Source organism: Cornus florida, unplaced genomic scaffold (assembly GCF_030987335.1).
Source record: "Cornus florida cultivar Cherokee Brave unplaced genomic scaffold, ASM3098733v1 CherokeeBrave_3.0.0_Hap2_Chr01, whole genome shotgun sequence".
Classification (NCBI taxonomy): Eukaryota; Viridiplantae; Streptophyta; class Magnoliopsida; order Cornales; family Cornaceae; genus Cornus; species Cornus florida.
Window position 1 is genome coordinate 65460896 of NW_026775571.1, and position 142678 is coordinate 65603573.

The window sequence follows — 142678 nt, forward strand, 5'->3', positions numbered from 1 at the left end:
CACTCGTGACTCTAGAATTGAGGGGTATCACAACCATTATCAAGGCAACAGCTCCAAAGCTGCATCCACAAGGCGCCTCCACACACCCAACCCCGCACAAGATCAAATGAAGTCAGGGAAAACAAAAATCGACCAAAATTAGAGATCTAACCGAAGGGAAAACAACAGATCCACCCTATCGAGCTGGAAACAAACCAAACAAGAGCAGATCTAGCCACATAAAAACAAAAAACGACATGAAAAACCACCAACAGGGCGAACTTATTGAGATACACCGAGGTTATTAACCTGTGGGAGGTAAGTAAAGGCACTTCCCCACTCTCATGGGAGCAGGGAGCAAATCGGAATAGGGACGAACGGCTAAGAGAGAGAGAAAAGGTAGAGAGAACAGAGGAAAAGTAGAGGCGGTTATCCATAGGATTTACCATGCAAAAAATAGTATATGATCATGAATAACGTGTATGCATGCACCTAAACAGTGATAGATGAAATTCAAGTGTGATTCTTACTTTTTAAGCTTATACTTGAGAAGATTACATCTTTACCATTTAAAGTTGATCTTTGGATTAATATGCTTTTGTAGAAGATCTTTGGACTATCTTACCCCTTGTAGAAGATTTTGGACTATTTTGCCCTTTGTAGAAGATCTCTTGGCTAGTTTGTCCTTTGTATAATATCTTGGACCTTTTTGCCCTTTTGGTGTAGACATCTTCAAGCAATTTTGTCTTCACACTTAAATCATATAAAAAAAATCTATTTGTATTTCACTCACTACATGTAATCATTAAATTACATTGAGTGAGTTACTCCAAAATTTGTCAATCACCATATTAGCATTACAAAATTCCTAACAATATGTTCTCTCACTTTTATTCATTCCAAAAAGAAGAAGAAGAAGAAGAAGAAGAAGAAAACACAAAATTTTTATGGAAGAAATAGTTTTTTTAATCATTTTAACAAACAAATGAAGTGCATTGCAAAGTAGTCTAAATTTGGGAGTTAAACTATTGGCAATGTCTAAAGTGAATAAATTCACTTCCAAAAACCAAGAGTAATTGTATGACAAAATGTTCCAAAGTCCAAGCAAACTCGTTAACAACTCCTATGACAAGTTATATTTTCCAAACCATAGATATGCATATATTTTAAACACCAACTCATTAACAGTTGCAAAATTTCTGAAATTAATAAACAATCTTCATTATTTCTTAAAATATAACTTAGTAGTATTGAAATATTCCTAAAAATTATAATATTATATCTTAGGGAAGATCTCTCAAGCAAAAAAATTTGTAAAATATAATGACTATACCTTGAAAACAATGAATAAGAAGAAAACAATGAATTTTCTCGTCTTGCCTCTTAGAACGTTGAGGAAAGCTATTTAGAACCTCCATCCTCAATTCTTTCCTATCTTTGTCTCCTCTTTCAAGACCCGCCTCGATATGGTAGAATGTGCCGTCTTTGTTAGACAACAACTTAAGCATGTGTTTATTGAGTTTAATGTACAAGGTAAATTGTCCACTTATAAAATATTATAGGGTGAACTACATTAAACTCTCTTTTTCTATCTGTGTTTTTCACTAAACCCCCTTTTCTATTTTTTTAATCAAAAAACTCCCCTCAACTATTAGAGGGGGGTGATTTAATTCTTAAATATATATATATATATATATATATATATATATATATATATATATATATATATATGGCAAATAAATTTCAAGGAAAAAAACATAGATTTATATTGCCAAAAAAAAAAAAAAATTAGGCATTATTTTTGGTAGTGTCCCTTTAACAAATTTATATAAAATGAAAATCAATAAAAACCAAATAAATGAATGCACAATATAATTCTCAAATATATATATAGCAAATAAATTTCAAGAAAAAAAATCTAGATTTATATTGGGAAAAAAAAAAAAAAAAAAAACATTGCAATAACATGTACTCTTCTTCTTGTTTAACTTCTTTTATTTACCCATCATTATAATATTATATATAACTATATCATAATATAATGGTATATATAATATGTATCATTAAATATTATTTAAATATATTTTCATTTCTATCTAGCCTTCAGACCAATATAAATCTAGGTTATTTTTTAATTTAGGAAAAAAATCTAGGTTTTTTTTTTTTTTTTTTTTTTTTTGAAATTTATTTGCTATGTATATATATTTGAGAATTATATTGTGCATTCATTTATTTGGTTTTTATTGATTTTCATTTTATATAGATTTATTAAAGGGACACTACCAGAAATAATGTCTAATTTTTTTTTCCAATATAAATCTAGGTTTTTTTTTTTCTTCTTGAAATTCATTTACTATATATATATATTTGAGAATTAAATTACCCCCTTCTAATAGTTAGTTAACGGAAGTTAGTTAAATTACCCCCTCTAATAGTTGAGGGAGTTTTTTTTGACAAAAAAATAGAAAAAGGGGGATTTAGTGAAAAACACAAATAGAAAAGGGAGGTTTAATGTAGTTCACCCAATATTATATATAAGTAATTAAGTTTGGTAACCTGTTAGTAATTAAGTTTTAAGTTTAATAATTATTTTTCTTTTCTTAATTGTAAGGTCATTTTACACTAATTTTGTTTAAATTTGATCATCAAAATCTAATTTTCCCATTTTAAAAAGTTGAATTGAAAAATGATATAAATAACAGAGTTTTGTACCCCACTAATGTGAGAGTGGATGAAACAGTGAAAGGTGTGAGAGACTATTATTATTCATGGTTGACAAAGAGCCTTGTTGGAAATTTTTTATTTATTTTTCATTCCTTGTTAAACCTTATCTATTAGAATAACTTTTATATAACTTATATATTATAATCAAATTTTGCATATACCTTTTAATGTTATATATAGTTCTTATAAATGACCTACTTTCATGTGGAATAAAGATAACAATAATGATGATGATATAATTTTTTTATATTATTATTAATATATATTCTTATGTAACTTCAAATTATAATAAGTTTTTATAAATACATCAAAAATAAAAAAAGAAAATAAAAGCATCTGATCGTAATAAGGCCCTTCGAGTCAAAAGCTAGGTGGTATTATTTCTTTCAATAAAGATGAGATAAAGAAAAGAAAATATTACTGTTTCTTTCGGTAAAGATGAGACACGAAAAAAAATAATAATAAGACTAAGGCTTCGTTTGGATTGAAGGATTTAGAAGGACTTGGAGAGAAAAGAAAGGGAATGATAGTGATTAGGGTGTTTGGATAGAAAGAATAAGAGATAAAAGAAAGGATTGGCAGGGATCCCTCCAAATCCCTCATTTGGAATTCCTTCAAAATTGACGAGATTTGGAGGGATTTGAAGAGAAATAGAACAAATTACGGAAGGGACAAGCTTGAGAGTTGAGAGACAACGGGTAGGCTGAAGCTTTGCGAACGACGACCGTGCTGGAACAACAGGTGATGGAAATTGATAGATATGGGTTTTGATTTTTTTAACAATCTAAAATGATATGTCGATATGGGTTATGTTTTTTTTAACAAACTGATTCTTGTAGATTTTGTATTATGCCGTTGGAGAGGGGGGGGGGGGGGGGGGGGGGTTGCATATAGGTTTTGAAAAATAGAATATATATATATATATATATATATATATAGTTTGCAGTTGGAGGGAGAGAGAGAGAGGGTGAGAACGAGATGGAGGAGGTTTATTGGGGAGGCTAAAATGATTTTGCCCGACTAACCCTACCAAAAACAGGCTCATTATTATTCTTTTCATTCTTTTCTCACCTCTGTATTATTCAAATAATAATGTTATTATGCTTTCTTTTTTCTCATGTCTATCCAACCATACTTATAAATTAGGGAAAATTACATATAAATGGAGTCAAAGTTCCGTACTTACTTAGAGGATGAGTCAAAGTTCCATATTTCTCTAAAATGGATTGCTGAGTTGGCACATGGTTTTTTACTGTTTAGAAATTGTGGTGCCTAAAATATCCTTCCGCGAAGGTACTACTTTTTTGAACTGAAGGTACTACTTTTTTGAACTGAAGGTACTACTTTTTGGCGTCCAGGTACCATGTTTTTTAAACACCCGCGAAGGTACTACTTTTTCTCCGAAGGTACTACTTTTTTGAACTGAAGGTACTACCTTTTTGTTAGGGAAGGGCATTTTAGGTACCACAATTTTCTAAACAGTAAAAATTCATGTGCCACCTCAGTAATTCATTTTAGAGAAATATGAAACTTTGACTCAGTCTCTAAGTAAATATGAAACTTTGACTCCATTTATATGTAATTTTCCCTATAAATTATAAGTATTCTTTCTTTTATTTTATTCTCTCTCATAATTCTTTTCTTTCTTCTGTCTGCTTGTCTTCCATGCGTTCAAACGAAGCCTGACGAGTCATCATTCTCTTTCACAAATTTTCGTCCTCCCCTCTCCAAATACGAAAGGAAGAGTTGAAAAAAAATAAGATTACAGTACTCGGTTTGGTCAGACTTGAGGCCCATTTTCCAGGGCGGTCCCGGCGTGCCCTTCGAAGACAACCTGTAGTGGCTTGACTTTCAATTCTGTTCTTTGCGGGAGCCTCCAAGTTATCCCTCTCTCTTCTGTGCAGGAGTTCTTAATCGACGACCTTGCTGCTGCGTCGCAATGACTCATATCCTTTGGAATTCTCTATCTGTCATCAAACCCTTAGAAGTCGTTTTTCCACAAATTTGTTCTTTTCAACTCATTAATTAACTGTTTGATTTACAAAATTCACGCTTCCTAGTCAATTTTGTGTTTGATTAGCAAATTTAATGTCTTTGATTCATTAATTCGCTCCTCCAAATATTGATTACACACACACACACACACACATATATATGTAGTTAATGTATTTGATTGATATATTTATGTTTGTGGTACTCTGCGTTTTCTTTAATCCAATCTAACGCGGTAACCAGAGGGATCGTGATCGCGAACGAGCTCAGGCTCGTACTGGTGGCAAGGGTAAGCTGAAAGACGATGGATTGACCCCCGAACAACGTCGTGAAAGGTCCGATTTGTTTTTAATCTTGCTTTAATTTTCCAAAGTTCAATCTTTTTAATCTTATTTGTGTCTATATATATATATATGTATGTAGGGATGCGAAAGCGCTTCAGGAAAAGACGGCCAAGAAGGCGGCACAGGCATCTGGGGGCGATGCTGGAGGTAAAAGCAACAAGAAATAAGAAATCTATTGTTAATGGTGCTTCTAATTTGAATTTATATTTGAGGATTGTATCTGGGTTTCTAGGTTTCATGGTCTTTGTGACCTTGTGTTTCAATGCTCTTTGGTTCTGTGCTTTGCATTGTTTGATATAAAGAAATAATTTTTTTTTTTGTCTTTAAGAGTCTATGCTGACTATTGTTCTTACTTGGTGTTTGATTTGGAAAAAAAATGTTCTAGCACATATTTATTTATGATGCCTGTGGATTTTCTTTTTTCACAATTAGTAAATTACTCTTTTAATGGAGTTTTCATTCACCGAGAACTAGAGATGTGTATGTATACCTGGGTTTTAAGGCATAAATGAGTTATTGTTCTGAAATGTAACCATAAATATATGTATGCTTATGAGTGGACATATTCATAAAAGATTCTTCAATGACTCCTCCCTTTATTGTGATAAATAAGTGGGCTTTGAAATTTTTGGCTGTCAGAACTTTCTAGTTAAGATTTAAGGTAACTTGCATTTACGGATAGAATTATGGTTTATATAAGTTCATTGTGGTTAAATTTTCTAACCCTTGCAACTATGGCAATTGTTGTTGCTATGCAAGTTACGGTATGGGAATTATTGATGGAGAAAAATGGCAGCAGTCTTCAAAGGGTATAAAAGTAGGCAAGAAAAGGATGCTTCCAGTCAGGAACCTTGAGTGCATGGATGATGTGGGGCTCACTTTGAACAATGAATTAATAAGATATTCTTATTGAGTCATATTGTACATCTTCTTTAAGTTAATATGCTGCCGGTTTATTTTTTATAATCTAGGATTTAGGGGTTGAGGGTATTTTTGAATGTTTTAGGTTTTTTAGACTGGCTCTATTAATGGTCCGTGGGTTTTATTTGGATCATTTATTTATTTATTTTTTGTGTCATCTTATATAGTGTTGTTGGTTCACTGAGTTCTTCTAGTCTGACCTTTTGAGTCAGCCCTCATTATGTTGGATATCTGCAGCGTTCGACATATACATGTTCAATCCCTCAAATTGAATGGAAATTTCTTTAGACAAAATTTCAGAGCTTTTGAAGTATCCAAGCCCTAGGGGTGATGCCCAAGGGGTTTTAGGAGTGATTGTTAGATTCTTATTCTTCTCTTTATATTTTACACCTTGAAATTTGTGACCAAACCTTGATTACCACTGTTTTAATCCCTAAAAGTCCTACTTTAATAAGCTCAGCATTCCTTCCTCTGTAAGATTTAACCCAAGCAATGAAAACAAACTGCATTAGTATAGCATCCGGTCTCCTTCCTTCTCCTAAGTAGTCATATACTGAATAGCGTTTGTATCAAATATGGTTAATTTAGTTCCCCTGCTGACAGCCTCAAGCAGTACATTAAGTGGCACACTTATTGCTGCCCATTTTGGTGGCTACAGATGGTTAGATGATTTTTCTTGTAGTTGGTCTATGAAACTGCTGTGTGTTGCCATTATACAATGAAGTTGAGGATATGCTTACACTACTAATTTGGAATCCCAAGAAAATCATGGAAGAATCATATAGAAACATTAAATATGTAGAAAGAAATTACAATGGTGGTTAGTTTATATTTTTTGTATGATAAATCTCTATATGATGTAAGAAGCCTTGGGAATGTTGAGGATAGTGGATGTGTTTGATAGAGAAGTGTGTCTGAGACATGACAAAAATAAGAGAAGGTTTGAGATAGAGAGAAGAGGAAGTACTTGAAGGAATAAGTGTGAGAAATATGGATAGGGAAGAAGAAGAAAGAGATGTTATCCAGCCACCTCTGAGGATATACACTACTTACTTCAATGAGATAGTCTAATGGGGTTCATCAGTTCCATAGCACGAATAGGAAGGTTGTGCCCTATGTATAGTTGGAGCCATGTCTCCAACAAACGCAAAGAAACCTTGGTAAGGAGTTCATCTAGGCAAGAATTCAATCAAATGATTTGGCTTTCCGATCCCTTCTTCTTGACTGGGTTACATTGGAGTGTAGTGCTTAAAAAGCATCTAATAGAGAATACATACCCTGCTACAAGCAACCTACTAAAAGACATTTTGTTACATAGCCTAATTATTAGGGAGGTACCTCATGCCTAAGAAATTTTTTTTTCTTAGTTGGTACTCACACACACTTGCCTCCACTGAGGCTCAAATCCCTGACCTCCATTTGGGAAATAGGGACCTGGTACCGCCAAGCCACTGGCCTGTTGGTGACTAATCAAATTCTAGCAATATAGGAATCACATACCTGTGTCGACAGGACATGGGTATGGGTACAAGATATGTGTTTGACACACGAACCAAAATCAGGCATCTCAATCCTTCACATGACGAGTCTGAAGAAGGAAAACTCAAATTTAATGGAAAAGATGAGTTTCCTACCTATGAGATATATGGGAATCCTTTTCTTTTACCACTTCCCATTAGGGATAATTGTGTATATTCCTATAAAACAACAATATTAAACATTAATTATAGAAAAACATATAATGTATTAATGCATAGTACATGCTTACATATAGGTATTAAACTCTGGGACATATATAATTGTATTCTACGGTGTGGATTTGAGGAGGTCCGGCACTTGGACGCACACTCTCACCCAATACACCTACCTGAGTCCGGCTTGAGTCGAAACCATATTAGAGCGTTTGAGCCCAGCTTGAACATTACTCGTTGAACTTGGGCTTGAGCTTGGCTTGGCTCATTTAGTCAATTTTAAGACCGATCTCGAGCTTGAGTTCAAACTCGAGCCTGAGATCAAGGTTGTTAGGAAGAGAAATTTGTCGTAAATCGCAATTATCCGTAATAAAGGAGTCATGTTCACATGCCTCATCGAGGTTGTTTGTGGACACTTCTTCATGAACATGTCATAAGCCTAACAACCTGAGCCATAGTTTGTTCAGATTCAATTCATTTATCAAACAAGCTTAGCAATGAGATTGAGTCGAGCTTTACCGGATCCGAGCCTGAGATGTTCATGAACAGCTCAAAAGTTCTTTTTTTTTTTTGGTTATTTTTTCAATAATGCACCCATTCATAATAGATCTTGGATGAACTTTCTTTAATTATGGTGTAGATTTGTGAACAGATGACTCTCCTCCCTGGCGCAGGATAAGAAATAACTTATAGTAACTGGAAAGAAAGATGGGCATGAGAATGAGAAAAAAAGATGAGGCTAGACAAAGGAGGTGAGAAGACAGACGAATAGGGATGAGAATCAAATTGAAGGAGGTAGGATAGAGAGACTGAGGGATTAAGAATAGCAAGAACACGAGATAGAAGAGATACAAAGAGAGAGAGTTCGCAAATTCAACGATAATATTCAATACTCCAAAAACTAAGTTCTCAAATTACAAAGGAGCCTTTAAATAGGCAAATTATTAAGAAAACCTAAAACTTAAAAATACCAAAATAACCCTAAAATTCAAACATTATCAAAATAACAATAAGCATAAATAAAACCCTAAATCACTAAAATCACCAATTTTATTTCTCTTTCCCTCTTCTGCAAAAGTAATGTTGAAGCATGTGCAAGTCATGTATTCGAGTCATATCTCGTTCCCCATCGCCCCCTCATCCTTTTTCTTGGATGTTTCGGAAAAAAATTATTCGCTTTACTTCTTATGTAGAATTTCAGTATGTGGCTTTGCTGTTTGTAATCCAACATCCCCTGATCTGAGATCCACTCTGGTTTTATAACCATTTTTTTCTTTAGGCATGCTCTACATTAGAACTATTTTTCCTTTGTTCTTCATAAACGTAACTCTTGTAAGACAGTGCACTAAAACAATACAAGCTCCTTTAACATATTTATCTCTAAATGTGAATATTGAAGAATTGTAGATATCTTAATAATCTTTATTGACTTGAGTTATTAGCCGAATCTTGCTTAGGAAGGGCAATTACAAGTTGTTTTCTAATTGGATCATAGCAGGTTTTAATTAATTTATCCTGAATTTTTATATTGCTTTTACAATCGCAAATGCTTTTTCCTCATTGGACTGGTAGTTATTTTCAGCTGTCTTGAATGCCCCATTCTTATAGGCAGAGATATAATGTCTCTGGTTAACTGGTTTAGTTTGAAGATGCATCCTTAGCTTTCATCTGCTTTGCCAATCTTAGTTATAATATGATCTTCTAACTGAATGCTTTCATCTGCTTTTTCAATCTTTGTTATTATGTAATCTTCTTCAGTTACAATTTCGAAAGATTTTCACAATCTTTTTTGGTTCTCCATAAATCAGTTTATCTTGGTCATTCTACTAAAGAGTAAAGACTATATTTTTCCTTTATATTTTATTAATTTTAAGGAGTTTGATAGAAAGATGTCTTTTGTCTATCTTTTCCATATTCAATGATACACATAACCACTATCATTGATTTCTATCTAGAAATTTTTTCATCAAAACCAAGTGTGTAATTATATTTTTCTTTCATTAAACCTTAAACCAAGGAATTCATTGAACCTTTGGCTAAGTTTCATCAAAATTTTTTTTTCTCTCCCAGATTTCATGGTACCAAAACAACGAACTCTTTTAACAACTGTCGTCTAGTGGTTTTCTTAGACTCTTTATTTTAGAGAATTAAGTATTTTATCCACATATAGTGGGCAATATTATTGATGTTCCTTAGTATATGGTAGATTTGCCTTTTGATAGCAATCGGATATGGTAACTTTGTTTAGATTCCTATAATTGATCGTCGCTCTAACTTTTCCTCTTTTAATCTCAATATGGTTTTTTGTCATAATTGCTGGTGAATAAGGTGGATGGAATTTGTTATAAACTTCCCTTCAAGTAATATTTATTGTAACGTTTAAGTTTCTTCTAAATCTTATGGAGTATAAACCATATGCTTTACTTTAATGAGCTGTTTTGGATTTTTTTCCCTCAAATTCTACTCTAATTTTATTTCCCCAAAATTTATTTGGATTTTCTTATATATTATCTTTTATCAATTATGTTCTCTTCAGGACTATCATACTCTAATTGGTTATTTTTAAAACCTCCATTTTAAGTATTGTTTAGGGAGACACCTTTCGAAAATTACTATCACTCACACCCCAAGTTACTTTTCTGTCGCTAACACCGTTAAAAAGGTGTGAAGTGACATTTTTATCCCTAATTTTGTAATACCTTTTAATTCAAAATCTCAGAAAACTAAAACGACTAAAATGCCATTGTTAATTACTCTCCCACCAATATCACACACACTCTCTCTCTCTCTCTCTAGATGGTTCATGTCAGCAACTCACCTCCTCTGTTTCCAAACAAGCTCACTCACCATCACATCATGTAAACACAATCCACAGGAGAAAATAAAAGTCCCAGTGCAGCAGGTAATTGCAATGCAATTAGTCAATAATATTCTTTCTTCTAGTTTAAACTAGAGCATGAAGGTGATTGACTTTGCACTAAATTGACTTGTTCTTATCTATCAATGTAATATCAAAACAACAAACTTTTTAAATTGAAATATATATTAGTCCAAATAAGTCTTAAAACACTTACTAGAATTAGCGTTAAACTAATGGAAAATACATATTGTTAAAATCAATATGTTAATTAGTTTCAAACCATTTATATACATAAAATATAAGGAATGACTTGAATGGAAAAAAAATTATCTTCATTTAGGTAGGCAATAGCGATATTGTACCATAATTTAGCTTTTGAAAAGAAAGAAAGATATTAAGGGCAAAAGGCCATTAAAGTATACTGGATATTGAAAGGAAATCTTTTTGACTTTTGTACTAATAATATATGTTGACAGATCTGTTGAGTTCAGATTATTGTGTTGTGTGAACATCATGTTTCAAATTTCTATTGCTTGTGTTAAACAAAAAGATTCCCAAGTCCTTGAGAATATTGATCAGCAAAATGTTGACACATTTAAAATATCTACAATTAGAGAGGAATAAGATACATAGATAGAACCTTTCGAGAACAAAAAAATAAAAAGAAAAGGGAAGAAAGAAAGATATAGAGAGAGAAACCTAATAGAGACTGAAGGAACTCGACCTCGGAGAGGAGCAATGGATGGGTTCTGAAATAACACCACCTTCAGATCAGAAGTTTGCATTGGCATTTGAAATTTAAATAAAGGACAATAACAAATCTACTCACTTAAATGAGTTAAAAGAATTAATCTATTAAAGCAAACACAAAGAAAACCTCACCTACTCTTGAAGGGAGTTCAAATTTGTTTCGAGGGTCCTACCTATTACCTAAGCTTGCAGGTATGCAATGGCACTTTGGTGAGGAACTACAAATACAACAAGATGCCTCCACAATTTACAATCTTAGATTAAAAGTACACTGTTTTTGTTCAGAAATCCACAAATAACTTTTTTTTTTTTTTGGGGCCAAATAATCAAAGTTAAAGGGTATCTAAGTCATTTCAACCCTTTTTGCAAGTCAACACAAAGTCAAAAGGGTAGCATGTCATTTTACATGCAAAAAGTGCTCTGACATCACTGAAAAGTAACGTATGGGGTGTGTGAAAATTGAATCAAACGTTTGTAATACGAGTGGTAGTAATATTCGAAAGGTGTCTCTGTGGGAGATTTGTCCAAACCTCGAGGGGTGTCAATGAAACTAACCCTATTGTTTATTAGCAAGTCAATAATTTAATAATTTTCTTAGTTAATCAAGGTACATATTGTGATTGATTTTTTCTATAATCTGAGCATTCTAGGTTGTGCAGTTCTGATATAGGACTTGCCTAGGAACAGTAGTGCTTAGGATTGTTTTGTGCGAGTATTAGGGTATAGGTTTGATTACATTCACATGGTGTATCATTTCATAATACTAGTACCTCATGTAAGTGTCACGCCCCCAAATTTAAGTACATAAACATTTAATCCTATACTTAAATTTAGTGCATGACTTCATTTCATTTCAACTTCAAAATTCATCCACCATAAAAAATTACAAAAAATTATGCAAAATTGTAATTAAATAATATATACTTAATCGGGTCAGAATACAGTTAGAAACTTGAGTTTAGGTGGGATTTAAATTGGTTATTTGCTTATTTAGTTCAAAAAGTGGAACTTTTAGGCACAAAATCCGAGAGTATGAATTAGTCTTAATTAGTTAGTCTTTGATATTTTGTGGACAACTAAGTTAGGTGGATTTGATGATTTCTATATGTGGTACTCTTCCTATTTTGTATTTGTTAGTTATGCATGCAGTTAAGGTGGGTTTTAGGACATGTGATGTGGTGTTCAAGGGTTTGTGATGTTATTGATGTTGATAATGGTGGTAATTGATGGAGACATTGGGAGCTTGCTCAACTATGTGCGAGACCAAGATGAGATTTGGACAAACTGGGTGCGAGACCAAGTTAGTCTTTGATATTTGGTACTCTTCCTATTTTGTACTTGTTAGTTATACATTGCAGTTAAGTTGGGTTTTAGGACATGTGATGTGGTGTTTGAAGGGTTTGTGATGTTATTGATGTTGATAATGGGGGTAATTTTACCTCTACCTTTTACTTATCAAAAAAAAAATAATGGGGGTAATTGATGGAGACATTGGGAGCTTGGTCAACTGTGTGCAAGACCAAGATGAGATCTGGACAAACTGGGTGTGAGACCGGAATATTGTTCCTACTGTCGAATTGTTTGCGAGACTGCGATACTGATCATGTCATTGAACTGTATGCGAGAACTTGGTCATTATTACATAGACAAATTATCTGCGAGTCCAATGAGCTCATATGAGTGGTGTGAGGTAAGTGGATCATGAGAAAATTGTGCAAGATCCCGATCATTGAAGGTTGTGTACTTTATTGGTTATAGCATGTGGATTTGATAGACTCATTTTGGATGAGTTGTATTCAGATTTATATATGGCTTAGAGTTTGCTATAGGTTTTAGGTATTGTGGTACAGGTTGAGTCGTAACCTAACGTTGTGCAAGTTGAATTAAAATATATGTTTCACCACACGTGATTATAACATTGAAATTGGTTAAGGTAATATCAAATTATGTGTATGATTTAATCGTGTATTTACATTACATGTCTTGTTGAATAATATTGAGTAATAATAATAATTAATGACGTTAATTGCTAGACATATGGTGGTTATTGTCGATTAATTAGAATTTTGTTTAGTGGGTTTTTCGAAGCTCACCCCTCTTTCCCACCATTTCAGGTATAGATCGAGATGGGTGTGGGGAAGACACATGATAGTTTAGAGGCTTTTAGTTTTGCTGTTTTTATTTTCTTACATTTTATTTCTAGCGTGAGTGATTATGTAGTGAGGATAGCCACGTAATAGAGATGTGATTATGCAGTTAGGATAACCATGTAATAGAGATGGGATTTTATTAGTCAATGTCGGTTTACTGTGGATTTCATTATATTGAATGATATTTCAGTTGGTGGTATAATTTTTTTAGTATTACCATGGACGGAATTGGACATGAAATTTAAGTCACGCGCTGAATTTAAGTATAAGTCTAGATGTTCCTGTATTTAAATTTGGGGGTGTGACAATTTGGTATCAGAGTCCCCTGACGGAACATGGGGAGTGTGCACAAGCCCATGATGATCAGGCCAGCATGGACTCTTGGGTCCCAAAAAGGGGTGATTGTGACACCCTACGTTGCCAGAAAATCCTGGCACTTATAAGGGTGGATGCCTTTTACATGTGTAGACGCGTTTTGAAAACTGTTAGCATGGAGAGGGTGCAAAGCGGATAATATTTGCACAGTGTGGGTTGAGTCTTTATAGTAAGTCTCTTTCACAGTTATATAATTCTTGTATTGAGAAAATGGTGTATTTTGTCGTTGCCAATTATGACATTGCCGTCTTGATTTGGCATAAAAAACAATTAGTTGACAATTTTTTTTTTCTTTTCCATTTAGCATGCCATTTATCTTCTTTTTTTTTATCTATTTCCACCACCCTTGTGACTTGCTTATGTCATTCTATAGCTTTAAAATGTACGACTTTGATAAGCAAATTTCTCCTGATGCTCTACACATACTAATGGTTCCTTCAGTTTACCCTTGTTAGTGACAACTATGGGCTGCTGTTCAACTTGAATAGCTATGCGATACATTTGGTCTTCAATCTGCAACCTTGTTGACACTGATCATGTAATATCTATTATTGACGATGGTTTACTTGACAGGGTAGATAAAATGTAGGTTTAGCTTGTATTGACTTTTCGATGGTGAGTTCAAACAATTTGGTGACGTTTTCCACATTGACACCTTTTACTGGATTTTCTACTAATGGAGAGTTCTTGCTTAGCATTTTTTCAACCCAATCAATTCCTATTTAAAGGATTCCTCTAGGTTAACTAAATTTACCCCTTCTTATTGTTTATAATATCATTTTTGTATGGGTAAGTCCTTACTGTTCGGGCAGCAGTTCTGTCAACTGGTCTCTATTGCCAACCCAAGATTGGACTGACTACTTGTTGGCTACCAAAGGTCCTCATGCTGTCCGGTATGGACAAACTGGGGATTGCCTTCTTCCAGTGCATTTTCTTAGGGAGTTTACTTGGTTATCCTATTTCTTCCCTACGGAAGTGTGGGTTGAGTTGTTTGGTATAACAATTGGTGACTGTACTACTGGTTGAGGTAGTAGATTAAGAGGTTGAGCTACTGGTGTAATTGTGGTGGCTGGTTACGCGAAGCATCGGATACCCAATTGTCTTTGATTCATCCATCTGTTTTGGTTAAGAGCCTATTGAGGTCATTTCTCATGGCATGAGATTGATCTAGGTTAATCCGGAAGTTATCTAATGCTTAAATATTTGCTCTAGAATGAGTCTGTAGGCAGCTGCAATGGCTGGAACTTCTTGAGACAGGTTCAGGTATCTCGAAGCACGCCCTCATTTTCTCAAGTAGAATAATGTAGTTGTCCTGTTGTTCATTATTATTCCTTGTTTCAATACTCCCTTTGTAGGATCTTGCTCTTAATGGCCATAACAGGAGATGAGGATGCCTCGGCCCTTGCTAGCTACTATCAGCTACTTCCTAAGATGTTGTGATCCTAATTGTCTCAAGGGGTTGTTTCGCTGGTGTACCAAAAATTGTTGTGGCCGAGGGTGTTCTGTGCTGATATGCTAGGGTTCGCAAGTACTTGAATGTGGTTCCTTGTTTCAGAACACCCTTCGTAGGATGGATCTTGCTCTTAATGGTCATAACAGGAGATGAGGTTGCCACTTGCCACGGCCCTTGCCAGCTACAATCAACTACCTCCTATGGTATTGTGATCCTAACGGTCTCTAGGGTTTCCACTGGGTGTACCAAAATTTGTTGTGGCCGAGGGTGTTGTATGCTGCTATGCTGGGTTATCAAGGACCCGAATGTGGTACATTGATCAAGCTTATCCCTATAAAAACCGAAGATGGTCTCGAAGTGATCAGATGACTGCTTAGAAGTAGGGGTGGTTATCCTTCTTTCAAGTTCCAACTGTCTTAGAGCAAGGAATTTTTACTGGGATTTAAAGGAACTAAGGAACCCTGAAAACAATTACTCCGAAACAGAGATCCGGAATGAGCATGTAATATGTTTGTAGAATTTAAAAAATTTGGGTTTGGCAAAAACTTAGCAAGGGAGAACAGAAATTTCTGTGGGTGTAATTGGATATTTCCCAAAAATAATATTGTTGATTGGCAAAAAAAAAAAATGTTGGTTTTCTTATCTACTACACCTGCAACTATAACAGGTCAGATGTGCTTACCTTCTGACCTTAAAGTTTAAGCTGTTGGGTAGTGCTACATATATATCAATAATTTTTTCAATCTAGATCTGACGTGGGAGAAGAGCTAAATTGATCACTCTTACCACTTGTATTGAATGATTATATTTATGTTCCCTTCGGTAGGAAGGAAAAAAATTGAATGGAAGGGAGAAAAGAAAGGATGACCGAGACATCTATAGGGAAGAGATTAAGCATTTCCTTCTTTTTGTTCGGTTGGATGGAAGAGAATGGAAAAAATTGACAATTTAATTTGATCGGTAGGATAAAAGGAAAGATAAAATTTTAAGTTATTTTTAGCATTAAACCCATCCCCTTTATTTATGGGATTTATTAAATATTTATGAAGGATGATGTAGTAATTTAAAACTTCTGTAATAGGCTCATTTGTTTCTCTTCTGCCTATATTTGGATAGATGAAAATTTGTGAAGAAGGCCTATTATCAATTCTTTCATTATATCATCTTTGCAGAAAGAAGGAAATTTGTTCATTTCTTCATATTTTTCTTCCACATTTCTTCTTTTCTGCCGAATATAGAATGAGAGAGAGAGAGAAAGAGAGAGGGAGTAGAATTTGATTGATTTATTTTCTTATTATTGTTATTATTAAGGAATAGAAATAACATGCAATATACTTGTACATGATACATGTATGCGTGTACTTACAGAGACTCGAGAAAGAGAGAGAGAGAGAGGTTTGAGTTATGAAGGCAAGAATCAACCGATGTACATGTTGTGGTCCAATGTTTGAAGTTAGATAATTAATTGATGCTGCATCCAACCATATAGAGAATTAGCCAAACTTGCTTTTTGACAATGAAGTGCATGTATAGAAGAAGAAATCATAAAATTTGATGAGAATGCATTCCCAAATTGGCACTCCATATTTAAATCAATTAAAACATTTATTTGTTAGAGACCTCTGTCAATTCTATATTAGTAACCCATTCCCACAAGCTCCTTTATATATATATATTTAAATCTTCTACTTGAAATGTCTTATGTGGTCATCATCAGCATGCCAAAACTAATAAATATTATGAAAACCAAGTCAATTACATAAATAAGAGTGCTTAAACACATTGTATGATGGAGTAGTTGTGGTTGCCTATATTGTATTATATGTATGTTGTATACTAAGCATGAACTTTTCTTCGTTTGGGGAGAACTAAACAAACTTATCCTACCCTTTCGCTTACCCAAGGGGAATGAATATGAGCTCAAACAGCTAGCTAAATATATATATATATATATATATGGGGCAAGTGCAGAAAACACTTCTAATGCATACTTCTTGTAATATATTTACCCCATTTAAAAAAGTGTGTAAAAAATACCCCTATTCTTTTCACATTGTGCGGAAAAACTTCTCAATAAAATTTTTTGACTTAAATTAGTATTGTAATATCCGTTTTTTTCTTTTCCTCTTCCGAAAATGTCCAAGGGAGTATATATGCTACCAATCTTATAATAAGGGGTGTTATGTGCACATGAAATGCAATATAATATATATATATATATATATATATATATATTATAGAATTATTGAATTCTTTATAATTGTTACATTTGGAATTATTGGATTATGATTCTTTACCAAATTATTGCACATGAAATGTAATAATTAATTATTTATTCATTTCGGGTATGAAATTGTCGAAAATTTTCTATGATATATATTTTTAAATTCAATCTCATTTGAAATTATTTTTTTAGTCTGACATAAAGAATCCTAGCGTAAATACAAAAATTGTGCCAAAATAAATAATTATATATATATATATATATATATATATATATATATATATATTGAGGGTATAAATAAAAAAGAATTGATTTATTATTGCATTTCATGTGCAATAATTTTGGTAAAGAATCAGAATTCAATAATTTTATAGGTAACAATTATAAAGAATTCAATAATTTCATATATAATATATATATATATATATATATATATATATATATATATATGTATGTATATGTATATATATTGCATTTCATGTGCACATAATATCCCTCTACTATGAGATTAGTAATATTTTATCCCCTTCCAGGTTGGTTGCACAAAGTACTTTTTAGTCATTTTACAAAATGATTTTTTTATTATAAAATGTCAAAGTAAGGGCATTTTAGTGTAACTCTATTTTAAATATGTGGATAGGACCTATTTGCACAAATTTGATATATTAGGGGTATTTTTCTGCAGTTGACCCATATATATACCACACACAAATATAATTTTTGTTAATTATATGCTTATTTTCATCTATATTAAGGACAGATTAGTGGCCATCAACTTATAATTCACGCACATCTTGACGCGTGGAAAGGCCTAATTTGTCAGCCGACTTGCTCTTTCATTATTTAGCTTTTTAAAACTTAATTAGTGTCCGGTGGACTTGCCCAGCTTTAATTAATTAATTATTATTAAAACCCTGAATTTGTCTACTAACTCTACTTGATAGTTAAATTAATCAAAAGATAATGATTATGCTTACGACATTGATAATCATGTTTTGTTTAAATAATTATAAAGTGCATTCGTTTATAGTTCATACAATTATGTCACATTGGTGGAGGTCATGATGGGGCTCATGAGGAGATGGACAAGTACTACTTAGTTTTCAAATCAATTTTCTTGTATTGTTTGTTGCTTGTTTATGTCTATATATATATATATATATATATATATTGTCATTGTGTATATGTATGCATACATAAAGAAGTATATATGATACAATATAGGTAGAGAATTAACCAAATAGTACTCTTTTTGTAACTCATGGATGATTTACAAAATGGATACATGCCAATACATACATATTGGTCATTTAACGTTATTCATGATCTTGGTGATTGGTGATTGTGACCTCGCTGTGTTGATATCGTGTTGTATTTGTGTCCCGTGTCTGTATTTGCTTCCGTATAAGCTAAGGGATGAGTACGAAATAGATGTTGAATTTAAAGATGGATTCTCTTCCTATAGGGAAGAGCAAGTGGTGTATGTAAACAAAAGTAAGAATCATTTGAAGAAGGATGATTCCACTTTGATGCAGTAGCTTTCATCTTTTACACTATTTTCTATGTGTTGATTATCTTACTTTATGTGGGACATGTTAGAATATTATGCATCTGTGGGCTGTTTTAACTTGATCAATAAATACAGAGATAAAAAGAGGGATTGACAAAAAGTGGGATAGCTATCCAACTGAGAAAGATTAAGAAAACCCTATAAATAAATAAAACCATAAAATCATTCTTGTTCTTTCAAATAATCATATAACATTCGTTACTAACAAAACTGATCAAACGAACTTGTTATTTAGGTTGTGAAATGTTGAAATTGACTCGTAAATACAGAAATAAAAAGAGGGATTGACAAGAAGGGGTAGCTAATTCTACTGAAAAAGATTAAGAAAACCTAAAAGTAAATAAATAAATAAAAGGGTAAAATCATAAAACCACTCGTGTTCTTCCAAATAATCATGTAACATTCGCTACTAACAAAAATGATGAGACGAATTTGTTATTTAGGTTGTGAAATGTTGAAATTGAATTTGTTGTTTTAATTTTATTTTAAAAGTTGAAAAGGGTATATATATAGGGGCACTTTGGCAATATAGAGAATAAACAGGTTAGTGCCGGCAAACTAACGCTAGAATAATGAAAAATATTAATGTAATTATTTAAAGAAGGGGAAATTACTTATTTTAATCAAAAGCTAGAAGTAGTTGTACCAGATGTAAATCTTGCTGCTTTGTATTTTCATATATAGTCATCTTAAGCTGCTGAATTATTATTATTGTTTGGCCAAGGTCATGATGTAACTTTATTCAAATGGCTTTGTGTGGAGTTGTGAAAGTTAAAGAGGCTAACATCCTAGAAAGTGTTTAAGTGAGGACAAATCTCTCTCTCTCTCTCTCTCACACACACACACGCACACGGGTACAAACTATACATTCAATTTAATATATAAACTTAAACATATACTTTTTGTACATTAGGCCTTAATTAAAAAAACTGAGAGTCTACTAGATCTGTTATCTGGTGCAATGTATACCAGTCGTGGGTGGATATTGGAACAACCTTCACCAGTTCAGAATTCATTGTGTCATAAAAAAAATGTTAAATCTACGTAAAGTATTGCTCTTTCCTTATCAGATGATATGAAATTGTGCACTTACAATTTGTCCAGTGTGATAACCTACTGACACCACATGCACACGCTCACACACACCCAAGGTAGCCACAATCACCCACTCCCCCTTTGGGGCCCAAAGTCTTCGTTGACCACACTTCCGGTTGGGTCAAGATTGTCCTTATTGGCCACACTTCCGGTTAGGTCAGGCTCTGATACCATTTGTAATGACCCTCATCCTATCCAGATACAATATTATCCTTATTGGCTCCCCCGGATCAGATATTTCTGAGGGGGTCACTCATCCTGGTACTACTCCGGGTTAAGCAGGCTTAATTACGGAGTTCTGATGGGTTCACGACTTTAAAACGCGTTGTGTTATAGAAGGGTGCTGAATTTATATATAGCACTTGTCCCCTCCACACCCCGGCGATGTGAGATTGTGCACCTGTAACTTACCCAGTGTGATAGCCTACTGGTGCTACCTGCACACGCTCACACACACCCGTCATCGCCCAGTGTAGTAGTCTACTGGTGCCACTTATACAGGCTCACACACACCCGCCCACAAGGTCGTCCCATATATGATTCTAAAACACTTAAACTGGTCCGTAGTGCTAACCTCTATATATAAATTGAATAATTACGACTCAAGTTATATATAAAAAGGGTATATTACACTTGCCTCAAATTATACTTATCTCCCTATAGAATGTCTAAATAATAAGGACCTTCCCCTATAGTCTAAAAAATAACAGGACTACCAGTATTGTTTGCTGATATCATGCTTAAATTAACTTAATATCAAATTTTGCCCTTGGAAGACTTGAAACAAAATGAGTTTTATATTAAATAATAGTAAAAGCATATTAGGTATGACAGTATAATTATCATTTTAGGTCTTCAATAAATCAACAAAACTAATCAGAGTGGTTAATGTTATTTTTAAGATTATAAGAGAGATCGCAATTATAATTTAAAGAGAGGTGGTCAGTGTAACTAAAGGTATTGTGAATGTGCAATGATGTATGCTATAAGGAGCATTTTTATTCCGATGTGTTTGATAAGAAAAGAAAAAGTAGAATAAGGCAAAAGTAATTTTGAGAATTATATGGCCTAATGTTTTATGTAAGTCCAAAATAGTGTTAGCCAGCACCATGTGCTGATCTATAAAATAAGAATGCCCAAACAATTGTTGAATCATTGGGCTAACTTGGCCATATGTAGAAAACTGGCAAAAGTTAATTAAAGAGCCCCTATGGAATCTCTCTCTTTCTCTAACGCTCTGAGGAGGAGAGAGGTGAGAGAGAGAGAGGTGAAACAAACACTACCCAATAGAATAATGGGATACTAATCATTTGGGGGTTGAAATGGTCCACTGGTTCCTGTTACTTTATGCTTGGATTGATGAGTTGTTAAAGTGTCTAAAAAGACAGAACGCCTGAAGAAGAGCCAAATAAGGTGCTGTTTCATTGCTTTAATACTATGTGTAGAAAAGACAGCCATGGTTTAAGGCATGTCTAAAGCTAATAACGATGATGATAATGTTGATAATTATGCTTTGCTAGTTACAATGCAGGGTTGCAAGTTGTTGGATTGCTTTTCTGTTCGAGTCTTTCACTCTCTCTTTATTTGTATTGATTTATTCAGTATTTAACTAATCCTATATCATCAGTATTTTAAAAATAAAGTATTATCAATGAGTCAGCGGCCCAATGGTACTAGATCTTTACTTTTCAAAAAGTAATTAGGAGTTCGAGCATGAATGTGCTATTATCAACTAAGAAAAATATATATATTAAAGTATTTTTCTCTAGGCACATAGAAATGGCTAGACAATTAACAAATATTTACTCATTATGTTAAATCATTGAAACTATTCGTACTAGCACAACTGGTGACGTTAATGATTCCAAGAGAGAGAGAGGAAATACATATCTTGTGATATTAACAAGTCTAAACATTATATTAAATTCAATTAAGCAAGTAAAAGTGCAAAGGAACATGTGGGTTTGGAGAAAATCACATGATCATTGATTAAAAAAAATAAAATATGGGTACCACCAAAATTAATAATGCCATCAAAATAAAGCCAAGTCTTGAGCTTCTTCGAGTCATTGTCATTGAAGAATTTCCATCCCATCTAACCCTAGAAGGCAATGGAACAAGGAAACATGAGCTGTCAGGTTTTGATTGGTTATCAACATACAACCTCGAGAATGGAAAGCACGAATGCGTGGAAGAGTTGAAGATGATATATATATATATATATATATATCTATTCTCTCTCTTGAACAAGCAGATCTGACTCAGATGATAACTTCCCCTTTGTCTTTGTGAGCACAAAGTAGGTCTTCTATTTTTTTTCTTTTCTTTTCATCCTGCTTTTTAAAGTGACTTAAAAGATACCTCTCATCACATAACAATATTATGTACTCATAGTGCCTTTCATTTCTATCATATCTATCTTCTATTTCCTTTCCTCTCAAATTTTTATACTAGCATGGAGAACCAAATGCCTAAGATGGAAAACTTCATGCAAAAGGAACTGCCATCTTATTTTCAAGAAATGGCAACAGGATCTAGATTTTTTGCTGATCCTGTGATTTGGGTTAGCTTGAAATCGTCGCCATTATCACCCGGTAGATTGTTTTCGAGCTCCAACTCCATTTCTTCTGTAGATGAAGCTTCTGCAACAACCGTGAGTAGTAGTAATAACGCTACAGAATTCACCAATCCAGATTCGTCTATTTCCGGATTTGCTTCTCGTGTAGATAACAGCTCCATTCCTGTGAATTTCTTGAAATCCTTTCCGGAGATGAACCATGCTCATCAAGTGCCTGTAGCACCATCTTCACCACCACACTCATTGTCAAGTTCCACCTCAAAATCCCCAAATCTAAGTTTGTTTTTGCATGATCAACCCATGTCATCAACCTCGCCCAGCCCTTTGTTTCCCATGTCCCAACTTGGCCAGAGCCAGCTTCATCATACAGGGATTGAGTGGCTAAGACTAAATCAAGACACAACAAACTGTCACTCAAAAGGTTCCGGTGACTACTGGCTCAGCACGACGAAAACACAGCCGATGAAGCACACTGCAGGGAGAAGATCAATGCAGAGTACTCACCTCAAGTCTTCTTTGTCATCTCCCAGGAAGCTGTTTAGGGGAGTGAGGCAAAGGCACTGGGGGAAATGGGTGGCTGAGATTAGGTTACCGAGAAACCGGACAAGGGTATGGTTGGGGACGTTCGACACAGCTGAAGAAGCTGCTTTTGCATATGACACAGCAGCCTACATACTAAGGGGAGATTATGCGCATTTGAACTTCCCGGATCTGAAGCATCAACTCAAGGTCAGTTCCACAAATGGTACCACGGCTGCGCTTCTTGAGGCGAAGCTGCAAGCAATATCAAAAGGACTTTCTAGCAAGAAGACAGTAATTGATCCGCCACCAATGTCACCAAAGAAGCACTTGATCACAGAGGACTCAAAAGTAGTGCTCAAAGGTTTGATGAGCCAAAATTCAACAAGAAAAGCGAGGCAAGTTGGAGCAGAGAAGACGGTGATTGAGAGTAAGAGGACTCAAGAAGTGGTATCAGATGTTGATGCTGTTCAGCTAAGTAGAATGCCATCCTTGGACATGGACATGATCTGGGATGCAATTCTAGTCTCTGATTCATGAATTTCTGCATCTCATTTGCATCATTAATTTAAAATACATATTCTGAAATTATTTAGTTCAAAATGATCATCATGTGGGTGTCATTAGTCTGCTTTTTGATTCAATAGGTCTTCTTCTTTCTTCTCAATTGTAGCCTTAGTTTAGATTAATTCAATAGTTTTCAAGATGGTTTGATTTAATAATGTAGTGTAATTATGCAGTTCTAATTATTAATTTTCTTTTTCTTTTTCCTGATTTTCAGTTAGGTTGGTTTGTTATTTTATACATCTATTTCTATCATTTGAAAAAGGGTTGATTAGTATTCTAATTTGTCATAGGAAATTGGGTGATCCAACATTTAATTTTTTTTTAATTTTTTTTTTTTATTTGTGGTAGCTGCCAAATATAGAAAGTCCTTAATGGACCCTTGTATTTAGTCAAAAGGCATTCGGCCATATGACCTCAATGTGGGCCCAAATTTAGAGGGTATGAACAATTTTTATTTTATTTTTGGATAGTGCTTAACTACTCACTGATGAGTAGCTTCACCCTACTCACCCCTTGCGTGTTTCAATGACAATTTACAACATCAGCTTTAATAAAAAAAATAACCCACGTTTATTTAATGGTTGATCCGAGAAAATACAGGATGACCTGGGTTATTTTTTTTATTAAAGCTGATGTGGTAAATTATTATTGGAACACACAAGGTGTGAGTAGGGTGAAGCTACTCACCGGTGAGTAGCTAAGCATTATCCTTTATTTTTTTAGTATAAAAGGGAAGCTTGTGTATATGAGAAGGAGTACAGAGAGTTCCCAAGAGGGAAAACCGCAAAGAGGAAACAAGAAGCAAGGCAACAAGCCTGCACCAACGTAACAACCAAACAATAAAACTACCAAACTGTAAAACATACTGCAACTAGCCACTAACAAGTCATTCAAGCTAAATCAACTAGGAATGAGCTAGACCACCAGCTTTGGAGCAGCCCTTGGAAAAGAGATTTTGGAGGTCAATGTGTTGTGATATGATTAAGACTAGCTCCACTTCCGAGAGTAATTGAGGCTAGTTTTGCTCTAACACGACTTAATTTGACAGATGATGTGTTGAGAAGAAGATGACATGTTTCTAAATGCTCTAGCATTCATTTCCAACCAAATAACGTATATTGCAGCAGACACAAGCAACCTGTGAAATGTGAATGAGGATGGAGGCCAGTGTTCTGAGCACCAAACTAACAGTTCAGACCATGTGTTGGCTTGAAATGAAAACCTTGCAACATTCTAAATGAACCTCCAAATAGCATAATTAAATGAACACTTGAAGAATATATGATATATGGTTTCAAAATCAAAGTTACAAAGGTAACAAGCATTTGTGTAATGCTTGTAGAGCATTGACTTAGAGTAGAGAGTGTATAATCTGTTTCTAGCAGCCAAAAAAGCTATGGATCCATGCTTAGGAATATGATACTTGAACCAGATCAAAATATGCCATGCAAAAATAATTGAAGGATGAGTGAAGTAACTATTGGTATGAGCCATCGAGAAAACCAGATTAGGGCTAGGCAACCATTCAATTGAATCTTGAGAATCAGATATTCTGCAATTGGGAGGTGAAGTCTTGAGATTGGAAGAACCATGAGTGCTGAATTGAAGGAGAAATCTCCCACTAAAAGATGGAAATTAAGCTATCAATTGGGGCATAAGTGTCCAGTTGAAGAATTTTCACCTTAGTGAGACCTAGCTAAGTAACAATGGGTCCATTAGGTAGCCAATAATCCAACCACATCATTGTGTCTATGCCAGTAGTACCCACTCTGTGTCTAATTAGACCTTTAGCCATATCCCTAAGCTTAAGTAATCTCCTCCAAAAGTCAAAACTTAAAGATGAAGTTCTGATAGTCCAAATACTTCTAGCCTTTATGAGGTACCTATAAGTCTATGCTACCCAAAGACTGTCCTTCTTAATGTATAACTTCCAAATATGCTTGAGATTTGCTATAATATTTGATAGTTCAAGGTTAGGGAATCCCAAGCCACCATGAATTTTTGGCTTGCAAGCAGCTGTCGAAGCCACCTTGGCCCCCTTCTTCTTTAAATAAACTCCAGAGCAGTAAAAACATCTCAAAATCTAGTTGATCTGGTTAAAAACCTTCTTAGGTAACAAAAAAGCTTGGGACCAATAAACTTGTATTTAACAAATGATAGACTTGATTAGCACTGCTCTCCCAACATATAAGAGGAACCTTGAAGTCCATTTACCAATTCTTGAGGTAATCCTCTCAACTAAAGATTGGCAATCCCTTGCTTTGATTGCAGAAGAGGACAATGGAACTCCAAGTTAAATGATAGGTAGAGAACCTGCCTCAAACTGTAGGAGACTAAGGATGGCTGCCTTGGTAGTATTATCAACCCAGAGAGGAAAGCCAAACATTTGGATTATTCAATGTCAATCCAAAGGAGGACAAAATTTGGTTGAGATCAGAAAACAACACTTGAATAGAAGGTAAATTTCCAAAGAAGAACAACATGATGTCATCTGCAAAAGTAAGATGAGTAATGGACAATTTACTACACCTCCAATGAAATTTAAACCCAAGGTTTAGGCTAATGTGATTAGTAATGGATAGTGAGAGAACTTCCATTACCATAACAAATAGCATTGGTGATATTAGATCACCTTGTCCGACCCCTTTCTTGCCTTTACAAAATCCAAATATTCCCTATTAAAAGAAATGGAGTAGGATGTTGTTGTAATACACTGTGATATCCAGTTAACAAATTGGACTAGGAAGCCAAACACCAACAAGACATTAATAATGAACTGCCAGTGGATTGTATCAAAAGCCTTCTTGATGTCAATTTTGAGAGTATAATTTTGAGGATGGTTGGACGTACGATAACCATTAAGAAGTGTAAGGACTTGTTCTTTTTGTTTTTTCATTTTTTCCAATTTTCTTTTTTCGACATTTTCGGGTCTCGGGTCAAATGAGACTGGGTTGGGTCAAGTGTTTGGAATTTTTTTTTTTTTTCAACACTTTTCATTTGTTTGTTTTTGGATATATGGGATATATATTTAATTTGGAACATATTGGACATCATATTTCATTTTGGGGATTTTGCAGTATTATCTTTTGGAATATTTTCATTTTGAGGCATTTGTGCGATTATCTTTTGAGATATTTTCATTTTGGGATTTTGTACAATTATAGAGACTTATGACATGTGTAGGGCTTAAATGAGTAACAAATGTAGGGTGGAGATGTGTGCATGTGTGTGAGAGGTAATGATAGAGTGTGTGTTTTGTGATATTTTAGCAAAGTATCATACTTATCCCATTTTGTCTCTACATTTCATCTTCCTCCTCACACCACGACCTCCATTGTTGCCTTAGCTTTAACCTTTATTTCACTTGCATTCCATTGATTTTTTTGCCTAGCTGTAGAATGTGGTACCCTCGAATTTTTATGTATAGGTTGGCCAAGCCCACACCCGAAAACCCAGGGATATCAAACAATTAATATTTAAAACAAGCACGAAACATAAGATGAAATAAAAATAAATAAATATTCGCTGAATGGGAAAACTAAAATAATAATTAATAAATTCTCAATCATCTTATACCAATACTCCAATAAATCCCATAAGGAATAAACTTCCATAATACAACTTGGGAATCCATATCATGGACCCCTAATCAAAACAGATAACTGAAATGTAAAGATACCAAAGTCTACAAAGTAAACTATACAAAGATAGTATCCTACATCTCTGACTTCGGAAAAGTGAAGATGAATGTTCCCTGATCAGCACGAACAACCGCTAAGACTGGAACTGATAAGCACCTAAAAAATATAACAAAAGTGAGTCAAAACCCACAAACAAGTCCTTTCTACAATAACCTAATCAGAGAACCGATAAGCGATACATCTCTAGCCAACTCATACAATAGTTACATAGTCAATACATATATACGCATTATCAGACTTTCCACTATGTATAAGGCAACCTCAACCTGATAGAAGGTATCACCTGAAAAATCGCATATAAAGTGGTCAAGAGTCACCTATACTACTAGGGCCCACTAGTCACTTATACAAGCTACTTGTCTCCGACAATATACGTCTCAGTCCTAACCATTGATCCTGAGACCTTAAGCTCGTATCATGGCTCACATAATAATATATATAAAATGCATCATCAATAAAACAATATTTAATAATGGCACAATGTAGTGTGTCTTGATTTATTAGCCAGCCCACCTACTCATCAAATATCAAAGGCATATCTAACAATGACACAAAATATCAAGGAGCCTAACTTATTAGCTATCTCAATGATTTCATCATTTATATTCATCAATCTCATCATAGCCATATCTAACAATGACATAACATATATAAACAGTCATAGATCAATCTAAGATAATAAATACCGTAAAAACGTGATTAAAATCATAGTACCATTTATTGTAATTGTTATAACAATTAAAACAATAACATGAATTCTATAAACCACTTAAATTGATTAAATTCATTAACATCACATGTCCTATAATAATCCGATATAATTAGTATCATAAATCACAAATACAATCTCGTTATGGTTAATCCCATAAATAACACAATCAATAACATAAATCACAAACTGCTACCCATTACAAATAATAATATGATTCAATAACATGATTCATAATTAGATACGAGACCCCTACACAACTAAGAATATGAATTTTAAATGAAAGAGGTTTGGCTTATGGCAACTGTATGTTAAAGCAAAGTAAAAGGAAGTATGAATTTGAATTAGGTAATTTACTCGGACCTCCCCTATGGTTTGCCATAATTACAGGAACCTCCTCTTTGGTTTGGGAGTTTACACGGACCTCCGCTAAAAATGAAACTGATGATGCAAGATTCTGTCATGACCCATAACGACGTCGTAACCTGCAGAGAACATAATAAGTTATCGGAAAGGTACAGGTGAGGTACCGGCTTAAGAGTCTCCGACGGTCAAGTTAGTATAGAACCAAGAAGATGAATGGACTCTGTTAGGGATATTTGGCGTACCTTTTGAATTGGCTTACTACCCTTTTTATAGGGTAGGTTGTAGTATTTAACAAGGGAATTAATTTCTCCTTACTTGTTCAATACGGATCGGAGAACTACTCTTTATCCATGTCGCTTTATTAATTGTAGCTTATCCAACTCCTTGACTCCCATGTCTACTAGAGTCCGTGTTAGATTGTAGAGTCCGTATCATCAGTTGGCCCCCATTCTCATGTTTGGATTTCAAACTAAGAAAATGTAAGTTGTTCAATGCACTGAAAGGTTAGTAAAATAATCGTAGAGAAATATAAGTAATATCTAAATATTAGTTTATACATTTATTTTTTCCTCTCTCTTTTTTTTTTTATTTTTTTATATTTATTTTTGTCTTATGTAGTAACTATTAATATAAATGCATATATGTTACATAGGAGTACATGTAGGAAAGTAGCTAATAGCTAAGCTATTGGGACCGTGTAGGACAAATACCAGACAAACAGCGTAAAGTAGTTGGTTGTAATTGAACAACCAAATAAGTAGTTGCAGGACAACATGTTGTAACAATAACCTGCTGATAGTGTAACAAGCGCGTGTTATGCACGCGCGTTGTAACAATACAAAAAAACATACACGCATTATGTTGTTTGTTCCTTGTGTTAATCCACGTATAACAGGAGAAACAATCAAGAAACGTTGTTATAATACCGCACAACAGGAAACACAACCTTCCAGCGTTGTAGTGTTGATAGTGATACAAGCGTGTCATGCACGTGCGTTGTACTATTAGTCTTATGCATGCGCGTTATAATAATAAGCTTGTACAACAGGAAACATAACCCAAAAAAGTATAACAACCACGTGTTACAACACGCCTTTTTTCTTTTTGTTTTTCAAGCTTGTAAAATTCAGAGCGTAGGTACTTGTGGATAGCTTGTAAATTATAGGTCTGTAACCCCTCCTTGTAACTTGTAGGAACAATCTTGTCGTTGGCTTGCACTAATAATAAATAGCCATTTGAATTTTATTGTTCCTTGTTTGTAGATAACTGCACTGCTAGTTATAACAACCACAACCTTACTCACGCATTACATTAATTACACGCCTTGTAAAACAAGAGTCTATTGTGTTGTCTTGTTGGTCTATCTGATTGCATAACACAAAGTCAGCAAGAGATGATAATATTCTTTTCTAACGTTCATATTTCTAACGTTCATTTTTCCATCCGTTGCAACATTCAAATTTCTCTATAAATAAGGCAGTTGATTATCTTCAAAGAATCAATAAGTCACCTTTTTTTTTTTCACATATATTGTCCTGACCTTTCCTTTCTTCTCTTTTCATTTGTTGATCTTCTGGTAATATGGACACCTTTGTTCAACAAGATGGTGTGCAACCCCCTGTTCAACAAAATGTTATTGAGTGTGATATCAATGGCGATGCTCTTTCGGTTAGACCAGAGATGGCAGTTTCTACCATGACTAGTGAAAGCATTGCCCGCTTAAAACTCAGACACTCTTTTCCAGAAAACATCATCCTCTGCCGTGTAGAGCCTCATGAGAGGTCTTACGATGCCCCTCAAGGCACGAAGACTTATTTTTTCGAGACTACATTTAAATGTGGCCTGCACTTCCCCTTGTTCAAATTTGCCAAAGAAATACTCCAATTTTTCTCTATCGCTCCTTGCCAACTTACCCCCAATGCTTGGAGGACAGTGACCGGGTGCACAATTCTTTGGTTCTTGTATGAGAATCCACCTTTGACACTAAAAGAGTTTTTATCTTGTTATCGCCCTAAGACGTAATGACGCGAAGATTGGATTAACTTTACACATGATGAAAAAAAAGGGGCTCTGCTCCTTGATTTTCCGTAGTATGATAGAGATTAGTGGTTGAAATTTTTCTTTGCGTCAGGCGACGGGTGGGAATTTTACCCAGACGCCAGTGAAAAAGAAAAACAGTCGAGGGTGCAGCACAAATGTGGCAAAATCGATTTCACTAGTAAGTCAACTCTGTTTACTTTTATAACAACTTCCTATTCTTATTAGCCCTTTATTGGCTTATTTATATTTTATTAGCAGTGTTGAAAGATAAGGACACCCTTAGCGATCTTAAGAATGCCCGTGTGAAGAAGGTCATCAACTACGATAGCAGAAATTGGAGCCAAGTGGTAAATTCTGAGACCTTTGCGCTTCTTGCATCCATAGATCGTGGCGTTCCACCACCATGTTTAATGGGGAGAGATAATTTCTTTTCTTTTTTATGATTGGCATATATGTTCTACATAACTTATTCTCTCAATACTTCTTGGTCTTGTAGGCATGCCAGCGTCACTTGGCCAAGGTGTTAGCCATTTGTCATCACCTACTAGTAGGAGAAAAAGGAATAACACAAGACAAAGGGTCATCGTCGAAGCTTCTTCTTTGTAGATGGAACCTCAACCAACTATTCTTGCCTTTCCTTCTAGGGTTCCTACGCAAGTATTGTTTTAGCTGATGACAAGGGGAAATCCTTTTTGTAACCCCTTTCAGTCTCTTCTCGCCCAAGGAGGTCCGTCCGGGAGCCAAACAAATTTTGTAAATGCACAACCATTATGGAGCCAGACAACTTTTGTAGATGCACAACCGTCCGGGGGCCAGACAACTTTTGTAGATGCACAACCGTCCGGGAGCCAGATAACTTTCGTAAATGCACAACCGACCTTTCTAATGGTACAATTTAATCCGGTAGCATCACAGTCTGGCCCCATGATGAGCGCTGAAAAGTGCGTATTTAAACCCCTTAAGCTTAGGCATTCTAGAACCTTTATTTATCTTACTCTACCGTTTTAGATTGATTTCGTATTATTTCCATTTTCAGGCACTTATCCCAAAAATAAGCTAACTCAGCCAAATAAGAGCTTAATTGAAGCAATTCTGGGATTAAACAAAGAAAGGAGCAAAGTGGAGAAAGAAAGAAGCAAATGAAGCCAAAGGTGGGAAGCAGCAAAGTTCGATCGATCCAACTCCAAAGTTCGATCAATCGAACACTGATCGATCTCAGTACTTCAAGATAGATCCAAACCTTGACCCAAAGCAGAAAGTCCAAATTTCGATCGATCCAACACCACCCTTCGATCGATCGAACACTTTTGTCCTTATTTAAATGATTGATCTTATCCACAGCTATACCACCCACTAACTACTTTTGTCCGTTTCCTAAAAATATCTCCCAAAATATCTCGAATTTGTCTTTTCCCAAAAAGTTCAACTAGTTGGATCGATCCAGCCTCAGTTCGATAGATCTCAGCCAAGTTCGATCGATCCAAGTCCAAGGTTCGATCGATCGAACTTCCTCTAGTGCGAAAAAGTTAAAAAGCCAGCTTGTTCAATCCGTCCTCTATCCAATCATTAGAGAATATTCGTTGCATGACCCCAGCTCATTTTGTGTGTCATTTGACCTACCTATAAAAGGAATATGATGCACTTTTTGAGAGAGAGACAAATCTAGGGATTATTCTCAAAAGAGGCAAGGTTGAGGGAGGAAGAAGAGGAGGGGGAGGTTAGAGACACCATTAGAGACTCTTCATCATCCAATGAGCAAATCTCAACCATGGAGTTAGCCCTTGAGGGTTGGAGCAACATCACCATGAGTGGCTAGACATCCTCTTGGGGCTAGAATTAGCCCCAAACATGCTTTCTATATCTTAATCTTGTGTATTATTGAGGGATTAGTGTTATAATACATGTTTTGGCACTTATATATGTATAGATCTTGTTTATTCAATGATTTATGTGGTTTAATACTTCCAATTGATCATTTTATTCTATCCATATGTCTATGTATGCTAGAATAGATGTTCATGTGTTTGTCTCTATTTCTTGTGTTATTGATGCATGTCAATGTGTATTAATGCTATAGATCTAGATATTGTCAAAACATTGAGCTTAAAAGAATGCTCTTGTGATTTTCTAGATGGTTCATGCTCATTTCTTGATGGATTGTGCCTCTCCCTTAGCTTAATTAGTTTAATTTCATGTCATTAGCTTAATTGTAGTGTAGTGGTAACATAGTTGTTAGATGGGAGGACAATCCATGTTTGTTGTTTGATATTCCATACTTTTGAATGCAAGTAGCATATGTTTATAACCTTGTGGTGTATTTGGCTTGTGAGCTTAATGAAATGATTAATGACTTGCTAGATATGTTGCGCTTTTCACATGCTATTTTGACAATATATACTTAATTACTAGATATATTGTGTTTTTCACATGTTGATTAGACAATGTATGCTTAATTGGTCACCCTTGCTAATTGAATCAACCAAACACACACACACATCAATATTGCAACACACATTACCTTCATTAGTCACTTGTTAAGGGTATAGAAAAACATTGCTTGGTGGTGACCTCTAAACCCCAAGATCTCTCTCTCTTACTTACTCTTTATTGTATTCAATTATTTAGTTTAATTTGCTCTCTAGTTTAATCAACTAACCAACCATTTGTTTGACCATTCGACCTACTAACCCTAATTGCAATTCCACAACCAAGTATGACTCCAATCCCTTGAGACGATCCTTACTCACTCTAACTATATTTTTAGTGAACCTTAATGCACATTCTCAAACTTGATGGTGTAGGACGGCGAGAACACCAGTCAGTTTTTGGCGCCGTTGCCGGGGATTAGGCAACGTTGTATTTGTGGAATCAATTAGGAATTAGTACTCTTTTGATCGGATATTTACTTTGTTTTTATTTTTCTTTAGATTACTTATTATGTTTGTTCATTTTTGATAAGGAATATTGAGCTAGTAGGCAAGCAAAGGAGCATCCAAGCAAAGGAGCTAAGCAAGTAAGGAAAAATGCTAAAAATTTAAAAAATTGCTATGCTAAGCTATAAATTTGGAGTTGAAGTGCTAAAGGACCTTTGTGAGCTTTTTCTTACTCAATCCCTTAGTTAAATCGTTGGCCCGCGTAGAGGCTAGTTTTTTTAAAATTCTTAGATAAATCGTGAGCCCGCATGGAGGCAATGTACTTTTCTTGCATATTGTTTGAGCATGGGAGTGTGGGAACATTGTATGTGGAGGAAGTTTGTTGATTGTTGATTTATTGCGAAGGAGGAGTACTTGCTTGTTTTGTTGTGATTTGTGTGTCGCTTGTAGTCGAGAATAGACCTTGTCATATCATACATTTTAGGCATTCACATGGAAAATCTAGAGGGTAATCTTGGCTACTTAGGCCCACGCTTCATGCAAAACCTACCTCTTAATCAACATAGCCCCGAAGTTCGAGCTCCAATTCCTCCTATGGTCATTCATGATCATTATAATCTTTATGTATACCATGCACCCACTTGCATTGTGTTGCCTAATTTTAAGGCTAATCAATATGAAATCACGCCCGAGACCATTCAAATGTGTCCACTCTTTTATGGCTTGGATGAAGAGGAACCATATAGGCATCTTAATAAATTTCTTAAATTATTTCTCTTCCCCTTCATGCTTAAAAATAAAGCAAAGCATTGGTTCAATACTTTAGGGGTAAATTCAATAACATCTTGGGCACAAATGCAAAATGAGTTTTTTAAAAAAATTTACCCCGTAAGTTTGACCAATGTAATGTGCGCTTCAATTAGAGAATTTTCTCAAAGGGAAGGAGAGTTGTTGCATGAGGCTTAGGAGAGATTGAATGACTTGCTAAGAAAGTGTCCACACTATAGTATTCCAAAATGGCAAGTTGTCCAATACTTTTATGAAAGCCTATCCGACATGCAAAAGGACAAAGTTGATACCTCATGTGAAGGTTCATATTTTGGAAAACATGAAGATAACATTTGGCACCTTTTTAAAAAAATGAGTGAAAATTCTTTGCACAAATATTACACTTCTCAGCTTGATCGTGGTTTTAATAAAAAGGAGAAAAGTGTAACAGTGTGTCAAATTGAAAGTTCAAGGGAAATTGTAGCCGAGGTTAAAACTCTTTCTCAAAAACTTGATAAATTCTTATTGAATCAAAACCGGCTATCAATTCATATCTTTTTCATCATACAACTCATCTTTGTGAGCCTTGCATGACATGTTCAAGTGTTTTGCATACTACTTTCGATTGTCCCCATGGACATGTTGTTAATGAACACTTTGAACAAGTTAATGCTACATTTGCTCACCCCTATTCAAATGCATATGTTCCATTGTGGAAAGAAAGCTCAAGCCCTTATCAGGCTAAAAATTTTCAAAGAAAATACATTCCACCTTATAAAAGAAATGGAGTTCCTCAAGGGTTTGTTTCTTCTTCTTCTTTCCATCATCAAAGAATGTATGACCTCTCACATCCTCAAATGTATGATTCCCAAGTTGGCTTCCACTATCCTCAAGTACTTTCTAGTAATTTTACATTTGAAGATAAGGTTTTGATGCCCTTGAGTAGCTTAGAAAAGGATACCAACTTATTGCATTCCCACTCTCAATCTATATCAAAGCTTGAATCCCAAATTGGGACCATAGCTAATAAATTGAATACAAGAGAAATTGGGAAATTACCTAGTCAACCCGAGAGGAATCCAAAGGCCCAATTTTGTGTGGAAGCAAACCCTACATCGGGATATCCTTCCCAAGCTTAAGCGCAAGCCATCACCACCTTGAGAAGTGGTAAACAAGTGGATAATAGGGTTGAACTACCAAAGGACGATAGTGAACCGGTGCAACCTAAAGTTGTTACCCATCCAATTCCCAATTCCACTCCTACTCCTTTGAATGAAAATGTTCCTAACCAGAATTCTCAATCTTCTCCATTATCCTCTCAAATTACAAAGTCTTGTGAGCCAAAAGCTCCATTCTCTTATGCTTTAAGAGTAACTTCGCCTTATGGGAGGCAAGAAGGGAAAACACATGACATGATGGAAGTTTTTAAGTAATTCAACATCAATCATCTTCTTTTGGATGCCATTAAGCAAATTCTGCCTTATACAAAATTTTTGAAAGATCTTTGCACACAAAAGAGGAAGAACAAGGGACCAAGCCCTAAAAAAATGTTCCTCACGGAGCAAGTGAGTTCCATTCTTTAACAAAACACTCCGCTTAAGTTCAAAGATCCCGGTGCTTTGACTTTTTCTTGTGTAATTGGAACTCATGAAATTCGTAGAGCTCTTCTTGACTTAGGTGCAAGTGTCAATTTGATTCCTTACTCCGTATATGTTCAATTAGGGTTGAATGAATTGAAGCCAACCTCGGTGGTGCTTCAAATGGCCGATAGATCCGTCAAAACACCTAGGGGCATGGTTGAGGACATTCTTATCAAGGTGGATAAATTCTACTTTCCGGTTAATTTCGTAGTTCTTGATACCGAACCGGTTGTTAATCCCTCAAATCACATCCCAATCATCTTGGGAAGACCATTCTTTGCCACCGCAAATGCAACAATTAATTATAGGTTGGGGATTATGGACCTTTCTTTTGGCAACATGATGATTAAACTTAATGTTTTCCATGCAAGTCGACATCCCATAGATGAAGATGAGTGTTGTCTTGTTGATGTGTTAGATGAGATTGTTGAGGAATAGATTCCAATGATGGTAATGAAACAACCAATTGAGGATAGTTTTTCATCTCTTTTATCTGATGATCCTCTTGCTTCTTGTCTTCTTGAAATGTATGGAAGTTGTGGATTTGATGATGAAAAATCAATGAAGGAAGTAAGCAATCTCATGGAATCTATTCCAAGCTTAGATTTTCCATCTTGGAAAACTCCAATAGAACCTCTTCCTCTACTCTCTAGCACTCCACCGATATCATCTTTAGTCTCTCCACCAATTCTTGAGCTTAAAACTCTACCTTCCAATCTCAAGTATGCATTCTTAGGACCAAAAGAGACTCTTCCGGTTATCATTTCTTCAAGTCTTGAAAAAGACCAAGAAGATGCTCTCTTAAGTGTGCTTAAAAAAAATAAGGAAGCCATAGGATGGAGTGTGGCGGATCTTAAGGGAATTGACCTTTCTATTTGTATGCATCGCATATTTATGGAAGATGATGCAAAACCCTTTAGGGATACCTAAAGGAAACTTAATCCAAACATGAAGGAGGTAGTTAAGAAGGAAATTGTCAAACTCTTAGATACCGGAATCATTTACCCAATCTCCGACAGCAAATGGGTGAGTCCAACTCAAGTAGTTCCCAAAAAAATCAGGGATTACGGTGGTGGAAAATGCAAAGGGTGAGGAAATCTCTAAGCGTACCGCCAATTCATTGCGTGTATGCATTGATTATCGCAAATTGAATGCCGCCGCTAGAAAGGATCACTTCCCCTTGCCATTCATTGATCAAATTCTAGAGAGATTGGCCAGGCAATAATATTATTACTTCCTTGATGGCTATTTGGGGTACAATCAAGTAGCCCTCGACCCATTAGACCAAAAGAAAACCACCTTTACATGTCCATTTGACACATTTGCTTATAGACGGATGCCTTTTGGTTTGTGCAATGCACCCGCCACATTTTAAAGGTGTATGATGTCAATTTTCTCGGATATGGTGGAAGAGTATCTAGAGGTTTTCATGGATGATTTTTCTGTTTTTGGGTCTTCATTTAATGCATGCCTTAAAATTTTAGATCTAGTGTGTTGTAAAACCAACCTTGTACTTAGTTGGGAAAAGAGCCATTTCATGGTTCAAGAGGGTATTGTTTTGGGTCACGTTATCTCAAGGAGAGGAATAGAGATAGATAAATCGAAGGTTGAGCTTAATTCTGAATTGCTTCCACCTTCAACGGGGAGAGAGGTTCGCTCCTTTATAGGTCATGCTGGTTTTTACCGCCGTTTTATCAAAGACTTTAGCAAAATTGCTTGACCCTTGTGCAACCTTCTTGCCAAGGAAACTCCTTTTGTCTTTGACCAAGCATGCCTAAATGCTTTTCATAAATTGTGTGAATTATTATCATCTGCTCCTATCATACAACCTCCCAATTGGTCATTGCCATTTGAAATCATGTGTGATGCTTTTGATTATGCCATGGGGGCAGTTTTGGGACAAAGAATGGGTAAGCTTCCTTGTGCCATCTACTACGCAAGTAAAACTTTCTCGGGAGCTCAATTGAATTACTCCACTACCGAGAAAGAATTACTTGCCGGAGTGTATGCTCTTGATAAATTTCGTTCCTATCTCTTAGGGTCCAAGGTTATTGTTTATTCTGATCATGCCGCCTTAAGACATCTATTGACAAAAAGGGAAACAAAACCTAGGCTAATTAGATGGATTTTACTTTTTCAGGAATTTAATTTTGAAATCAAGGACAAGAAAGGCACCGAAAATGTGGTTGTCAATCATCTTTCTAGGTTATCGATAGAGCATTTCCCTAGTCTACCAATCTGTGAGTCTTTTCTGGATGAACAACTCTTTCAAAATTCTAATGGAAAAATGTCTTGGTTTGCCGACATTGTGAATTATTTGGTAGTAGGCAAGCTACCAACTTCTTGGTCGAAGAACGAAAAGAATCGTTTCTTTGCTTACATACGGAATTACTTTTGGGAAAACCCTGTCTTATACCGATATTGTCCGGATCAAATTGTGAGAAGATGCATTCCGGAGAGTGAAATTCCAAGCGTCCTAGTGTTCTGTCACACTCTTGCATGTGGTGGGCATTTTAGTGCAAAGAAGACTGCCTTGAAGGTTCTTCAAAGTGAGCTCTTTTGGCCCACTATTCATAGAGATGCCTACAATTTTTGCAAATCATGTTAGAGATGTCAAAAGATGGGGACAATGTCTAGAAGAGATATGATGCCCTTCACCAATATACTTGTTGTTGAGATTTTTGATATATGGGGCATTGATTTTATGGGTCTATTTCCTACATCCTATGGTTTTCAATACATTCTTTTTGCCGTTGATTATGTTTCCAAGTGGATGGAAGCATGTGCTACCAAAACAAATGACCACTCCGTGTTCATTCAATTCATTAAATCCAATATCTTTGCTCGTTTTGGTATGCCAAGGGCTATAATAAGTGATGGAGGAAAACATTTTTGCAATCAATTCTTGAGGCACTTATTTCTTAAGTACTCCGTCACTCATAAGGTAGCCACTCCCTACCATCCTCAAACAAGTGGGCAAGTTGAAGTGTCTAATCGGGAAATTAAGCATATTCTTGAGAAAATAATTAACACCACCCGGAAGGATTGGTCAAGGAAGCTAAATGATGCTTTGTGCGCTTATCGGACAGCATATAAGACTCCCATTGGCATGTTTCCTTATAAACTTGTATATGGAAAGCCTTGCCATCTTCCGGTTGAGCTAGAACATAAAGCCTTATGGGCAGTTAAAAAGCTCAATTTTGACCTTGATAAAGCCGGAGAGAATAGGCTACTTCAATTGAGTGAGTTAGAAGAATTGAGACACAATACTTATGATAATGCCAAACTCTACAAAGAAAGAACCAAAGCCTTTCATGATAAGCATATTGTGAAAAAGTCTTTGAAACTCGGTAAAAAAGCCTGGCTTTTCAACTCTAGACTAAAACTCTTTCCTGGGAAATTGAGAACCAAATGGGAGGGTCCTTATGAAATCATCTCTGTTGCACCACATGGGGCGGTTGAAATCAAAAATTTAAAGAAGGGAAACATTTTTAAGGTTAATGGATAGAGGTCAAGTCTTTCAAAGACATTTGGAAGTATGAGCACATAGAAGATTGCATTGATAAGGGACCAAAAGTTTCGTTTGAACTTAATCCAACAAGTTCTTCAAAGAACCATTTGTTGGGTGGAGTTCAAAACATCTATCACCCTAACAAGGAGGGGATGCATTACAAGATCTTTAATCCGGGCTAAAAAGAGCCCAACGTCTTTCTACAGACGTTAAAGACTAGCAACGACATTTCGTAGGGTGTCAAAACCCTATTCCTCCCTCATTTCTATCTTAAATTTCAATTCTTGCGAAATCTAGATACTTGTTTTTGGTTCATATGCATTGGTAGGAACTGTGATTAGGATTGCATGAAATTTTGTGTTGTGATTGAGCATTTTGTTATAAGTTCGATCGATCTCAAATGAGAGTTTGATCGATCGAACTTCTACCGGCATCCAACACTTTGAAAAATTTTCTACCTGCATCTACCTACATCTAAATCACCTTTCTGTCCCATCGTTCGAACTTATTCTTAGATCGATCAAGAGACCTTCGATCGATCCAACTTCAAAGTTCGATCGATCACATGATTTAACACTTAGAAAAATTTTGAGCCTGCATCAACCTGCATATTTCACCTCTTTGTCTCATCGATCGAAACATTTCAAGATCGATCGGAAGTTCTTCGATCGATCCAACTCCGATGTTCGATCGATCTTCAACTTCCAACACTTAGCCAAATTTTTGAATCAAAAACCTGCATATTTTTGGCATCTGTCTGATCGATCGAACATTTTGTTCAGATCGATCTCAGTTCTCCGTTTTATTGTTTAACTGTGTTTTGACTTTTTCAATTTTTAAAATCCAAAAATATTTTTATTTTATTTTATTTTATTTTATTTCTCAAAAATATTTCAAAAATATAAAAAGATTTTGTTTTGTTTTATTTATTGTTTATTCAATGAAAAAAAAAAAAAATCCAAAAAACTTTGTGAAGAGAACATTCAAAGTTCGATCGATCTGCGATTCTAATTCGATCGATCGAACTAAAGATCGACAATTTTTAAATAGAACCGAGGATACGATCTCATCCTCCCTCATTTCCAAACCCTAGTTCTTACGCCGCCGTAACATCACCCATTTCCTCGATCTCTGGCAATATCTTCGGAGTGAACCAGGTGTCGATCTCTCCCTCTTCTCGGATCTACTTCCTCTTCACATTTCATCTGTCATCTCTTTGATTCAAGGTAAGATCCGAGACCCTATCATTGATTTCACACCTCGATTTGTTAAGAGTATGCTTTAAGTATTTGATCCGTTCCAATATTCATGATGATTGTTGGCCATAGATGAAGTTTTAAGCTTTTCATGTATATATGTCTATATTCGTCTTTATACCGTGTCCATTGTAATGAGTTATTTTGATTTTTGGGAGTGTGAGCCATTCTAGATGATTGGGATTGATGTTTGTTATGTTGATGGGCCCACGAACATGTTCATATGGGTCCCGTGCTCCCACAGTCACAGATCTGTGACTTCTCGTTTTTCACAGAACACAGTTTGGTCGATCAAACTTGTGTCTCAGATTGATCGAAGTTGTGAGATTGATCTCACTTACTTTCGATCGATCCAACCTTTGTGATCGATCTCACATACACACTTCATTCATCTTATATTCACATCATGCTATCATATTTATGCCCAATGCCTGTGATATTCCACATTGGATGCATTTCCTACTTACATTGCTTAGCATGCTTCATATCCTATCACTTGCATAGATTTATGTCATATATGTTTTGTCTATCTTATTTGACATACATGTTTCTATTGTGTTTTCAATTATTTATTCTAGCGCTGACTCCCATTGCAAGATTTCCTTTTTGCAGACCATGACTAAAAATGACAGTTCTTCTACTTCAAAGTTTGGAGGATATGCTGGTTGCCCTTAGAGCTGACATTGCTACCCTTCGTCTGAATATGCTGGCTGCCATTAGAGCTGACATTGCTTGCCTCCGTACGGAGATCTTGACTGCCATTGATGACTTAGCCAAGGAGATCCGCGAAGTTCCCTCTGCCCGAGACTCTCAGTCTCTTTATCTTTTTATGCTCTCTATCTATGTTATGTGTCTGTTACACTTGTGATACTATTATTTTTGCAGTCGGGTCTGTCGGATTTGACATTGGATGTATTGCACTTTATTGTTGTTTTTATCTATGATGGATGTCGTATGCTTTTATTGATACATCTGTCATCTTAACTCCATCAGGTGCATCACAGTGACTTCAGTGAGAGAGTGCTACCCGATTTTCAGGACCACCCTTATACCTCTCTTAGCTCTTTATCTGTTTATCCCATTTACACTTGCATGTCCACTATGCACTAATTATCCCATTTTGTTATCTGATGAGTTTATCCAAGTGCCAATTTTCAGGACCACAGTTCATCCCAAGTTTGGAGGGGCCATGCCACCCACTTCGGATACTTTAGTCCTGATCATTCTATGCCTTAGTTGCACCGGTATACTCTTTTCTTTGTTCTCTTGCACATTGAGGACATTGTGCTATTTAAGTTTGGAGGGAATGGTGCTTTGCAGTGTTAGCTTTAAATTTCAAGATTTTGAGCATGACTTGTGTATTTGAGGGATATTTCTATGATTGGTCCATATCTAGCTATGATTTTGATCTTTTGAGAACTATATTGCTTAAAATTTAAAAATTGCTTGACTTGAGAGTCCAATACTCCTTGTATGCCTTATGGAAGCCATTTAGGAGTAATTTTTTTGAAAAATTGATATCTTGCTTGCACTTGTGGTCCATATCATCTTGATTTTGTGATTGTTTTGAGATTCATTCTAGGATTCTACACTAGCACAGGCGCACACTAGCATTCATTTGTGAGGTACATGCTTTGTTGATTATTGAATTGGTTATATCCTAATTGAGCTAGTAGTGCATTGAAAACTTTCATTCTTGATAAAGGTAGATAATAACCCCTTTTCACTGAGTAGCCGGGATTTTAGCCTCATCAAGTACTGAACTTCTCGCGCCGAAAGGTGGAGGGCCCAAACTCTAGATTAATAATTTTGTTCAAAAAAAAAAAAAAGAAAAAAAAGAAAAGAAAAAAAGAAAGAAGTTACAAAAGTAATAAAAAAGTGAGGACTTCTTCCAAAAGGTGAGAAGTGGGAAATGATTAAATGGATTTTGTCTTGATTTGTAGCCTAGTTGATTTGAGTTTGTAAGTTTGTGGGCTATTTGAATGCCTAATGCCCTAAAGTCGTCTGGTTTGGGAGTCATTGACCTAATGCTCGACCTCATGAATGACTAGAAAGTTTAATAGATCAACACATTGCACCATGCTTCCATCTTTGATCCTATAAAAAATAAAAAAATAAAATCAAGCTAAAAGAATAAGCGCACCTAGAACAATAAAGCTTTAATAAAAGGTTCACTTTTTATCTTGATGATCGGTACTAGATTTGTGTGCTAGTTTGAGGGTAAGAATGTGATTAATTTTTTAGTTGGCTAAGATAGCAACATATTTGATGCCGGTCCACTCAAAAAGGATTCTAGAGTTATTTTAATTTACATGATCATTTTCTTGATGTGTGGAGGACCATACTTGCTTGCTTGATGGTGAGATTTTTGGAGATTGCTTGAAAATGTTTGAAAAATTGCATACTTGAGGTAGTTTTATCCCAATGCTTGTTTGCAATATTGGTACCTCTTTTGAAAGAAAGAGCTTAATGTTTGTGGGTATCATTTCTGGAAACTCTCACGAGATTTCACTCGTCCACTAGGGGTAACCTAGGGGTTTAGAAGGCTTGTTGCATGTGCTAAGTGCAATCGTGTTCCCTACGAAAGTGGCGTTATCTAATTATTGTTTTCTAGATTCATACTTGTATAGTTGTTCATTTCATTCCTTTACTTTCTAGTTCATTGCTAGGGACTAGCAATATTCAAGTTTGGGGGTGTGATGAGTGCTGAAAAGTACGTATTTAAACCCCTTAAGCTTAGGCATTCTAGTACCTTTATCTATCTTACTCTACCGTTTTAGATTGATTTCGTATTATTTCCATTTTCAGGCATTTATCCCAAAAATAATCTAACTCAGCCAAATAATAGCTTAATTGAAGCAATTATGGGATTAAACGAAGAAAGGAGCAAAGTGGAGAAAGAAAGAAGTAAATGAAGCCAAAGGTGGGAAGCAGCAAAGTTCGATCGATCCAACTCTAAAGTTCGATCGATCGAACACTGATCGATCTCAATACTTCAAGATAGATCCAAACCTTGACCCAAAGCAGAAAGTCCAAAGTTCGATTGATCCAATACCACCCTTCGATCGATCGAACACTTTTGTCCTTATTTAAATGATTGATCTTATCCACAGCTGTACCACCCACTAATCACTTTTGTCCTTTTCCTAAAAATATCTCCCAAAATATCTCAGATTTGTCTTTTCCCAAAAAGCTCAACCAGTTGGATTGATCCAGCCTCAATTTGATAGATCTTACCCAAGTTCGATCGATCTAAGTCCAAGGTTCAATCGATCGAACTTCCTCTAGTGCGAAAAAGTTAAAAAGCCAACTTGTTCAATCCGTCCTCTATTTAATCATTAGAGAATATTCGTTGCACGACCCCAGCTCATTTTGTGTGTCACTTGACCTACCTATAAAAGGAATATGATGCACTTTTTGAGAGAAAGACAATTCTAGGGATTATTCTCAAAAGAGGCAAGCTTGAGGGAGGAAGAATAGGAGGAGGAGGCTAGAGACACCATTGGAGACTCTTCATCATCCAAGGAGCAAATCTCAACCATGGAGTTAGCCCTTGAGGGTTGGAACAACATTACCATGAGTGGCTAGACATCCTCTTGGGGCTAGAGTTAGCCCCAACCAAGCTTTCTATATCTTAATCTTGTGTATTATTGAGGGATTAGTGTTGTAATACATGTTTTGTCACTTATATATATATAGATCTTGTTTATTCAATGATTTATGTGGTTTAATGCTTTCAATTGATCATTTCATTCTATCCATATGTCTATGTATGCTATAATAGATGTTCATGTGTTTGTCTCTATTTCTTGTGTTATTGATGCATGTCAATGTGTATTAATGCTATAGATCTAGAGATTGTCAAAATATTGTGCTTAAAAGAATGCTCTTGTGATTTTCTAGATGGTCCATGCTCATTTCTTAATGGATTGTGCCTCTCGCTTAGCTTAATTAGTTTAATTTCATGTCATTAGCTTAATTGTAGTGTAGTGGTAGCATAATTGTTAGATGGGAGGATAATCCATGTTTGTTGTTTGATGTTCCATACTTTTGAATGCAAGTAGCATATGTCTCTAACCTTGTGGTGTATATGGCTTATGAGCTTAATGAAATGATTAATGACTTGCTAGATATGTTGTGCTTTTCACATGCTATTTAGACAATATATACTTAATTGCTAAATATATTGTGCTTTTCACATGTTGATTAGACAATGTATGCTTAATTGGTCACCCTTGCTAATTGAATCAACCAAACACATACACACATCAATATTGCAACACACATTACCCTCATTAGTCACATGTTAAGGGTATAGAAAAGCATTGCTTGGTGGTGACCTCTAAACCCCAAGATCTCCCTCTCTTACTTACTCTTTATTGCATTCAATTATTTAGTTTAATTTATTCTCTAGTTTAATCAACCAACCAACTATTTGTTTGATAACTCGACCTACTAACCCTAATTGCGATTCCATAACCAAGTACGACTCCGATCCCTTTGGATGATCCCTACTCACCCTAACTATATTTTTAGTGAAGGTAGTAGTGACTTTTATAAATGTAAAAATTGGCCCTCGCCTTAATGCACATTCTTAAACTTGATGGTGTAGGACAACGAGAATACCAGTCACCCTACGACCCCAATGTTAATCCTTAGAGATCCTGGTTTCACCACTGACAGGATTGACCAATTTGTATTACCTTAAGACTTGTATGCTCTGGATGTTTTCCAAATTCCAATTATCTTACAACATGGAATGCATGAATTGGGTCGAGAGAGTACTTTATATATGTCTTGTATAACTTTATCTTTTATATTCACAATCTCACACTCTCTTGCTTACTATTGTAGTGTGCTTTCATGTTTATGAATGTCGCGCACCAAGCTGTTATCGCTAAAGCAATACTGGAAAGAGCAAAGGCTCACCATACCTCCGAAATTCATTCGTTCAACTCAGCTTATGCACAGAGCTTGGCTGAAACGTCAAGAGAGAGAGAGCTCCGGGTTCGAGCAGAGGTGAAGAAAAGCCTAACTCAAAAGTTGAAAGAAGCATTAGCAGGTCTTGGCTTGTGTGTGGCAAAACTTAACGCTGAAATGTCCACCAAACTTGCAGTTGAGGGAGGACGTGCTGTTGCAAGGTTCAAAGACTCTGCGGAATATGCATTTTATAGAGCACAGAGCTTTAACAGCGGCTTTGAACGTTTCTAATCCCTTGCTTGTGAAGAATATTCAGACAAGGATTTCGATATCTTTAAGGCTTTCCCGATTACTTCCTCACAGGACACCATAGGTGTAGAGGAGGAGGATGAGGACGAAGAGTAGGTTCATATTTTAGGCCCCACCCTTTATATAATTTCAATTTTTTTGTTGCTGTAATGTCGAATATTGCCTTTTCAAATATCATATCAAATTCGTTTAAGCGTTTATCCTATCTTTTAAAAATATCTACTTTGTATGTTGAAATGTGGGAAACTTTATTAAGATTCCATATCATATGTGATATTGGCTTTAGGTTTTATTTAACCCGGCCCTTGTAGTGCGGGGCATTTATCAATATCCCTTATGGTATGGGGACGATTACTGATCGGTTGGTCAATTAAACATCAACCTTCGCAATAGCACGAATCATTATAAAATAGGGCTATTGGTAGGGTAAGTCGAACCACTGGGACTGCGCTAATCTATGGCAACCTAAGTGTCTAGAGTCATTTTAGAATGACAAGGGGTGTTCATAGAGGGTTTGTTTTGTTTGTCACTAAACTACAAATTCAGAATGCATAAAACAATAAATTGAAGGAGATTAAAAGAAAAGATTTAGAGAAGGAAGTCTAGGGAAGTGAATCCACTCCAAACCTTTACACAAGTTAATTATATGATTGATTTGGGGAATTAATGTAGAAATGACATTGATGAATAGCAATTCATAACTACTATAACATCTTCAAGAAATTCAATTAATTAAAATGTAAGAACAACCTATCAAAGCTCCACATGCTTAAATTACCTAAACTATGGTGCAATCCTCAACATGCTCACTAAGCTAGAGATTGTCAAACAAGTAATCAATTGATGAGAGCACATAATAACAAGTCACAAGGTTAATCCATCAAAAGAAATTCTTAAGCAATGAATTAACAAGCTACTCAAAATCATGTCATTAAAACCATTCCATAGTCTTAGCTCCATTGTCACTATGAAACTACAAGCCATACAACCATGAGATTAAATCATCTAAGACAAGAGTATTTAATGCAACATGATCTTTAGAACATTAAAACATCCATTACATTATGTAACATGCTCTAGATTATGGAACTAGTCAAATACACATTTCATTCCCCAAAATAAATCAAAAACTAGACATGCTTACAAGAAGGAGTTTCATTACCTCCCTAGATGGAGGTTTAGTTATCCATGGATACAAAAATGGAAGAAGAAGAAGAAGACTCCATTGTTGCCTTCAAGAACTCCAAGAACTCTCCTTCTCTTGCTCCTCTTTCTCTCTCCTCTACTCTTGTCAAAAGTTAGGATATGATGCATGTGGCCCGTAGTTGCCTCTTATCTTTCAACCAAGCTCTCTCTCTCCTCCAAAGACATTCCTAACCACTCCATAAAGAAGGAGGGTGGAAATGTGGAAACCAATGCACAAGTGGGCTGAAGAGGGGTTCATTTCCGAGCTGCAATCTGGCCAAATTTCGAGCACTCGAAGGGTGGTATCGAGCACTCGAAATTAGTGTAATGAGCAACATGCAATTCTTGCCCATCTCTGACCCACTGTGGAAGAATGACCATAACTTTGTGCTCCAAACTCCAAATGGTTATCTGTTTCAAGATTTGGAGAGCTGATTCAGAGCTTTAAAAACTTCATGTTTTGATGAAGACCCAATTCTCAAGCCTGGTTGGTCGAAAATGCGGAGAAAGGCAGCACTTCAGTGCTGCCAGGCAGTTCTGAGCACCTCTGGTAAGAAGATCATAACTCTCTGCTCCGAACTCCGAATGATGAACCGCTTGAAGATTTGGAAAGCTGATTCAGAGCTCTAAATCTTTCATGTTATGATGGAAGTCCAGTTCTTGAGTTTGCTAGGTTGAAAATGGCAACAAAAGTCAGGTTCTACTGCTGCCAGAATTTCAGAATTGGCACCCTTTTTGTTCAAAATTCCACAAGGCATCATTTTTGCTTCCTTTTTGCAATTTAACCTGAAAATATACAAAAACATGCAAATGGAGATAATCTACATAAAATAATCAATTAATGGACTTTGTTAATGTAATTTAGGGCGCTTGAATATACAGTATTCGGCGCTTATCAATTACGGGATTCATTCACGAGTCCTTATAATACAAGACAATTTTTATAGTCCCTTATAGTACCAAGACGTTGATTACGGGATTCATTCAGCCCGGGTCCTTATAATACAAGACACTTTTTATCATCCCTTGTAGTATCGGGATGTTGATTACGAGATTCATTCAGCCCGGGTCCTTGTAATACATGACACTTTTTATCATCCCTTGTAGCACTGGGACGTTGATTATGAGATTCATTTAGCCCAGGTCCTTGTAATACTGGACACTTTTTATCATCCCTTGTAGTACGGGGACGTTGATTACGAGATTCATTCAGCCCGGGTCCTTGTTATACATGACACTTTTTATCATTCCTTATAATACGAGGACGTTAAAAATAAAAATAAAAATGAAGATCTTTGATCAAGAGTTGATGTAACTAAAATGAATTTTATTAAAAACTATCATTTGCCTTGAGGGTTATTGAAAATAAAAGTCTTAAGTCGAGAATCGATACGAAACTAACACTAAACATCACAAGAATTAAAAACTAACATTAATATTGAATCATATCTTTACTGATAGTACTTCCTCAGGTGCTCTACATTCTCAGGGGATCAAGTTTCCTTCATCCCAATGTCTTTAGCCAATAATTGCCTTGTCTTCTTGTATGAACAACCCTATGAGGGCCTTCCCAATTAGGGGTAAGTTTGTTTTCGTTAGGTTCTTTAGTTGCCTAAGTCACCCTACGTAGGACGAGGTCTCAGGGTTAAAACCTTTTTTCCTTTACACAAGAGTTATAATATCGAGACATCATTTGTTGATAGGTTGCAACTTTGATTTGAGCTTATTCCCTTCTCTCTTCGATTAAGTCCAAGTTGACAGCCAATTTTCTCTCATTCTGGAGTGGGTTGTAGTGTTTGGTTCTGAAACTTGCTACACTAGTTTTCACTAGAATTACAGCTTCACTCCCGAAGGCTAGGAGAAACGAAGTTTCACCTGTTGGGGTTTTTGTTGTAGTTCTGTAAGCCGACAACACCCCGGGCAGCTCCTCCGGCCACCCCCTTCTGCTTTCTCAAGTCATTTTTTTATTAAACTGAGTATTGTTCTGTTGGCCACTTCCGCTTGTCCATTGGCTTGCGGTTGCCCTGGTGATGAGTAATGGTTTTTTATTCCTAACTGGAAACAAAAATCTTTGAAGACAACACAGTCGAACTATTTCCCGTTGTATGACACAATGACATGGGGAACTTCAAACCCGCATATTACAAACTTCTAAGTAAAGTCTTTAACGTTATTTGCCATGATGGTGGCCAATGGTTGAGCTTCTACCTACTTGGTGAAATAGTTGATTGCCACAATAGCGTATTTGGTTTGTCTTTTCCCTGTAGCCAGTGGACCAATCAAGTCCATTCCCCATTGAGCAAAGGGCCATGGACTTGACATCAACGCTAGCTCCTCTAATGGTTGTCTAGGGACATTGCCAAATCATTGACATTTATCACATTTCCTTACAAATTCCAGTGCATCTTTCTGCATGGTGGGCTAATAATAGCCTTAACGAACTGCCTTGTAAGCTAAGGATCTACCCTCTGCATGATTTTCGCAAGCGCCCTCGTGTATCTCTTTCATGACATAACGAGCTTCCTTTGCTGAGACACAATGTAGAAAGGGCAAAGAAAAACCCCTCTTGTAGAAAACTCCATTGACAAGCGTATACTTGGGCACTCAGATCCTTACCTTCTAAGCTTCCACAGGGTTTTATGGTAGCTCCCCATCCTTGAGGTACCTAACTATTGAATCTGCCCACTCTAACCCTGGTGCCAACTGGTTTACTTCTTTGTGCTCTTTGGATACACTAGGCTCTTCCAAGTACTTAAGTGGTATATCCTTAGTACTCTCAAGCTTTACTGTGGTAGCTAGCTGAGCCAATGCATCTGCATTATTGTTCTCAATTCTGGGTATTTGTTTGATTGTAAACTTTTTGAAATGAATAATTAGGCCCCTTACCTTCTACAAGTACAATTTCATCTTGTCATCTTTGGTTTCATACTCTTCATAAACTTACCCTACAATCAATTGAGAATCAGTAAACACCTTAAATTATTGCACTCTGAGAGCTTCTATTAGCTTTAATCCTGCTATCAAAGCCTCGTACTCTACTTGATTATTGGTAGCTCTGAAACCAAATCGGAGTGCATATTTCAGATTCTTTCCCTCTGGTGATATAATCACTAATCCTGTCCCACAGGCTCGGGCGTTTGATAACCCGTCAACATAAAATAACCAAGTATCCTCTGAGTGGATCTGATTTTTAGGATCAGTTTCAGCTGGGGCTATGACCCCATCCTCTTTCAAATAGGAAGAAAACTCAACCACAAAATCAGCAAGTGCTTGGCCTTTTATTACTACCCTCGGCTTGTATTGGATGTCGAACTCACTGAGCTCTATTGACCACTTCGTGAGGCATCCTGATGTCTCTGGCTTATAGAGGACCTGCCTTAGTGGTTGGTCTATCAGCACCATTATAGTATGTGCCTGGAAGTATGGTCTGAGTTTCCTTACTGCCACAACTATTGTGAACGCTAGTTTCTCTATCGCCGGGTACCGTTCTTCTACTCCCTGAAGTATTTGGCTAGTATAATATACCAGCTTTTGATTACCGTTCGCTTCCCTAACCAATGCTGAGCTTACCACTGTAGGGGAAACTACTAGGTAAAGGTACAATTCCTCTCCAAAAATTGCTCAGGACAACAATGGTGGTGAACTGAGATAGTCTTTGAGCCCAATGAATGCCTGCTCACACTTCGGGGTCCACTCAAAGGCTTTCTTTAGTATTTTAAAGAAAAGAAGGCACTTGTCAGTGGCTCGAGAGATTAACCTGTTCAAAGCTGCCACCTTTCTTGCTAGCCTCTGAACCTCTTTGGTTAATTTAGGTGATTTCATATCCAGTATTGCCCGAATCTTCTCAGGGTTTGCTTCGATTCCCCTTTAGCTTACTATATATCCCAGAAATTTTCCCGAGGATACTCCAAAGGCGTACTTGCTTAGATTTAAGCGCATATTATGGGCCTTAAGCACATCAAAAGACTCTTGTAAATCAGCTATGTGGTCTTCAACCTTCAGGCTCTTTACCAACATGTCATCTACATACACTTCCACGTTTTTCCCTATTTGTTGCTTGAACATTGTGTTAACTAGTCTCTGATAGGTGGTGCCAGCATTCTTTAACCCGAATGGCATCACTTTGTAGCAGTATAGACTTTTATTAGTGATAAAAGAAGTTTTTTCACTATCGGGACCATACATGGGGATTTGGTTGTATCCGAAGTAAGCATCCATGAAGCTCAGTAACTCATGTCCTATTGTTCCTTCAACCAACATATCGATCCTCGGCAAAAGAAAACTATCCTTTGGGCAAGCCTTATTTAGATCTGTGAAATCAACATAAAGCCTCCACTTGCCATTTTCTATCTTGACCAGGACCACATTTGATAGCCAATATGGGTATTGTACCTCCCGAATAATGTCGGCCTTCATGATCTTCTCGACCTCCTCTGATATAGCGCGGTTCCTCTCTGGAGCAAACACCCACCTTTTCTGTCTGACTGGTTTGAAAGATGGATCCACATTGAGTCGATTCTGCACAATGGAGGGGTCGATGCCAAGCATATCGTCATGTGTCCATGCAAACACATCTTTGTTGTGTTTGAGAAGTTGAATGAGTGAATCTCAGATGAGTGGGATGAGTAGTGACCCTATGCGTACCTTTTTTCGGGCTCTTTGTTTGTCCAAATCAATCTCTACGAGGTCCTCCACTGGTTTTGCCCTTTGAATAGGTTCCTTCTCAGTTACCCCTTCTGGTTTCTCAATGGCCAACGCTTCCTGTAACTTTTTTGTTCTTAAAGCGGCGGCGTAACACTCCCTTGCTGTTGCTTGGTCACCTTTTAACTCACCAATGCCTTGTTCTATAGGGAACTGCATCAACAGGTGGTACGTAGAAGTGACGGCTCTCATTGCATTCAAGGTCGTTCTCCCCAAGATTATATTATACATAGACGGACAGTCCACTACCAGAAAGTCTACCATCATGGTTACTTGTTTCAGATTGGTTCTGGCTATCAATGGTAATGTGACTACACCTAAAGGGAAAACCTTTTCTCCAGAAAAACTAATAAGGGGGGACTTCGTTGGTCTTAACCTTTCCCAGCCAATACACATCCTGTCAAATGCCTCAATAAATAACAAGTCGACAGAACTACCATTGTCTATTAGTACGCGATGGATTGTGTAGTTGGCCACAACTATTGTCACTACTAAAGGATCGTCATGTGGTTGCTGGATTCCCTTAGCATCCTATTTCGAAAAGGTAATGTCCTAGCCTTCCACTCTAGGAGACTTCACTGGGGGTTCATGAATCTCAACTTCATTGACTCCTGCCGAGCTCCGGATTCTCCTGACATGGGCTTTTTGTGCTGAGCTTGATTCTCCCACACACGTAAATCCTCCTGAAATCACCTTTATTTCTCCCAATGGGCGGCCAAGAGGATTGTTCTTTATGTTTTCAAAGGTTGGTTTAGTTGCACCTTTTTCACAGTCAGTGGCATATTTGTGCAACTACCCTCATCGAATTAGGCTTTCTATTTGGTTCTTCAAGTCGAAGCAATCATCGGTATTATGCCCATGGTCTCTATGGAACCGACAATACTTGTCCCTAGATTTCCTTGTTGGATCTGATTTTAACTTGGGGGCCATTTCAAGGAGTAATCATCTTAGATCTGCAGGAGGATCTGGCTAATTGGGGTGTTCAAGGGAATGAAGTTAGTGTAGCTATCTTGCCCCCTGGGTACTCTAGGGGGCTTATCATTGGTAAGCTTTCTGAACTTGGTGTCTCTCTCGTCTTTGGAGCTAGCGGCTGGCCTTTTCTTGTCTCCTTTCTTATCGTCAACTCCTTTGTTTTATCTTGAATTCATGGCATCTTCAGCATTCATATGCTTTTGGGCCTTTATTAATAACTCTGCTATGCTGTTTGGTGGGTCTTTTGACAAGGAAAATAGGAACTTGGAAAATTGTAACCCTCCCATAAAGGCTATAAAGGCAACCTTATTATCCACCTCGTCGACCTGCAACATCTCCGTATTAAAATGACTAATATAATCACGCAATGACTCCCATTTGTCTTGCTTAACATTCAACAGATAAGTAGCTGGCTTTCGATGTCTCTTCCTTGCAATAAAATGCCTTATGAACTGCTTACTGAGTTCGTCAAAGTCGTTGATAGATCCTGGATTCAATTTATTAAACCAAACCTGGGCTGACCCTTTGAGTGTTGTAGGGAAAGCCCTACACGTGATCTCATCTGGAATGGCTTACAAGTTCATAAGGGACTTGAAAGTTTCTAAGTGGTCGAGGGGGTCGCGAGTTCCGTCGAAACTGTCAAGATGAGACATCTTGAATTTTGTTGGTAATGGGAGGGCCATGATCTGAGGACTAAAAGGTAGATTCATCTTTTGAACAAGGTCATCAACTATGCCAGGATCCTTTTCTTTTAGGGCTTGGGCCATTCCTTCCACTTTCGATTTGAGATCCTGGATTTGCTGATCGACGTAAGTTGCTTCAGTGCGTTCTCCGGTATCAGACATATCCTTAGAATAAGGCATGAAAGTGCGCAGGTCTCTCTGTCGGCCTCCCGCTTGACTATGTTCTACTCTGTCGCTGTCATCCTTACTTTCAGGGATAGCTAGGTGTTGCATGATTGCCACATTTTTCCGACTAACTGATTCATACCTTGAGTAAGGTTCTGAACTTGTTGCTCTAACGCGACAATCTTCCCATCTTTTACTTGACGAGATGTATGCTCGGACTGATCTTCTCTAGCGCGAGACTGACTAGCGCGAGGTCGGTCAATCCTGCGATGAGGTTGATCGTCGTCATGATGTGATTAATGACCATCGTTGTGACATGACTGGTTCTCATCGTCATGTGGTTGACAGCTATTGTCATCACTATGTTGTGATTGATTTGTGCCATGATGCTGTTGATGGTGGCTGCCATCACCATGCTGTGACTAATTCCCGTCATGTTGTTAATGATGGCTTCCACTATCTAGGCGTGAAGGGTGTTGGCTTCCTTTTCCGAGTTAGACTGCGGATCATAATTGAACCATTGTTTTTTTAAGAAACTAATCTTGTTTCCCACAGACAACGCCAACTGATGATGCAAGATTCTATCACGACCCAGAACGACGTCGTAACCTACATAGAAGAGAAAAAGTTATCGGAAAGGTACCGGTGAGGTACCGGCCTAAGAGTCTCCGACGGTCAAGTTAGTACAGGACCAAGAAGATGAATGGACTCTGTTAGGGATATTTGGCATACCTTTTGAATTGGTTGACTACCCTTTTTATTGGGTAAGTTATAATATTTAACAAGGGAATTAATTTCTCCTTACTTGTTCAATACGGATCAGAGAACTACTCTTTATCCATATCGCTTTATTAATTGTAGCTTATCCAACTCCCTGACTCCCATGTCTACTAGAGTCCGTGTTAGATTGTAGGGTCCTTATCATCAGAAACTAACCTACACGAACCTCCCTTCTATTAGAGCCAACGTCAATCAATGATGGAGTGTGCTGACGTCATATACTAAATTAAGTGAAATACCCATAATACCCTTATCCTTACCATTATATATTATATATATAACCGTACGTTCGTCGCTGGAGCAGAGTTGGTAACCTCTCTCTTACAAGCTCGGGAAGCCCCCGACCAGGGGAAAAACGTGTCAAAGTGACGACAGTTATAGTTAAAGGGTAGAGAAAGCCAATTCAACAACCAAAAGATTAACAATCGTTAGATGATCATCTTGTAGAAAAATCTATGGGAATGGTTGAACAGCGGCCAGGAATCATAATAATTACCGTGCTAGGAAAAGATCTTGATACAGTGGCCGAAGCTTCTACAATTGAAAGGGCAGGAATCGAAGATCTCATTAATCTCTCTCTGCCCTCCAAATTGGCCTAATAAAATCGTTAACCTTAACTCCACTCTATCTCGCTATGCTCTGCAAATCACCCAAAATTGGCCTAATCAAATTGTTAACCTTAATTGCACTCTATATCTCTATACTTTGCAAATCGCCCCAAATTTGCCTAATAAAATTGTTAACCCTAACTCCACTCTCTCTCTCTCTATGTTCTGCAAATCGCCATCTCTGTCTATGCTTTGCAACCCTTCAACAATCACAGACCAAACACATCTATAATCATTCACAAAGCTTATGTAAATGCTGGTGATAAAGACTCAAATCGGTGTTGTCGTCTCTGATCAGTAATTTCTGGTTCGTATTACGACGAGCAGGGACGTTGACTTGTCACCGGCTTCTTTGCTTGCTGCTGCTGCTAAGGTGTGTGTATGGACAGTAGTCGGACTACAGAGAGAATTGCCGGAGCGAGCGCGGGTCATTGAGAAGATGCCTCTCACCCCATTGATGCCACTCACCCCACCAAGAAATCCCTAATCTGCATATACGTCCTCCACCTCATCGAGCTCATCGGTTGCGCCTCTGTCATACTCATCGTCCTTCAAGCAGCACATCAGATGTAATATATATTATAATTTAGGTATATAATATATATTATAGATGGGTACTTTAATAATTTATTATAACAATATAAGGGCATTTAAGTAAATAGACAAGTCTGTTAGTGCATTTAACGGTCCGTCACAAGGAAGGAAGGGAGATCCGTGTAGATTAGTTTCATTTTTAGGGGAAGTCCATATAAATTCCCAAACTACAAGAGAAGTCCCTATAATTATGAAAAACCATAGGGGAGGTCCGTGTAAATTATCCATTTGAATTTATAAATAAATAATGATAAATAATTCGAAAATCAAATGTATTTTATTATTTTATATAAGTAAGGGATAACATTATCATAATGTCATTAAATATGATATCATTTATGACGTCATCTCTCACTACCCTAAATTTAGACTAATGTATCTGCCTCTAAGGTATCTGTATCATTAGATTCATTACTCTTTATAAATTTACTCCTTCTATGGTCAACTTTAACAGCCAAGCCCAACATGCTACACTAGCTTTAGCCCAAGTTTTTAGTTATTCGAGTTTTGGGGCTTAAAGTTTTCAGAAGTATTAAGTAATTGAGCGCTAATATATATCTTAGTGCTTACTTTTTCAAAATCTCCAAGAAGTAGTGTATGACAGCAGTATATATTATTTAATATATATACACAGTTCCAATTTAGAAGTAAATCTTTAGAACTACCAATTTGATAATTGGATTAAGAGTACATGAAGAAAAAAATGATTTACTTATTTATTTACAATTTATTATTATTTATTTTCATATTCTGTGATAGTATTGTGGTATATGCAGATAAAGTAAAGTTATTTTCTTATAAATTTAACAGAAAGATGACTTCAATATTTTTTTAGGCCTAATTTATGATTTAGTTGGACTTAGAGTATATATTTTTTTTTGATATTCGAGTCTAAGCATGAAGTTTCTTGCTAATATTGTTATTTTTTAAAAAAAAGATTTTGATTTTGTTAGAATGGGCCATTTTTTAGATAATGACTTACGCCTTTTAAACCGTAAAATGTTTTTATAAAAATGGAGAAAAACATTTTTTAGAAAAAATGCTTTATTCTATTTTTTATGCTGCCAAACTCCGAAAAACACCAAAAACAAAAAATATTTTACTCCAAAAAAGGGACCAAGCTTTGTTTTGAAGCAAAAATTTCTATAGAATTTGGAATTGGAATTGGAATTGGAATTGGAATTAAAATAGATTTCTTGCATGTTTGGAATAAATTGGAATTTGTAAAAAAGACTTTGAAAGGAAATAAATCTTGTACCATTTTATAATAAGAGACTTTAGAGATGTGAAAGAAGTTTTTAGAAGGAGATGCCAAAGCATTTATAGAATGGCAATTTTAGTAAATTAAGTAGTTGGTTATAAAATTCTTTTAATTTTCTCGAGTATTCTTTAAGTTACAGCAGGGTTAATTTGTTTTGCGTGAACTAATAAGAAAAGAGAAGAAACTGAATTTTTTTAGCAGTAGTGTAGGGAAGTAATATTCCTACGCGAAAAATTTAGTTTCCTGTAAAAATTGTATCATTATATATTAATTTTCTCTTATATCCTTATAAGTTGTTTCTCTTTATTACTTATAAAAGAAGAATTTCTTAAACAAATTAATTCTTCTAATTTAGTTACAACTCTCTTACTTTTTAAATTACAAATTAAAATTCTTCGCAACACTTACAAAACAAAGTAAACTAATTTAATAGCAGAATCCTAATATATAATGCAAACTTTCAAAAAAAAAAAAAATCCTATATAAAGAAACAAACACCAAATATGTATCTCGACATATATATTTATTTATAAATTCAATTGTATATATTATTTTATTACTATTATTATTATTATTATTTTATTATTAAATTCATAAGGATAATTTAATTGTATATATTATTTTGCTACTATAATTATTATTTAATTGTACATAATATTATTATTATTATTATTTAATTGTATGTAAAGTAATTTTCCTTTCACTCTCTTGTAAGTTTCTTAAAAAATATTGTTGTTAACCAAATACACAATAAAAAACTAATTTTCTTTTCTTTCACTTTTCATTATCAATTTCTAGTTAACCAAACAGATCCATAATTCTTTCAAATTTCATTTCCATCATGATTTCAAACAACCGAAATTCCTTTTGAAATTCAATTACAATGAAAATCCTAGATCATGCATGTTAGGACGTTTCCTTCATCAAATATACCCTTTTATTGTTCACATAAATTATTTAAAAATTGAATTAATTCAAGAATTTTGAAATATTTAAAAATTGAATTAAACAAGAATTTTGAAATATTTAAAAATTGAATTAATTCAAAAATTCTAACCTAGGAATTTAGGTCCCGTGCCTCATGAAGCATCATATGTCTCAAGTTTGAGCAGATAAATAATTTTTGTGGAGCACATACATGACGGGTTAAGTTGGGGTTAAGTTGAGGACTGAACTTATCATGTCTTACCCCGTGCACATGACTTGTGAGATATTACTTATGCTCGAGGTAGATTAATCTCACCCGTGCGAGATGTCTCATTTGTGAAAAAATAAATAAATAAAAATCCCACTCAACCATTAAAATAAGACATAGGAAAAGAAACGGGAAGATTTTTAACTTGGGTGACCATATAATTCGCTAGGGTTTACAATCCCCACCAACACACACCATCGTTTACGGTCATCCAAAATTTTTTACCGCCAATTACTTCCAATCAAAGAACCCAAGTTACCCAATTCATAAAAGGGATTTGTTAAACCAAAATATGTTAATGCAGTTATTTTTTTTACAGTGCTAACCGGCATGGCCTTGCGCTCATTGTTACTAGGCAGCGGCAGAGTGAAAAATTGTGCAAATCCAACAATTGGTGTGTGGGGTTCTGTCAAACAGAGTCTTTGGAGGAACCCATCTTCTTCTTGTTCTTGTTCTTGTTTGCAACGTAATGGGTCTTCTATTTCTGGCCCAGTCGGTGAAGTAATCAGAACTCAGGATGATACAGTCAGGCTTGGAGGCACAAGCATCTATGAGGGTGCTCAGGAGGATGAGTGGATTATTTCTCTTGCTAAGTCTGCAATCAACCAGCACAATCAGAACCAGGTACCCATACTTCCCTTTATTTTTCACACACACTATACATACATATGCGCTATGTGTAATTGTGTATACATGAATCAGGATAATCTCCACTGTGTGTCTTTGGCCTGGGCGTGTAAATCGCCAATGCAACAACTTTAAATGGTTAATGTAATGCAACAACTTTAAATCGGGAATGGTGACGGACCAAGAGAATTGTATCACAGGAGGGCATCATTAGAAATTGAGTTGGGGCATTTTTAAGATTTTCACAAAAAAAAAAAAAAAAAAAAAAAGGGATATTTTTAAGATTTTATTATTTTGTAAATAAAAAAAAAAATCCAGTTGGGGATTACGGGTCTGTGCCTGAATGCAATAACTTTATAACGGCAATTCAACAATTACGTAAATGTGTTAAATTCTCGATTTAATGATATTGTATGCAACCCAATGTAATATGTTGCATGACTTTTGCAACACAATGTAATTCGATGTGAATGTGTTGCATAAGTGTTTACGCAAGTGTAAGTGTTTACGCGAGTGTTGCATCTCATTATGAGCTTGTTGCATATTGATGTAGTATTGTAGTGTATAAATATACCAGTGCACATGATTACACTGGATGGAATAAGGGACAAGAGAGGAACCGGGTACTTCTTACTTAGTGAGTCTCACTTAATATGATGTTTTGTGTCAAAGTTTGCAATATTCTTTATTGTTTGGGATAAATTACCCTGACATCCCTAGGTATGGCCTAATTACTCTTGTGAATTTTTTTGGTCAACCTAAGTTTTGTTTTTACTGACTCTTTAGCCGATAGCTCAGTTAAATAAGTTAAGCAAAATATCAGAAATTCCCTCATGTATGGTAAAATGATGAAAGTGACCTTATTAACCATGCAATGTACTATAGAGTCTTAAATCTTAATTGATGATAAATAAAAGTAAATTGAAGAAGAGAAAAGTTGATCATTTTGGATGGTGCTGATGGTGCACCATTTGATAACTTTTGGGGGTGATCTTGTGCACCATTCGATAAATTTTAAGTCCTAATCATAGCTAACGAAATTGAACACTGTATACTTAAATTTAACTTCTGTTTTTCATAGTAGGATAATTTTATTACTTTGTATTTTAAAAAGTGATCTATTCTTACCTTCTAGATTTTTCTAGATTAAGAGGTCTGCTGAGCCTAAAACCAATATTGTCTTTAAGGTTGGAGTGTGTCTTGAGACCTCCTGAATCCCAAATATTATAGAAGGGAGATGAAACATACTATGTTATTTGGGTTGGATTAATGATGTTCCTGTTATTTTATTTATTTATTTGTTTGTTTGTTTAAGTGCATGGAGTCGTTCTACTAATTAGACATTTGATTTAATATATACTATTTATTTTTGCAATGCATGTTATTATATTATTATTATTATTATTATTAATGTGCAATCTAAAAACAGGACAATAGTGTTGGCCTCCTTGATTACGTAATAGAATGCAAAGCACAATTCAATTCTGAAACTTTGCTATTGCTAACAGATGAGCAACAGAAGTTCAGTTTAGGAGCTTGGTTCCTCTACCCCCGATGTCTTTCTATGGGGTCTTGGTTCTCCTTGTTAGTTCGTATTTATCTGTAGTGAATGATATATTGTCAATTGAACAGAAAATTATTATGGTGTTAGCATTAAAAAATAATCATATATAAATTTACATTCATATTCATATTTACTCTAAAAGTGGGAGGTGTGGGGTTATTTGTTTTCATTAAGGAGAACCACAACCCATGATTATTATTTAAAGTGACCTATCATTGAAAGTGATGGACGTCTTTCAATACAAAGGAGTCAAATATGTTTTCATTAATAAGTGAATCAGATAATGTGCTGCCTAGTCAACTTAAGAACTACCTCCATGGCTGTTCGTTAGAAGTTTCTATCAATATAAAAAGATCTTCTATTTCTTTTTATGTTAGCATGCAACAATAAATTAGTGAAACCTGCTATTTGGTACCGAGACTTCAATTCAGGTAGATTAAATGAACTTCTTTTATTTGATTTGCATCTGTATGTGCATAATTACACAAAAAATAAAATAAAATAAAATACAATTATAAAGTTCTAATTATTACAGTGGAATAGCACTCATTGGAGTTCAAATACTGGAAAACTGAATGATCTGGTTTTTGTGGACTAACAAAGTAAGGAAATGGAATGTTTGGCATGCGATTTAACTTTAGTTATGGTAGTAGAGGAAATGGAATGGCGGAACATGACTTTCGTAGCTGAACCCAAAGAGTTCTGATAAGGCTTAATCAAGTTGAATCAAGTACTGCCTAAGGTTTACAATTCATCCTGTAATAACCAAACTCATCAAATAAAAAATAAAAAAAAACAAATTCATGTACCTTCTTTAGTGAATATAATCAATTATATGATGGTTATAGAATATTTTATTTGAAGATGGCATTGGATGACAAGCTTTGTAGATATAATTATCATATATGAAGTTGACACTTGGATGAAGGGAATATATTAACCAAATTGTATGTTGGTACAATTTATTTCAAAGCCAAGGAAAGCGAGATACACAGAAATATTAGCAAAATTATTGTACATTGCAATTTACATCATAAAATAAGGTATGTTGTTGGGTTTTTATTTTTATTTTTATTTTTTATTTTTAATTTAATTTATTTTTAGGGGAGCCTTAGTTTCTAATTTTACTTTATGAAAATTTATACAAATGGGATGATTTTCATAGATGTGATTTGATATGATTTTGTAGAACATTTGTCAAAAAAAAAAAAAAAAAGATTCTGTAGAACATACTTGAATATCTATACGCTGTCAAAACTTTTTGGTCAAGTGGTTGGATAAAACATCAAGTGAAGGTGATTATTCATTCACTTGAATCTTAATCCAATAAATGAGATAAATATGAGCTCGATTATGTTTTTGACATACAAGTGGGTGGCGAATCTTGTTAGATGTTGCTCAGTATGGAGTAATCAAAACTTCTTGAAGGTGAGTGGGATAACTTCTTAACTTAAATCAATAGATACTTGTGGTTAGATTTGGAGTGTCATCTTATATTTCAAATGATGGAAATAAGCATCAAAAACGGAATTCTCTCTCTCATTTTTAGATGACATGGTAGCAATTTTGCCACCTTGTTTCAACAACTTTGGCAGTAAGTGTCCATCTGTTGTAGTTTAGACCCAAACTAATAATAATAATAATAATAATGATATAGATCAAAGCAGGGAATTTTGAAGGTAATTTACTTTCATTACATCGACTACTTTACATATATAGTATAGGTGTCTATTTAATGTGTTCTGTGCCAATTTGTTTAGTTTTTCTTTTCTGAGCATTATAATACAACATGAAAAATGTGTGCTTAATTTCCATATAGATTGATGGGCCAGAGAACCATTCCTTTAACTTCGGAATCACAACACCAAGCATTATCTTATCAATTTTAAAGTGATGTCATGTGATTTTCCTGTTTGGTTTTTGTTTCTGTGTAGAATGGGGAGCTTCAATTTGTGAGGGTGGTGGGGGCAAGCCACACAGGAGCGTCTAGCTTATTGTACCATATTACCCTGGTAGCAACTAATGCCCGTAAGCAAAAGATTTACCACACAGTGGTTTGGTTGCAGCTGTGGAGGAACTTGATGGAGTTGCTTGTATGGAAGCCAGTTAATGACGCCTTATCAGCTGTTGGTGTAAAGCGTGGTACCTATTTTGTCATGCAACCTTTTTTGTGATTATTTTTAATCAAAACCTTTCAAATTTCAAGAGTACTAAATTGGTAAAATCATCATGTTGGCGCCTTATCAGCTGTTGGTCTAAGCGTGGTAACTATTTTGTCATGGAACCTTTTTGTGTGATTATTTTTAATCAAAACCTTTCAAATTTCAAGAGTACTAAATTGGTAAAATCATCATATTTTACTTACATTAGGAATATAGTTAGAAATTAATAGAATAACAGCAGGGTAATTTCGTAAAAGCACAATGGACATCCGGCTAAAGTTGCATTTTAAACTGAAGTATTATTGTTATTATTATTTTTTTGTGATATGCCCTGATGGCATTTGAAACCACTTAGGATTAGAAATATAGTGTTCTCTAGGTTGAGGGGATTGATTCTTGGCAATAATACATCTAATCTAATAACAGATTGCTTTGTCATCTTGTAATTTTTATATTCCTTCTTATGAAAAACTTGACTTCATCCACCTTGACAAAAAATAAAAAACAAAAATAAAAATAAAATAAAAAATGTATTCCTTGTTTGTGAACTACGGCATTCGGATACAAGCTTCTATTCTAGAGAGATAATGCTCTTGATGACCCTGAAACTGTAGCACAGCCAAAGTATGGCTTATCCTCAAATTCTAACAAGGGCTTGCTTGCTAAGTTTTTAGCGATCCAACCAGGGAGTACTTGCAGTCTCACCCCCGAATATGAGGGCCAGTTTCTTGGCATAAGGTTTGGAGGTATGTTGAATAAGGGTCAGTTTCGTTTCGCCCATTCTTATGGAATTAATGAAATTTGAATCCTGTTATCTTAATTAAGTCTCTAGAGACATTGCGGATGAAATGTCGAGAGCTTGCAGCTTGCTGCTTTCTTTTTCCAGACTAGGGCGAAATGCATTTTTAAAGTGAAAATCTGCTCGAATATTTTACCTATAGGACTTGATTGAGTAAGCCGTTAGCAAATTCATATACTCGAACATTAGAACTAAGAGCTACTGTGCACAGAGTCCACGTGTTTGGTCCTAGATTTTGGACATCAATGGTTACTCAAAAGTCTCAACGTCCTGTGGACAGTCATAGTGTACCAGCAGAAGGAAGGCAAACGCCTCCCAATGCCCCTTGATTTGATTGATTCAATCGGAGGGTCGTCTCTTGTAGAAAATTGCCCCATTTAGGGCATGCTTTATTTCATTTAGCTATATAGTCATTTTGTGCCACTCCACTGAGGACCGGCATGAGTGAGGTTCATACTTCTATCTAGGGTGACGGGGTGATCTTTCGCGAAGAAGCTTGTCCAAGGCACGGCAGCTGGCATCAGAACTTGTGCTTTTGGGCTCAAGCCTCGGTGCCTGTGGCTGTGATAGGACCTGTTTGTGACTTTGAACCATGGGAGTCCCATATATATATATATATATATATATATAAGAACCCGGGATTGTGGAGTGTGCTCCAGTCTTGTTGGATGAGGGGTCTGAAAAGTCTATTTTGAAGCAGTTAGTTTAGTTTGGATGTCGATACCCGCCCCTGCCTCTTCACTCGATGTCCCTTTTTATCCCAGCTGGTGAGAGAGAAAATGCTTACTGTGAAAAGGAGGAAATGCTGACTCTGATTCGCTAATAATATAGAATTAACAAGTCCTTTAAGCTGATTAGCCATGCCTCTAGCAATTAACGGGCTGACCTTCATATTCCTTTATCAGCCAAGAATCTAAAGCACTTGAGATTGACTTGGCATTGTGTGCGGGTCTTGGAATTGGGGAGGGAGCTAAGGAGCGGGCCGCTGGGAATAGCTAAACAGATAAACAACACTCCTAATCCTTTGATCGCTGGGAATCTGTATGAAGGAACCAATGCCATCAATTGGAAAGCGGGCTCAAATGCCTTCACTCCCATCTCCATCGCTGTCTGCCTTGGTCGGTGGAGGCAAAGACCAATTTGTAAGCGATCTAGTCGAGGAGAATTTCTTTTTCTCACCCAACTCGTCAATATAGTATTCGTCCAAATCGCATTGCAGACAAATAAGCTCTAGGTTCCTCGTAAAGTTCATTCGGAAGAGTCACCTGATCACAGATGTTCGCTACCTTTAATTAATATGCTTAAAACATGCAAGTTCGTTCTCTTCCTATTTCATCTCTCTCTTATTAGTAGCAGTCGTGGAACCGGGCATATGACGTGCCAGCTGCCCTAAAGTTGGGAGTCTGAGAAAGCGCCCCTTTGAGGCCGGTAATAGGGGAGCAGTTCCTGATCCAAGTTGTGATATTTATTTCATTTTTGCGAAATTTGTTTAAACTAGGTTGGTTGGCTGTAGGGTTTCCTTGGCATAAATATGTTGATGGATGTTGATGTCTCTTGTTTTATATGCAGGTGATCTGATGTTGCACGAAGCTGTTATGTTCTATATGAATCAACAGAAAAGTGATTTCCCCCGAATGTGAATATATGATAACCATTTTTGGTTATTTTTCCGTATATGATCTGATCTTTTTCACTGAATGGTAGATAACTCGTCTTTTTTCCCATACAAAACTATGCAATGTGTTTTCATATTACGTATGTTACATGACTCAAGAACACTGGCTTCTGGTAAGCAGAAACAAGCATGAATTGGTGCAAACAAATTTGAATCTCGCGGGGACATTCAAATTCTTCGGTTTGATGGTTTTAGTGGTTCCCAAGTAGTGAAAATCCTCAGTTGACAGTTTTCATATGAAGCCAATACAATGTCTGCACAGTCAATTTGCTATGTACAATGAAGTGAATGACCCAAGAGAAAAGAAGGAATTTTATTTTTATTATTATTATTTTTTCCTGGTAAACTAGGGAGACAGGGACGCAAATACGGGCACACCCGCTCGGGGAGTTGGGCACTCTATCAACTAGGTGATGTCGGAATGTGATTTTTATTAGTTGACAATGTGTTTGTATATAAGTCCCAGCTTTTGGCCTTCTTAACCTTTGCTTTTGTACTTTTGCATAGTTCAACCTTTTTATGTTTGGGACTTCAATCGCTAAATTCGTGAGAATATTAGAGGAAAGCATGATATGTTTCTTTGTATTCTTGCTCTTCTAAGAAATCATTCACCTTGAATAAAGTGAAATTGTGAAATCATGTCTCTCTCTCTCTCTCTTCTACCAGTGATGGGCTAATCTGATTGTCACATTGGCTTAATAGATGGAAGTGAACCCTTTGATTGATGGATTCAGACAATGATAACCTTTTTGTTAGGATGGACATGGCCCATAATAATTATTAATTTTTTTTTTTTTTTTTTTTTCAAACTAAGGGGGAGGAGAGACACAAACACGTATGTTTGGGAAGGTGGGCGGTTTATCCCATTAGGTCACTAGGTAATGCCCCACGTGACCTATTTATACACATGTTATGTTGTTTTGAAGTATTTTTGTATTTTGTATTTTGTTTTTGAAATTAAAGGAAATTTAGTTTAAAATTTAAACTAATTCTATTTTTGAGAGTACGAAATTGAAATTAAATTTGTTCTAATTTCAAATTCAAAATGCAGATTCAATGTTCAAAAGAGTAGATTCTAACTATATTTTCCGGCACTGTTGGCCCCAAGAACAGGGAAGCATTGGCTATTAAAGCATTTCAAAAGCTGGTGATATAATGAATGACCCAATTGGTTCATCCATTCCATTCAAATGTACTGTCAAATTGGCGTATTACCAAATCACGCCCCGTTTCAACATAAATGGTAAGAGGCATCAAATGTCCTGTTTCAAATGTCCTGTTTCAAATGTCCTGTTTCCACCATGGGTTTGAGTGAATTTGATACATGTGACAAAATGTTTTACAACTACTAATTTAAACTTGTAATTTTTTTTTTTTTTTTCAACTAAGGCAAAAAAGTAGAGTTAAGAATTAATGGAAAACAAAATCTATAGAGAAATCATTAAAAAAAAAATGAAAATAGTAACGAGGGCTTTTATTCCAGCAGCAATTCAAACAATAAAACATTTCAGATCTATTAGATAGATCAATATACTCATCACCAACTAGATGAGTGAAAAACGAAAAAAAGGGTTCCCAAGACACTTGTGCCATTCATAGACTAGAGATATTTTTATTTTATATTTTATTTTATTTACAATCCGAAGTGAAAGAGACCGAATGGAGGAGCCGAATGCATCATCAAGTGGGGGCGCAGCGGAGCATCATTCAGCTCCTCCATTCGAACTCTCTATCGGGATTATAATGAGTTTTCTTGGACTCGATCACCAAATCATCCGGTCTAGAACCATCTAATAATTTTGCCACTGAGATTGGCTCTCGGACAGAGAAATCGAAATTGTTAAAGCAATGAAGGGAGAAAGTAGATGGATACTCGTGCAATCACGCAGGGGCAAGAAACCCTTCGCTCACAAATGTGATCATGCACAAAACTAGCACATGAGGTTAGCCTCAATATTTGGCACATATAAAGAATCATAATTAGGAAGTACAAGAAGATGTAGATATATGCATTCCACCTTTCTGATAATATTGATTTCACATTATTAATGAAATATAAATGATAAACTCCTTTTTTGTTTTTTTTTTCCACCCATTACATTCTTGCCATCAATATTCATCAAAAACCTGTGCTAGCAACAGGTTATGAAAAAAAGAAAAATGAAGAAAAAGTACACTAACTACCTATAAGAAAATCGAAAACATACAATTTACATTGTTTACTAGCTTTATTGAACTGATTAATCCAAATAACAGAATGAAAAGCAAAACGAGAAGTGAATAGGAGGGGATCTATTATCAACAACTACTGACGTGGCAACTACAAGGTTATACAACATAAAAATATTAGAATCCCTAGACCTATTAAGAGGGAGACTAGTTACCACTGTACCTCCTACTCACTTGTATCATGAACATACCATCTCCGGCAAATGATTATCAGCCAGCAGCTCTTACAGGTTTCAGTGATGGAAAACATTGTGAGCTTTCCCTTCACTGGATCCCCTAGATGACTTCAGAAACCAGGCACCGAGTGAAACTTCTAGAAAATTGACACGGCTTACGCCAAGATAAGACTCGGCAAGAAACCTACGAAATGAGTACACAACAGTTAATCCTCCTTTTTGTATCTAAAGCAATCATTTTCAAGTAGCCGAAAGTATGATCACAATTGTTGTATCCACAAAGCAACACAGCTCATACCTTAAGAGCTTTTATTAACTCCTATAGATGCACTTCGATAGCGCCTTTTCTTTGAAAGAACCTAAGAAAGAAAGTTGTGGAAATCAGCAACAATTATTCAGTAAACATGTAAAATGCCACAATCACTATAAAGAAACTACAATAAAGGTAAGAGCTGGTGGATTTGAGATGACAGAAAAGACCTTCACGCACAGAGAAAGATACCACTTTACCTCTAGGATGTATTTATTTATTTATTATTCTTTTTTATTTTTACCATTTTCTTTGTTCAAATCAGTAACTAAGACAACAAAGATTTTCTGTTTCCCCAAAAGCATTTATGTTAGAAGATAACATTAAGGCTGCAAGCAAGTTGATGTTAGAAGATAACATTAAGGCTGCAAGCAAGTTGAGCTAAGACAAGTAGTGGGCTGTTCTCTGATTTCTCATCCTAGTGGGCATCAAATTGTGATGCTGAAGCTTGAATCACTAGGAAATTTGGATTAAGCTCGAGTGCAGTTAAGTCACATAATTCGTGCATGGGATGACTGCTCCCAAGCTCCACGCGCAAATCATCTGCTTGGGAGCTGATTCGCCCCAAATTCACAAATTCAATTTTCAGAGTTCACGAATTCATTTCCACAATCTGCAAATTTCGTGCATATTACGCATATTACCTTCCACCGTAGCGAGCTGTGTGGGCAAACATAATGATTTAATAATTAGAAAGCAGCAGCATGTTGCTGTGGGTAATGATTGAAATTCATTACCTGTTGTCAAACTTACCACTCGGTTACCTCTGCTTTGTGATGCATCACAATTAAAAAGTATAACATTTCATAAATTTAATTAATAAAAGAAATAGTAAATAAATATTTGATTATTTTTAAATATATTTAATTTTTTTTAAAAAATAAAAGTCAACAAAAAAATAGTATTCAATAAATTAAAATGATAATATAGTAAGTGGAAGAAGTAAATGTACAGACGCTCTAAGGGCACTCCAGCAATCAACATGTTTTAGATTTTGACGTTCTCACTCCCGCTTTACGTAAATTAGTCAACTGCATGTGTTCAACAACCCTGCACCAAATTCGGGCCACAATATCACAAAAGGCATCTTAGATTCATGACCAGTAGCTGATTCTCACATTCGAGTCACTACAGCATAAATATGATGTAAATCTTTGCTTCTTGCTTTAGCCTCTTCTTAGTCAAATATATTCACTTCGTACATAATAATCTTGTTGTCATCAATTTGGAGTTATTTTGATGGTCTTCCTTCAGTCATAGCTCCCAAAACATAACTTTTTATTTTCAACAAAAATTTTCAATTTTGGTTCTTCAACTTCTTCCCCTCATCAGTGTCATAAGCTTCCCGACAATCTGTTTCTCACTAAACCAAAATCCCTGAAAGACCTACAATCAAGATCATTTTTTTTAAAGTAAAGATTTCATTGAAGAGCGCTCACAGGGGGGCGCATCCCAAGAACAAAAGCAAGACCAAGAGGGTCTGCTGTACAATCAATGTATATCCACAAAAGACACTATATCCCCCACTGATCTACAATTCCAACCTTGTACCCAAAAAAAAAATAGTATAAAGAATAACTTAAACACCCATGTTGCCTGTTCCTCTTACGCCACAATTCCCACCATATATATAAACAAAAGTGTGCCACCCTTCAAGCATCTCGGACTTGCCTCCTCACTGCACTACTCTCCAAGCCTTGAGTATGCCCTGCGGGGACATTGGCATAACGCAATGGACACCAACAAGGACAAAAAGCATAGCCCAACTATCTCAAGCTACCAGGCAACGCAAGAGAAGATGACTGACTGAAACCAAGTACACTCCTCTCTGTCCTACTCCAAATCGTAAACAAATAAGTTTCATAATCATATTATCCATTTTTTCCCCTCATCATCAAGTTTAGTTTATTATTGTTTACTTTTATTTTTACACTTCAAATAAAAGAAATATGAAGTTCCAAGAATTTTTTTTTTTTTTTTTAAAAAGGGAATCTTCTCTTATTTCTCTTATAGAAAATTAGGATTTCTGTTCTAAGTAGAATGAGTGCAGAGAACACTGCTGCCAAATGGATGTGCACAGCTTTATGTAAACCTAATTATAGTGCTGCACAGGTATGAATATTTTTGGTGGCCTTAGGGAATTAGTACAGTTTTGGAGGTTTTGAGTTGGCTAGAAATTCATGGAAACGGCTGCTGGAATTTCAACATAGCAGCAATATAAGGGATGGTCAACACTTCTTAGAGAAAAGGCTCATAGAGTAGAGAAATGGTTAAGGTTGCCTGTGAATATATAGAAAATCAAATATTAGTTCTGCAGCTGCTCAAGGGGCTGCAGTAACTACATCGGGTTTTATGTTTCTACTTTTGTCGAGACTTTGACTGGGCTTATTGTAGTAGAATCTTCTAAGACTCAGATGGTGGTTTTCAAGGGCTAATTAAATGGCTTGGAAAAAGAAAAGGAGGAAATAAAGGAAGAGGAAAGGAAGGTAGAAGAACACTTCGGTGAGGGGGAACGGTAGAAGAACGGAAGACACTAGCATCACCCCTACATCGCCAAGGCATCACACCCAAGGCAAAACTTGCATCAAATAAGAACGAAAAGCTTCAAAGATTGAAAAGTTCCCAATTCCCTTCAATCTGTTTTAAATGACTTTATTACCACTTAAATTGCACAAAATTACGAAAAGAGCCTTTTCGTTAGGGAAATTCCTTTCTACCGGAAATTCAAAAAAAAAAAATTGTGCGACAAACAAATAAGTAATCAAACGTTGGAATAATCTGAATCAACTTGACTCAAAAAATTGGCTAATTTTATTTATAACATACCGTATCATTTTGAAAAGAATCTGTTAAGAGTGAATGCCTACGTGGGATAAAGGGTACCCCTTGATCTGAAGCCGTATCATGATTGGGCAACGCCGTCTCCATTGTGACGGGATTTTCGAAGAGCTTAAGCCATTAGTCAATATAAAAAGCTTTTCAGAGGTTTATAGCTATGATTTCAAATCCGCCACATGTTGAATTAGCTTGGGTCGGGTGTTAAGAATACCGCGATTGGCTCCGAAGTGTATTCAATAGCTGTCGGACTGTCTCGTTAACTATGCTATTACGAGCTCCTCCTAATTACTGATTGGCTACACTGGATTCGACACTGACTCAGGGAATTCCCTTCTTCGAATTCTATAAAGCAATTATCCAGTAAACAGCCCAAGTAGTTGGGAAAAAGGCTTTGTTGAGTTGAGTATATCTGATACTTCTTAGACACTCTAGTTACATACCTGATATTGTTAGATACTTCAGGACATATGTCTAACAAGCCTTGAAAATTGAAATGTAACTTTTCTAAACACAACATCATACTTATTAGAAACAAGCATAACAGGGGTTCCAAATGTAAGAGTACCAACCACGTACGCTTTAATACAACAGTGCACTCAAGGTTCTAATTTAGACCTAAACGGAGATGTTAGGTCTTATGAATCCCTAAATGTCAAGAATTTATTTTTCAATTTAATTTAAAAGGCCAATATATATATATATATATATATATATATATATATATTGATAAGTTTAATTTAAAAGGCCAATATTTATTTTAAATACCTTTTAACTTCTGTCTTTTTTTTTTTTTTTTTTTAGAATCTAATTTATTACTCAAATGTAGCAAATTAGCAGTATATCAAAAACAATAATAAAAGAATCAAGCAATCAAACGAACAAAAACCCCATAAGACTTTTAAGTCCAGACACGAACAAGCCACTGTATGAGAAATGTTTATAACCAAGTATCAGAATCAACACCCTAGAATCACCTAGTTACCACTGAAATAGATTTACACATGATGCTCTCCATTAAATATTGTTGCCTTTATTACTTATCAAAAAAATAATAATAATAAAAATAAAATAAAATAAAATAAAAAATAATATTGTTGCCTTCGCTGATCAACAAACTTCATTCTCCAATAAAGTTCTCTCCACAGCTCTTTGTCCATTCCTCTTTACTTCAGAAAACATTGATTGATTGATTGTTGAGAAATTTCAATTCAAATCCTTGTTTTAATTTTCTTAATCAAATGAAGAATGGCGATTTATATTGAACCTTAGATTGATTTAGGTTAGAGATTTTTGAAAAGTTAGTATTGGTGTTAGTCATCTCTGTTAGTATTGGTGTTAGTTATCTCACACCATTGAATATGGAAATTCATGCTAATCTAGTAATCTTTGTCTACAAGGGCATAAAGACAAATTGACAGGATGATACACTCACCAAATTAGTGTCAATGCATGTATATCTAGGGTTTCTAAAACTTATATGATTCAAACTTATTTTGATCCCTAAAATTGTTTTAATCTTGCACGAAAAGAGTTTTCTCACTCTCCCAAAAGCTACACAAAGGACAAAGCCAAAAAAGGACCTAAGATTGCATGAAAAGAGTTTCAGAGACTTCCAAAATTATCATTTCTGAGTTTTACTACATAAGACTTTGATCTATCGAGGAGATGACAAGGCACGTTAGAGTTGTAACTGCAATGTGGTTTGGCCCATTTTCTCATATCTGGGCCTATCTCCCACCACTACCAAACTCCCTCCCAAGCCCACAACCGCCACCATATGCAAGACCACTCCACCACCATCTGCAAAACCACTCCTCCACTCCGCCTGAGTGGAGGAATTGAAGAGGTGTCTAAGTTAAATAAGGTGGTGACATGAGGAGGTGATATTGCGCATTAGAGTTGTACCTCCAATGTGGTTGCCCCATTTTCTCATATCTGGGTCTCTCTCCCACCACCACCAAACCCCCTTCCTAGCCCACAACCGCCAACATCTGCAAGAACACTCCACCACCATCATCTACAATCCACCCTCCACCACAATCTGCAAAACCACTCCTCCACTCCACCTGAGTCCCCAAAATTTCCAAACTTCACATCCCACCTTCCATGTACAAAATTTAACAAACATCAATTATTCTCTTGACCCAATTACATTCTCATCTATAAATAAAAATTGGGAAGAAAGGAAAATGTAAGTTTATATATCAAATTTATATGTAATAAAATATAATGTGTATATATATACATAATAAATTAAATATTCTAAATAAAACTAATAATAAAATATAATGCGTATATATATATATATATCTCTAATAAATTTAAGGGTAAGCTACAATGACCTCCCCTGAGGTTTGGCCTAATTGCAAATAAACCGAAGGGTTGTCATTTTTTTGCCAAGACCCCTCCTATGTCAGATTTTGCTGTGAATTTACTTATCTACCCTCGTTATTATATTGTTAAAAATGATCAAATTATAGTGGTATGTCAAATGACTATTTTGCCCTATACTTACAACCCCACAATTGTTTCACGATTGCAGAAGCTTCTTGTCCACAAAATCTCCCTCTGCTCCACCACTGTCCCCTGCTGCTCCACGACCAGTGAATCCCTCCTCCTCCAAACAATTAAGTCACGCTAAAGTCAATTCACAAATTGAAAATTTCCATTCCCACCTCTCTCTCTCTCTCTCTCTTTTCTTTTCTTTCTTTTTAATTTTTTTTTTTTCTACAACGAAATTGTTGATGCCTAGGTCTTCAGCTACAGTCCCCAGCTGTCACCATTGAGAATCTCCGGCGAACCTTTGAAGACAAACCTGCACCGGTCTGTGGTATACTCAAAACATGCCAAAACGGTTCTTGGGGCTCTAGGTATTCAGACACCAGCTCCAAACCAAGCCTTGGCCCTTTAGGTGATACCACAAATAAAGTGATTTACGATCCTGATAAGATAGAGCATCTTCCCCTTCTGCAAAATCCATCTGCGATGCCCAAATCAACATATATATATAATCCTTTGGTTTCGTTGCTTCAGATCTGATTTCTAAGGTCTGAAATTCGTTATTATCTTTGTTTTTTATTTCTTTGTGTTGCTTTTGATGTGTGGTGATTTTGGTTTGTGATTGATGGTTAGATGGATTGGTATCAGAGGGTAGAGAAGCGGAGGCCAGAGATGCCCATTCACCTCATCTTCCCCTTCCTTGATGATTTAGAGCATCCAGTTAATCCTTGCATATCAGAAGAAGAGAATAAAGAGATTTGTGTTATTTCAACCTATGAGGAAATAAAGAAAAATCTGTTTAAAATGCCTCCAAAGCTTCTGGTCTTGATGGAATGTCAACGGTGTTCTATGATGCATATTCCTTGGTCGTAGGCAATGATCTCATCTATTGTTCAATGTTTTTTCAGGCCTGCTCTAGGAAATAAATCGCATTCACAGTTTCACACTGTACCAATCCCCTAAAGCTCACTCCGAGCAATTCTGCTCAATTAGTTTGTGTAATAGCTAACAGAATTGAGCATTTTGTAATGGGCATCATTCCTGAGAGAATGTAGTCAACACTAAAAATCATGTGCTATCTAAAGAAGAAATTGACAGGTGATTTTATAATTATAAGGATTAATATGTCCAAACAATTTGACTACATCTAATCATTTTTTTTTTTTTTTTTTTGATAAGTAAAAATTCATTAATGTTCCAAATTCACCAATGTGTATTCATTGTCTCATTTTCAGTCCTTGTTCGCAAAGAGAGTTGGTTTTTTGTGCCATGTAGATGATTATACCAAGGAGACCTTGTATGTCCTTTTCTATTCATTTTGTGCCCTGAAGTATTATCTAGGATGTCAGCAAGAGAAGAGAAACAATATTGACCATATGCTGTAACAGTAGCTAGATTTTGTTCAGCTATTAGCCACCTATTATTCACGAGGTCTAGCCAAAGCAAAATGAGGCAGAAGCTTTAAAAGAGTGTTTAGATCTATGTGTGTGTTATGGTGTTCGCAGCTTGTTAATGTGGAGAAATCTGGAATTTTGTTCATTTAGAATACAACCAGAGTAGACAAGAGGGACGTGAAGGAATGAGAGAAAAAGAGAGGGAGAGAGAGAAGAGTTTTTTTGTCCCTTAAAACAAAGTTTTTTTTGTAAGTTGATGACACTATAAGGGTAATGGGTCTTTTCCACTTAGTTGAAGGGCATTTTCGTCAGTTCAATCATTTTTTCCGACAAAAAGTACTGATTTTTGTACAGAGGGGAGGTCTTTGCAGCTTACCCTCAAACCTCAGGGGGGACACGCCGCAAAAAAATGCAATAGTTTCATCTACTTGCAATTAGGCCAAACCTCAGGGAAGGTCATTGTAGTTAACCCTAAATTTAAATATATATCATATGCTAAACAAAGATATAATTTAAACATATTTCACCTATAAATCAAAATGATGAACCGAGGTATGCGAGGGGACAAATTTAATAGGAACAGTTGAGTCAATTCATGAAAAAAATTAGTAGGGATAGTTGAGTCAATTCATTTCATAGAATGGCATTTTCACTATTCGAAACAGAATTGTTTAAACGGCCTTAATGGTCCTTCAACGAAGTGGGGGAGATTGTAATTTCATCAAAACCTCAGGGTAGGGTTGACTACATTTTTTTTCTCAAAAGTCCAATCAAAGGGTTCCTATGTCACACATTAGGGGAGGTCAGGGTAATGTACCCTTTTAAATTTATATATAGGGATGTATGTTTTATAATTCTCATTTGTATTAATACAATATATATGCATATACATTGTCATGCCATTGCCATTGCCATATCCATATCTTATTTTTAAGAATTTGTCATACCAAAATGTTTGTGTCGTGATGTATTTGTGTATGTGCTTCATGAGGAAACATCATTCTACCTAGTATGATTTATAGAACTAATCAAGAAAAAAGAATGAGATATGAGCATAACCATGTAATGGTAATTTATATATTTAATACAACGTAGAAAATGATGAAAGAGGACTTTAGTGCCACACCTTTGAGGATGGCAGGGGCAAAGAAGCCTGACGCACAGCCTTTCCCGGTTCTGTTAGCAGCCGAATCTCTCGAAGCTGGCGTGCTATATCCTCCAAAAGTTGCAACTGAATTTTTTCCCTTTCCCGATGCTCCACAGAGAAGTTGAGCTTTTCTCTTCCCTCTTGCACAATCCTTAACCTTTCTCTCAGCCAACCAACTTCACTGTCAATTTTCAACCTTTCACTATCAAGTGAAGACATGGAAGGCCTCCGCAGATCGAGGAATGAAGCTTTGCTCCGTGATCTACCCATTGGCGGCAGCCCAGTAGTCATGTCAGAACTGGTTCTGCTAATGACTGTCTCAGTGTCCAACCTGCTAGTACTTTGACAATCACTCTTAATACCAATTTTCTTCATATCAGCAACTCTAGATGGGAGATCACTTTTTCTATGAACATCTGAAGTATCACTCACTGACAGCAATTCATTTTGGTTTTCACTGGCTCCCTTACACAGGTTGGATTCATCCTTGATAACATGAACATCATGAACACGAGGCTCCGTATCTTTTGCATGCTGCTCCATTGTTTTGCCATCCTGCGGAATATATATCTCAGTTTCATTACAAGTTTCAATAGTCTTGGTTGCCATTCCTTGGGATAGATTTACATTATCCTTTCGTACTTCATCATCTACTAGGGGAATGGTTTTCTCAAGCAAATAACCTTCTTGGGAACTACTTGACCTGTAAGACTCTGAAAATGTCTCCGACCTGCACCCCTCACCTTGCTGTGCATATTGATCATTATCCATTGAGACCATCCCCTTCTCCTGAAACTCCTGGTTGAGAATATTTCTGCTTCTTGAAGTGATTGAAAACTGTTCTTCTACATCCTCTTGCTTCAAAAGGTCAGCACCATCATCCAAAACTGGAACTGGTAATGCATTTCCAACAGCAAGGACAGAGTTTGGCTCATTGACAGATAGGACCCCTACGTCTGAACTACTTTTTACTATTTCCTTCTTGTCAATGGATTCGCTAAGGTGGTGCAACATCAGGACCGGATCCTCACCCATATCAAGTGCAGAAGCAAAATCTTGTCTCTGGGATTCCATATCTTGCACATTACCTTGTAAATCCTCATTTCTAAGAAAAATCATCTGCCTGTAACATTCAACTTCCTTTTCCAAGAAATGCATTTCCCTCTCTCTTCTCACAAGGATTTCTTTGAGAATATTCATTTCCTCAGCATCATAAGCAGATTTTTCTTCTAGAATCCTTTGGTATTGCCGAGCTTCCATTTCTATAGATGCCTTCTCCTCTTGTAGACGCAGTATCATAGCCATGGCCTCATCAGCAGCAGAAGCAGCAGCACTTCTCTCCTTGTCAAGCTCAACATAAAGAGCAGCACACGCAGCACAAGCAGCATGTCCATCTCCAAGTGCTTGTTCTAGGATTCTAATTGCATTTTTTTCACTATTATCAAACCCCAGCTCCCCTGTTGCATCACTTTTTATATCCTCAACAGTTGTATCATTCTGCTCTTTGGATTTAATTTCATCCAGGGGTTCATTGAAATCAAACCCACGGGTATCTTCATTACCTAAAATATTATACCAGCATTACAACATCAGCACTGGGATGCATCACAAGAGAAAAAATTATGAGCATATGTATATGATACCATGAAAAATCTATCCAACTCAGAAGTCACGCCAATTCATCTTCGAAATATTGTTAACACCAAAATTCAAAATTTGGAACTAATGCCAAAAAGGGTGATTCGAAAAAGAGGCCCTAAACATATTCCTTAACCCTGGCAGGATGTATGAGACGTAATATACTCTTTGAAGAAAGGGAATTTTTTTTTTTTCCCTCCATTATTTGTTTCTCTTCTTCCTTCCAGTATATTCATTAGTCATTATTTTGTTTCACATAACAATTTAGTCCACCTGAATGAGTTTCGTACAATATTTTGGGACATAATATTGCCAACAAGATCTTCACTGAGGGCATTAGATATGCATAGAAGGTAATTTGTATTGTATGATTTCATGTGCATGGAGAATTAACAACTGAAGTGAAGTGCACATTATACAAGATAAAGCTTCTTGATTCAGTTATGTCCTCTGATTCAATAATTAAATCATCTGTAGATATATTCACAACAAACACACGATGTATGTTACTATAGTGAACCACTAACGCCTCTCAACATGTTCTCTTTCAATTTTAAACCACCAATCCTTAATTAATTTAGGAGTTAATGATGATCAACAATAAGGGTACAATGCTTGAGCTGTAAAAAAGAAAATGAACTGGAAACAGAATTTTAGATAACAATTGATACTCACAGTGAGAGCGACCACCATCACCACCAGAATCGACAGGTACTGATCTGCCTTCAATGGCCTCATTCAATTCACTATTGACACTAGAAGGCGAACCAGGAACACCTTGCACATCCGCCCGTAAAGAGTTAAATGACGAAGCAGATGAAATTCTCCCATAATCGCTAACACCTTTCCGACGGCGCCTCAGACCTCCCCTTGGCCTCTGACTCATGATCCCCTTACCCTTAAGATCAAACCCTCTGTCCTTGAAATTGGGTAAATTCATTACACTAGATCCTAGAGCCAATTCACTCCTTGGGATCAAGTCCCTCCGAACCAAATTCTGGGGCTTTCTGGCATCCGAAATCGAGCTACACGATTCCTCACCCTCCATTTCAACGCACTCATAAACATTATTGCTTTTTCCCCTAACCAACTTCAAATTCATTTGGCAATTATGGTCTTTCCTCCGAATTGAATCGAAAGGGAACTTGGTCTTCACAGACAATTGAAGGGAAGAGATTTTCTCATTTGGGCAATCATATAACAGTGTGTGCAAGCAGTAATTACTATTAGGGTTGCCAAATAGTCCATTGCAAGGACAGGGCAAGCCAAGTCCAAAGATTCCCAGAAATTTCGAGGCAAAGTAAGCAATAGTTGATGCACAGAGCAAGAAATATGTGATAGCAAGATCAAGAAAGGCACCCACTAACCCACTGAATTCCCATGATTCCATAGCCTCGCATGCCATCTTAGCCCTTGAAATCACTTTTTCTCACAGAAGATCCCACCAAAAAACAAAACAACAAAGACCCCGTTTGGTTTCCCAGAAAAATGAGAGGAAATCAATTGAATAAAGCCCCTACAGTTTCTGTTGATATTTTCCTAAGAAACACAACAAAATTTATACAAATATACACACACCCACAAATATAAATAATCTAAACTTAGACAAAAAGATGTATCTGTACAATTTCCTTTTCACTTTCGTAAAACCCAAAAGAAAGTCACAAAAGAAAGATCAAGAAACCCAATAAAGATGTGTAAGAGAATGGTGAAACAGAGAGTTACCCACTAAGAATTGGAGAGAAAGTGAAGCTTTCTTCCTTTTTTGCGATCTGATGATATTTGATTGCAGAATCCTGAAATTAAATGATGGATATTGAGTTTGCTCTAAAAAAGTTACTCCGTATTTATATGAAAACGGTAAAGCAAGATACGGACGAAATTAGTTGTTGACAGTCACATGAGTGTTGTCGTTTTAGTGTGTAGATACGACGTCGTGCACCACTTGTCCCTCGGTTTTCGTCACTGCTACGGTCTCTGCATCTTTGTGATGACAATCATTGAACTTTCTATTCTTATCAAGACTTGAAAAAATATATATATTATTGTTGCCTTATGAGAAATGAGATTATTATTACGGTTATTACCGACAGCTCCCGAAGTGGACACAGCTTCTCAAGTAGATTTTTCATATGAGCCGAAGGGAGTATATTAAAATGTTAAATGCATATTTATTCAAAAAAATCTTTTGTTCATAATAAAGATTCTATTTAAATGTTAAATGCACATCTGTTCAAAAAAAAAAAAATTTTGTTTATGGATGAGCAAAAACTTTCTATTTATACACTATAGTGACCGAATGTAGAGAAAGGGTCTTATTTATAGGCCTGTAAGAGATCAATTCTGCATAATTGTACTTAAAAGCTTTTTTAAATAGTTATTTTTCATGTTGGTCCTGAATGACTAAGTGTCATTTGTGAATTTTTATTATTATTTTTTTCTTTTAAAATTTTAAGCAACTGAATATATATAAATAGGTAATTACATAGTGAGCCTTAAGCCAAAACAAACCCAAAGTGGGACTACAACAAAGTCCATATAGAGCAAACAGAGGGAAGCCCAGTTCCAAATCTTTACTGATAACCATAATTAACGGATTGATTAACCATTGATACAGGGTATTAGTGCTCCATTCCGGTGAGCCCTATAGGTTGTGATGATGGGCCATTCAGTTGCTATCCAGTGTAGGGAGCCTGGATTGGACTGCCAATCATAAATTGAACTTCGTACGAGGTATTTTGGGAGAATTCCATACCAGGGGTAATTGACCTGCAAGATGTGCTTACGTGTGCTCAAGGCTATATATCCGTGAGGAAAATGTTATCCATAGCTTTTTAACACTTCTTAATGAACATGGTAGTTACAAATAAAATAGCTCTGTGATTGAAGATGTTAAGCAGTAGGGGAAAAACCAAGATGAATTCACTATGAAGGTCTCTACTAAGATGTCAATATTGAATCCAGCATAAGTGAGAATAAGCTTGAAAATTTTGTGCTTAAAGGACCACTGGGGGCCCAAATATCCCACAAAAAATAGTTATCATTGCCATTGCCAATTCTGTGCTTCATGAGGAGTATCTAAGTTGTAGATCTTTCTCCAACTCCAAAAACATAGTTGTGATATCTCGAGAGTTAAAAAATTCCTAGACTTAATGAGGTGAGTTTTACACCACCTAATCCATATTATATATGTTTCATCATTTTGCAGCTCCCAAATGTATCTTAGAATTCCAGCTTTGTTTGACATCTCCAACTTAGGAATTCCCAACCCCCCTAAATCTTTAGGACTACATATCTTACCCTAAGTAACTTTAGCACCTGTAGTATTTATTTTAGGTCCAGACTAAAGGAAGGATCTTAGGATTTTGTTCATCTCATTAATAACAGCTTTTGGGAGAATGAAGATGTTGGACCAATAGATTTGAGTTGAGACAAGGACTGCTTTAATAAGTTAAAGCCTTCCTGCATTGATAGTGATCTAGATGGCCAATGAGATACTTTGTGAGTGATTTTTTAAATCAGAAGATTGCAATGAGATTATTTGAGATTGGTGGTTAATAATGGAACTCCAAGATACTTGATTGGTAGAGCACCAACTCTAATACCAAATAGGCTAGAAATATCATCCTCAATTCCATAAAAGAATACATTGTTTTTGAAGAGATTGACCTCAAGTCCAAACATTGAGCAAAAATGGTCAAGAACAGATTTAAGCACTGAGACAGAAGTGATGTCTCCATGACACAACAGTAAAAAATTATTAGCATATGATAAGTGAGTAATTTTGAGGGCAACACATCTCCAGTGATATTTGAAGGCAAGTGTTTTATCCAAAAAATTATTGATAATTGATGACAATGCATCTATCACAGTGACAAATAAAAAGGGTGAGATAGGATCACCTTGTCTCAACCCTCTTTTACCCTTGAAGAAGCCCTGAAACTCACCATTTAAGGCAATGGTGAATGATGGAGATGAAATGCAAGTTAGTAAAAGTGAGATGAATTTGGGAGGGAAATTCATAAGTGTGATGTAACTAATGATGAAGTCCCATTTCACTGAATTAAAGTCATTCCTTAGGTCAATCTTTTTGGCACATTGATAAGCGCTGAAAAATGCGCATTTAAACCCTTTAAGCTTAGGTATTCTAGGACCTTTATCTATTTTATTTTCCCGCTTTAGATTGATTTTGTACTATTTCCATTTTCAGGTACTTATCCCCAAAATAAGCTAACTTAGCTAAATAAGAGCATAATTGAAGCAATCTTGAGATGAATCAAAGAAAGGAACAAAGTGGGAGCAAAATGAAGCAAGTGGTGGAAATTCAGCATGTTCGATCGATCTTAGAAAATATTTGAGCGACCAAAAGTTCATCGATCTCAGCATTTCAAGATGGATCTAAGCTCTTTTGTCCTTATCCAAAGATCCCACAAAGTTTGATCGATCCAACTTTCTTCCGATCGATCGAAAAGATTTCATCTTATCCACTTATACCACCCTACCAACCACATTTGTCTCTTTCCCAAAAATATCTTCAAAATATCTCAGATTTATTTTTATCCAAAAAGACGCCACCATAGAGGATCGATCCAGCATAAATTCGATAGATCTCAGTTATGTTCGATTGATCGAACCACAAGTTCGATCAATCGAACTTCCCAAAGCCCGAGAAAATCCAATTTCCAGCTCATTAAAAGTTGTCTCATATCCAATCATTGGAAGAAATATTGGTGTACAAGCCCAGCTCATTGGGGGTGACTTTTAACCTACCTATATAAGGAATATGAGCCATTCTTGAGAGCATAAACTAGATAGTAGATACATACACTAGAGACACAATTTCCATATTCTTAGAGAGGAAGAAAAGAAAGGAGGAGGCTAGAGACACAAGCTTGAAGTTCTTCCATCAACCAAGAAGAGGAGTAATCTCTACCATGGAGTTAGCCCTTGAGGGTTGGAGGACACCATCTATGAGTGGCTAGACATCTTCTTGGGGCTAGAGTTAGCTCTAAGCATACTTTCTACATCTTGATTTCTGGGGATTTGTATTGTGATACGTGTTTTGACACTTTTATATATATATAGATCTTGTTTATTCAATGATTTGTGTTGTTTAATGCTTCCAATTGATCATCTCATTCTATCCATATGTCTATGTATGTTAGAATAGATATTCATGTGTTTGTCTCTATTTCTTGTGTTATTGATGCATGTCTCTGTATATTAATGCTATAGATCTAAAGATTGTCAAGACATAGTGCTTATTGGAATGCTCTTGTGGTTTATTTGATGGTTCATACTCATTTTTCAATGGATTGTTCCTCTCCTTTAGTTTAATTAGTTTAATTTCATGTCATTAGCTTAATTGTAGTGTAGTTGTAGTTTAGATGTTAAATGGGATGACAATCCATGCTTGTTATTTGATATTTCATACTTATGAAAGCAAATAGCATATATCTCTAATCTTGTGATGTGTTTGGATTGTGAGCTTAAAGAAAGGATTAATGGCTTAGTTTGATATTGTGCTATCCACCATGTTGCTTAGACGATATATGCTTAATTTGTCATCCATGCTTGTTGAAACAACCACACACACACTATGTTGCAATACATGTTTCCCCCCTCATTAATCATTCATTAAGGGTGTAGAAAGCTATGCTTAGTGGTGATCTCTAAACCCCAAGATCTCTTTCTTATTTTCTCTCCATTACATTTAATTGCCTACTTTAGTTTAAATTGCATCTTAGTGTAACTCAACCACCAACCAATCTTTTGATCACTCGACCTACTAACCCTAATCTCGATTCCACAACCTAATACGACCCACCAATCCCTTTAGGATGATCCCTACTCGCCCTAACTATATTTTTAGTGAAAGGTAGTAGTGGCAATTTCTAAATGTAAAACTTGGCCACATTCATCATAGCCCTACACCACTATCTTTTAGTGCACAAACTTTAGATTAGGGATGACACCAATACCAAGTTTTTGGCGCCGTTGCCGCGGATTGATTGAAGGCAACGTCGCATTTGTGGAATCAATTAGGAATTAATACTCTTTTGATCGTGTCTTTACTTTGTTTTCATTTTCATTTTGGTTACTTATTGTATTGGTTCTTGTTTGACTAGGTGCATTGAGCTAGAAGGTGAGCAAAGGAGCATTTCAAGCAAGGAGCTAAGCAAAAGCAAGGAAAAAGCTAAAATCTAAAAAATTTGCAAGGCTAAAATTGAAAATTGAATTGAAGTGCTAAAGGACCCTTTATGAGCTCTTTCTTAACTCAATCTCTAGTTAAATCGTTGGCCCGCGTAAAGGCTTGTATTTCAATTTTTAGATAAATTATGAGCCCACGTGGAGGCAATTTTACTTTTCTTTGCATATTATTGATAGCATGGGAGTATGGGAACATTGTATGTGGAGGAAGTTTGTTGATTGTTGATTTGTTGCGAAGGTGAAGTGTTTGTTCATTACTTGTTGCTTGTTGTGTTTTGTTGTGCATGCATGGTCGTAGATCATTGAAACCTACTCTTGTCCCTTTAAATTTTCATCTTGAATCCGTTGTTCGAAACCCTAGGGGAAGAGGAAGTTCTAGTCAATCCATTTTATCAATGGAAGGATATAATGAGGACTATGTGGAGGACCTTGGTCACATAGACCAACAAGGCATCATCCACCCAAATGTGCATTATGATAACATGCAAGTACCATTAGGCATGCCTAGGCCATTCATTCACCCACCACAACAACAAGGCCAAGTTCCATTGGGAATATCAAGGCCAATCTATGCTCCACCACCTCCCATCATTCAAGGCAATCAAGGTGCCCATGTTGCACCTCCAATTACTAATCCTCCCCTTGCTTTAAGAGATCACTATGTGTGTAATGAATACAATGCACCCACATGCATTCAATTGCCACCATTTAGAGCACACCACTATGAGATCAAACCACAAACCATTCAAATGCTTCCTAATTATCATGGACTTCCAAGTGAAGAACCTTACAAGCATTTGGATGAGTTTCTTGAAGTATGTTCCACCGTGAGATATACGGGCATGCCGGAAGAGGTCTTAAGGCTTAAACTTTTTCCATTCACCCTTAAAGATAAGGCAAAATATTGGTTTAACAATCTTAAGCCTTTTTCAATAACTTCGTGGGCAGAATGCAACAAGAGTTCTTGAAGAAGTACTATCCGGTTTCTAAGATCAATGCCATGAGAACCTCAATTCGAGAGTTTTCACATGGGGATAGGGAAACGTTCTATGAGGCATGGGAAAGATTTAATGAATTGCTTAGGAAGTGTCCACATCATGACATACCTAAATGGCAATTAGTTTAATATTTCTTAGAGAGCTTATCCGACAATTACAAGGGCATGGTTGATGCTTCCATGGGTGGCTCTTACATTGATAGGCATGAGGATGACGTGTGGCATCTTTATGAGAGCATGAGTGAAAATTCTTTACATTGAACTTTATCTTCTAAGAATGGTAGGAATTCAAGTGGAAGGAAGAGTGTTGGCTTACATCAAGTTGACCATTCCAATGAAGTAGCAGCTGAGATAAAATCCTTATCTCAAAGGTTTGATCAATTCTTGATCAACCAAAACTCGGCAAATCAAGTATCTTCTGTCCCTAACCATTCCCATCATGCATCCAATGAGACATGTATGACTTGTTCAAGTGTTTTACATTCTACTTCCAATTGTCCCCATGGACATATGCAAAGTGAGCATAATAAACAAGTCAAACAGCTTTTGTTAATCAAGGTAACAATCCTTATGGTAATCATTATAATCCTAGTTGGAGGAATCACCCGAATTTCTTTTAGAGAAACTAAGGGGAAGGCTCAAACCCTCCCCAAGGTGGTTTCCAAGGGAAGTATGTTCCACCTCAAAAGCGAAGCCAAGGTTCCCAAGGTTTTAGATCATCATTTCAATCTCAAGGAAATCAATTTGCTAATTCTCATTTTCCTAATCAACCATCATATTCTCAAGGAAATGCTAGGAGTCCTACTTTTGAAGAGAAAGTTTTGATCGCTCTAGGCACTCTAGAGGCGAACACTCAGTTGCTTCATTCTCATTCTCAATCTATTGCTAAGCTAGAAACCCAAGTAGGGCAAATAGCTAGTACTTTAAATGCTAGAGAGAAAGGAAAAATGCCTTTGAATGCCCCACAAAAGCAACAATGTGTTGTGGAAATTCATTCCTCATCTGAAGGTCACACAATAGAGCATGTCAACGCGGTGACTACCTTGGGAAGTGGGAAGATTGTGGACAACCAAGTGGGTATGTCCAATGAAGAGAGTGAACCGGTGCAACCACAAGTTGACACTTGTCCCGTTTCACATCCTATTCCTCCTTCATTGCATATGAATGATCTTTCAAATGAGAATATCTTGAAAAGTGATTTTTAAAAGAAAAATTTGCAAATGATTTCAAAACTTCTTGTGTTAAAGAGATTTCAAAAAAAATTTCTAAAAAGGTTTTTGAGCCAAGAGCTCCATTCCCGGATGCCTTAAAAGGATCCATTTCAATTGACAAGCAAAAGGCCAAAACAAATGAAATTATGGATGTGTTTAGGCAAGTGAAAGTCAATCTTCCACTTTTGAATGTAATCAAGCAAATTCCGACTTATGCCAAGTTTTTGAAAGACTTATGCACTTAAAAGAGGAAGAACAAAAGCCAAGCACCTAAGAAAGTGGTCTTAACTGAGCAAGTAAGCTCAATTTTGCAGCATAACACTTTTCCAAAGTTTAAGGACCCCAGTTCACCTACCACTTCATGCATCATTGGAGATCATTTCATTAATCGGGCTCTTCTAGACTTAGGAGCAAGTGTTAATCTTTTTCCATACTTGGTATATGTCAAATTAGGCTTAGGAGACTTGAAACCGACGTCGGTGGTTTTACAACTTGCCGACCGATCCATCAAAAAGCCTAGGGGTATCATTGAGGACGTATTGATTAAGATTAATAAATTCTTCTTCCCCGTTGATTTCGTTGTTATTGACACGGAACCAGTCCCGAATCCTAAGAGCCAAATTCCCGTTATCCTTGGCCGTCTTTTCTTGCCAACCGCGAATGCCAACATTAATTGTAGGACGGGGATAATGAAGATCTCATTTGGCCACATGAAGGTGAAGTTGAATATCTTCAATCTGACTCCCAATTCATTTGACAAGTGTGAAGAAGTGAATGTTGTAGAGAAATATCATGACCATGAATGTGAAGGAATAGAGTCATTGCTTGAAACCAACATTCCAAAAAGTTTATCTTCAACTCTGAATTCCAAGAAAGTTATTTCAAAATCTTGTTTTGAAAGGGCATGGAAGCCCAAGATCATTGTGACCAAGAACCAAAAATTTCTTTTGAGCTTAATCTAATAAGTTCTCTAGGGAACCATTTGTTGGGTGGAGTTTAAAACACTTATCACCCCATCAAGGAGGGGATACACTACAAGATGTTTGACCCAGGCTAAAAGAGCCCAACGTCTTGCTAGAGACGTTAAAGACTAGTACATTTCGTAGGGTGTCATAACCCTATTCCTCCCTCATTTCTGTTTTAAATTTCATTTCTTACGAAGTCTAGATATTTGCTTTAGGTTCATATACATTGCTAGGAACTGTGATTAGGAATGCATGCACTTTCATGTTGAAAATGAGCATTTTGCATAAGTTCGATCGATCTCCAAGGAGGTTTGATCGATCGAACTCTATACCTGCATCCACCTGCATCCAATCACCTCTCTATCCAATTGTTCGAAGAAAACCTGCATATTTCAGCTTTTTGTCCCATCGTTCGAACTTGTTCTTAGATCGATCTTTAGTTCTTTGATTGATCCAACTTCATCTTGGATCGATCTGCAGTCTCAACATTTATAAAATTTTTGAACCTGCATCCAACCTGCATAAAAAAACTCTCTGTCCCATCGATCGAACATGTCTACAGGTTTTTGCATGTTCGATCGATCAGAGTTATTCTTCGATCGATCTTGGAGAGATCGATCTCTGTTCTTTGAATTACTGTTTTGTTTTAAGTTTGATTTTTTTTTTTGAATTTTAAATTTAAAATAGTAAATTATATATATTTTATTTTGTTTTATAATCCAAAAAATATATATTTTTCATTTTTAATTTCAAAAAAAAAAAAAATTTCAAAAGCTTCAAAAATAATTTGTCTTTTAGTGAGGAGAGATCGATCACAGTTCGATCGATCTGAGATTTCAGTTCGATCGTAACAGAATGTTTTTAAAAATCAAACCTAGGGTTGTTAGATCGATACCACAGATCAATCTAACACCCCATCTTCATCCCTCGCTGCTACAACTTACTTCTTTATCTTTAGCGAACCCTCCGGCGAGTTCACCTCATCTCGAATCTCTCTCCCTCATCTCGGTTCTCAGATCTCATCTCCCTTTCATCTCATCTCTCGGTTCTCAGATCTCATCTCCCTTTCATCTCATCTCTCGGTTTGAGGTAAGATCTGAGATCCCTCTTTGATTTCAAGCTTATTCTCTATGAATCTATGCTTTATATGTTAGATCTAAGGTGTTTTGAAGATGAATCTTGCCATTGATGAAGCTTGAAGCTATGTATATATGTGTATATATATGTATATATAGGTTTTATATTTTTTGATTTTAATTCTTGATTTTAGGGGTCACGGGCCAAGGAAAGTGACCAAATATGTTGATTTGTTGTGTAGAGGGGCCCACAAGCTTGTTTGTGAGGCCCCCATGCCATCCACGTCACAGATCTGTGACTTTTTGAGTTTCGCCTCACTGTTCAATCGATCGAACTTTTTCTCAGATCGATTTGTAACAGATTGATCTCACTTATTCACGATCAATCGAACTTGCATCGATCTCACATTTTTGTGATCGATCGAACTTCACAAATATGCATCACACATTTCACACACCATCTCTTGTGTTTCATGATGCCTCATACATGCCCAATGCCTGTGTTTTCCACATTGGATGCATTCCATACTTATACTGTCTAGCATGCTTCACATCATGTCACTCATTCTTTGTCACTTGCATAGATTGATGTTCCTTATCTATTTTGTCTATCTTATTTGACATACATGATTTTATCAACTGTGCTTTAATTCTTTATACCGACACTGACTTCCTTTTTGCAAGTTTTCCTTTTATTTTGCAGGCTATGGCTAGGGTAAAGACTGTTGCTCGCGGACATTATCACCGCAGGGCCAGGCAAAGATTGGACGATGAGGCAGGTCCATCTCACGCCCAGGACCCCATTCATGAGTCCGAGCCAAAGCCCTCTTATATTTAGGAAGAGCCAGCAGAGCCCACTCCACCTCAGTCTCTAATCGATAGTAGACTACAGTCTTCGGCTGAGGTATCTTCTTCACAAGCTGACACTGAGGCTGAGCATTTACCATCTCCATCACCACCACCAGCTCAGCCAGCCCAGGCCTTAGACAGGCCATTGCCGAGATACTCACGCCTTCAAGTGGTGCATGAGTCGGTCTTCGACATTGACTCCTTCACCCGGTCTGTTCTTACCAGAGCAGCATATGACGATATAGACCGGAGGGGCATCTCAGCCATACTAGCCCCTGTTACATACCTAGTGCACCCGAGGTAGGTCCAGATGTTCTTCCAGAACCTCCGACTTGCCCCGAGTAACCTGCAAAGCTGCGGACTACCATTAATGGCTACCCTATCAGTATCACGGTGGACACTCTTTCCAAATCTTGCTGTTGTCCACACATCTGCCCTCCCGATCTCCAGGATACCTATCCTACTCTATGGAGGCCTTTATATGTAGACACGGCCATTGCACTCACAAGTCACTATGCCGGTGGCGAGACTTTTGCCACCCGGACTTATCTGCCAGATGACCTGTGGTTCTTTGATTCGGTGCTATACCGAAATGTTTTTATGGCTAGCCACAAGATACAGAGGCGCGGTGACTTTCTGACAGTTTTATACGTCTTCTATACAGGGCACTGGATATCCATTCCTGCGCTCACCTGGAGGGTTATGATGAAGCTGTATGTTGACCATATCAGCAAGGCTAAGCCCAAACGGGCCAAGTATCTCCCATTCGGCCATCTCATCACATAGATTCTGAGAGACCAGCGCTATCCCTTCCAGCCACGGGAGCGTACTGAGTCTGGGGCCTGCTCATTCAAGAAAAAGGATTGGGATAAGAGCTACCAGGCTCTTATTAAGAGTCTACAGGATGATGCTGTAGAGGCAGCTGAGGAGTTAGAGAGAGAGGAGTTGGAGCAAGCAGCAGCAGTAGAGCAGGCGGCGGACGATATACCAGTCGATTCAGCTGCCATGCATATAGATATAAACTTAGACCAGCCCGCAGAGGACCCAAAGCATCACTCTCCAGTTAGGTCGCCCGTTCATGATGAGGAGTAGGCTCAGGATTATCATTCTCCAGCTCCAGCAGCACCTGAGGCTCCAGTTCAAATACCCAGTTTCGGAGAGCGTCTTCAGACTCTGGAGGATGGCATGGTTTCCATTCAGGCTGATATTGCTTCACTCTGCACGGATGTCATAGCTGCATTACATGATCTATCTAGAGACATCCGCGTAGCACGCCCTGCTCGTCCTACCTTTTCTTTATGATTTCCATATCTTCTTGTCCTATTATATATCTGTGATATCTATTATATTTTTGCTACTGTTATATATTTGTGGCCAGTCTGTTGGCCTAGACACTGGATGTACTGTACTATACTTTATTTTTCTTTTATGCATACTTTGTTTATGGATGTCATATATCGTATTGATATATCTGTCTATGATTGACTCCATCAGATACATCCCAATGACTTCAGTGAGAGAGAGTACTGCCCGAATTTTTTAGGACCACCATTTTTCCTTTCTCCTTACTTCAATTTCTTATCCCATTTATACTTGCATGTTCACTGTGCACTGTTATTATCCCCTTTGTTGTCTAATGAACTTTTATCCAGTGCCATCTTTTCAGGACCACAGTTAATCCTAAGTTTGGGGGGGGGGGGGGGGGGGGCTATGCCACCTACTTTGGATACTTGTGTCCCAGCCATTCTTTGCTTAGCTGCATTAGTATACTCTTTCCTTTGTTCTCTTTGCACATTGAGGACATTGTGCCATTTAAGTTTGGGGGGGGGGGGGGGTAATGGTGTCAATTGCAGTATTTACTTTCGATTCAAAAATTTTAGCATGACTTGTGTATTTGAGGAATTTTATATGATTGGTCCATAACTAGCTATGATTTTGACCTTTTGAGGACTATATTGCTTAAAATTTAAAAATTGCTTGACTTGAGAGTCCAATACTCCTTGTATGCCTTGTGGATGCTATTTAGGAGTAAATTTTTTCAAAAGATTGATATCATGCTTGCACTTGTGGTCCACATCATCCTGATTTTGTGATTGTTTTGAAATTCACTCTAGTATTCTACATTAGCACAGGCGCACACTATCATTCATTTGTGGGGTACATGCTTTGTTGATTATTGAATTGGATATATCCCAATTGAGCTAGTAGTGCATTGAAAGCTTTCATTCTTGATAAAGGTGGATAACAACCCTTTTTCACCAAGTAGTCGGGTTTTAGCCTTTTCAAGCACTGAACTTCTCACGCCGAAAGGTGGAGGGCCCAAACTCTAGGTTAATAATTGAACTTAAAAAATAAAAATAAAAAAATAAAAAAATAAATGTTGCAAAAGCAATAAAAAAGTGAGGACTTCTCGCAAAAGGTGAGAAGTGAGAAATGATTAGATGGAGGTTATTTTGATTTGTAGCCTAGTTGATTTAAGCTTATAAGTCCTTAGGGATGTTTGAACACCTAGTGCCCTAAAGCCGTCTGGTTTGGGAGTCATTGACCTAACGCTCGACCTCATGGATCGCTAAAAAGCTTAATAGATCAACACATTGCACCATGCTTCCATCTTTGATCTTATAATATATATATATATATATATATCGAGTGAAAAGAATAAGCGCAACTAGAACAATAAAACTTTAATAAAAGGTCAACTTTTTGTCTTGATGATTGGTACTAGATTTGTGTGCCAGTTTGAGGGTAAGGATGTGATTATTTCTTTAGTTGGCTAAGATAGCAACATACTTGATGCTGGTCCACTCAAAAAGGATTCTAGAGTAGTTTTGATTTTCATGATGTGTGGAGGACCATACTTGCTTGCTTGATGTTGAAATTTTGGGAGATTGCATGGAAATGTTTGAAACATTGTATACTTGAGGTAGTTTTCTCCTAATGCTTGTTTGCAATTTGGTGCCTCTTTTGAAAGAATGAGCTTAATGTTTGTGGGTATCATTTCTGGAAACACTCACGAGACTTCACTCGTCCACTAGGGGTAACCTAGGGGTTCAAAAGGCTTGTTGCATATGCTAAATATAATCGTGTTCCCTACGAAAGTGGTGTTATCCATTTATTGATTTCTAGTTCATAGTTGTATGGTTGTTCATTTCATTCCTTTATTTTCTAATTCATTGCTAGGGACTAGCAATATTTAAGTTTGGGGGTGTGATTAACGCTGAAAAGGGCGCATTTAAACCCCTTAAGCTTAGGTATTCTAGGTACTTTATCTATCTTATTTTCCTGCTTTAGATTAATTTTATATTATTTTCATTTTCAGGTACTTATCCCCAAAATAAGCTAACTCAGCTAAATAAGAGCATAATTGAAGCAATCTTGGATAAATCAAAGAAAGGAGCAAAGTGGGAGCAAAAGGAAGCAAGTGGTGGAAATTCAGCATGTTCGATCAATCTTAGAAAATATTCGATCGATCGAAAGTTCATCGATCTCAGCATTTCAAGAAGGATTTAAGCTCTTTGTCCTTATCCAAAGATCCCACAAAGTTTGATCGATCCAACTTTATTCCGATCGATCGAAAAGATTTCATCTTATCCACTTGTACCACCCTACCTACCACATTTGTCTCCTTCCAAAAAATATCTTTAAAATATCTCAGATTTGTTTTTATCCAAAAAGGCACCGCCATAGAGGATCGATCCAACTTAAATTCGATAGATCTCAGTCATGTTCGATCGATCTCACCACAAGTTTGATCGATCGAACTTCCCAAAGCCCGAGAAAATCCAATTTCCAGCTCATTAAAAGTTGTCTCATATCTAATCATTGGAAGGAATATTGGTGTATGAGCCTAGCTCATTGGGGGTGACATTTAACCTACTTATATAAGGAATATGAGCCATTCTTGAGAGCATACACTAAATAGTAGATACAAACACTAAAGACACAATTTTGATATTCTTAGAGAGGAAGAAAAGAAAAGAGGAGGCTAGAGACACAAGCTTGGAGTTCTTCCATCAACCAAGAAGAGGAGCAATGTCTACCATGGAGTTAGCCCTTGAGGGTTGGAGGACACCATCCATAAGTGGCTAGACATCCTCTTGGGGCTAGAGTTAGCCCTAAGCATGCTTTTTACATCTTGATTTATGTATTTTTGAGGGGATTTGTATTGTAATACATGTTTTGACACTTTTATATATATAGATCTTATTTATTCAATGATTTGTGTGGTTTAATGTTTCCAATTGATCATCTCATTCTATCCATATATCTATGTATGCTAGAATAGATGTTCATGTGTTTGTCTCTATTTCTTGTGTTATTGATGCATGTCTATGTGTATTAATGCTATAGATCTAGAGATTGTCAAGACATAGTGCTTAATGGAATGCTCTTATGGCTTATTTGATGGTTCATACTCATTTCTTGATGGATTGTGCCTCTCCCTTAGTTTAATTAGTTTAATTTCATGTCATTAGCTTAATTGTAGTGTAGTTGTAGTTTAGATGTTAAATGGGAGGATAATCCATGCTTGTTGTTTGATGTTCCATACTTATGAAAGCAAATAGCATATATCTTTAACCTTGTGATGTGTTTGGATTTTGAGCTTAAAGAAAGGATTAATGGCTTAGTTTGATATATTGTGCTATCCACCATGTTGCTTAGACAATATATGATTAATTTGTCATCCATGCTTGTTAAAACAACCACACACACACTATGTTGCAATACATGTTTCCCCCCTCATTAATCATTCATTATGGGTGTATAAAAGTTATGCTTAGTGGTGATCTCTAAACCCCAAGATCTCTCTCTTATTTTCTCTCCATTACATTTAATTGCCTACTTTAGTTTAAATATCATCTTAGTATAATTCAACCACCAACCAATCTTTTGATCACTCGATCTACTAACCCTAATCTCAGTTACACAACCTAATACGACCCAACAATCCCTTGGGACGATCCCTACTCGCCCTAACTATATTTTTAGTGAAAGGTAGTAGTGTCAATTTCTAAATATAAAACTTGGCAACATTCATCATAGCCCTACACCACTATCTTTTGGTGCACAAACTTTAGATTGGGGATGACACCAACACCACACATCTTCCAGGTGAAGAATCCTTATGATACCCCCTTAGTAGCTCATGAGCCTATAGGATAAGATCAGTAATCTAGTTTCCTTCCTTGGATGAAAGCTGATTGAGTTAAATCAATGATGTGAGGGAGTATGGTTTGTAATTTGGAGGCTAGTAGTTTTATAATGCACTTGTAGACTGTGTTGCAGCATGAAATTAGCCTGTAGTCTTGTATGGAAGTTGGATTTTGACACTTAGGAACCAGGGATATATATATGTGTTGTTAGCTTCATAAAATAGCTTGCCATTTCTGAATTACTCAGAGATGCCATTAGTGACAGATCTATTAACAATACCCTATGCTTTTTGGAAGAATTAAGCATTGAAACCATCTGGATCAAGTGCTTTGTCTTTGTTGAGCTTGAACATGCAATTTTGAATGTCCAAGTTAGATTGAGTTTCATCCAAGTAACTATGCAAGTGTTAAGGAAAGTGCTTGATGATGAATAGTCGAAGATCAGAGAAAAAATGTTATCCCAATCCTAACTACTGATCCCGAGACCTCAAGCTCATATCATGGTTTTCTCTCTCTCTCTCTCTCTCTCTCTTACACACACACACATATGTATATATAATAATAATAATAACATCAACAATGAAGCTATATCTAACAATGGAACAATGTAGAGCATCTTGACTTATTAGACAGCCCACATACTTATTAAATCATCAAAGCCATATCTAACAATGGAATAATGTAGAGTGTCTTAACTTATTAGCTAGCCCACCTACTCATCAAATCATCAAAGCCAAATCTAACAATGGCACAAAGCATCAAGGAGACTATCTTTTTAACTATCTCAATGACTCTGTCACAAGTATATGCTAAATACATCAAACCATATCTAACAATGGTAAACTATAAAGTACAACCATGGATCATGCTCGTAGGTCACAATTACAGAAACAAATATGATTAAAATCATAAATTATGTTAACACATTTAATTACAAAATTTAAATGCCACAAAAGATCAATTTATAACTTAATAGTTAATATGATCTTTTCCATCAAATCTCGAATCATAAAAGCATACTTAAGTTTTATGCAATTTAATTCATATAACACTATTCCCGAAGCTTTATGACAAATTCAGGACACAAGAACGAAGCATGTCCTCCATAATCTGATTAACCCTCTCGGTGTGTCCATCTGTCTGAGGATGGTAAACAGTGCTAACATGTAACTCTGTTCCTAAAGCTTGCTGAAAGCTTCCCCAAAATCATCAGATAAAACTCAAATCCCTATCCAAGATGATAGACAAAGGTATACTATGCAACTTCACAATCTCTATAATGTAAAGCCTAGCTCACCAACTGTTCTGAAGTGAAATCAGTGCAAATAGGTAAGAAATGAGCTGATTTGGTCAACCTATCAACAATGACCCTAATAGAATTGTGACTCTTATTGAAGTTAGGCAACCCCTCTACAAAATCTATAGAAATACTCTCCAATTTCCACTTTGGTATAGGTAGTGGCTGCAAAGAACTTGATGGTCTCTAATGATCAATCTTGACCATCTGACAAGTACTACCTTTAGAGACAAAAATAACAAAGTCCCTCTTTATACCTGCCCATCAAAAATGCCATTTCATATCATGATACATCTTATCTCCACCTGGGTGGATAGAAAACTCAGATCGGTGTATGTGATACCCCCGGATTTCCGAATGCGGGTTGGTCAGGCACACGCTCGAACACTCGGGAATATCAAAAACAAATCGGCAATAAACGAACACAGGATACAAAAGAATAAATAAGAATAGATAAAATGCTAAATGAAAACTAAAATGATAATCCCATATTTAAATCATCAGAATAAATTTTCATTAATTAATAACTTCTTCCGATACAACTAATCCTCCAAATAATACAATTCGAGAATCTATACTACGTGGACCCCTAGAAAATTCATACTGAACCAGTAATATCAATAACTGTCTACATCTGAATAATGAAACATAAATGAAACTCCTATGTAAAATCAGAAGAGTGAAGTAGACTGGTCTTTGCTCAGCGCGAACCATCTCTACACTTGATGAACACTTGAAAAATAATAGTAAGTCAGGCCCACGAACAAGTTCTACTCTACTACATTCCAAACAGAGACCCGATACACATATATATCCTAGTATACTTAACAATAACTAAGTAGTCCGTATATATATAGATACACACTAAAAGAACGTCACTGGACTATAAGGTTGCTTCAACCTGAATAGTAAATGACACACATAAAGTGGGCATGAGTACCTAGACCTAATAAGGCACACAACTATCCACTATATCCAGCTATACATCCCAGGCAATAAACGCACCCTAACTATTAATCTTAAGACTCAAGCTCATATCATAGTACATATTTATATATATATAATCTATCCAATCCATAATAGAAAAAGTAAACTATACAACCATATTATTTCAATGGCATGCCATCCACTAGTTCTGTGGCCTGACACGAATAGGTAGGACTTAACTTCTTTTAGTTAATCCGCCCATAATATGCCCCCATATCCTGATAATGGTGTATAAATCCAAAATCCAACAATTGATGAAATAAATATAATTATAAATCAAATTATCCATACATAGCATGATAAATATACAGATATTCATTGCATGTAATTAAGCAATAGTAACAATTTAAATAACATGTAGTTAACTTACATCCAGAGTAATTAACCTACATCTCAATTAAATTATACTAGTCTTCTTAAGCATGATTAAATCATTTAAACACTTTATTTATCTTGTTAAAACAATTAAACAAAACATAGCATTCATTAATCCACATAAAAGTTTATTAAAAATCCCTTGCAATCCAATCATATTGCAGAAAAAGGTATATTATGCATTTTGGGACTTCCCCAAGTCCATTTAACCCATTTAGATTATTTAAAATAGGTTTAAAACAATTCTGGACAATTAAAACGAAATAACCAGGTCACAGCCCAATTGAGCAGGCTCATTCTCAATTGAGTAGGCTTATTCTCAATTAAGTCAGCTCCTTTACCAATCGAGTCGGCTCGTTCTCAACAGAGTCGGCTTGGTTGCTGCTGAGGTCATCTTCTTCATCTCCGGCGACCTCTATCTGCTCTGTTAAAGGTCCTAATTGTCTGTACTAAGTCCTAAACGATCCCCAACAATTATTTTAATCCTTTATGCATAATTTAGACAATGTAAAACAAGAAATCATGCATTGAAAATCAAGAGCAAACAAAAATTTACATATCATATACACTATAATTAATCTTTTTAAGCATGCATACATGGTTGATTTTACATATTAATCATCCTGGAATTGTCCTAAGCATGTATAGAACACGAGATCTAAGGGAAAGAGTTAGAAGAAAAACTTGCCTTTAAGGATTTCGAATTGAAACCTTAAACCTCCTTCTTCCTTAGTTTTTCGGCGACCTTTGGTTGCCGTCAACCTCCTTGTTGTTCCTGGTTATACAACACACAACCCTCTTCTCTTCTCCTTGGGTTCGGCCTTGGACTCCCTTAGCCAAACCTCTTTGTCTCTCGGTTTCCCTTTTTCTTTCTTCTCTGTAACCCTCTTTCTCTATGTAATAATATATCACGTAGTATATCATATAGCCTCCCATAGACCCATAGTATTATAGATATAATATATATATAAAATATTTAATCTGTAAGTGATATACATATATCTAAATATACTATATATTTTATAACTATATATATATACAAACTAACTATAGTTATTAGTAATTACTATTTTAATACTAATAAATATAATAATCTTATATAGATATATACCCATATATATATGTATAACTATCCGTGGGTAAATATTCATACCCATCAAGACTCATATCCAAGTAGTTCATGCGGCTCAAATGGTTGGTCCATTACTACTATCCAAATCCATAAAAATAAAATAAATATTTAAATCATTCAATTTAACAATTAATTACAATTAAACAAACACATCATTTAAGCAAGCACATCAGTTAAAAATAATTTAATTTAGACAATTAATTCAATTAACCATATAAACAAATAGCCAAATAATCAAATAAACAATTAAAAAAATAAATAAATACCAAGACTATCCTTTTAAAATTAGGGGTATTACAGTGTACCTTTGTTATTACATTCCTCCTTAAATCATCAACAAAAGGTACTACTAAGCGTCCTTTGTACCTCAGGCCTCCATCTGTCCCAACAGAATAAAATGGAAAATCTCCAGAAGCTAACTCTGCAACTCTATCAATACACCGCTGATTTGTAAGTTGTGCCTTAAATACTTTGTGAATGATAGACGATGTAACTACCATACACGCCATAAAAGCATTGGACAACTCATCAACTGTCTTCAAAGCATCATACTCCGTGGCAAACAATGCAGAAAAACTAGCATAAGGTCGATGACTGAGTGCATCAGCCACTACATGCGCTTTCCCTGAAAGGTACTGTATAGACAAATGATAATCTTTTACAAACTCTAACCACCTGCGTTATCTCATATTCAGCTCCCGCTGAGTAAACAAATATTGTAAGCTCTTGTGATCACTAAATAGTCTGAAGGACTCTTCCAATAGATAGTGCCTCTAAATACGTAAAGCAAATACCACAGTTGCTAACTCCAAATCGTGTGTCGGATAATAAAGCTCATGAGGCTTAAGCTTATGAGACCTATACGAAATTGGTCGCTCCTCCTGCATCAAAACACAACAAAAACCTTAGAAAGAAGTATCTATGTAGACAAAATACTTTATACCACTCTATGAAGTAGCTAAAACAGATGCAGAAATCAACTTGCTCATCAACTCATCAAAAACTTTCTGACAGTGTTTATCCTATACAAACAGTACACCCTTCTTAGTTAGATGGGTGAGTGGTTCCGCTATCTTCGAGAACCCTTATGTAACGACCTTAGATTTTTCAACCCAGTGTGTCCTGTGATGACCCAAACTGGATCCAAAATGCGAAAGCAAAAGATAAAACAATGGTCTCAAGAGACATAACACGTTCTTAAGACACCAATGTGACCCTCAATGAGGTCCGGAACCCAAAGAAAATAAATGCGGAAATGACGTTTCAAAAAGGGACAAGAATGAACCTAGGGGTAAAACGGTCATTTCCAATATAAAAGTGGGTACTACCGAGCACACCGTTGGAAAGACAACAAAAAATTAATGAACTTAGACTCAAAAATCACTTAATTCAGAGTCCGAATGAAGAAGATATGGCTAACGGAAGAAAAATGGATAAAAAGCCAAAATGAGTAAACCCTAGAACATCTAACCGGTTAGGAGACCTTTCTAACAGGTTAGGAGGCAAAAAAAATCATGACCACAATACTGCCCAAGCACATGTAACCGGTTACGAGAATCCACCACTTGATCACTTGTGCTACTACTCAGCAAAAACCTGTTAGCAGAGGTTTTTTCGCTAAAAATGGAATTTTAAGGGCCAAAATGACATTTTTTGGAAAAATATAAAGGAGAAACCCCCCTCAAAATTGAGTTTTCTATGTAATAACATGAAAGAAAATGAAAAAAATAGATGTGAAATGCCCAAAATGCCCTTCCATGAAATCAGGTCATGAGGGTCCAAAAAGCTGCTAAATGAAAAACAGAAAGCTGAACTTTGCGATGGATTTCCAGTACCAAGACGACATTTTATGGAAAAACACAAAAAAGAAACACCCCCCCCCCCCCTAAAATCATGTTTCTAAGTGACCATGTCAAGAATAGAATTTATTTACTGACAAAAAAATCCCAAAATGCCCCTAGACCGGATTATGCAATAAAGATGCAAAGTGAGTACATAAGAGACTCATTTCACCAAGGAAGAGGTTTTTCTTGAAAACGATCATGCACACCAACGTAACTAACCTATTTGGACGTGCTACAATGGTCCACGACTTAAAAATACTTCCGATGCAAAATCCGACCCCCCAACGGCCAAAAAGGCGAAAAATGGAACTTGAAATGAAAACTCGGAATTCAAAATTATGAAATGGTTTCAAAATGTCGTTTGGCCCTTGGCCACACTTCATACATGATTAATGAGACCCTATGGAAAAATCAAAATGGACTTCCCACACCCGATGCAACATGGTGAAGCAATAACTCAATATTTTTTAATATATTCATAATATTCCATGAAATCAAAAATTTGCATAGGATACAAATTTCATGTCATTGGCCTCCGGCCTCATCTCATACATGTCAAATACATTGTAAAGAGTGTACTCATGTACACATTACATATATGGAATCAAAAATACACATTTTGACATATAAGGCTACAAGTGGCATTTCAGGCCAACCTTTACAAGAATTAAGACCTTCAAGTCTACAATCATCCAAGCAATGATGAACATCACAAACCAAGTCTTCGTACCTGAACAAAACCCCAGTAACTTTAAGGTGAATAAACAAGTTTACTCGTAGAATATGAGCATGCATAGACTCGATTTCTTACAGAGTTTTACATAGCATGAAACAATTCAAAAGGATCATGCCACCTAACGTCTATGTCAAAGGTTAGACTTAGGGAGCATCCTAAGCTACCTTAGAACATTTCTAAAATAAATTACGTCATGCATGCAATCCCAAACAATATAAGGGCATGTTATACAAAGTAACAAGATATAGATTCTCAAAGTTATCAACTTGAAATCTAAAATGTGAAAACAACTAAATATAATAATTTAGCATAGATGTACTTAACAACACCAAAATCGCCAATAACCAAAACCACAAGTCACAATTAAACATGATTGTCAACTTGAAATTGAATGCGAAATCAAATTGTGGAAGACTTGGACATCAAGCTCGGAATTCTACCAAGACCTCAATGGTTATTCTGGGCATTAACTCGCTGGGAAGACCACCGTAATGCACACTATCTCAATTGGGGAGAACTCATACCTCCTGCACTAGAGCTAAACTCTAGCCATGTCACTTGTAACAATAATGTCCCAAGACTCCAAAATTAACCAAATAAGTTCACAACTTATACATAACTTATACAATACACGAAATCACCTTCCATGCACAAGTAAGTTGAAACCACACAATCCATGCCTTAGAGTTTAAATTCTAAAATGGCATATACAATATACAATGTCAATTACAAAGTGTGCAATTCATTACACAAGGCAACAATATATTCCATAAAGAAAACATGTTCTCATGAATATAAATATAACAACAATGTTATCCAATGCTCAAAACACAACCAAATGAATACACAATAAGTCTAAGTCCATGATTTGAATATAGAAACAATTTTTAAAACACAAATAGATCCATGGAGCCATTAAATAGAATTTAATTAAACAAAATAATTAAATTCTCTAGATTTCAAATCAAATTAAAAAAAAAACCTCTAATTAATATGTGTTAAATAATATAACATGCTCATTACATATATCAAATCAAAAGTGCAAAATGAGCAAGATATCATCAAATAGAATTTAATTAATTTAAATCAATTAAATCTCTAGATTTCAAAAGTTGTTCAAATGATTTCAAATTAATATATATCAAGCACTAAGTCATGGTTATACCATATATCAAGTCTAAAATGAAATACAAGCAAAACACAATTAACTAGAATTTAAATCAAATTAAATTCATTTAATCTCTAGATTTGAAAACTCATTTAAATCATCCCAATTTAATATATAACAAAGATCATGTCATGGCCATGCCATATACCAAGACTAAAGTGAGTTATATGCAAGTTATGATACATCATTAATTTCTCAATTTAACAAAAGACATGCATACAACTTATATTTCATACAAAAGCAAGTAAAACACTTGGAAATAAACTATAACACCTTCTACCTCACAAGAGGATTGTTCCTTTTTAATCCAAGGCAAATCAACACAAAATGGCAAACCCTTCAAGGGTTATAAAGATGAGGATGATGGGAACAAAAAGTATTCCTAAGGTTAAGCTTGGAAATCAATGAAAGACTCTCAAAAATCAAAGTTAAAGCTTAAGGCTTTAAGCTTCATCCATGGAGGTTAGGGTTTGTGGTAAAGAAGGTAATGACATAATGTGAAAAAGTGTGAATGGAGGAAATAGAAATCCTCCACTCACTATGTGATCCTACACCATGGTCAACACACGTATCTAAGGTCAATTGCACAAAAACCCTCCTTTAAAACCATAATTCCAAAGTGGCCCAAAAATAATTGCAAGACTAAAATGTGAACCTACACTTGTCACAAATCCAAGGCTCCTTCCTAGGCTTAATCTCAATCCTACACTTGTCAATCATCTAAGCTAATAAGTGCACCAATCCTAGGCCAACAAGTGGGTGAATCTCCACCCTCCAAATGTCATAAGATGATGCATCCAAATCACTCCACCCTGATGCCTACAAGTGGCACCATAAGAATGTGACACTTGTCACATTTTTCAAAAATTACAAAAAGGTCCTTTTTGAAAATATCTTCTAAATTAAATTACAAAATGGTCCCTAAGACGAAAAATAATTACTTTATTTAATTACACTAAAACCCCTCAAGTTAAGAATATTATAAAAAGGTTATGCATCCATACCCTTTACAAGAAAAGTAAACACTTAGTATGCTTTTCTAAGAAAGTAAAAATACACATGGCATGAAATTTAAATATCGTGGATGCATGCAAAACCGAAATCAAATCCGAACACCAAAAAGTGAGGTTGTGCCAATAAAGTGACAAACGGGAAAAAGACGAAAAGTGAATAGTGTCACAAAAGTGAAAATGTGAAAATGACTCGGTCCTCAAAGGAAGTCGTCAAACTTAAGAAAAGAGTATCGAAAACCATTATCGAGCACTCAAGATGACATTAAGTGACGAGAAACCGAACTCAGAAAGGAAAAGATCAACGAAAAAAAAAATATCCGTGAAAATCTGAGAAAAGGAAATGAAGGAAAATGACCAGGTCATTACACTTAAATGAACCTACGATAGTATCCTGCCAATCCCAAAAAACTCTGAATCTCCGAAGGTGAAGTAGGTTATCCCCACTCTAATACCGTTGAGACCTTGGCTAGATCTACCACTATCCCCTTCTCTAACACCACGTGACCTAGAAATTTCACTTCTCATTGCCAAAAGTCACACTTCTCAAATTTGGCAAACAACTGATGTTCACAAAGCGTCTGCAAAACTATTCGAAGATATCTAGCATGATCATCAATAGACCAAAATATTATCAATGAATCTGATGACAAATTGATCTAAGTAAGTCCTGAAAACCTTGTTCATTAATTCTATAAAGACTGCTGGTGCATTAGTCAACCCAAAAGGCATGACACGTAACTCATAAGAACCATATCTAGTGAGAAACGCTATCTTGAACTACAAAAAACCCCCCTTGAACTATGATTTTGTTGCAATTTACCCTCCTGAACTATGATTTTGTTGCAATTTACCCCCCTGACATCAGCTTCCGGCACCGAAACTTTTGAAAGACCAATTTACCCTTATAACACACTGCGTCGTTTTAACTTATACACTTTTTACTTTTTTTTCTGCCAAAAGATGCTTTGTGATGTTTCCAAATTTCAGCAATTTTTAATTTTTTTAGAATTTCATTGATGCAAGGGCATTTTGGTCATTTCGCATGTTGCGTTTGGGATTGTGATTGGGTCCAATTGCAATTGGTGCATTTTAATTTATGGAATCATGTGGTATATGCTTGGTGGTGCATTCATATGTGTGAGGTGTATTTTCAAGTAAAAGAAAAAGTGAAAAGAAAAAAAAAAGAGTGGTAGGACCCACCACTATGCTCAAAGTGGTCTAGAGACCACATTTTCACTCTCATTTTTCTCTCTCCTCGTATCACTTTCTCTTTCTCAATTCTTCACTCCATTTTCTTTTCTTTTTCAAGCCAATCTTTGAGACAAGATCTCTTTCTCATTTCTTATTGGATTAAGGTGTCGTTTGAGGCAAAACGAAAAGCATGATGAGCTCTACGCACTAGTACCAGCAATTTCAGACTTTGAGCACCCTTTGGATTTCGAATTTGAGGACCCATTTTCAAGGGTTTTGCTCACTTTTGAGGTAGGGGCTCTTAATCCACTTCTTTCTTGTCCCATTGTGAATTACATCTCTCTTATGTGCAAACATGCTTTATTTGAGAATGAATTGTGTTAATGATCATATGAGATGTTGTCTAGAGAAATATATGTTTGTGTACATAAGTTGTTTTATGTGAAAAACATGTTTAGATGTATTTTGCTGTGTTTAATATGTTGATGACCTATCTAGAAATATTGAACATGATATATGCTTGATTGGATATTGTAATTCTTTAAGTGTCATAATGTTGGAAACATGTAACATATATACATGCATGTACCATTGGGTTGCATGAAACGGGATAAGTTTTTTCTTGAAACATGAAAATGGGGAATTTCAGGGAAGTGTTTTGATGAAATGATTTTATGCAAACCCGGTCGCTGCGGGGTTACCAACGGGCAGGAGGTTAATATAGCCTAGAGGGGACTAGGGAGTCGCCCTAGTGTGGTTGAGCTAGCTGTGCCCCATAATGACACTGCGAGGTTACCAAGGGTCAAGGACACTAGCCAATCCTCCTCTCGTGTCGCAGCGGGGTTACCAAAGGGCGGGCTGTATTAATAATTTGAAATGATGGTTTTGAGGATGAAAATGGGAAGTGACATTTGCATGCATTGCATTTCACTACATCACATTGATTATACTTGGATTTGACTTGTATGTTGTACTGATCCCCTATGTTGCATGATCCCCATTTCCCATTGGCCTATGCTTTGATTGGATTCACAAGGACACAAGATGTGTGTCTTAAGTGTCACCTGCTGAGCTTTATGCTCACCCTACTATTTATATTATTTTTTTTAGGTTTTGGAAATTAACCGATGGACGACAATCCACCTCAAGCTTGAAAGTTGTTAGAAGACTAATTTTGCTACTTTTGTAATTAGACATTCTCTTGTACATTCATAGATTTTTGGTTATGTAATTATGATGTATATCCCCTTGTAAATGAATTGTAATTAAACGTTGGTTTATGGGATCAAGAGTTGGTGTTTCGTCCATGATTAATGTATGATGTATTTTCGAAGTGTTTTAAACAAGTTGTAGCCATTTTAAAGTTTCATTTAAGCTTCTTTATAACTTCACAAGTGCAGTCTTTGGGAATGCAGGTTTCAAGCTCGGGATCTTCATTTCGGTCAACCAAAATGGGATTCGGTCGACCGAAACAGATTGGTTGGCTCTCGGAATCTCCACTTCGGTCGACCGAAATGGGCTTCGGTCGACTGAAGCATTTTCTTGTTCTCAGGATCTTCATTTCGGACGACCAAAGCTCCACTTCGGTCGACCGAAAAGAAGTTTCATGTTCAAGCTTCCTTCTCCTCTCTTCTACTCTCGGGACCTCTATTTCGGACGACCGAAGCTCCACTTCGGTCGACCGAAATGAGGCAATTTGGTCATCTTCCATTCTTTCTTCCGGTGTTTCTTTGGTTTATGTCGGTTTGGATCATGGGGCATACTGAGAGTGTTTTACAAGCATTGTAATGGTATGTTGACCATAGAAATGTTGTGATGGACCTAGGTAACCTCGGGGTTCGAGTAAGGACCTGTGTAGCGGTTCGGGCCCCCAGGTCAGGGTCGTTACATTTTCACCTAACATAACCCAAAACTGAGAGCTAGAGAGAGAGAGAAGAGACCAAAGAAATCTGAGGTCGGCGGAATGGCTCGGTCTCAGATGATGGCGGCTTGTGCGCAAAGGACTCGGCTGTGATGAAAGCTCGGTTGACTCGACCGTGAACTGTGGAGGCGGCGGCGAGCTCAAAGGGGCTCGGCGGTGAACTGTGGACGGCTGTGTGCTCGAAACACAGACGGCGGTGTGCTCGCCTATGGAGATAGCGGAATGGGCCGGCGAGATTGGAATGGACGGTGGAATGGATCGGCGAGCAAGGTGAGCTGAATTACGAGCAAGGCGGTGAGGGCGATGGGCTGATGCAACGGTGCAGAGAAGTGCGATATATATGGCTGATGGATCTGGCGGGTGGTGCAACGGCTATGATGGAGCTATGACAGGAGACCCACCGATCCCAACAACAAATTCCTCGGCTTCATCGTCCCTTTCAGTCAATCAATTCACGTGGTTGGGGTAAACTGCCATAAAATATATAATTCAAGGGGGTTTTTTGCACATACCCCAATAGTTCAGGGGGGGTTTTTTGCAACTTTTATAGTTCAGGGGGGTTTCTTGCACATACCCCAATAGTTTAGGAGGGTTTTTTTTGCAACTTTTATAGTTCAGGGGGGTTTCTTGTACATACCCCAATAGTTTAAGGGGGTTTAATGCACTTTACCCTTATTATTATTGAGCAATAACATTTTACCCCTAAGATGAAGATTGGTGTAGAGTTTGGACTACAGATTTTAAAAGTGAAACAGAAGTAAGTTGACGGGGTCAGAGATCATATTCAGTCACGGCCATGAGTTTTGCAGGCTTGGAAACACTATATCTAGAATTCAACTAATCCACATTTAACAATATGTATGTTTATAGAGTGGCGTCCTCTATATACCTATATATTCATCTTCGTCCAATTATATGTTGACAACAAAATTTAATTTAAGAGATTAAATTTTTAAAAAAATTACACATAAGGGAGTCTTAAATAACAAAATGATCTATTTTAAAATTTTATTTTTTAAATTTATTAAATTAAATAAAATAATTAAAAATACATCAAAAATTATTATTAAGGTTCAAAATGCCTTCCATTTTCTTATTTCAAAATACCAAAATATCCTCGTTAAAACTCTTCCCACCCTACCAAGTGAGCTCTCCGTCCTTAACCCTTTTTTTTTTAAATTTTAATTTTATTGATTTATTTATTTATTTTTTATCAGTCTTAGTCTTCATCAATTGGGTAGAGGTGTGTGAAGGTGAGTTAGGTTAATTCAGTGGCAGTGGTAGAATTTGGGTAATGGTGCCTTGTCCGGTTGGTGGTTATAGCCACATATTGGATTGTGTGATCAAAGCTACTTGTGTGACTGATTTAGTGTAATGTTAAATATTTATGTGAAATTTGATATTTCACAATCAATTTAACGGCTGAGTCACGAGTTTTGGGGTACATTAATAAATTTTGTTTGTTCATGGACTTTTTAATTCTCCAAGGGTCCGTTTGGTTAGACGGAAAATTTTGATGGAAAGTGAAAGTGAAAGAAAGTGAAGTGAAAGAAAGGAAAATCAAGTTTCCATGATGCATTTGGTTAGCAAGAATTTTTTTGAAGAAAGTTGTGAGAAAATTTTATTTTGATAGTTTGGATAGCATGAAAAGGAAAAGAAAATGATTCCACTTACCGAAAATACCCTTATAATTTTAAATAGTATAAAAATAAATAAATTTGTGTTAGAGGAATAGTATTAGTGAAATATGAAATAGAATAGCATGTGATATCATAATACAATTTTTTTGCATTCTCGTTTATATAATTGTGTGTATATATATATTTACTTGAATTCTCGATCTTTTATTTTTTAAGGTGAGAAAATAAGCTTGTATTCGTTTTCTATATATGTATATATCTAATTTATGTTAATTTTATTTATTTTTTTGTTAAAAATTAAAAGTCATGGATGGATTATGTTAATAAATTTAATTATTTATTCTAAGATAATGTTTGATGCTATTTAGGAAATTTTTTTTTTTTTTTTTTTTTTTCGATTTCTCTATAGTATAATATTTCATACAGTATATAATACTAAAACATTTCCTTGAACAAAAAATAAAAATATTACAAAATAATGATGATACACACCACTAGTAGTAGCTTTCCGTTAATACCAAGTCAAAGGCAAATCATTAACCATAATTTTTGACAATGTCTTTAGTAGACTAAGTAGAAAAAAGGGAATTACATGACCAAATCAAAGGTTCCCAAGTGCTTCAAAAGTATTCATTCAAAGTGCTAACTTAGTTCAATTATTAATCAGTGGTAGAATGACCATTTGGTATCAGTTGTCTAATTAAGAATAAGTATCGCATCTCTGGAGGATAGATTAGAAAGGCTCTCGCTTTGACAGGATCTGCATTCAAGAATTCAAATGAAGTCATTCGGCTACTGAGATCAAGCTCCTCAACATCCATTATAGCCTTATAAAGTTCCGAATAATTTATGCAAGGCTTGCTCTTCTCATATGCATCAGCTAATCTTGCCATGTTATTTGAAATTGCACTCATGGTTTTGGCAACATTATCCATGGTTCGCGGTTTCTTTGAACGACGTTTAGATGAGCTTGAAGTTCCTTGGTTATCTTTACATTTAGTTGGTTGGCTACCTAAAAATAAATAAATAAATAAAATAAAATAAAATAAAATAAAAATTCGATTAGTAATATTAATAGAAGATGTACGTGCAAATAATTAAGGCATTTTAAGTATGGGCCAAAACAAAAGAAAATACCACTCATCATGTTACCTGCATTACCTTGCTCAGTAGCACAATAATTTTCTTCTGCATCACCTAAGTCATCCATGTTAACTTCTTCGTTAAGGTCCACTAATGGTGTATATTCCTCCCCAGTATCATTCATTGGTTTTGACTTCTTAGCATTTATATCTTTGGCTGAATTAGCCCATTCTCCAGTTGCATAATCATTGCCACAAACTATAGTCAATTCATCAAGCATGTCAATTCTCTTACCTTGTAAACCTTTTGCATCGGGATTTGCCTAATTAATGTTTTCAAACAAAAAAAATATATACAAAAGAAAAATATCAATATGAATCCATGTATATCTTTAATAAAAAAAACTAAAGAAAAATATCAATATAAATCCATGTATATCTTTCAATGCTTGCTTTTTAAATATTAGTAGCAACTAATTTATCCTTACAATCATGAGAGACACACATTTAAGAAACTGTTTCATACATAATTGTACTGTAACTATGGTTTGAAATGTGCACAACACAATTTTTTTAATCTTCCAAACAATTACCTACTTTTTGCTTTTATATTCAAGCTCAAGATTTTACACAAGATATGAAATTGTGAAAGTTTTTTTACGAAACTGTTTAATTGCAACTTTCAAGTATCACATCCAGGTAGACTCTTTTTGGTCACTTTAGGAACAAGAAGACAAAGTTTTGCATATGGAAGCACCCTTTCATGAAACTATGGAAAGATAAGATTCAATAAGTTCTTGTTGGGTTGTGCTTAGAATAGTGACTTGCTCATAGTATCTTCAAACTATAAACAGACATATTGCACCTCTTTTCTCCTTTTATTTATTCTCATTTAATTAGTGATGACTAAAGTAAATTGTGACATATATTGCAATAAATAATTAAATTGAAAAACACTACTATGTTCAAAATAGCATGCTATACAAATAAACTAAGAAATATATTATCAATTAAAACTTTACTTTAAACATCTACATACCGCAACATATGTAGTCCAGACTTTGTTGCTGCATTCCACCATTTTCATCACTGGATTCCAAGCAAGTCCACTTTTGCTTAACATTTCCTGAATGAATCTATACTTTTTCTTAATAGTTTTTAAGCGATTAACACAATGCTCTCGATTTAGTGACAAGTGAAATTTTGAATTTAACACTGAACAAGTTGCAGTATAAGCATGATCTTTAAAACCTTTATCTATCTTATAACCCTCGTTAGCTTGATGCACAAGTTCCAAAATAAGACATTGATCCATCTCTTTTGACCATATTACATTATTTCCCTTTTTCTTGGCATCTCCAATGTGACAATTAGACCCGTCTTGCTCCATTCCTAATATAAAATGCTCATAATAATATATTCAATAAGCAATAAATTTATGTTGGAAGAAAAATGACTAGAAAACTACACTTAATATAATCAACAATTAAATACTATGATGATAAAATAAAATAAAAACATAATTACATTCCAATAATAAAATTGTCTAACAATCAGAACCACTCAAGTTTTCAACAAAGAAAAAATACACATCAATAAAAATCCTATCAGCGTCTACTACTAAAATCATTCCACATTTCATTCATTATTTGTGTTCGAATTCTCTTTCCTTCCCTTCCATCTTCAGCCCTAGTCAATTGATTGTCAATAGGATCATGAATAGGAGCTGATTGAGTGCCAATCTCGTGATCAACATCATTTAAAAGTGGATCATCTGGCATCACTCCTCGAATGTGGTTGTGTATTATACAACAAGCAATTACCAACCTCACTTGATTTTCAAAGCCAAACATTGGTTCATCCACTAGGATACGAAAACGTTTTTTTAACACCCCAAAGGCTCATTCAATTGCGTTTCGTAAAGAAGAATGCCTATGGTTGAACAATTCCTTTGGCGTTCTAGGTACACGTCCTCGTATTTCGTTTAGGTGATATCGTGTACTTCTGAATGGGGTAATATAATGTTCCAAAAGAGGAAAGCCTGTATCTACCAAGTAGTATTACCTATACAAATTACAACACGTAATTTTAGTAAATTATTATAAATTTAAAAAATGTTTATGAATACTATTAACTTATATATATACCTGGAGGACATGTAAGTTTATGTCCTCTATGCGTAACACAATGTAAAATTCTAGAATCGGCTGCTGAACATTCCCATCCAGCTAACACATAAGTGAATTTTAAATTAAATGTGCATGCTGCTAATACATTTTGTGAGGGCCATTGTTTTCTACCATGGAATCTTGTTACATATTCAATGGGAACTTTCGCAGGGAGATGTGTACCATCAATTGCTCCCACACAATCCTATAATAAGGGAATGACCTGTGAGTTAAAAAAAACATGTATTCTTAATTAATAAGTTAATTTCTTTTAGTAAGAGAATACCTTAAAATATGGCCACATTCTGTTGTTGTCACGAATCTCATTAGGCGTCTCTGTTCCAAGAGTAGGTTGTTTTAAAAAGTTATCTTCCATGCCTATGATTGCATCTATGATTGTATTGAAATGTCGAGATATGGTTTCACCGGATCGCTTAAAATAAAATTTTGCACTACGATTCTTAACATTGTGAGATACAATGTGTAAAAACATTGTAAGTTGCTCCTCAATACTACAATGCACAGTGTCTTTCAGCCTCCCGGTTCCTTTAAATATATATACAAATCTTTGAAAGGATTCCACATTCATGCGCAATAAGTTATGACAATGTTCATTGGATCGTGTGACATCATTGACAAATTCATGTTGAGTCAAATAACAATTACGTTGTGGCCTCCTATCAAAGTGTGTTAAATAGTATACCCTATGCAAATAAGCTACAATGCCAACAAGCATTGTAACAATGAGATTAAGTTCTTCATCTTGTTCATTATTCATATCCATCTGTCAAGTTTAACAAAATGCGATCATATAAGAACAAATAATTAAAAAAACAAAATTGGCTTACAAGTGATCTGAAATAAGAGATGGCATTTTTGACTTGGTATACACATTTATATTAATATATTACTATGTTCTATCTTCATAAATCCATACATAAAAATATGTATAAAACAAAATGAATATAAACCTAATTTATAGTAAAATTTAATCTGCATACACTATAATCCCTACAAGTGTATCTTTCCCTGTAAAGAATCAATCTATATATGACAATATTGGAAGCTATATTCTAATTAGATGACATATATGAAAATTTAATTTTACAAAATTTGACATCACTAAAAAAAATACCTCTTGAGCTGTAGCTGAGATCTGGAAGAATATATTGTATCCTACAATTACAACATAACAAATTATCATAAACTAAAAATGCAACCCAAAAATAACAGAAGGAAAATATTACAGTAATTTGAAACAACAACTTAAACCAAGCATAAAATTCCATAGGATAGTACTCATCATATCTTTGGCTCATGTCTTGCATTTTCAAGTTTGGAGTAAACTTCAAGTCATGTTACTGTTAAAATGTGGCAAATTCCTCATTTTACCTCAAGAAACCAAATCTATGGTGTATATTACTATCTCATGGGGAGTGATAGTGGTTTTTTGGTAGTATGCATTTCTAAGCTTGATTTGCGATTTAACTGTTTGGTTATCTGAGATGAACATAGTTGCTTATAAAAATTGGAACTCAGTGATGCAATTATGGGAAGATTCAATGTACTGAGGACCTATTGTTCAAGTGACATGGGAAATACAATGAAAAACTTCAGTTCCAAGGGGTGTTTGGTTATCTGAGATGAACACATTTACTTGTAAAAATTTCACACTGAAAATGAATCCCCAAAGTTATTCTAAACATGATCCAAGAAAAGACACACGTAACAAAAGCACTAAGACCACATCCAGAAAACAGAGAAAGTTTACCAAAAAAATATTTCTCAGCAAAATTGTACTAATTGATCACAGCCTATGCACTAAGAGTCTCCATATCCACTACATATAAATTTAAGTATATACAATATTTGATGTTTGTCTAATATTTTTGCGCATATATCGATGAACATGTGTTTCATTTTTTTTACTGATGCAAATTGTCCTACAAATTTGTATGTATTCTTAAAAACGAGAAACATATAACAGAGGAAAAAAAAAAACAGAGCGTATGTGATAACCCTCAAAATTATACTACATATATTTTTATCAAAATATATATAAAATGGAGAAGAAAATAAGATATAATATTATGAAGAAAAAAAGAAAAAATTGACAGGAAGAATCAAAAATACCTCTCTCTACTTTCAAACTACAAATTGTTCTCTCATTTCTTCCATGTTCTTTGCTACCCATCACCATTATAGTATTACCTAAAATCCCCTCTTCCTTCTCAATCCTCATTAAGGCCGACCCAGCGAGTTCACGGAACTAAACCTCAATCTCAAATTCATTATACGATTCAAGCTACTATCATGGGTTAGGGTTCGTTTACAATTCTCACTCTGTGATTCTTGGTGGCGTAGAGAATGGAGGCTTCTCAAGCCTTCGACTTCAAATCTGAACATAAGAGGTCGTTGGGAGTATTTGTAAAGCTAAAGTTTTGGCTTTGGTTGGAACAGAGAGAGAGAGAGGATATGAGCTGAGATGTGAAAGAAATCGAAGTGAGTTTCAAGGCCGGGCGGAGATGTGAAAGTAATCAAAGTGAGTTTCAAGGCCGTTCTAAGCTCGATCTCCTCTAGCCGACAGCCAACAATTCCACCCCCAACCCTAGTTTTCATCTAACGCTTGCTATCAATAGTTATATATATATATATTATGGAAAAAAAATATCTTAAGAATTCATAGCTTCCAAAAATATATATATGAAAGAAAAATAATTCCATAATTAAAGAAAAAAAATAAATGAATTTTGGATGCAGCATAAAAATAGAAACAATTAAATTAGTAATACATGATTGTATAAACAAACAATTTACAGTAGAAGAAACTCACCTATTTACCTTTTTGCAATTTTAGTGAAGAACAACTCTACTTTCCTTTTTAATTAAGTCTGTAATTTAATGAGGAAGAACGAAAGAGAAAACTGATATGGGTATAATAGGAAACTAATGTATTAAAGTGCACAACTTTTGCGGGAAAGTGGATTTTCGTGTGTTTTATGCGCGAAAATTTTTAGATGCGGGAATCCTATTTTTCCCAAAATTATCACTTTCCCTCTAACCAAACATGTAAAAAATTTAAAAATTTTCCTTTCCTTTTCTTTTCTGGTTATTTCACGCTAACCAAACGAACCCCAAGAGATTTTATGCACGATTTTTAGATGAGAGATTTTATGATTTTAACACACGTGTGTGTGTGTGTGTGTGTGTGTATGTGTGTGTGTGTGTGTGTGTGTATGTGTGTGTGTGTGTGTATATATATATATATATATATATATATATTAATGACTGTACAGGCCCACAATGGTCTTAGAACCGAACAAATGCAAATAAGCCCAACCTCACTACATAAGTTGGCATATGGGCCCATCTCACCCTAAAAAAGTTGGGAACTCAACCCAACTTTTAAAAGATTTTACCGTTAGCTTGTGAGAAGACTTTAATTTTGATTCAATCGGAGAAGAGTGGTATTGGTGCGGGAGCAAGATTCAATTGGAGAAGTCTTTAATTTTGATTTTTAAAATCCCTCTCTTATTTTTTGTTTTAGGTTTTGCTTATTTCGACCTAAAATATTTTTTTATTTTTACTTTTTCGATGTTTAGGTAAAAGTCTACGTTGAGATTGAAATTGAGTCCATCGTACTGGGCATGTAAAATAACTTGTCGAAAATTGATGGATAAGTTATTTTTGTTAAATTTAAATATTTTTTTTCTTCATAAATATTCTATGATAAACAAATACTAAAAAACAAAAAAATATTTTCTGACATCCAAACAAATGGAGCCTTAGGCTCCGTTTGTTTCGATGTAAAATATTTTTTTTGTAAAATATTTTTCTTTTTCAGGTAAAATATTTTTTTATTTTTACTTTTTAGTGTTTGGCAAAGGTCTATGTTAAGATTGAAGTCGAGTCTATCGAGCGGAACATGTAAAATAACTTGCTGAAAATTGATGAATGAGTTATTTTTGTTAATTTTTTTTTTTTTTTTTTTTTTTTTTATAAAATATTTACGACAACCAAACACAATAAAAAAAATATATATTTTACATCTAAACAAACGGAACCTTAATGTTGATACCTTTTTAAATTGTTCAATGCTTGGTTTTGGTTCGGCTTTTGTTGAATGTGATGTCATTATTTTTTAAAAATAAAGATTTTAGACACCATGTCTTTTAAGTTGTTTGATGCTTGAGTTAGGTTCAACATACATTGTATGACACCATTATTTTATTTAAAGTGATTAATATTTTTGCGTACTTTGAACAAATTGGTCCATCTTGAATTATGGTAATCAAATGATGCAAAAATATTTATTTATGGAGTATTCGGAGATCCTCACGGTTGTGAGCCACGTCTTACATACCATCTTTTTGGTTCCCTATTAAATGAGCCTATTAATGTTGATGATGGGTATGTAAAGTGGTGATTGTATTAGTTTGTAACCATTGTGGAGCAGTATATAATATATATATTGTAATGACCCGGTCATTTTCTTCCTTTTCCCTTTTTCCTCAAATTTTGCGGATAAATTTTTTCCGTTGTCTTTTCTTTTCTGTGGATGGTTTTTCATCGCTTAGTGTCATCTCAAGTGCTCAGAATTGGTTTCTGAGACTCTTTCATGTGAATTGACAACTTTCTTTGAGGACCGAGTCATTTTCGCATTTTTCGTCTATTTCGTCTTTTCCCTATTTTGTCATTTTCCTTATTTTGTCTTATCTCCGTTTGTCAGTTTTTGGCACAACCTCACTTCTTGTGCTCGGAGTTGGTTTTTTACTTCACATATCCTTATCGTGAGTGGTTTCCACGAAATACGTATCTTTACTTTTGCAAGAAAGTACTCTGGTTACTCCCAGTACCCATAAGGGCATGGATGTATAAATCTTTGGAATTAATTTCATTTCTTAGGGTATTTTTTATAAATATTTTTTGAAGATATTTTATTTCAGAGGTATCTAAGAAAATATCTTTTGGAAGATATTTTCATTCTGGGGCAGTTTCGCAGTTAACCCTTTTTGTAGGGGCCATTGTGCAATTAACGAAAGTTATTGCAAAATGTCTCGTCTGGAACCTGGATCCTCGTACGGGATTCATTTTCACTTTTTGTTGACTTGTAAATTCATAGAATTCCGTTCTGGTCGTTTTTCTCTAGTTTCAGAGTTTCTGGACCTAGTTGCCGCTGAACTTGTTCGGGGCATAACTTTCTGCTCGGGACTCAGTTTTTGACACCGTTTCTTTCGTTGTTCATATTTTCTCATTTTGAATCTTTTTTGTTCATGGAGTTTTTCCGTTTGAGCATGTTTGCTCAAAATCCACTTTTCCGAACCGGCGGGGCCCGTTCGGGGCACTTTTTGTGATTTACTATAAATAGGTGCCTTAAAGAAGAAAAATCAGATTTTCTTCTTCTTCCACATCCCCTTGCACGACCAAAGGCAGCCGTGGATGCCCATGGAGCTGCCATCTTCTCTCTCCTCCTTTAACCTACTTTTCCTAAGTGAAAATCCTTCGGTCTTTGCATTTGTTGCTCGTCTCGTCGTGCTCTACCATTACCCCTTATTAGAAACCATTTCTGACCAAATTTTGAGTTTGGGATTTAGGCCAAGTTTGAATTTTCATGGGGCTTCTTGGAGATTCATATAGATCGTGTTGTCCCCGACAAAACCTAGGAGTTTTGTTGGATTCGAAGCCGTTTCGTTTTGATGGCTTTTGAGATTTTCATCTCAAATTGAGGTAGGGGGTGTCTTAGAATTATATTTGTGTTGTATTGATGATTATATATGCTTATACAACTTGTATGCATGTTTTGTATAAATCTTGAAATTTAATTTTAATTAATTTCTTTGTAAATGATTTAATGCTCAAGGATATGTATGACTTGGAATTGAATTATAACATGCTAAGAAATTATACTTGGATATGTTGGTTAATATATATTAAATTTGGCTCATTTAATTAAGAATTACAACTTTTATTTAATATTTATCTTTAGTGAAAGTTTAATTCACATAGTTGTATCAAGCATGAAATCAAGTTGTAATGTGGTATTTAAATAGGCCTTGGCATGTTCTCTAACATAGATTAAATTGAGGGCATTTGGAATTATTTAAAGATCTAGAAGAAATTAATTAATTAACTTGATTAATTTTGTTTTAAGTGCTTTAATCACTTAAATTGTCATTTGATGTTATATATGTGATGACCATGACATGTCCTTCAATATATATTAAATTGAGGTTATTTGGGATTAACTTGAAATTTGGAGAATTTAACTATTTATGTCTAATTAAATTCTATTTTATTACTCTATGGATTTAATTACATTTTGGAAGTTGTTATTATATTTAAATCATGAATTTGGATTTGGTGTATGTTCACTTGATTACTTTTGAGTATTGGATAACATAGTTGTTACTTTTATATTAATGAGAATATGTTTTTCTTATTGAATATATTGTTACTATGTGTGAGGAATTGCACACTTTGTATTTGACATCTTTCATGACATAGTAGTTATAGACTTTGAGCATGTATTGTATATGTTTCCAAAATTTGGGTTGTGCTTAGTAAATGGTTGATATCTTGTATATAAATGTTGATATATATACGTTGTTGCACAATTTGTTGATTTTGGAAACTTGGGGATGTCGTTGTTGGCTACGGCTAGGACTTGGTTCTAGTACGGGGGATTGTCCCTCTATATAGTCTAGTGCGCACATAGGGAAGTTACCCATGGGCTAGTAACCCTAAAGTAACTATGTTGTCGGTTTGATCCGGCGTGACGTCCGAGTATTCACTTTGTTTGATTTCGTATTTCATTTCAAGTTGATAACTAGATGATATCGTAACTTGTGGTTCCTTATTTGATTTTCTATTTTGAGCTTAAGATGTAACTTTGTGAAAGCATGCTTTGTGCGTTGTATTGGAAGTTCCATTGTCGGTTAAATTGCATTGATATCATAAATTGTATTTTGATATTCAAATGTAGTTTAGGAATGATCCTATAGATTCATTTTGAACATAGACGTTAGGTGGCATGACCCACTCTTGTTGTTTTCGTATTTTGGATTTCAAGTTGAAGACTTTGAGAATCTATATCTAGTTGCTTTGTATAACATGTTTCCATGTTGTTTGAATTGCATGGACAATGTGACTATGCTAGAAATGATCTAGGTAGTTTAGGATGATCCTTGAGTCTCACTTGACATAGATGTTAGGTGGCATGAGCCCCTTTAACATATTTCACCATAAAGTGATAAAACTATAAAACGCTAGGTCGATGCATGCTCATCTCCTATGAGTAGCTTTATGTTACTCACCCCTACGTTACTGGGGCATATTTCAGGTACAGGACTCAAGACTTGAAGATTTCATTGCCTTGGATCGTTTGGTAGTCTTATGTATCAAACTTGTATTCTTTGATTCTACGTATGTAAAGTGTACATAAGTACACTCCTTTTAATGTATTTGACATGTAGGACATGAGGCCAAGGGCCAAGCCAGTTTATATTTGCACTTGTATTCAATTGGTGCCATATTTTGCTTGAAAATGTATTTTTATCAACTATGGAGGCTTTGTATGCTAAAACTTGTTAATGGAATGTAAAGAGGCTTTAGGCCATGTTGGTACATCTATTTTATCATATTGCATGCACTTATATACTCATTTTGGCAAACAACACCATCCTTGATGAAACAAAAACTCTAAGTAGCATTTTTAGGGAGTTTTACGCTATTCTGTTCCAGGGCCATTTCGGGTATTTCACAATGCGTTTTTTTCATTTTTCCTTGCGTGTCACGTAGAAAACTCAATTTTGAGGGGGTTTCTTTTTTGTATTTTTCTAGAAAATTCCATCTTGGCCCTCAAAAATCCATATTTGTCCGAAAAATCCTTACTGCCAGGTTTTGCAGATTTTTAGTGCAAATGTACTTGGTACTATTCATTGACTTTTTTTTTGAAAAGTGTGACGATCGATCCGAAACTTCCGGGGGTCTTGTGGGTGTATTTTAAGATTGTATTTTCAATTTAGGCAATTTAAAAACCTCCCGAAGCCCTATTTCCTTTCTTTGGGGCAGCAGCTCGGAGAAATTTTTACCCTCTTGACCAGATTTTCTTGGAGGCATTCTGGACATTTTACAATGCATTTTTTTTTTTTTTTTTTGTTTCCGTCCGCGAACGGGATAGGAAACTTGATTTTAGGGGGAGTTTCTTCTTTGAGTTTTTCCAGAAAAGTCCGTTTAGATACCCGTTTTTACTCTCAGTTGCAGCAGTAGTGGGTTGACGGCACTGTAGCTGTCACGGCCTTCGTCGGGCCACCGCGACGTCGATTTTGTTTTTGACCTTTCTCCCTCATCCGGACTCCAACTCAAGTGAATTTTTTTTTGAAATTGATTAATTTTTTATTATCTATCCAACGGTGTACTCGGTTGCACCCAGATATTTTTGAATAATTACCAATTTACCCCTTTTAGCTTTATTGCTCGTTTTTCTTTGTTTTGTCGTTTCTCCTTCGTCCGGAATCCGAATAATAAAATTCTTGAGTCCATCATGATTAGTTTTTCATTGTCTTCCTAGTGGTGTGCTCGATAGTACTTGAATACACTTTTTTGCAAAATAACCATTTTGCCCCTAAGTTCCTTTTTGTCCATTTTTGAAACGACACTTCCGCATTTGTTTTCCTTTGGGTTCCATGACCTCATTGAGGGTCACATTGGTGTCTTAGAGACGCATTGTATCTCTAAAGACCGTTGTTTCACCTTTCGCTTCCGCATTTCGGATCCGTTATCGGGTCATCTTTTGGTCATCACTAACGCACCGGATTTACAAAACTTGGACCGTCACATATATTACTTTTTTCAACCCAAAATACTTGTTTATCTTTTTATTTTAAAATATTTCAAAAAAATATGTTTTATTTCAAAATTAAATGCACTATTTTTTATAACATTCCCAAACTATCATTTTAACTAAACAATTGTACTAATGGCGAAACATTATTTTGTCTTTTAATAAGGACATATTTGAAACTTTACTCTTATCAATACAATAAAAAACTATTAAAACTTCACTACCATGAAAAAAATTAAATTTCTCGTGCAAAACTTGTATTTTGAGATAAAAGGAGTATATATATATATATATATATATATAATCAAAGAGCAATACTCAAAACTTTAATGCTAATTTTATTTAATGCTTTTAAGTTATGAAATTATATAGTTGGCATTGATTACATTGATGGATTAAAAGCATAAATGACAATAAAAAGGCTGATGCATGTCACTGAAATCCAAATCAAAATAGTAAATTTTTAATTATAAAAGTTAGTAAATCTTCTAAAGTATAACATTTAATTATTGGGTGAATTGCAAAAAACTCTCCTTGACTATTACCCATTTGTAAGAAATTCCCTTGTGAATGTTTTTGACAAGACAGGAGGGGCTGATTTAACTTATATCTGTTTAACAATATTGTGAAGTAATTTTTTCTGACCAAATTACCTATATTTGAGTCAATAGCTTCAGTTGGGTCTTCACCACCTGAGAAAAAAAAAAAAAAATTTGGGTCTTCTCCCTCACTTTCTAAGAACTTTGTAAGAAAAGGGAGAACAATATATAAACAAAAAATACACAGAGAGGGAGCTCCAAAAATCAACCAAAATAAATTATTTTTTCATTAACCTAGGTCTATTCATCTTTTGTTCCTAAGTGAACATTGACAAACTAAGGTCTAATATACATTTACCATGCTTCTTTGGAAAGTGATCCAATGTTTCATCAATTTCCTACAATAAGTTAATATTCCTGTGTGAAAAAATAATTTTTCTGGAACTATGGATCCCCTAACTCATGAAAATAGTTCTGCTTCAGAATTCAGCGGGAATACAAGGACACTAGAACATCCATGAGGTTTCTGAGAAACCATTGCGGTCATAATCATCTTTATAATTATTATGATTCTGATTTCACACTGATTATACTTTGAGAATAAAATACTTACATACCAAATATATAATTTATTTATTTAAACTTTGGCAAAATGACTTCACGTGCCTGTAATATATTGATTTGATGATTCGTTTTGCTTGAGCGGGTTGTGAGTCCACAGTGGCCGTTAGTGGCGAGATTTGATCCAAAACCAATTGAATCGAGGGAGAAGGAGAGAAGAATTTTGGCGAGCCCCAATGGTTCCTCTAAAGATTTTATGTAAGTAATGAAAAAATAATTTATTTTGGTTTATTTTTGGAGCTCCCTCTATGTGTGTATTTTTTTATATATTGTTCTTTCTTTTCTTACACAGTTTTTTAGAAACTGAGCGAGAAGACCCAATTTTTATATATTTTTTATTTTTTATTATTATTTTTTCACGTGGTGAAGACCCAACTGAAACTACTGACCCAGATATAAGGGTAATTTGGTCAGAATAAATTGTCTCACAAGATTGTTAAACAGAGGTAAATTAAATCACTTCCCCCTCGTAGTGGAGGGGAATTTCTTACTGAAAACATTCACAAGGTGAATTTATTACAAATGAATAATTGTCAAGGAGGCTTTTTGATGGATTAAAAGCATAAATGACAATAAAAAGGCTGATGCACTGAATTCCAAATCAAAATAGTAAATTTTTAATTATAAAAATTACTAATTCTTCTAGAGAGTATAACATTTAATTATTTAGTGTGACCTATTTTTAGTGTGTTTGACATGAAAATTTAATCAATAAAACTTGATATAGCACTTCATAAAGATTTTCTTCATGCAGATGCCTTGATTGTCCAATGAATTAATGTCTTCGATGAATTTTGAAGTGCTAAACTTCGTTATTATTATTATTTTTATCTTTCTCTTACTTAACTGAAATATACTTGCACTATCTTCTCAATCTGTCAAGTGACATAAGTATAATCCTAGCTACAAATATTTGAAAGAAACTACGGTTTAAATTAAGGATTAATTTCTATTATTACAGAAAAAAAGAGTAAAACTTTTACACTAATACCGGTAAGTACACTCTCGCGAGTGCATTTGTACACTTCACTTCATGATAAATAAAAGTGACTCCAAAATTATGGCTATTTTTCTAATTCTACAAATATCTAATTAATTAAAGCACAAACAATATCATGATTAAAAGTACTTCTAAACTTAGAATTTTCCGTACGTAATAATTGAACAAAAGTTAGAATTTTCCGTACGTAATAATTGAACAAAAGTATTAATAACGACAGTTATATGGCTATTGTCTCAAGTTTTTCGCACATTAGAATTGAACAAAACTTCACTTTTAACATTAATATCGACAGTTATCTTACTTTTTAAAGTAAATATTTAATTGGTGATAGTTTTACTTTTCTTATTTTATGTTACGATTATTTGTCTTTATTCCATTAATTAATACAGAGTAGAATACAGCCTATCAATACGAGAGTATTGGTCCATCTGGCACATCAATGCATGCTAGAAGTTGCTTTCAAATTATTGCAGATGTCTCAAATTCATCACATGTCTAATTATAGCGCCGCAAATCCGTCAAGCGATAGAACCAGCTATTTTTCACTTTTCTTTTATTTTTCTACTCACTTTTTCCTTCCTAACTACATTTTCCGATTTTTTTTTCCTTTTCTTTCACTTTTCTCTCCCTTTCTCCTCAATTTTCCTTCTATTGTACTTAGTTAACAATATAAAATTATTTACCATACAAAATTATTAATAAATGCATATGCTTTGATAGTTTAAGTGGGTTAGTGATTTCCATACTTCTTACCTAATAAAAAAAAAATAATAAAAAAAAATTATTAATAAACAAATTGTTGCATTAATTAAGAAGACCAAAAACCGTTGGGAACCAATCCACAGAATAAAAAAACCTCCATCAACTTACCATATTGTCAATGAACCAATGCCATATAAACCACATGTATATCAACCTAAACTCTCATTCTCATACCAATCAGTGTTCGTATTTTGAATTAACCGAAGGCGCAGAAGAAGAAGACAACGATGAAGACGAAGGCAATTTGGAGTCCATTGATGGCACTTCTCAACATCGAGTTAGCTATTTACCAGATTCATTCTTTCAGGTTAGGCTTTCTTCAATATGAGAAAAAAAGTAAAACTTCATGAAAGTGCTTGAACATGGTTTATGATCTCGTTATGCAAAAACCAGTAATTATTTTTTTCCCGATTGATCCAGACTCTGCTTAGCCAGCATTGCATGTGCTGGACTTGGGGTTCAGGCGTTATGCCTGAGCGTTCTTCAGGGATGCACTGATGTTGACGCCAAGTCGATCACCTGGTAAGGTTGTGTGTGTGTGTGTGTGTGTGTGTATATATATATAGTAATCCCAACAGGAGCCGACTCTGCTGAATGACTACAAGATGGCGTCATTTTGTTTTAATTTCTTTTGCGCTCCTGTTACATTATGACGTGTTATTACATAAGAACAACTCTATATTATTCTCAATACTGAAAAAATAGTCAAATTCTTAATTATTTTATATATATATTAATTTGTATAGTTTATTATGTGATATTAGGTTTTACCTATTTTTCCTCGGCTGGCCGGTCAACCTTCCATTGGATAAGTTTCAGAGAGCGCTGGAAAGCAGAAGGGTTATAAATTGCAGAATTGGACATTGAAGCACTAAGACCAGACCTCTGCCAACTCGATTAATCCCAAGGATCTAGGAAGGCGCCTCCCCACCCCAGACTGTGTAAGTCGCATGGCAGTGGAGACTTGGCCTAGTGAGAATCCAACTCCAGCCTTTGGTGCTAGTAAATACCCAAGCCCACCAAGTAATTTTACCAATAGACCAGCCCCTTGGGTTTACCTCTGCCAACCTTGATTACAAGTGGATTACAGATTCTTCTGTACATCGATCATTATAGTCATCTGTTTGAATTTTTATACTTGGCTCAAATAATCAAATACTGTACTAAAGAAGAGCTGTGCTCTCATTATGAAGCAAGTAGGGAATTAGAAATATGAAGAAAATGTGTACAGGATAGGCGGTGTGGGTTTTTTTTTTTTTTCTTCGTCGTTGTATGTTTCATTAATTTAATTTCTTTTCTTTGCTTCATTTTCAAAGCAACCAAACAGAAAATCCTATAAAGTCTTAATAAAAAAAACCCTGAAACACCAACAATGACCCATACAAATTCCGAGGTCTCTGGTTTTCATCAAAATTCTATCTATTTATATACTACTAATTTACAGGAGCATGGTCTTCATTTTTACAGGAATAGTTGGTGGAATTATTCACATTATTGACCATTTACCATTACATTTCCAGATTTTCTCTTCTCTGCTTACGCATTAGTATCTCGAATAACTAAAATGTTGTGCTTGGTTTGTAAGTGCATATCCAAAATAAACCACAACATATTACATCACCATCTAATTTCCTTATATAGACTCGTATCATAATTTCATGACGCACTAATTAATCAAAATCGAATCTAGCTTGACATAGAAAATCCATAGTCTGCTTTGGGCACATTAATGTCGATGACGAAAACCCCATTACTTCAGAAACAAACATCTCACTCATTGTGTTTTTTTTGTTGTGCATTTGTACGGTTTTTCAACGTGTAACAAATAGAAGTGGCTCCTCAATTCGTAACATGTCATATGAAAGTACCACAAATGTCATCAAGAAAAAAAGATGAGTTAAGAAAATCTATTGGTAATGATTGAACTCAAACGGTCACCTCTTACAAATGTATATTTTCACAACTACATTATAATTATTACATTCAAACATCTCTGTCATAATAATTTTTTGTTCTTGTTTTATAGTGTATCCGTACTGTTTTATTTCATATACGATAAATAGAAGTTCCTCTTGAATTCGTCCCATTTCTTATAATGCCACAACTACCGTCAACAAAATAAATTTTGACTCATGCAAATCTATCAATAATTAATGATATAAATTATTAATTTTTTTTATATGACAAAAAGTGTTAGAAGTTAGATTAGTAAATGTAGAGAACGAAACTTTACATTTCAAAATTTAACGTAGACACTGGACTATCGAAATATTTACATTAATAATATGTTATAAATGAAAAGCTCGGTTTTTACAAATAATGCATATAAGGACAACTATGTCATTTCAAAAATCTTCCTCACAATGATTTTTATATTAGTCTAAAGTGCATTCATATGGTTTTATTTCACTTATGAGTTATGACAAATATCGGTCATGTAACGACCCTAGCTGATGCCAAAATTTAAAAAAAAATCGGCATAACCTCCCCTAAAAATGGGCCTTTAACAACCTGTCTCAAAACACAAAACACATAATATCATCCAGCATCCCATTCATCCGTTCATTATACCTCAACATAGTTCCTGTCATGGTGGAATATCCACACACTAATTAATCTAAATTATCATAATTACAGTCCCAAAATACATGGTTAAGATTTAAAATCCCTGTCTTACAACGTTACATCATACAATTGCATGGAAACATATACCATAATTCCATTAGCTTCATTTACATCAAACAAAAGATAAGTTCGTTCTTAAGTTACAAGGCCATGAATACTAACTTAGTTACATCCCCACAACTATGAATATACATAAAACGGTCAAAATCCAAAATAGCAAACAACCTTCAAACAACTTTCAAGCTTGAGGTGGATTGTCGTCCACCGGTTCATTTCCAAAACCTGAAAAAAATAATATAAATAATAGGGTGAGCATAAAGCTCAGTAGGTGACACTTAAGACACAATTCTTGTATCCTTGTGAATCCAAACAAAGCATAGGCCAATGGGAAATAGGGATCATGCAATATAGGGAATTAAAACAAGATGCACGTCAATTCCAATTATAAGCCATGCAGTGCAATGAAATGCAATGCATGCTAATGTCACTCTCCATTTTCATTCACAAAACCATTACTTTCAAATGTTAATACAGCCCGCCCTTTGGTAACCCTACCGCGACACGAGAGAAGGATTGGCTATCGTCCCTAGACCTTTAGTAACCCCGCAGCGTCATCGAGGGGCCCGAATAGCTCAACCACGCTAGGGCGACTCCCTAATCCCTTCTAGGCTATATTAACCTCCGGCCCGTTGGTAACCCCGCAGTGACCGGGTTTATCAAAACTATTTGACAAAACTCTTCTCCCAAAATTTCCCCCATTTTCATTTCAAGACAAATTCTCCCATTTCATGTATCCCAATGACATGTGCATGGATGTACATATAATCTCAATATTATGACAATGGGAAATTTGGCACAATCTAAATAAACATGTTCTCATTAGTCATTTTCAGCATGTTAACACATAGTGGGCATGATAAAACAACATCTAAACATACTTTACACATGAAACAAGTCATAATCAAGCTCTTAAAAATTCTCTAGACATCATTCATACAATCATAGATACAATTAACTTCCAATTAAACATGTTTGACACAATAAGAAGGTGTAATTCACAATAGAATAAGAAAGGAGTGGATTAAGATGCCCCTACCTCAAAATGAGAAAAATCCCTAGAAATGGGTTCTTAAATTCGAGCTCCCAAAGAGGACCAAAAGCTAGAATTTCTGGTACTAGCACATAGAGCTCGTCGTGCTTGTCGTTTGCCTCAAACGACACTTAAATCCGACAAGAAATGAAGCTAGAATCCTGATTCAAAGTTGGTTTCCAAGAAGAGAAGAAAAATGATGTGAAATGAGAGGAAGAAGGAAATTGACGGGGAGAGAGAAAGTGAGATCCAAAAAATGGTCTCTAGACCATTAAAAGTAAGTGGGTGGTGGGTCCCACCACCACCCTTTGAACTTTTTTTTTTTTTTTTGACAGACATTACATTTTCCCCAACTTTAAAAGTTTTCGTCCCCGAAATCAAGACATACCTGAAGAAGAAAACAACTTGGATACTTAGAACGAACCTCCTGTTCGAGCTCCCAAGTAGCCTCCTTGACTCCGTGGTGTCTCCAAAGGACTTTCACCATTGGTATTGTCTTGTTTCTCAACACCTTTTGTTATGTGTCAAGAATCTGAACTGGTCCTTCCTCGTAGGAAACATTCTCATCAATGTCTACATCAACCCAACTCAAAATGTGAGATGGATTTGGCTCGTACTTCCGTAACATCGATACATGGAAAACATTATGGACCCTATCCAACTGTGGTGGCAAAGCAAGTCTGTAGGCAACCTCTCCTACATGGTCCAAAATCTCAAACGGTCCAATGAATTGTGGCGACAACTTGCCACTTTTCCCGAATCTCATCAATCCTTTCCGTGGAGAAACTCGTAGAAAAACATGGTCTCCCACCTCAAAGGATAATGACCGTCTCCACTTATCCGCATAACTCTTCTGTCGGCTCTGAGCTGTAAGTAACCTCTGTCTTATCAACTTAATCTTCTCAGTAGTCTCGAGTACAATGTCAGGTCCTAAGGCGGCTGTCTCGCCTACCTCAGTCCAACAAATAGGAGACCTACAAGGTTTACCATACAATGCCTCAAATGGAGCCATCTGAATGCTCGCCTGATAACTGTTGTTGTAGGCAAATTCAAGAAGTGGAAGGTGATTCTCCCAACTACCACCCAAGTCAAACACACATGCTCTAAGCATATCCTCCAAAATTTGGATAGTTCGCTCCCACTGACCGTCTGTCTGTGGATGGAATGCCGTACTAAGATGCAACGCTGAACCAAACGCTGCTTGAAGTCCTTCCCAGAACTTCGAAGTGAACTTAGCATCCCTATCTGACACAATGGTTACAGGAACTTCATGTAACCTTGCAATCTCTTTCACATAAAGAACACCAAGCTTCTCTGTGTCATCTGTTGCCTTAATAGGCAAAAAGTGAGCCGTCTTGGTCAATCTGTCAATGATGACCAATACAGACTCATTGCCCCTTCGTGACCTTGGAAGACCTGTCACAAAATTCATAGCAATATGCTCCCATTTCCATTGCGCTACAAGTAATGGTTGTAATAAACCAGCTGGTTTTTGATGCTTGGCCTTCACCTGCTGACAGGTGAGGCATCTAGCCACAAACTGTGCAACATCTTTCTTCATCCCATTCCACCAATACTGACGTCTCAAATTGTGATACATCTTGGTACCACCTGGATGAACTGCAAAGCGGGAAGTGTGAAACTCCCGTAAGACGTCCTCACGACAAACCGTAGGAACCACCAACAAACCCCTAAACCATAGACCCCCATCTGCATGCAAGGCCTAATCTTTCACTGTCTCACTACTGGAGATCAAAGCGTGAATGGCATCTAAATCCGGGTCTTGTCTCTGTAACTTAATCACTCGTACAACAAAAGTAGGCTGAGCCACAAAACTAAATAAGAATGCTAGCTCACTGTCAACATCGTCATCAAAACAATACAATCCCATCTTTGCTAAATCCTTAAGCATCTTCTATTTCCGAATAGCCAGACTATCCAAAGTTCCACGGGATTTCAGGCTTAAGGCATCTGTTACCACATTTGCCTTGCCTGGATGATACTGTAAGTTAAAATTGTAATCTTCCAAGAATTCAACCCATCTTCTCTGTTTATTATTCGAGTCCTTTGGGAGAAAAGGTACTTGAGACTTTTATGGTCTGAGTACACCTCGAATCTCTCACCATACAAGTAATGTCTCAAATACTTCAAGGTAAATACAACTGCCGCTAACTCCAAATCATGAGTAGGGTAGTTGTACTCGTGAGTCTTCAACTGTCGAGACTTATAAGCCACTACTCTACCATACTGCATCAACACATACCATAAACCATCACGTGCAGCATCATAATAGATTACATAACCCAAGCTATGCTCAGGTATCACCAACACTGTAGCTGTAGTCAACCTTGTTTTCAATTCCTGGAAAGATGACTCACAGGCTTCATTCCATGCAAACTTAATCCTTTTCCGGGTTAAACGGGTCATAGACGTTGCCAAACGGGAGAAATCTTTCACAAATCTCCGATAGTAACCCGCTAGACCAAGAAAACTACGAATCTCAAACACATTCTTGGGTTGCCCCCAATTCAAAACAGCTTTAATCTTTGATGGATCAACTGACACTCCGCCTTTTGAAACAACATGCCCCAAAAATTTCACCTCCTATAGCCAAAACTCACATTTCTCATATTTGGCATACAATCGGTGGTCCCGCAAAATCTGTAATACAATACTCAAATGGATCTCGTGCTCCTCCCGAGATCGTGAATACACAAGAATGTCATCCACGAAAACTACCACAAACTAGTCCAAGTAATCGTGAAAGACGCGGTTCATTAAGTCCATGAATGCCGCTAGAGCATTAGTCAAGCCAAAAGGCATAACAAGGAACTCATAGTGTCCATACCGTGTACGGAATGCTGTCTTCAGGATATCCTTATCCCTAACCTGCAACTGATAATAGCCAGACCTCAAGTCAATCTTAGAGAAACAACTGGCTCCCCTTAACTGATCTATTCTTGGCAAAGGATACTTGTTCTTGATGGTGGCACGATTCAACTTCCGATAATCAATGCACAACCTCAAAGAACCATCTTTCTTCTTAGTAAACAAGACCGGTGTGCCTCATGGTGACACACTCGGTCGGATGAAATGTTTTATCCTCAAATCATCAAGCTGTCTTTTTAATTCCTCCAATTCAAATGGTGCTATACGATACGGTGCCATAGAAATCGGCGCGGTACCGGGCATCAAGTCAATAGTAAACTTCACTTCTCGGTGTGGAGGTAACTCTGTTAAATCCTCCGGAAACACATCGAGAAAATCACGAACAACTGCAGGATAATATTCTTCCACAACATCATCCTCTTCGGCTATAAGGCTAGCCAAAAAGTAATCATCACGACTCTGTCCACGAATTCCATAAAATGATGAAATGTGGGAATCACTCCGATCTCCCACAAAAAAGAAACAGTCTCCCTCAAGAGTACAAACTGTAACCCTTCCTCTGTAACAGTCGATCGTGGCATAAAAGGAAGCTAACCAATCCATCCCGAGAATGACATCAAAGCTAGTCATCTCCAGAAGGATAAGGTCAAACACAAAAGTCCGCCCGGCTATCACAATGGAACAGTCCCTCACGACTTGGCTCAAAGACACTGAAACTCCAACTGGCGTATCAACACACAACGCCCGATCCATAAAACTGACCTCTAACCCCGATGCAAGTGCAAATGATGATGAAATGAAAGAATGAGATGCACTAGATTAAACAAAACACGGGACCAAGAACCAAACACTGGAAATATACCTCAGAGAATTGAAGATCCAGGAGATGCATCAGCCGGTGCAAGGGCAAAGACACGCCTCTGCGGTGCCTGTGCCTGTGAACTACTAATCTGAACACCAGACTGTTGTGCCGACACAGCAGGAGTATCCCTCCTACTTGACTCGAACAGTAGGTTGTGGTGGTGGTGGCGGTGGTCTGAAACCTGATTGAACCGTAGCCGACTGTGACGGCCTCTGCCGTGACCCTCTGCCACTAGTGGTGCCTGCTCCTTGACTCGGACAGTCCCGAATCAAATGGCCCTGCTGGCTACACCCATAACAAGCCTTCGGAGCTGAAGAAACTGAAGTCAATCTCATGGGACTACTGGACTTGTAATGCCCAGGCTGCTGACATTGATAACAAACAACTCCACCCTTGTCAGATCCAAGTGGCATAGGAGTGGTAGGAACAGATCGTGTAGATTGTTGCCTCTGAAACTGAAATGAACCACTATTGTTCTTCTTCCAAGAAGATCCTTCTGAGGATGGCCCTGCACCCCTCTTCTGCTTCCACTGTTCTCTTCTCGCATCCTTATCTCTGTTATCCGCTTCTAACATTAAAGCCCTTTCCACTGCTTCAGAATATACCTTGATGAATTGTGCCGTGATCAATGGCCTCATCCGATCATTAAGACCAGAAACAAACTTCCGAGTCTTGTTAACTTCATCTCTCACCATTTCTGGAGTAAAGCGAGAAAGTGAAGTGAACTTGTTTTCATATTCTGCCACTGACATGCTCCCTTGGATAAGGTTATGAAACTGGTCTTGTAACTCCCATCTTTTGGAAAGCGGAAAGTACTTTTTATAAAACAATTCCTTAAACTTGTCCCAACTCATCTCCTCCACCTTGTATCGGCTCGTAACCGACTTCCACCACAGTTTGGCATCCTTAGCAAATTTATAAGTAGCTAGGATGATCTTCAAATGATCCTCCGTCACATCCATAGAAGTCAATTGAGTTTCAACTTGCTCCATGTAGTCATCTGCTATCATTGGATCCGCACCGCCTTTAAACATAACCGGCATCAGCTGACCCTTTAATAATCTTGAGGCGCTTCTGGGCTGGCGTCTCCTCAACTTGAACTGTAGGTTGTGGTGCCGACTGCGACTGAGCAGCAATCATTGCCCTTACGACATTTTGCAACAAACGATTCAACTCCAGTGCCACAGAACCTTCACCCACTTCGACGAGTGCTTCAACATTATCGCTCTTTGTGGGGACAACTCTCGGGAGAATCAAGTCCCTAAGAAGTGTGTCCCCATCATTTAGCTCCTCCGAATTGGAGCTGGAGCTCTCACCAACATCACCCCTAGTCGGCCTGGAGCCAACTTCCCTTTGTTCCTCACGTCGTGACATCGTGCTACAAAACGAGAAAAAGGTTCAATGACATAACACTAAAGTCCACTATAGACAACTCAACGTGAAATGATGTCTTAATGACACTTAGCATGCAAAACCATGCAAGAAACATTTTACTATAGACATTTAAGCACGTAAGCACATAAGCAGTTAAGCATGTTTGTTCAAGTAGTAAGCAAGTAACAAATAGTCAATACACAATGAAATCAACATCCCACGCAATCCTATGTAGGCCTCTACCCGTCGTCCTAATGGTTTTCGAACCATGGGCTCTGATACCAAATTTGTAATGACCCAAGTTGATGCCAAAATTTAAAAAAAATTCGGCATAATCTCCCCTAAAAATGGGCCTTCAACAACCTGTCCCAAAACACAAAACACATAATATCATCCAGCATCCCATTCATCTGTTCATTATACCTCAACATAGTTCCTGTCATGGTGGAACATCCACACACCAATTAATCTAAATTATCATAATTACAGTCCCAAAATATATGGTTAAGATTTAAAGTCCCTGTCTTACAACGTTACATGATACAATTGCATGGAAACATATACCATAATTCCATTAGTTTTATTTATATCAAACAAAAGATAAGTTCGTTCTTAAGTTACAAGGTCATGAATACTAACTTAGTTACATCCCCACAACTATGAATATACATAAAACGGTCAAAATACAAAATAGCAAACAACCTTCTAACAACTTTCAAGCTTGAGGTGGATTGTCGTCCACCGGTTCATTTCCAAGACCTGAAAAAAATAATATAAATAATAGAGTGAGCATAAAGCTCAGTAGGTGACACTTAAGACACAATTCTTGTGTCCTTGTGAATCCAAACAAAGCATAGGCCAATGGGAAATAGGGATCATGCAATATAGGGAATTAAAACAATATGCACGTCAATTCCAATTATAAACCATGCAGTGCAATGAAATGCAATGCATGCTAATGTCACTCCCCATTTTCATTCACAAAACCATCACTTTCAAATGTTAATACAGCCTGCCCTTTGGTAACCCGGCCGCGACACGAGAGGAGGATTGGCTATCGTCCCTAGACCTTTGGTAACCCCGCAGCGTCATCGAGGGGCTCGAATAGCTCAACCACGCTAGGGCGACTCCCTAGTCCCCTTTAAGCTATATTAACCTCCGACCCGTTGGTAACGCCGCAGCGACTGGGTTTATCAAAACTATTTGACAAAACTCTTCTCCCAAAATTTCCCCCATTTTCATTTCAAGACAAATTCTCCCATTTCATGCATCCCAATGACATGTGTATGGATGTACATATAATCTCAATATTATGACAATGGGAAATTTGGCACAATCTAAATAAACATATTCTCATTAGTCATTTTCAGCATGTTAACACATAGTGGGCATGATAAAACAACATTTAAACATACTTTACACATGAAACAAGTCAGAATTAAACTCTTGAAAATTCTCTAGACATCATTCATACAATCATAGATACAATTAACTTCCAATTAAATATGTTTGACACAACAAGGAGGTGTAATTCACAATAGAACAAGAAATGAGTGGATTAAGATGCCCCTACCTCAAAATGAGCAAAATCCCTAGAAATGGGTTCTTAAATTCGAGCTCCAAAGAGGACCAAAAGTTGGAATTTCTGGTACTAGCACGTAGAGCTCGTCGTTTTGCTTCAAACGGTACTTAAATCCGGCAAGAAATGAAGCTAGAATCCTGATTCAAAGTTGGCTTCCAAGAAGAGAAGAAAAATGATGTGAAATGAGAGGAAGAAGGAAATTGACGGGGAGAGAGAAAGTGAGATCCAAAAAATTGTCTCTAGACCATTAAAATTGAGTAGGTGGTGGGTCCCACCACCACCCTTTGACACTTTTTATTTTTTATTTTTTTTTTATATTTTTACATTACATTACAGTTCACCCCTTAATTAGGGTGCCAATAATATCAGAAAGATGTACTTTATAAATTAATTTTCAACCCGAGATAATTAAGGTGAATTTAAAAAAAAAAAAAATTCAAGTTAATAAATCAGTCTGACAGACGGTATTGGAGCGAGAGCAAGATTCAATTCGAGAAAACTTTAATTTTGATTTCCAAAACCTCTCTTTCATTTTTTTGGTTTTAATGCTAATGGCCTTTTAAGGTGTTTAGTGCTTGATTTCAGTTCCACTCTTTGTTGTCTAACATTAATTTTTTTTTTCTTAAAATATTGATTTTAGACATGTCAAATCATTTAATAACCTTCAAGTCATAATAATAGGAAAAAGTTCACTTTTTACATTAATATCAATAATGATGATTTTCTTTTATTCATCTTATTTTATGGCGTGATTATTTTTCATGCCATAAAATACTTGGCATCAATGTAGGGATGTTATCCGATCTGGTACATCAATACATGTTAGAAGTTGCGTTCAAATTATTGCATATGCCTCAAATTCATCGTATGTCTAATTAAAGCGCCACAAATCATTAATGTGAGCTATTTTATTATTAATTTTTTTCTTTATTTTTTTTTTCTTCAATTTAAATAGTCAAATTGTTGCATTAATTAACAAGACCCAGGCAAACCAATCCACAAAATAAAAAATCTCTATCGACTTGCCATATTGTCAATCATCCAATGCTATATAAAGGGCACGGACATGAATGAAAAATGGTAAAAGAAAACCTGTCCTCATATGTAGAGAGTGCTGGTGGTTGTGGCTGTTTGTTTTAATTAAATGTAATCAATAAAAACTTAAAACAAATGTTTTTTTTTTGCCTTCTTCTGTAATTTCATGACACTATAAGGTTAATATGGACTTTTTAACTGACTTGATGGGCATTTTGGTGACTTCAAATATTTTTTCTGACAAAAAGGAATGATTTTTGTAAGGAGGGAAGGTCTTTGCAAAAAAAGGGCCAAATCTCAAAGAAACAGGCTGTCAAAAAAGGTTTTAAGTTTCATTTGGTTGTATGTAATACGGCTAAACTTCAGAAGTCATGTAGTTTACCCTTAAAATATTGGGTAAATTAACCTCCTTGAGGTTTGGGTAAATTATAGATAGGTAGGCTTAATGTTTATTACTTTGATGTCACCTGAGATTTGGTATACCCTAACGTGACACCCCTAGTTTTATCTCCAGCAGACCTGTGTTGCCTTTTTAGAGCGACTTAAAGATGATTAAATTTAACAAGAGATATGGTGGAGGGAAAGCTGCAACTGCTATTGCCAATAGCCTTAACAAGGAATTTGGGTATTTATCCGTATTTCACTTTAGTAGATTTATCATTGTGGTTTTTGTCTATGATCTATACTGCTTGACCCTTATGTCTGTCTTATAGGCCTAAACTGAAGGAGTAGATGAAGTACTGCGTGGATCATCCAGAAGAGATTAACAAGCTTGCAAAGGTGAAGGCTCAGGTTTCTGAAGTCAAAGGAGTGATGATGGAAAACATTGGGAAGGTAAGGAGTTACATGTATTTCTTTTTTCCTTTTCGTGATAGTCTCCAAGTCCACTCTCCCAAACTGCTCCTTATTCCATTTCCTCATTTAAGGATTTAACCTTCAACCAAAAGACGTGGCTTGCTTTCCCTTGAAACGAAAAGGGAGAATCACCAAGAGCTACTTTTTCTAAAAAACTTGCATCCTCAAGCCGCATCTTTTCAAATTGGAAAGGGGATGGCCTTCTCTTTATACCCCCAACCCCCCCCCCCCCCCCCCAACATATTTTATGACATTGCATGCATTGATTGAAAAATTATCTCTTTGTAATGCTTGATATGCATGCTATCCATTTTGGTTAATGAAATATTTACTTTTTGGCAGGTTCTTAACCGTGGAGAGAAGACTTGAGTTGCTAGGGAATAAAACTGAGAACTTTCGCTCACAGGTAATTATGTATTGGCGTTTAATTAACAGCGGAAATCTTGAAAAGTAAAACTAAACAGTGTTTTGTACCAAATCCCTTTAGACGCCATAGAAACATTTTGGACGAATTTGGGTGGTTTTACATAGGATGCGACTTGGTGAGATTTAACTTGACCTGATGAGGTGCTTAGGTGGGCTATGTTACCTAACTCGGGTATGTATTGACGCTTCAGATATGATGTGTCAAATTTCCAATCTCCAAATAAGACACATGGACACTAATAATAATTAATATTATTTCATATTTATTTTTTATAGTAAAATAATGTATTTATGGAACATAATATAAGCATTTCATTCATTTTGAAGCAACTTGATGTGTTTTTTAGGTGCATGTCTAATTAAAAGTGTGTGACAAATATACCATACCCACATATCCCATATCCATGTCCGTGTATAGTGTGTCCAACACGGATACTCACATACTTCTGATGAGTCCATGTAAAATAGGGTGGGCCTAGGCAACTATGTTTTGCACCTTGGGTTGTGCTTTTGGCTGGTAAATGCCAACCAGACCTCAGATTGGGTTGAGGTAATGTTTAACCCATCTGAAACCAAAAGGCAGCCTTGTCAAATATTTATATTAGCAATCACTCTCACATTTGATTCCCCCTATCCTTATATCTGAAGACCTGATCTTATCATTTGCTTAAAATTCTCCTGAAACATCAATTTTACCATGTTTGCTCCAACATCTTAATAGCCTATTTAAAGGTTGAAATTGAATGTTTTAGCTTCTGTTCATCTTCTACATTTATTGACATCTATAATGTTTAATTTGTATTGCTTTTTCCATTTATTTTATTTTATTTATTTATTTTCTTTCTAGTCATAAAAAAGTTCATATTTAAGCCATGCCTGTTCTTTTCTTTGGCCTTCAGAGCAACCTCTGGATTGATGAATAATTAAACTGCAATTAAACGGCCATAAGGCTAGTTTACTGACTAACAAATCTAAGTTTAAAAATCTAATTTAGGCATGGGCCTCTTTAACAAGATTTTACTCGCCGATGGTGTGCTTTTAGATTTACCTAAGGATTAAAGCAAGCAAGGAGGACATACTCATTAATTACATGAAACTGGAATTGGAATAGCGTTTGTTTCAAATTTGAACTATTTCCATGTCTTTCTCTTTCTGTACATTATCTTGTTTTATTATGGTGACGATGGTTAAATATTTGGTTGTTTAAATGAATGGCATATTACAGGCACAATATTTTAGATAACAAGGGACCAAGATTATAGGTGGAAGATGTGGATCCAGAATATAAAGAAAAAACTAATTGTCATCGGTGTCATCGTTGCCTTGATTCTCATCATTTTTATGTCTATTTGCCGTGGCTTTAGTTATTTGTCTCATAATTAAATCACACCATTTTCTTTATGCTAGCCTTTTAGGATGGTCAGGGCATGTAATTTTTGATTGGCTGTATATTTGATATTCAGGAATGATATAAATAGCTGCCATGGGACTTTGGTAACTATGTTATTAAACATTTGTTCAGCATGCAATGAAAGAATATGTTGATTCAGTGCTCCCGAACATAAGCATGATTCTTTTTCTCTTTTTATTTTCCTTTTACTTTGTTCTTTTTTTGCTTTTTCTTCCCCTCATTCCGGTCTTGTGCTTTTTTTTCCCCTCATCTCGGGTTTTTCTCTGAAGCCAAATAAAGACATAATGTAATTTTGTTGATAGGCTTGTAAAATGTTTCAATTGAGATAAATGGAGTTCTTCAGATTTTTTTTCCCCCTTTTCCTTAGTTTATTTTGCTTTTGTTTAAAAGTGCCTTTTCTATTTGGGCAGGATAAAAAGGATTATATGAGAAATGAAAATGGTCAGACGTTGTAATAGGTTCTCCTTTTGCCCTCAAATATTGATCAAAATTATTTCAATGTTTCACAAATGTTTGGGTTTCTTTCAAAATCCAAAAGTCATGGATATATTTTTTACTTTTACTTTTGATTTTATTGGGAGAGATTTTGCTTTGGACACTTTTCTCAAGAAAATATTCTAATCAATATGATGATGCTGTTAACTCCTCTTATGCTCTAAATTATGTCTACAGTAATGTAAAATCAAGTCCTTTTACCTTTCTTTTATATATATATATCCCTCTATGCTATCTTCAAGAAAACATTTCGCACTAATGTGAATACAAGTCAAGCTAGAAATTGATTGGTCATAATGAGGAAAAGAGATACATATAGCCCAAAAATAAGCTGATTTTATTTTTCATTGGGACCAAAGTATGAAAAGTCATAGATAGCTTTGTTACTTTGTTGAGAAATATATGAATGTTGATTCTTCACCTATTTTTCATAGCTGTTTATTATGGAAACATTTTGAGACAAGAATTAACTAGGCAGGAGAAATGCTATTTTTATTACTTTGTTGCTAATTGTTACAACCTAGTTTTATATTGTTACTTTAGCTGTGTTTAAATGTGTACATCATTTGTATATTATGTAGTTTATGCCTATTATGTCAATGTGTTTGGACTATTTCCTCTCCTTTTTCCTAGTAAAGTATTGTTTTGACATTATTTTGATAATTATTTACATTTGCTTTCCTCCCTCAACTCCATTCAATTATTTATTTTTTATTTATTTATTTTTTTTGTATTTGCTGGCTAATAAAAAATTTGAAACAAAAATTTGATCAATTATACGTTTAGGCATAGAGAAAAAATCCTGACTGGATAATTCTATTATGTCAAATGCCAAACAATAATTGACAGGAAAGATAATGATAGAGAATGCAAGAGAACAAAGAAATAGATATGGTGAAGATTTTGATCTTCGGATTTGAACTAAGTGATTCATCAACCTTGAGCATGTATAAAGCTAGTTATTAGCATTACTATACTCGACTGATGTTGTAATGTCTACATTAGCAAACATTAGCTAATTATACTAATGAGCCAATAGCTTGTAGAAAGCATTAGAAACAAAGTAATAGCTCCAATACATACGCTACTCAATGAAATTGAACCACCTTTTTCGCTAATACGGATTGATAGCCATAACAGAAGCCAGTGCCAATAAGAACATAATGTACGACACAGAAAAAGTAACATAAAAAGCCTCTGGATCAATTTCATACCATTTTGTCTCACTTCTTTTGAAAACATTGTTGGCAAGTTTGGAGACTGAACAATGGTGGTATAACTTTTCTGTAGTTGTGGTCCATAAAGATAAGGATTTCTATCAAAGCTGCTCTCATCAAATGTCCCAAATTGTGCTTTCATTTCGGGAATTTTTCCTGATAAGTTTGTAATGACCCGAACCCGTAGGTCTGAACCGTTAACCGGTCCTTACCTGAATCCAAGGTTACCTAAGTCAAATCCCGTCAAGTCTAGTGTCATTACATTATTCTTAAGTCATAATCACGCTTCACAAAGGTTCTATGCAACTTCCCATAACTTAGGATGAATTGTTGGAGAAAGGAAAAAAAAATGAAACAAGGCAGCATAGTTCGGTCGACTGAAGTGGAACTTCAGTCGGCCGAAGTGAGCCCACCTGAACTGGTCAGCCGAAGTAGCCAACCAGTCGACCGGTTGAGATCCTCTATAGTAGCTGAGGCTACTGGAAGAACTGGTCGGCTGAAATAGGCATTTTGGTCGACCGAAATGACCCCTCGAGCTGAATTTCAGCTTCTGGACTGCTATGAACTTGAGAGTGAACTAAGGCCTTGCTAAAGACTTTGAAATTGATCCAAAACCTGTCCCAATACCCTGCAATTGACATTCTGCATTGCATGGATAAAAACATCTATAATATACTACAATGCAACTTCATTAGCCCCATTTAAATAAGAATGATACATGGTCTTTACAATTAGTACAAGTTACATCAAAATAGAGCCAAAACCTATAGTTACATTACATGGCCAAGCCATACAAGATTATTACATTTTCAAGGTGGGGCTATACAAAAGAATGGCCTAAGTACGAAAGGGTAACAAAATACACTTCAAGCCCTCTCATGCTTGTGGAGGATTGTCATCCGCCACCTCCTTCCCGTAACCTGAAAATGTTAAATATAAAAGGGTGAGTAAATTGCTCAGTAGGTAATGCCTAAGACATACCTCTTGTGACCCCGTGAATCCAAACAATGAATAGAAAAATAGAGAATGTGATCATATTATGCTGGGGAAAATACAACACAATTTCAATGCCATAGTAAACAATGTCGTGCCATGAAATGCAATGCCATGTTATGTCGCTCTCTATTTTCAAAGTCACATCCATTTCTTCACTTTTCAAACCGTTAACATAACCCATCCCAAAGTGACCTCTTGGCGACACGAGAGAAGGATTGGCTACTGTCCCTGACCCTTGGTAACCTCGCGGCGTCATTTGGGGCTTAGATGGCTCAACCACGCTAGGGCGATCTCTCTAGGTCCCTCTAGGTTACATTAACGCCACGAACCCTCGGTACTTCCTTAGCGTCCGAGTTTTCACAAAAACCATTATCAAAACTTTTCCCAAAGCCCCTTTTTCATTTCATTTCAAATCAATTCCCCTTTCTCATGCCCAATGATATGCATGTATGTCTCATGCTTTCCAATGCTATGATAATAAGGGGTTTCCATAATACACAAATTAACATGCCTCCACATAGCAAGTTCTAGCAAGATTATAAACACAATAGGCATAGAAAATATACACTTAGGTATGCTTTTCATACAAATCAACAAATACACATAATTACATGCTTCATATACACAATTAAGTAATTTAAAGGAAAATTTAACACATTTAAGCATGTTAGACATCAATCACATAGAATTGACTCACAAAGGCACGAGACTGGATGGATTAGAGACCCCTACCTCAAGCTAGATGAAAAACCCCAATTCTAAGCCCTAGAATTCAAAAATCAAGGGTTTGCCAAAGTGGTGATTGGCTCTTATTAATGCGTAGATCTTGACAAGCTCCCCGTTTTGCCGCAAACGGCACCCAAAATTTCCAAAAGATGAAAAAGTAATCAAGGGTTGAAGTTTGCTTTGAAAAGAAAAAGAAAAATAAAGATAAAAAGGGAGAAAAAGAGAGTGCCGATGTGACACCCCTCGGATCCGAGACACGGGTTGATCAGGCCCAGGCCCAAACCCGAGGGAAATATCAAACAATTAAAGTATTTTAAATCGAACAAATAATAAAATTTAAGAATTTAAATATAGAAACGAAATAAATATAAAACCTCCAGATAAATAATTATAATTCAATCCTCTAAAACCTCCAAAGTTACAACTTCGGAATCCAACTAGTGGACCCCTAAAGAAAATCTTAACTGAACTGGAAACTAAAAATAAATTAAACTAGAAACATCGAGAGAAGTCCTATGTAAACAGATGTATATGAGACTGTCCTCGACAAGCACGATCAAGCTCTAAGGCTGGATCCGTCCTGCACCTGAAAAGAATAATAGAATAGTGGGTCAGGCCTACGAGCAAGTTCTAATCTAACTACAATCCATACAGTGACCTGATACGCAGATACACTGTAGACACCTCACAATACCTATCTAGTCCATACATATAAATATATCTACACTAAGGACATTCACTGATCTTTAATGGGGGTCTCAACCTGAATAGAAGGCAACATGCGAAAATGCATCCGAAGGTGGGCATGAGTACCTAGACCTAACAGGGTACACCGCAACCTATTATAACCAGCTACGAATCCACTGCATATACGCACCCTAACCAATGAGTCTGAGACTCAAGCTCATCTCGTGGTACCATAAACATAAATATAAAGTCCGTCCAAAATCAGGGTATGTAGTTCAAATATTTATTAAACTGACATACAATAAACCAACTAGTTAGTCACTCAACTTATTCAGTTGATATGACTTAACTACCATCCATTAATTCCAAAAGTCATCCAACTTAGTTGCAGTTGATCTGACTTAGTCACAATTAGGATTCAATATCTTTAATCCATTCCATTAATCCATTAGGTTAGGTTTATGCGTTTTGAGCTAAACCGTCCCCAGTATGTCACCGTCCCATACCGGTGCATAAAATCCTCCATATCCATGTAAATTACAAAACATAAATAATAAACTAGTAATTTACAGTCTAAAACCAATATCCAAATCATTGCAGAAAAGTGTTTAAAGTTTCAGCAATTTAAATCCAAGAATTAAACCACGTAATTGCTGGAAACGGTTTAATAATTCACAACTAGCATCCAGAGTAGGCATAATCAAATCTAATATATCAATGATTCTATCATGCATTTAAAATGAATTCTATAATCATATTATAGTCTAATAAATTGCTAAATTGCTAAATTAATTTAAGCAACTTAGTTCTTTCTATCCGGTAACAGCGTACTAAGTTGTACATTAGTTCCACTAATTTTCTACTATTTGTACCAAGTGCTTAGAACTGACTTTTAATTAATTTAGAGTCTTAATGATACCCAAAACCACCCTTTTAATCATTCTGTATAGCCCCAGAACAATCAGAAATCTCCATGCTCCAAACAGTAACACATAGTACGTAGAAAAACTGAAAAAAAAAAAAAATAAATCAGAATGTAAATTGAAGAGGGAGCCTGCTCCAAATTTTGGGAGCAGGCTCTTTCAGCCTAGAGCTGGCTCTAGGAGTCCTTGGAGCCGGCTCTACTTGTGTGGGAGCCGGCTCCCATATCTAGGGAGCCGGCTCTCACCCCTTTTGAGAGCTTTCGGCCTCCTGCTGCTCTGTTTTAGTCCGTCTGCTTCATCTCTGGACCATTCCTAACACTCTGTTGGTCTTCAAAACTAATATTAGGAGTTTAATTAACACCCAGTACCATCCCATCAATTTGTTATAACAGTAGGAATTAAAACAACAACAAAAACAACAATCGTCTTAACATGCTTTTATGATCAAACACTGAATACAATCTTGCAATTACAGTTCCATTCCAACCCCTTTGCTCCTCTTCAAAACTGAACCTAAGGTCTTATATCATCCCATTAACATCCCCATGATTAATTATATCACATAACTAATCTAAGAAATAATAATATTTAGGAGAAGACTTTGCTTTCTCAAAACTTTGTGCCTCATTCTCCAATAAACATGCTAGAAAATCAGGACCAAAAGATGTAGACGTTCTAGCCCACAAGAAAATGATATGCACTGATGTTATGAGCATAACCTATAAAAGGTTTTATGTAACGATCCACTCCACCACATAGTATGATATTGTCTGCTTTGGGATCGAGCCCGCACGATTTTGTTATTGGGTTTTATCTCAAAAGACCTCATACCAATTGGAGATAACACCACTACATAAAATCACATACCATGTTCTGAATAAATATCAACAAATGATAATTCGTATTCACGAACTCTATCATTTCTTAACACCTTGTCAAGTTGATTTTCAACCTCATTTTTGTAATGTTTAAACATTTCTAAGGCTTTATCTTTGCTTCGTAACAGATATAGATAACATCATCTTGTGCAATCATTGATAAAAAAAATGAAATACCTTTTCCTAACTCTAGTGGGCACAAATTTAAAATAATATAATATACTACATAATATTATATTACAAAATTAAAATAATTCAATCAATACTGAATTATATAAATAATTCAATAATTTACTAATATAACATGCTTCAATTTCACATAATATTGAACACATCAATATTTAGCATATTATCATATAATAATATACATAACATTATTTTATTATATCTCATTTATTGTATAATATCTACTTGTTTATATCTTAAATAAAAGCATATAATAAAACATACGCAATGAGTGAGTCTGTCTTAAGATTGTTGGTAAATATATGTTTCATGTGACATTTAAGATATAACAACCCTTATACTAATATGCTATGAGATAATTAACAATATGCTAAGAAATGATTAATTAAATATAAATATGTAAAATAAAATAATAAAATAATAAATAAAGAACTTGGACCGAGGCTAGTATTGGATACTATATCCTTAAGACATATTCGCCCCGCTATGGTACTAACGGACTCAGTGGCGTCTATCTCCCAGGATACAACGGTCTACATCCACCAGTAGCAG

General features: G+C 35.9%; 4 protein-coding genes and 2 pseudogenes across 5 annotated transcripts; 3 read left to right on the plus strand and 3 right to left on the minus strand.

Annotated features, from left to right (window-relative positions):
* The first annotated feature begins 22394 nt into the window (after positions 1-22394).
* On the plus strand, positions 22395-24066 carry LOC132299157 (ethylene-responsive transcription factor ERF062-like). The gene has a single exon (XM_059795637.1). It carries the CDS (start codon positions 22584-22586, stop codon positions 23763-23765), a length of 1182 nt encoding a protein of 393 aa, XP_059651620.1. The 5' UTR covers positions 22395-22583; the 3' UTR covers positions 23766-24066.
* A 34112-nt stretch (positions 24067-58178) lies between these two features.
* On the plus strand, positions 58179-65391 carry LOC132299177 (cysteine proteinase inhibitor 3-like). Of its 2 annotated transcripts, XR_009480033.1 has the most exons (4): positions 58179-58653; positions 62155-62362; positions 64751-64881; positions 64978-65391. XR_009480033.1 is itself a non-coding variant. In XM_059795659.1 (3 exons), exons 1-3 carry the CDS (start codon positions 58360-58362, stop codon positions 64819-64821), a joined length of 573 nt encoding a protein of 190 aa, XP_059651642.1. In that variant the 5' UTR covers positions 58180-58359; the 3' UTR covers positions 64822-65391. The 2 variants fall into 2 exon arrangements, 1 of the variants encoding a protein (XP_059651642.1); XM_059795659.1 differs by having other exon boundaries at positions 58180-58653; positions 64751-65391.
* Positions 65392-66875: 1484 nt separating this feature from the next.
* LOC132299167 (probable myosin-binding protein 6) lies at positions 66876-78913 on the minus strand. The gene is made up of 4 exons (XM_059795647.1): positions 77763-78913; positions 75429-77011; positions 67560-67620; positions 66876-67445 (listed from the first exon to the last, which is right to left on the minus strand). The coding sequence occupies exons 1-3, from the start codon at positions 78490-78492 to the stop codon at positions 67561-67563; spliced, it is 2373 nt and encodes a 790-aa protein (XP_059651630.1). The 5' UTR covers positions 78493-78913; the 3' UTR covers positions 66876-67445; position 67560.
* A 5389-nt stretch (positions 78914-84302) lies between these two features.
* On the minus strand, positions 84303-84401 carry LOC132283224 (small nucleolar RNA R71; annotated as a pseudogene).
* Positions 84402-109541: 25140 nt separating this feature from the next.
* On the minus strand, positions 109542-112302 carry LOC132273734 (uncharacterized). The gene is made up of 8 exons (XM_059774784.1): positions 112236-112302; positions 111238-111278; positions 110806-110886; positions 110389-110562; positions 110251-110307; positions 110082-110162; positions 109902-109998; positions 109542-109798 (listed from the first exon to the last, which is right to left on the minus strand). Exons 1-8 carry the CDS (start codon positions 112300-112302, stop codon positions 109542-109544), a joined length of 855 nt encoding a protein of 284 aa, XP_059630767.1.
* A 20781-nt stretch (positions 112303-133083) lies between these two features.
* Positions 133084-135990, plus strand: LOC132273744 (vesicle-associated membrane protein 722-like; annotated as a pseudogene).
* The last annotated feature ends 6688 nt before the right edge of the window (positions 135991-142678 follow it).

Bases quoted from the DNA above. Each gene is read 5' to 3' on its own strand.
- LOC132273734 (XM_059774784.1), bottom strand. From the start codon at position 112,302: ATGGTGATGGGTAGCAAAGAACATGGAAGAAATGAGAGAACAATTTGT. The intron at 110,163-110,250 runs GTAACAAGATTC...CTTATGTGTTAG, and splicing joins CGAAAGTTCCCATTGAATAT to CTGGATGGGAATGTTCAGCA. The intron at 109,799-109,901 runs GTACCTAGAACG...TTCGTATCCTAG, and splicing joins TAAACGAAATACGAGGACGT to TGGATGAACCAATGTTTGGC.
- LOC132299177 (XM_059795659.1), top strand. From the start codon at position 58,360: ATGGCCTTGCGCTCATTGTTACTAGGCAGCGGCAGAGTGAAAAATTGT. The intron at 58,654-62,154 runs GTACCCATACTT...GTTTCTGTGTAG, and splicing joins ACCAGCACAATCAGAACCAG to AATGGGGAGCTTCAATTTGT. The intron at 62,363-64,750 runs GTACCTATTTTG...TTTTATATGCAG, and splicing joins AGCTGTTGGTGTAAAGCGTG to GTGATCTGATGTTGCACGAA.
- LOC132299157 (XM_059795637.1), top strand. From the start codon at position 22,584: ATGGAGAACCAAATGCCTAAGATGGAAAACTTCATGCAAAAGGAACTG.
- LOC132299167 (XM_059795647.1), bottom strand. From the start codon at position 78,492: ATGGCATGCGAGGCTATGGAATCATGGGAATTCAGTGGGTTAGTGGGT. The intron at 77,012-77,762 runs GTGAGTATCAAT...ATAATATTTTAG, and splicing joins TGATGGTGGTCGCTCTCACT to GTAATGAAGATACCCGTGGG. The intron at 67,621-75,428 runs GTGTGGCACTAA...TTTCTTTCTTAG, and splicing joins TGCCCCTGCCATCCTCAAAG to GTTCTTTCAAAGAAAAGGCG.